This window comes from Equus caballus, chromosome 19 (assembly GCF_041296265.1).
Source record: "Equus caballus isolate H_3958 breed thoroughbred chromosome 19, TB-T2T, whole genome shotgun sequence".
NCBI lineage: Eukaryota > Metazoa > Chordata > Mammalia > Perissodactyla > Equidae > Equus > Equus caballus.
The window spans coordinates 42,366,498-42,510,167 of record NC_091702.1 but is presented as its reverse complement, the minus strand read 5'-3'; the positions used below and the strand labels follow the sequence as shown (position 1 = coordinate 42,510,167).

The 143,670-nt window shown below is 48.2% G+C and overlaps 1 protein-coding gene and 1 long non-coding RNA gene across 2 annotated transcripts; both read right to left on the bottom strand.

Annotated features, from left to right (window-relative positions):
* Positions 1-62,286: 62,286 nt before the first annotated feature.
* Positions 62,287-63,171, bottom strand: LOC138918931 (uncharacterized). The gene is made up of 2 exons (XR_011428697.1): positions 63,032-63,171; positions 62,287-62,654 (listed from the first exon to the last, which is right to left on the bottom strand). It is a non-coding gene; the product is annotated as an uncharacterized lncRNA (long non-coding RNA).
* Positions 63,172-97,322: 34,151 nt separating this feature from the next.
* BDH1 (3-hydroxybutyrate dehydrogenase 1) lies at positions 97,323-137,907 on the bottom strand. Its single transcript, XM_001500860.5, has 7 exons — positions 137,556-137,907; positions 129,706-129,832; positions 121,775-121,847; positions 120,951-121,061; positions 106,007-106,148; positions 99,496-99,648; positions 97,323-98,122 (listed from the first exon to the last, which is right to left on the bottom strand). The coding sequence occupies exons 2-7, from the start codon at positions 129,786-129,788 to the stop codon at positions 97,653-97,655; spliced, it is 1,032 nt and encodes a 343-aa protein (XP_001500910.1). The 5' UTR covers positions 129,789-129,832; positions 137,556-137,907; the 3' UTR covers positions 97,323-97,652.
* Positions 137,908-143,670: the final 5,763 nt, after the last annotated feature.

Here is a 143,670-nt window from a genome sequence, read left to right as displayed (position 1 = left end):
ATATTCCATGTTCATTGTTCTATAAGATCTTCACTGCAGACAGGATACTCTCGTGCCTCAGTGCCTCTATTCTTAGTGAATAGAGCTTTACCTACATTTTTTCTTTTTTTTGGCTGAGGAAGATTAGCCCTGAGCTAACATCTGTGCCAGTCTTCCTCTGTTTTATATGTGGGTTGCTGCCACAACATGGCTGATGAATGGTGTAGCCCTGTGCCTGGGATCCGAACCCAAGGACCCAGACCGCTGAAGCGGAGTACACCAAACTTAACCACTATACCATGGAGCTGGCTCCTTTATCTACTTTCTTATTGCAGCCTAGTCACTGAAGCAGCCAAGAGGCCATTCATTGTCTCTGCCAAAAGCAGACAAAAGCTTTCCCCTCTTCCTACCCTCTTGTGCTCCCCTGATACTTTTCCCTGGATAAAGAGAGATGCACTCATTAGATTTCGAGACTGACGTGGCCGTGAGGGCCCTCTCTGCATAGCACAGCCAGCCATTTTTTCTTACAGTTTCTATTTTTCTCCAATCTTTTTCTTCTTGATCACAATGTACCTGGAAGAATTCTGACTTGCTTTAAATGCTTTTTCTCCAGTTGGCTGAAGCTTCTATGACTCCACTCCTGTTTGACTTGCTTGGTTCTCCAGGCAGTTTCAAGGCGAGGAATTGTTTTGACACCAGACTCTGATCATCGTCACCCTATAAGCTGTTTCAGAGCTGTTCAGAGTGTCTTGTTCCGGGAACTCCAGGTCAAGCAGGACTCTCGCAGTCTTCTTCTAAAGGAGATCTGCTTCTTGCTAGAACTTTCTAGCTCTTAACCCTTTCAAGAAACATTGAACTATTATTGTCTGATGATGAAGGCCCAAATCATGCAGTGTTTTTTTCTTCTAATCCCTGAGGAGCCCTTGTACCTGCAGTAAGAGGGATCTGGTCATGGTGCCACTTGGCCTTCAGGGTTTTAGGTAGCTGCCTTTGCATGGCCGAGCTGATTCTCAGCCTCAAAGTGAGGAGAATTCCATCTCAGGGCTCTTTCCCTAGTCCTGGGTCAATAAATATGAAGCCACGGAAATGTCAGAACTTCAAGAACTTTAGAAATCTCCTGGTCCAACATTGCCCTTTTACACATGAGAAAACTGAGGCTCAGATGTGCCCAAGTCTGGAAATGACTTGCCCAAGGCTACCCAGCAAGATGGTGGCAAAGCCAGGGCTAGAACCATGGTCCTCTGACTCCTAGTTTGGTGCCATCTCAACTGTCCATCGTTGGTGACAAACATTCTCCAGGTGCTTTCCAAAAGGCTATTGGCTTTGGTTGATTTTTGAAAAATAAGTTAGGAGAAGTGAAAGGAAGCCAAGGATTTTCTGCAGACCAAATTGTTGGGTGGCAGAAGCAGAGGGTAGAGGGCAGTGCTGCCGAGGTGTGAGACCTCTCCTTGAGCTGAGAACATCCACAGGACAGAGAGAAAACTTAAAGAAGGAGCCAAGCCCCTTACCCAAGCCAGCATAGGAACACCCACCAGAAGGAGAACACCTTGTCCTCCCACCTGTCTATTTTATTTAGGAAACACTTTTCTTATGAAATTACACAATTTTTCCAGAGGAAAACCCATTGCATATGAGATGTTTGTGTTTCTGTTAATTCGCTTCTGGTGCTTGTCAAGTTTTCATGTTGTGTAATCTGTGTGGGCACTCCCTTCTCAGTGTGTTTTTTCTCTAATGCTATTTCATATTCAGATTTTTTGTGTCAACAGAGTCCTCATCAGTTTTAATTGTAATACTGTGTCCATTATGTGGGTGCATTATAATAATTTGCTTTCCAATTTGCCTCAGGTTGAATATTTGCATAATTTCTAGTTCATTTGTATTAATAACATCAATATGGTTATTTTTGTACCAGTAGTTTTTTTTTTATCCCTTCGGGCTTATTTGTCCAGGATGTGCTTCCCCAGATGGAGTGAATGGATCATGCTAGGACTCAGCTCTTGCTATTGCTAGATTACGCTCCAGAAAGAAGCACCCAATTTGTAGGGCCTCCAACTCCATTTAAATGTGCTGTTCCCCTCGGCACAGAACTGTACTATCATTGAGTTTTGTCATTCATATTCATTTTTGTTACGTCAAATTGTGGAAGCTGAAACAGTCAGGAATAGAGGGTATAAATCAAGGGAGAGGATCTGTGAGATGAAGCCAAGAAGCAGAATCGGGCGGAAGCTGAGAAAAAGGCTCCAAATAGGACAAAGTGAATGAGGTTCATTTTTTACAGCCATGGGTATGTGGTGGGCTGGCCTGGATTGAAAATTCAGAGTCAAGGTGGACACCAGTTTAACAAATGGGTAGTGGGGCCTGAGACCTGTTCCTGGCTTTGCATTTCTTTCTTTTGTAGTCTGGTTATGCATCTGTTTGTGGGTATTTATTATCTGCAATCCTTCTGTGCATTATCTTTGATTCCTTATTCTGAGGTCTCTTCTTCCTGCTTTCGTAAGCAAGAGTCAGAGCCCGTGAATCATAAAGGAGCATAAGTACCTTTCCTCATTAGCTTCTCCTTGCCCACGGGCCGCCATGGCTCACAAGAAGGTATAGCGGAGCGACTCCCAAGTATCATTCCTGGAAAAAAACCTCTTCCTGGCTGTGTTTGTTCCGGCCACATTGACTTAGCTGAACTGAGCTCCCCGGAAGCTCCAGGGAGAAAGTGGTGGCTCAGGGAGCAGTAAGAGTGGATCAGAGAGAGAACCCTGATATTCAGCTACTTGGACCCAGCTCTGCCCTTGCCCATCTTTTCTCACCCCCATGCAAGTTTTTTCAGAGTGGTTTGGAACAGCCTAACTTTCAGAGGGCCCCTCGGGGACTGATAGGCCAAGTTTAGAGCCCACACAGAGAAATCTGTTGGCCACATGGTCTACTCTGAAGCCTGCAACACATGAAAAGTTATATTTAATATTCTTGGGAGAAGCCAAATGTGGGAAAGTCATTTTGTGGGATGCAATTGCTCTTTTTGTGAGAAGCATCTCTGCCTAAGTGTTTGGTGAACTCTCACTCCTCTAGAGTTGGACTGTGAATTCTCTAGTCCTAGTTAGGTATGTGGCCAAGCAGAGGCTTTAAGAGGTAGAGGAACATTCCAGCAACCTTGACAGCCCTAAACGAGGTCAGTGTCATCCTGCTAGATTTGGTCAGCACCTGACTGGCACCAGAGAATACTGTGTGAGCAGCTCTCTTAGTCGGCTCAGCATCGTGTCTAGTGTCCTGACCAATGGCTGGACTGTCATCCTCCTTTTCTCCCGAAAGCTTGGATTGATAGGGGAAAGAAGGTAGAGACGGAGAATGGATGATCTGATTTTCCACAGGGTTAGTCGACAACTTGACCCCCACCGCTGAGATATTTCCTTTTGTAGATATTTTACCTACCTATACGACGGGTCTCAAGGCTTCTGAATGGACTCCTCCTAAATAGCCACACTGAGAATCTTAAAACACAGCACAGCCTGCTTCCTTTCCTCACCAATTCTGAAAAAAGAAGCCATCTCCTATCTCCTACCACGGCAGGCAGGCCAACATTGGATAAAGCCTTCCATATCCCTCAGAGTAAGGACCCCAAAAGTCCACCAGAAGGCCTTCTGCCAAGTTGTCTTTGTTCCAGACACAGTGGCCGGTCTCTGAAGCAGCCTGTGGAGGCTCTGATTACCGGCCCCTACATTTAAAGAAGATCTAAAAGAAACAGAGGAACAATTAGTGGACTTCCTTGAGCTCCCAACATATACTCAGAGCAAAAGAAAGAGGAGAGGGGCCGGCCCGGTGGCGCAGTGGTTAAGTCTACATGTTCTGCTTCTCGGCAGCCCGGAGTTTGCTGGTTCAGATCCCAAGTGCGGACATGGCACCGCTTGGCAAAAGCCATGCTATGGTAGGCGTCCCATGTATAGAGTAGAGGAAGATGGGGATGGATCTTAGCTTAGGGCCAGTCTTCCTCAGCAAAAAGAGGAGGGTTGGCAGTAGTTAGGGCTAATCTTCCTCAAAAAAAAAAAAAAATTGGAGAAAATGAAGAGTAGAGATTAAGACCTTCTTCCCTGGAGTGCTCTATGTGGCCCTGCCTCCCAGGTGCAGAGAGGCAAAACAATAAAGCCATTGAACTCCGGCCTTCAGAGTTTCAGCAGAGCTACAAATGAGGGCACTGCTCAGGCAGTCTTGGGCCCCAATAAAGGTACTGCCCTCTGTAAGGGAGCAGATGATATAGGCCTCCTCCACCACAGTGTGGGAGCCAGCGTGGGTGCAGGATAGGGACACACACTCAGGTTAGGCAGAGAAGGTCACAAGGTCAAGCAATCAGACTGGTTGACCACCCTTGAGGCAAGCACGTGAAGCCAACAGAGCATTTTGTGGAGTCACTTGTGGGAAGAAACTCTATCCATGCAAATCAGTTGAAAATCTCTGTTCTCAAAGTCTATGAACCTAGGAGGAAGAGCTCTGAGAGCAAGAAGGGACATGAGCATCATACAGCAGCCGAGAACGAGAAGAGCATGAGGGAGACAGGTGAGACACAAACACCCAGAAGAGGTTTAGCAGACCTGGTCAACACCAGGACAGCCGTTCAGACTGAACCAAACTGTTGATTCTCTTGGCCTTGCAGTCCTTGGTGAGGAGAAAACAGAAGCTAACAGCATAGCCTGCGCCCAGCTGGAGGCTCAGCGCCATCAAAGAGCAGAGTCCACGTTCAGAAAGCCTTGGCCCTCTCCTTGAACTCAGTTTTCAAGGTTTCGGCGATGAGTCACCTAATTCTCCCTCATCAGCTCCTGTCTTTAACCATAGCCTTGACGTGCCTGACCTGTAAACACCTCCACAGCTGGAGTACCTGTCGTCTTCACACCATGCATGACTAACCATGGCCTCCTCACAGTCTCCTAATTATCACTAATCCAAAATGCTACCTGCCTTAAAGCTGAGGTTTTGGGAACAGCAAGTTTGAAGAGTGGCAGAAGCAGCAGAGAGACAAGATGGCAATGAGCTTTTGACAGGCCCTTGTAGTCCTCAGGAGCCCAGGCCAAGCAACCAAGGATCCAGGCAGGGGTTTCTCCTCGACAGGCCTGTCTTGCTAATGGCATTCATTACTGTCTCTGATGAGGTTCCCGGGCTCATTAAGATCTGTGCGCCTTTGACTGTTTCTCTTGGATCAGATTGGATTCTGCATTGCAGAGAACTGTCAGGGCTTTCTAGTGTCCAATGCAGGCCAGATATCATCTCTTGGCTTGACTTCTTCCTCAAGTTTCTCCCCTGTGCTTCTGTGTGCTCACGGCTGATGACTCAAGTCATCATTCAGGCATGCTGGCTGGCAGATCCAGTGCTGCCAGCTGAACCAAAGCCTTTCGACTCAAGGCAAACATATAAAGTCCAAAACACGAACTGAACTTACGCTAAAAACTAGGGGGGTACAGGACAGGGAAAGACACTCAGATTAGACACAGGGAGGCACAGCTAAGCCATCTTTCAAAAAGGAGAGAGAAAAGGGGCTCTTACCCTCTCTGATATCAAGACATATTATAAAGCTGTGGTGATAAAAACAGTAATTAAAAAAAAAGATACAAATAGACCAACAGAACAGAACAGAACAGAAAGCTAAGACACAGACTCATGTATATGTCAGATCTTAATATAGGAGAGAGGTGGTACCACAAACTGGTCGGGGGAGGATAGATTGTTTAGTAAATGGCATTTGAGAAATTGGTTTACTACATGGAGAAAAATAAAATGGATCCCTATTTAATACCATATACAAAAGAGGGCTAGGCGTGGTTTAAAGATCTAACTGTAAACGGTTAAAGAAAAGTGGTAGAAATAAAATGAAATTAGTTGAATTAAGTACAGGAAAATATCTTTACGATTCAGAGTTCTTTTAAAACAAAACTTCAAACTTTTGTGATTTTGGTTACATCAAAATTAAGGATTTCTAATCAACAAAACGCCACGGACAAAGTTAATAGACTGATGATAAAATAAGAGACGGTAATTGTAACATCTAAAAGCAACAAGGGATTGATGCGATGAATATGCAAGGATCTTGAACATTTATAACTGCAATAGAAAAAAATGGGGAAAGGATATAAATGGACACTATCAAGAAGATAAAACTCCACAAAGCTAACAAGTTGGTTTAGGTCGGTTTTCCTGGGAAGTAGATTCTGAGATGGGGAGTTGTGAGCAGATTTATTTGGGAGTGGTCTTGGCAACAACACTGTGAGGGAGTGAGGGAAGCAGGACTGAGTAGAGCAAAAATGTGAACTGTGATGCAGTTACAACACAGGCTCATCCCACAGGGCAATGTGGAAGCTGGGGCGTCTCTTCTGAGATGTCCTGAATTTAGTCCCCTGCGTTGACTAGTCATTGGATGGATGCCACACCCAAGGAGTGTTCATAACCTTGAGGGAAGCGGCTTCCTTGGCTGAAGGCAATTGCTGGAGAGGATCTCACCTGTGAGCCATGAGCAGCCAGCACTCATGACAGCTCAGATAATGGGGCCTCAGTCTTAGAACAGGGATCTGAGCCATATACCATGCCTCCACCACGGCAGATACAAAGGGAGACTCAAAAGCATTGAGTAATGAAAAACACAAATTAAAACAAAGAGTTATCACTGCGTGCCTTTTATATTAGCAAAATATAGAAAGAAGAGTAATGCCAAGCATTGGCAGGGAGGTGGCACATGACCACTTTTCCACACTGCCGGTGAGAAGACGGACATCAGAGAAGTGCATCAGCAAACATTCTGGGGAGCATTCTGGCATTCTGAGTCAAACTCACTGTAGCATACTAGCAATTCCTCTACTAGGTGTACATCTGAAGATGTCCTTACATGACTCCATAAGCATACATGCATGCAAATGTTTCCTGCACAGTTATTTGTGGTAGGAGTTGGGGGGCTAACTGAGTTTCCATCACTGAGATTGAGGACTAAAATATAGCAAATGCACACCAGGGAGTACTACGCAGCAGGATTAAAGCAAATGAGCAGATACACACACATAGCTATATGGATGGATCTTAAGGAACAGTGAAAACAACAAGGGGAAAAAACAGTGAAAAAAGGTAAGAAACATAATGAGATAGAACAGTTACATAAATTAAAAATACTGCAAACAAATACAGCTTGTATAAAAACATGCAAACAAAAGGATACACAGAAAACACATAAAAATCATTGTGAGTGAGAGAGAGGAATGGAATTGCAGGATGGGGAGTAAAAGGAATAAGGAAGTAAATAAATCCAAGAGCATGGTCTCACAGGGACCAATGATGCTAATATCCACGAACCAAGGAGTTGGATTAACTCATCTCCCTACAGCTGACTTCTAAAATAAGCAGCAGTGACAACGACCACTTGAGCCCTGGGAAAGCAAGCCCATCTTCTCTACCTTCGCTTTCTCTGAGATCTCTCCTAAAAGGTCACAGGCTGAGTCACCGGAAAATGGCAGGGCCCTACTACACCCCCTCCCTGCTCTTACCTGTGAATGAAGTGACATCCACCTCCGATCTTCAGTGGGATGAAAAGGTTGGCACCAGGATAAAGGTTTGTGCCTCTCTCAGGCACAATGACTTTGCTCACAGGATGCCTTTTCATTTCCTATCCCACGAACTTTCCCACCTTTGATTCCAATCAAAGTCATCACCTAAACTGAAAAGCAGTAAGCATAACCACCAATGCCCCTCTTTGATCAGGACTGGCATGAGAGATAGAGGAAACAACCAAATCCAAGCCATGTCTTAGATCTTGCCCACCTCGGGGAGGGCCCAGAACGGTAGGGTGACACCTGCTGGGAACTGGGCTCCCTTTGGCCCACTGTCCTGGAAAGCCTTGTCTGCTAATGGGGAGTGGGTGAGGTGTGAGCTCCTCTTGTGAAATCCATCCTGCATGACCCATCAGTCCCAGAAAAACTGGAGGTCCTGAGAGCGCACGAGGAAGAATGAGGCTTATCAGTTGGTCTTGGGTCCCATTCCCCATGGTGGCTATTCCAAACCTTGACTGCTGTCTGTAAAGTCCCTAAGTCTATACCACAAGCAAATGAGAAGGAAGGTCAGGTTACCAGTCCCAAGTGAGGAACACAGAGATTAAGATGCAGGGGTGCAGAGGAGGGCTGAGCCCTGCCTCTCAGGCTCATAGGGTGGAACCAGCATGATAGGGTGGCCACAAATACTGTGCTGAACCTCCTGGCTGGCTCCAGGCCCTGACACCAAGGTTAACCCTTCCTTGCCCAGACCACACCTTCCTCAGTTTTCACTATATAAAAGGTCTTTTCTAGACACCAGCATTGTGTCCCACAAACCAGTCTCTGAAAGAAATAGGATCCCTAGGAAAAATGAGAATCCCAGGATACATGGTAAGGGAGTTCATGTGTGTACCATTTTTATCACGTTTCCTTCTGGGTCCAGGAAGTAAACTTCTGTGCCTGCTTTAAGACTTTTAATTCTGGAAAGCTCAGGGTAACATGGATCTTGCTGTTTAAAGGCTTTCTAAGGACAGAAGTTGGCTGGTGAGTGTATAAAATGCCTGTGCACAGTAGGCTTTCTGCAAGTGTTAACTCGCTTCCCCACCACCCTTTTCCTTCTCCCTTATTGGTATAGTTGAGGAGTCACACTTCACCCCAGGAGACCCTGGCCTCTGTCCTTGGCTCAGACATCTTTTTACATGGTTGTCTCAAGCAAGAGGCTTTCCCTGATGCTCATTTCTTGTGTTTAGAATTGGAGCTAGCAAAATGTGTCTCAGTGGTGGCCAGGTTGGTCCCTGCTTCCTTTTCTGTAGCCTTAAGGGAATGAAACATATTATTAGATTTTAATTTCTTAAGTAAAAAACTATAAAGAAGAAGTAAAAAATTAGCCTAATCCTATGATCCAGGTAAAATCTGTTGGCATTAGAGATGGAGGGTTAAAAATAGAAGCAATACGGAAACACACAAGATGAAAATTGAGTCACCTTTTCTCCTTCTCAATATCCACCCTAGCTAACTACACCCCCAAAGTAAATAATGACTATTAACGGTTTCGTATGAGGCCAAACAGAAAAATTATGCATATATACTTACATGTATTCTTTCTAAAAAATATGTGGAAGTGATTATAACATATGTAGAATTGCCTGATTTGCTCTCTTTTAACTTAACATATCTTTAACTTAACATAATTTACTTTATTCTTTATAACAGCTAAACGCATTTCATCAAATGAACTTATAAGTCAGTCCAGGAGGATTGTGAATTTCTCTCCTTTTGTGAACACCAGCTCAGCCTCTTGCTCCTTATTTCCTCCCGAGGGTCAGAGTTGGCCAGGAGCTATGATTCAGGTGCCAAGCGAGACAGAGAAGTGCCATATACCCAAGCGTTCAGGGCAAAGTTGCTGGGAAACTGTCATGGGTGACAGTGTTTGCCTGTTTCCTTTTCTGGAGAAAATAGCCACAAATCAAGGGCCAATTTGCCAGGTATGTTGACGGCTGAACATTTTGGACAAATTTCAGTGTTTTCAAATGATGAAATTCCAGATTTGGAAAGGACCTGAAGGTCATCAGGTTTAACCTCCTTGAACTCACTATAGTAATCCCTTCTACAAGCTTCTGGGTTATCAGTTATTTACTATAACTATATCATATCATGCAACAGCTTTTACCAACAGAAGATTCTTCCTAATTTTCCCAAACCAGCTCCCACGCAATGTACCCACATTGGTCCTAGCCCTGTCCTTTGAAATATCCTTGAACAAGTGTGTTTCTCTTCCCACGGTTGCCCTCCAGAAGTCTGACGACAATTCTCACATCCCACAGTCTACCCTCCATTCATTTAACAAATGTTCTTCCAGAGACTACTAGGTACCTACCAGGCGCTATGTTAAGCACATTGTAAACTCCATGAGGGCAGAGAGTTTAGTCCGTGTTATTACGTGTTGTCTCCACAGCACCAAAAAGGGCCTTGCATACTGTAGGCACTTAATAAATATTTGCTGAAGGAAAGAATACAAAAATGAATAACAGTCTCTGCCCTCAAGGAAGTCTGAGTCCAGTGGGAGAGGGGAGCAGAACTACACAATTATAACCCAGGAGCAGGGAGGGAATGTGGGCAGGAGAACCTCACAGGAGCGGACCCTAACCAGGAGTCATTGCTCCTACTTCTGTTACCCACTGTAACGCCGATCACGTCATTTTGTCATGATATGTCTGCGGGTCTGTCTTCCCCACTGGACTGTTGGCTCTTTCAGGAGAGACACTGTGTCTCGCTTAGCTGCATATCCCTAATGCTTAGCACAGGGGCTGGCATAGTGAGGTAGTTCATAGATGCTAAATGAAGTGATTGATTAAGGGATGGCTAAGTGAATTAATATATTAATATTCCCAGAGAAAAAAATAAGAGAACTGCTTTCATTGGCCTAAGCTAGTGTTGCCTCAGTTTTACCAATACAAAAAACTGGCAAAGTAGAAGTAACAGAAATCTTGGGAGAAAGTGACCGGGTCATCCTAGGGTTCCCCATAGCCTCACCCTTGCAACAAACATTCAATGGCACCCTCTCTGTGTTAGATACCCTGCCAGACTCTAGGACAAGGCAAACAAGACACAGTTCCTGCCTTCAGAGAACTCCCATGTAGCTGGTGATGAGTACTGTGACAGTGTGCAGAGGCTGCTATGAGGGGCTAGGGGGCAGGAAGTCCTCCTGAAAGACGAGACGCCTGAACTGAGTCCTGAGGAAACTTTCCCAGTAGGGAGATGGAGGAAGGCCATTTCAGGCAGAGACACATGAGCAGAAGCCCAGAGGTGTGAGAACACAGCAGTTTGGGAGTAAAGTGTCTGGGGAGTGGGAGGGAGAGACAGAGATGCAGGCAGGACCAGACCAAGAAGGGACTCTTCTGGCCCTGCTAGGAATTTGCATTTTTGCCTTGAGGGCATGAGGGAGCCATGGAAAGAATTCTACAGTCCCAGGATGAGCAGCTTTGCATTGCAGCAGATTACTCTCAGAGCTGTGTAGAAATGGACTGGAGGAACAAGAAGGCTGTGAGAGAGATCAGCTGGGAGACTATTTGGAACCTACTTGGAAAGTGGATGGAGAGAAGAACGGACATGAACGACATTGAAGGGGAGCTTTAATGAACTCGGTGACCAGATGACCACACCGACTCTCAGGCTTCAGACCTGTGTGACTGGCTGGGTGGAGGCAGCATCATCTAAGGGACAGAACGGGATGAGGAGCAGGCTTGGAGAGGAAGATCATGAGTTCCATCGGGGGCACAGGGAGTTTGAGGCTCGACATCCAGGCCGATCCATGAGGAACACGGACACGTGGGTTAGGAGCTCAAGGAAGGGAACTGGCCCCGATACAGACCCAGGAGCCTCCAGGGCACAGAGGCAGAGGCTGACACTGTGGGAGTGTGCCAATCCCCCAGGGACAGGGTGTGGAATGGGAGGAGGAAAGGGCCATCTTAGAGTCTCAGTAGTCTTTTGTGAAGATTTCCGAAACATTTTAAAGAATCCTTTGGGTGTTGCAGAGTTATTATCAATTAAGAGCAGCCTCCTGTCCCAAAGCAAATATGGCAATTCATGAGAAAGCAATTAGAGAAAAACAGCAGAACTGAGAGAGGAACCTGATTTTCAGGAGTCCTTTTGTGGGTAGCCACAAAGGGACACGAGGGAGCTTCATGAAAGGAAAGAGGAAGCCATCCAGATGAGGCCTCCTTGAGCCATATGGTTTTTGCTTATTTGAGACAAGGCCTGGGGCATGACCTGTATGCCCACCCTACCCCCAGGTCCAATATTAAGCTGTAGGCTTCCCAGGGGTGTCCCCTCCAGCCTGCATCCTTGTCTCCCTGGCTGCTTCAGTCTTTGCAGACTGAAGGCCCCATTAAATCATTGCAAGCGACAGGCATCTGAGGCACGCGGTGGCCCGATCAAGCCAAATGCGTGTCTCCTGGCTGTGAGGACTACAGATCAATATTTTAAAATCTGAATTATTCAGATGCTGTGCCCCAGAGGTGATGCATAACCTGAGGAGTGCCTCAGCAGGAGAACATCGGCTGAGGATTTGTGTGAACACGGCTTAGCTCACCGTTTCCCATGCAATCAGTCAGAGGGCTGACAAAAGATAAAATAACAAAATCATTCTTACACAGTGTCCTGAGGAAAGCCCGGGGGAGCTGGGCTGCTCCTGCTAAGATGTCTAGACTGCCATGATAAGGAGAGAAGCAGCTTGCCCTAACAAAGGAGCAGAGGGCCCCTTGGGCTAACCGAGTGCTGGTGTCTTCAAGAACTCCTGGGTTCTTTGTACAAGGGAAGGCAGGTTGAGCTGCAGAGGGGGAATTATTCCAAATACTCCCTCTTAGAATAAAATGTAAGGGCTTCCCTGAGAAAAGTGACAATAGTTTTGTGTCCCTGACCTGAAATCACCACATCATGCAGGCACTTAAAACTACTGCTGGGGCTGGTCACCGCGTGTGCTATCAAGACCATGAGTCAATGGCTGGACGAGCATAGGGGAGGGGGATGAAGATGGAGTGTGGATAGCTTAGTGAAAACTCATGTCATGAATGGAGGAAGCACCAAAACCCATTTTAGAGGGAGGGGGGCAGCCTGGCATGGCGCACGGTTCCTGGACTTGGAAGGATGAAGATCTGAGTTTTGAATCCCTGGCTCCACCACTGTGTGACCTCAGACCAGACAATTATCTCTCAGTCTCAGTTTCTGTAACACCAAGATGCTGATAACAATCCCCTACTTATCCGGTTCTTGGGAAGAGCAGATGAAGTTAAGATACGTAGGAGCTCCTTGCTGTTCCCTCAGACTGTGTGTTAGGATATTGCTTTGGTTGCTGTGAAAGAGACCAAAACAACAATGCCTTAAACAAGGTAGACATTTATTTCTCTCTCATACAAAACTCCAAGCTGGTATGGCATCTCTGGTCTGAGAAGTCATCAGAGGCCCAGGAACCTTCTGTCTTACTGCCGAGAGTGTTACCTTCCTTTGCATGCTCCAAGAAGGCTCACCGCTTCTGCCACATTGCAGCTAGCAGAAAGGGCAAAGGGACAAAGGGAGGGCAAGCCCCTTCCCCATAATCCAGAAGTTTATACACCACTTGCTCTCATTTCCCGTTGGCCAGAATGTGATCAGATAGCCCCCTCCGGCCATAAGAGAGCTAGGAGACGTAGTTGTTTCCTGGGAAGCCATGTACTCAACTGAACACTCTGTGATTATGGAAGAAGGGGAGCTAGATGTTGAGGGACAGTGGCAGTTTCTGACACCACCCCCCACTTTGTTTAACTCCCTTTCGTCCCCAGATCTCAGATTTATGCCGCTCCCTTGGGGAGGCCTTCCCTGGCCCTCCAGCCTATATTGGGCGCTCCCTCACATCTCCTCTGCCACACTCATTTCTCCTGTAGTTTTGGCTTGCTGTCTGTTTTCCAGACTAGAATGTAAATTCCATGAGTGGGGGGCCGTGTCTGTCTTCCTGCCCGTGGTCTCCCTGTGCTAGCCCAGAGCTTGGCTCAGAGTGGATGTGCAACACATCCGTGCTAACTAACGAGGTGCTGTCACCAAAGGGCCCTGGGAGTTCCTTAGGGTGGAAATTTATAGCTCTGAGGCTGCCAGCAAGTGCTTTCCAACCCAGGATTTGTTTGGAAAGACCTGGTGCCTCCTGCTGCATCCCAGGCAATGTGGGGTGGTGGTTGCGCTGAGGACAGGCAGAACTTTCCTTTCACTCCTTAGTGGCCTCTTTGTGGAGGCCTAGAAATGTGCCCGTCCTTCGCCAGAGTCCTTGGGTGGGTAACTGCGCCCTTTCCTAATAAACACCTGCTCTGCAGCTCTGTCCTTCAGGATCTGGGAATGAACAGAGGTGGGGGGAGAGCTTCCGCAGCACAGCAGCCAAAACTGAGGACACAAGTAGAGACTGGGTTTTCCATTCTCAGCCTCTGGAATGCAACCCCCTGGCTGAGGCCTGCCCTGGGAGGAGGAGGAAAGGAACTTCAGTGGAGGAAGTCCCCAGACAGTTGACCCACACCCCCTGTGGGGGCAAATGTCTGCCCAGAGTGTGGGCCTGCGTGAACTCGCTGTTTGGTCCCTGAGCAGCTCCTTGCGGCTCCACTTTAGTGACCTCAGCCTACTCTTGATTTGACATAAACCTCACCATTTTCTTAGAACTCTCTTTCTTCTTAGCTCCTTTTCTTTGTTACCAAGATGCCTTTCGGGAATCCCATCGAACATGACTGTCTCCCGTGTGCAGCAGGGGGCCTAGGATTGACCTCCAGCCCAAGAGACTCATTCCAGTCACCCTCCATTTTTTTCCTTTGATTGGAACCAGAGGATAACCAGGCTTGGGTTCTAAGTGACCAGCCCTTTTTGGCAGTCTCCAGAGCCACTGAAGGGGCAAGTCACCAGACACCAAGCCCTGGGGGTTGCTGGGTGCTCCGGTTACGCTGATACACAAAATGAGCTTATTCGAGAGCCAAGTTCAAATTTCCTGACTTGTATTTTTCCAGAGTTGGCGGGGGGGGGGGGGAGATTATTTCCTGCCAGCAGCCCCTGGGAACTCTGCACCCCATGCCTGGCATCAAGGGAATCTTTTCTCTCCCAACTGTGGCACTGGACTGACCTGGGACCAAACACAATTGCAGCTTCATTCCAGCAGCCAGGGTTTTTCCCCTACAAAATGGCAGTGTCCCTTTAAGTCCCTGCAGGTCTCCTTTCTTGGACTGACTGTTGGTTAAATGAATCAACTGACCAGACTTTTCTCACTGGGGGTTCTGGGCTGGAAATTCCTCCTACTTGCTTCAGCTTCTGTCCAAGAACAAAGAGCAGTTAAGAAGGGATCAACTTTCTCTCGCTTGGCTTCTTTCTTCTTTCTCAGAATAATTCCACTTCGAACTCAGGGGTTTAGGTTCCTTTTGGAGACTGGCTTCTTTCCTGGTTCTTTATTGACTGTCCATAAAGCTACAGAAAGTTTCCCAGCTCCTTTGGTCTGCACCCAACGTGGGGAGCGAGTGTCTCTCTGGGTGGCTTTCTCAGCTTGGCTTCTTGCACCCCTGACTCAGCGTCATCGGTTTCTTTCCAGCACACCCTAGCCTAGCCCTCCATGCGTTCCAAATAACATTCTACTGACAATGTTATTTCCCCAAGTAGCCTTCTCTTCTGCAAAAGGAATGTGTTGATCAACTTACAGACGTATTCTGGTTCTCATTAAAATTTGACAGCAAAGGGTGGTACAGAGAGCACTGATTTGGGAGTTAGGATTTCTGAGGTAGGTTCTCATCCTACTTCTCACATTAACTAGCGTGTGACCTTGAGAAAGTCACTTCCCTTGGCCGACCCTTACAGTCCTCTCTGTAATGTAGAATGTTAGTGCTAACATTCGAGTGTCTGTATTAAACAGTCTTGCAATCCCTGTGACACTTGATCAACATGCATATGTACAGATGAAGACTTGACCTGCGGACCAAGGTGATCGCAATAACCAGCGGGATCCCAGAGCGCCTCAGCAGCCAGTTACCCCAGACTAGATCTTGCTCTGTGCCCCTTTATAGAAGAGGATCCAACAGATTAATGGGAGCCCACTGGTAACTGGGACAAGACCCAGAATGGACAGAGAATCAGACCAGAGCCCTGATATCCCAGAATCTACGCTGTTCCATTTTTATTCCCAAAGGAGCACAAAATGTCTCTGCAGCCCCACGCTGGTTAGTGGTCTGAACCAGAATCAGCCAGCGCCTAGGGCAGGGTCGGGTCGGGTAGAGGCAGGGCTCAAGACAGACCACCATAGGCCTTGTTCAATTCTGCTCTTTGAAGTCTCTACAGACAGAAAAGTGCCGGTCCCAGCAGCCCCCAGAACTGTTCCTCATCAGGCTCGCCCCTCCCTTCCCCCAGCCCGGCCTGAAAGGCACGTTTGGCTGTGTTAGGAACAAGTGATGTTTGCACTCAGCAGCAGTATCACCCAGCAGCCATGTGTCAGTGACTTCAGCTTTCCAAAAACCTGGAAAGAAATCTGCTCTCCAAACAAATGTGAAATATTTGCAAGTTTTCAAAAAGGAGCTGGGTCTGTTTTCTGTGGGAGAGAAAAAGGAGCTGTAAATGTGGTAATTAGAAGCAGACATTTCTTCCGTTCTTTTAAAGCAAAGAAGAAGACGTTGTAAGGCTTGTAGATCAGGCCTCTCTGTGAGAAGGACCATTTGGGGACACATGAATTTGGCAAACAAATTCAGGAAAGCAGGCTCTGCCTCAGCAGGGAAGCTGCAGACCTGCAGCAGCCAGCATGTCTTTTCTGGAATGTGGTCGTGCCCAGTAAACAGAGTCGCCTTCAGGATTGGCCCAGGGTGTATGTTTGCTGGGGGATGCGGTGGGATAGGAAAACGCCCATGACGTGGATGCTTCAGGTCGTCACGGAATTCTCAAGAAGAAAATGCCACAGTCTTCTGTGGTCCCAATGCCCGTGGGGGGAGGTTGTGTCCTGGGTCTAATCTCAGTTATCCTCCCCACTCAGTACTGCAGTTAGACCACTGGCTTTCATCCAGGCCCCGTCAATGGAGAGATGAAGAGTGAATCACGACTCCTCCCACATTCACGCAGCCCTGGTTCTACTAGAAACATGCCAAACAGGAAACCAGTTGCTAAGCTTATTTGGCCAAATTTGTTTGTCTAAGTTATCGTTTTACGACCTCCAAAGATCTGGCTAACTGAGGTTGCATTGGAACGAGCATCTCTACTTTTCACTCTATAGATATAGCTTCCTGTTGGCTTTATTTAATTTAAAGTGTGACTACGTTAAGTTTTATACAAATATTAAATTAACTGTTGTTATGCCTCAAAATCTGTAATCATTAATTTTGATTGTGTTTAAAACAGTGATTTGCATCCATGGCTGCACATTGGGATAACAGGGAAGCTTTAGAAAAATTCCCATGCCTGAGGCCCACCCCCAGAAAATCTATTTTAATTGATTTGGAGCAGGGCCTGGGCATTGATTTTTTTTAAAGCTCCCCAGATGATTCTAATTGCAGCCAGGATTGAGAACCATTGTTCTGAATGATGCCTGAGAAACGTGCTAATTTAGTGGAGGGAAAACAGTCAAATGAGATTTTAGTTTGAATTGGCTGGCTTGTTTTGTCAGTGTTCAGCCCTGTGTCTGGATAGGAGCAAAGCCAAGATTACAGCGCAATTATGTAAGGTTTGGAGCTTAAGGCGCTTCTCCTAAAACTGACTCTCACCGTATGTGTATGTCATCTAGAGCAATAACTTGGAAATATTGGGCTGGAACCTCATGTTTTATGAATATAGTTAAAGTCTATTCATATTCAATACTAATCTCTCTATGATCTGAATGGAGAGGAGACAATAAAAAAGAACTCCCGCATTTCAAATAATCTGCACTGGAAATGTTTCTGGTAATACCAGCTCATAATAAGCCAAATGGCAAATTTATATTGCCTTGAATTTCAAGACATCACTCTAGTGATTTGTGATGACTACAAGCTCAAATCACTATCTCTTGCCCCTGAGATGAACTTCTGCTTCAGTGTGTCTGAAAGCGGAATGGGGAAGACAATTCAGGTAGCAGAGAAGAATGGAACAAAGGACCACCACTGAATAGGAAACTTTGAGCTCGTTAGGGGGCTGGGACGGATCACCTCTCAGTGGGAATTTTAGGAGCTGCAAATGGTTAGAACCTTTGTTTGCCCTTCCCTGGGAAAGACAGATCCACTAGTAGTCCAGATGCCTTAGAACTTAATTTGGTTTTCTTCCCCCCAACACTATGGAGGGGACTGTACATTCCCAAAGTTAGAGGACAGCTAAGGGAGATTCATCCTCTTTACAGGACATCATTAAACATGTGGTGCCTCAGGGGGGTGGGGAAGCCCATTAACAGATGAGAGCCGAGAGAGAGGCAGAGAGAGATTAGCTCATAGAAGAGAAGGCAGTTGAGAGCAGTTTTGCTAGATTCGGGAACTGCCAGGTAGAGACCCAAGCTTGGGAATTAAAGCTCAGGTATAATGTGTTTTTAAAGAGTTATCATTTTTTAAATGCATAAGGGTAAAGAGTTGGAGGTGCCCTCAGGAAGGAGATGTACTAAACTTACAGGGGACCGAACCCCAAAAACCTTCAGTATCTAGGGCCATTTCCCTGGGACTGAGTCCAGGCCAGGATGTCTGGCTGCCCCAATAATGTCGGGGTGCCCAGGCCTCGGTGTAAGAGTACAGGCTGAAATACTCAAGGGGTTACCTGATCCCACATTTGCAGAGGCAAGGAGCTGACATTTAAGGCTCGAATAGTGCTCCTTTCACAAGTAAATAACAACCTGGAGAAAGGACTAACTAAGGCCGTGCTTGACATTTTCAAATTGACTTTCTATTCAAAGAGACCCAGAAGATTAGCTTTCACTCCCATCAAGCTCTCACCCAGCCTCTTGGTGGAAAGGGAATCCCCAGACCCATTGTGGGTGCTGAATGCCGCTCCGTCCTGCCTATGGCTCAGCCTGCTCTCCTTTCCCAGGGTCTACATCTTCGGTGGGATGAGAAAGACCTTGGCGGAGGCTTTCGGACTTGCGAACAAGCCAAGTACCTCTAATTGGTGGTGTAAACTGAGCACCAAAAAGATAAGATGGAGAAAGGGGCTGCATTATTGCGGACCCAGGCAGAACTTTATGAGACTGACTCCGGGGGAGGTCCTGTTTCTCATGGTCCTTGTCTGATGGTCATGGATTAAACACAAACACCTACCCACACTGGAGGCAGAATTCAACTCCTTTACCAAATAAGCAAAATCTCAGTATCTATTATATACAGCTGGATCTCTATTGGCCAGTCTATCTCCTTCTGCAACCCCTGACCTGCTCCAGACAGGACAAGCCAGCTCTCCTCTGTGCTCCCTAAGCAGGGCCTTCTGTGGGTGTTACTGAGCTTGTTGCCTTGGACTGTGGTTGGGAAGGAAAGCAAATCTCGAGGCTGCAATGGACCAGTGTCTAACTTATCCTGCATCCACAGCAGTGGAAGGCTCTCGGCCAATGTCTGTTGAATGAAACCATGTGACCATGCATTCTATCTATCTACCACAACTTTTTAATTTAATTTAATTTTTTTAACCTTTTGACTCCAAGGTATTGGAGAAAAAGCAGTACCCGAGGTTTGAGGGCCAGAAGACACAACCCAGAATGCACTGGGCCTGCATTTACTCACCAGCCCTCAGCCCTGGAGGACCTAAGAGATGTTCAGCTTAAAAACACTGTCTCAAATGCCAGACCACAGCTGCACCAAAATAGGAAAAATCTTGTTAGGAAATGACCACAGCCCCCCTGGAGCTGTGGAAAACATTGCCTCAGACAAAAAAGGACTTTTCCAGTGGAAAAAAAAATCAGCAGTATTGTGTTTGCTAATACTGTCTGCCCAGGCTGCTGCTCAGGTCCTTGGCCCTGGGGCAGTTCTTTTCCACTCCATGTTGGTCCTGATGATCAATGCAGGCTCTCTCCTCTTATGGTCCCAGCTATCCTAGGAACCAGACTTGGAAGTTATTTTCAAATTCTTCTTTGGGCTGCCTGACTTTTAAATACTTCCTCAAGAGGCAAAATCACAAAATACTCTCACTAGAATAGGTTTGAGAGATTATTTTGTGATCCTAATTTAATCCCCTCTCTGTGGAGAAACACAGCATCCCAGGCGGGGAAGTGCCTTGCTCCAGGTCACACAGAGAGGTCCGGGGAAAGGAGTCCTGAGGCCCACTTCAGGGTTCTTTCCATTTCCACACTCCCTCCAGCTACAAGGTAAATTTTCTGCTCCCTTCTCATGGGAGCTGTTTCCAAACCAACCAACCAGCTAACTAACCTGGAAGTGCTTTCCTCCAGCCTAGGACTGTGCACTCGGCTGCAAATAATTTGGGTTTTTTTACTATCCCAAAGTGCAACAGCAAGCGCTCACTCACCTGTTGACTCAGAGCAGAACTGGCCTTGGAAAATCACTTCCACGTCTGGTTCCTGGGATAGCTGGGACCAGAAGAGGAGAGAGCCTGCATTGATCATTAGGACCTTCCATCTCTGGAACTGAAACTTAGTGTTCCACCTATTCCTTGAGAAACATCTAGAGTTGGTTAGAAAGAGTTGCAGGTTTTCGAGTGGGTTGGATCCCAGTTCTGGGCAGCGTGATGCTCAGAACAGGCAGAGGGAAGAGAGCAGCAGGCTCTCAGCCAACTCAGGGCCCACCCGGGGCCGCCCCGTTCATCTACCGCAGCTGCGCCTCCTCTTCCTGAGGTTCAAGCCTGGACCACGCGCAGCCCCTGGCCGGTCGACTCAAGATAGATGTAGCCCCTTTCCTTCTTTGGCCACCATAGACAAGCCTAGAATTTTTAAAAGACGTATGCTTTACTAAAATAAAATAGAAAATAAACAAAACCTAGATACAATCATGTTTATAGACCATAGACATAAAATAAAATTTAAAACACACGCTTGTGGCAGAAAACTTGAAAAATGCTTCTTAGGAATCCACGGTCCCGTTGCCCAGCGCTGTGCGGGCTGATACGGAAGCACCTGCCACAGGTTTCTATTGAGCACTTGAAATGCAAAAATCTGAATTGAGATGTGCGGTAGGTGTAAAACACACACTGGATTTTGAAGATTTTGTGCAAAAAAAAAGTGTCTAAAATATAGCATTAATAACTTAAAAAATACTTATATGCTTAAAATTATATTTTGGATATATTGGATTAACTAAAATTTATTATTAAAATGAATTTCAGGGGCCGGCTCTGTGGCCAAGTGGTTAAGTTTGCGCACTCCGCTGCGGCGGCCCAGGGTTCGGATCCTGGGCGCGGACATGACACCGCTCGTCAGGCCTCGTTGAGGCGGCGTCCCACATCCCACAACTAGAAGGACATGCAACTAAGATATACAACTGTGTACGGGGGGGTTTGGGGAGATAAAGCAGAAAAAAAAAAAAGAAGATTGGCAACAGTTGTTAGCCCAGGTGCCAATCTTTAAAAAAAAAAAATGAATTTCACCTGTTTCTTTCTTAATGCAGCTACTAAAAACCTTAAACGTATGTACATGACTCACATTCCGTTTCTCTTGGACAGCCCTGATCTAGAGAAAGCACTGTAAACATTTTGGTGTACTTCCCTGTTTTCTGTGTGTTTGTATTTGAGGAGCCCGGCTCCCGGTTAAGAACCTATGAGTGATTTCTCAGGCCTGACCCTAGGCAATGAGAAAGGCTTTACCCGGCAGGCCTCCCCCGGAAAGCTGCCGTCTCCACATCAGACTCAGCACCCAGCCCGCGCATCGCAGTCTCTGGAGGGAGTGGCAGTCTGGGTCTCTGGCCCCCTGGCTGGTCGTGCTCTTTGCACGTTTATACTCCCAGTCTCTTTACCTGAGGCCTTGGGCAGAGCTCTCCTCCAGGCACCTCTACTGAGACCTCCTCATGGAGGCAGGAGGGAGAACCTCAAAGACACTTCTCCTCACTGTGACTCTGTAGCTGGCACTTTTCCACACCCAGCTCTCCCTTCTGCTTCCCCCGACTCCAGGGCCCATAAAGCTGCTGGAGCCTCTTGTTCAGGGCTCCCTCAACAGTGAGAAAACCCCTCATTAGCCCTGATCCACCAGACCCTCCACCCGTGTGCCGTTTCACAGGGAAAATGAAACGGGGACCCCACGTCTCCTCCGGGTTTAGCCTCTTGCTTACACCCACCGCAGCAAGATGAAAGGCTTCACCATTACCTTCATTTTGGCTCATTGTTGCTTTAATCAGCTATTCCAACGCCTGACAGCTCAACGCTCTCTGCCAGCTCAGCTGAGCTCCCGACCATGTTCTTTAAAACAACATGGGAATCCTAATGAAATACATTTTTCTATCTGTATCAGTCAGGGTCCCAGTAGAAGACAAACAGCACTGTCAAATTAGGATAATTCAAGGGGGTTTTGTTTATAAAGACGTTAACTAACAACAAAGCTAAGGTTGGAGTGTGGGAGAACAGCAAAGGATAGTTCAGAAACCCAGGGCTAGTGGCAGCAGAGCTGTCGCTATCCCCCAGTCTGACGGAACCAGGGGAGGAACAGGTTCCCAGAACCAGGAAAGAGAGAGCTGTGCAGAGCTGGGATGCACCATAAGGAAGGAAACAGTCGGACCGAGGCCATGTCACGAGGATGGAGCTAGGGGAATAAAACCTGACATCCCTCTCCCCTTCCCTCTAATGCTGAGGCTCTTCATTGGCTGAAACCAATCAGAGGCCAGAGGACGGGGAGCCCCTGAGGCCATCAACCTCCCTCTCTAGCAAGCAGAGCGGAGAAGGCGGAGAGTGCATCTAGAGAGGCAAAGAGCTCTCTGGCACTTTCTCATGTAACGTCGCTCTAAGTCGTAGCCTCATAACCCGATTTCCTTCCTAACGTAACCAGTGTTTACTCCAAGCCTCTACAGTGACTGAGTGGGCACAGTTTACAGAACACCCAGTCCCATTACTTCAATCCTGTCTGGGTTTCCAGCCTGGAGTAGATTCAGAGGGTATTGTTTGATGCTGTTTGTCTGTGTGCGTGCACACGTTTGTGCACAAACGTGCATGTGTTATAATCTCAGTCCCTCCCAGAACACGCTTCCTTCAATATTAGCCCTGGGAAGGACCACCCCCCCAGTGCCTCTTGCCTCTGGCCTTGCAGAGGTGATCCACAGTATGGCTGGTGGCCTGGGTCCTTTGAATCCTGCCCTGGTTCCCACCCACCTCACCCCACTCTAGGACTGTTTCTCCTTGCTGGCCAACCACAAGTGACAGGTGCCCTCCTAGATACGAGTGGTCCCCTAAGAGGGGTTCTGGGAAGGTGGTAGGGGGCGGTCTTCCTAGGCTAAGATGTACAGAACTGAGTGAATCCCCCGGGACAGCATGCAGAACTCCCCACTCTCTAATTGAATCTTCAATTGTCTAGTCCAAGTTTGCTGGGAAATTAGATGAAGAACCTATCCAGGCTAAACAATCCCAGAGCTCAAGGCCTGGGAAGGTGGCAGGGAGAGGATTGCCCATGAGAAGACAGGCTTGACCTTACTCTGTTATCTTCTGTCTGCAAAGCCCAGGGATGCTAAGTTGAGGCTGAGACCTATCAGTTGCCAGCAATGGGTTCCACGGTCAGCTGGGGGAGCCGTGCTCAGGCTCAAGCACAAGGAAGCTTATTTGAAAAGGAAGAAGGAGAGGCCAGCCCGGTGGTGCAGCGGTTAAGTTCACATGTTCCATTTCCTCGGCCCGGGGTTCACTGGTGCGGACATGGCACAGCTTGGGAAGCCATGCTGTGGCAGGCGTCCCACATATAAAGTAGAGGAAGATGGGCATGGATGTTAGCTCAGGGCCAGTCTTCCTCAGCAAAAAGAGGAGGATTGGCAGCAGATGTTAGCTCAGGGCTAATCTTCTTTAAAAAAAGATAAATAAATAAATAAATAAATTTTAAAAAAAGAAAGGAAGAAGGAGCCTAAGAGAGGACTGTAGAAAACATTGAGAGAAGGTAACGCCATGGTGGGGATGCGGCAAGCAGAAGGGAGTCGTTTTATAGAACAGGAAACAATCTGTCGCAGGGATTATTATACCTCCAGAGGAAGAAAAGAATTTAATTTTTGGGAGAAAAGGCAATCTGAATGTAAATGAATGAGGATGCCATGTTAAGGAGCATTCATTCTGTGCTTGTCAAGGCCCTGAAAATGCAGGAGGACCCATGCCCTACCAGAGGCAAGCACAAGGGCAAAAAGGCCTTTCTGGCTGGGAGGAAGGTGAGCAAGCAGCAGTGATGGCCTTCCAGCAAAGTGGGCGCCTGGCACATGTAAGCCAAACTGGTTGTCTGCCCAGCGTCTGCCCGGTCACCTGACGTCCATAGCAGATGCATCTTTATACTCCTTCATTCATCTCCTCATTCATCCGCTTGTCCAACAAACGTTTAACAGAGCCCCTTGCTCTGTGCTGAGTATAGAGCTAGGCACCGAGAGAGATGAAAGAAAAACAAGTCAGGGTTTTCACCACCACAGTGCTAATACTGTAGTGGAGGAGAAAAGCAATGAACACATTTCCAGGTTTCCAATGCAACAAGGGGGTGACAGCGAAGAGATAAGTTTGATGGCGTAAGGATTAGAGAGGAGTCAGGGAAGATCTCACTTAGAAGTGGAGGGCGAGGAAAAGGGGCAGGGACTGAAAGAAGGAGGAGGAGAATGAGAGAGAATTTATTAGGCAGGTGCTCAGCAAGTATTTCTTGACCCCTTCTCGATAAAAAGGGAATGCATACATTCCAGGGTTTACTAATCCGTCTTGTGAATGCTGTCGCAGAGTTTTTCTGTGGATTTACCCAGTAAGGTGGAATTCACACACTAGGTTTTCCATGGATGAGGATGGCGACCCCAGGATCCCTTTGTCTTCCCAGCTCCTCCAGGGGCTGGTCCTTAGACACCCGCTGAAGAGGTGTCCACCTGCTGAGGAATCACTAACAGTGGGAGGCTGAGAAGATCCTTGCATGAGGATTCCAAGTTCCCAGGCCAGGGTAACTAAGCAATTGCCAACAGCATCTCAGGGCCTTTAACTGTTCCTGGGGGAGAACCTGAGAAGCTGATCCTATTGAGCCACTGGGCTTGAGGGACCTCTTGGGTGGGAGGCCTTTGCTTCTGTCTCCCTCTGGTTTACACTCAGCTTAGCCTCCTGCACTTGGAAGTCTCTTCCCCCTGGAATGGGGTTCAGTGTATCTGCCATTCCCAACCCCAACCTGTCATGATCCACTTCCCAGACTTTTGGCAAAATACCTTTTCCTATAGCAAACCTAGCAAGGCTCTGGGTTCCACTTCTGTTAAGCCCAGGGGAGTCTGGACACAATAGAAATAATAGTCTCTAAAAAGAACTCACTGGGGCTGGCCCGCTGGCATAGTGGTTAGGTCGCACACTCTGCTTAGGCAGCCTGAGGTTAGCAGATTTGCATCCCAGGTGTGGACCTACACACCACCCATCAAGCCATGCTGTGGTGGTGTCCCACATACAAAATAGATGAAGATTGGCACAGATGTTAGCTCAGGGCCAATCTTCCTCATCAAAAAAACCCCTCACTTTTCCTAGATTACCGCATTGTTCCCTTCCCCACAGACTGGACTCTCTGGCCTTCCCACCGTCAATCACTACCAGCACTTTGAGAGCTTGCCATTCTGGAACCTGCTCTCCCAACCACAGGCTTAAGACAATCAGTAATCTCCAGCAGAAAGAATGTAAAATTACAATGTGCACATAGATCCTGTCACGGTGAGAGGGAGCGGAAATGATGCCCCATTCCCAGGCAGCCCAAACTGCATGCATACCAGACGTGAGCTGACGGCAGGACGACAGAACCCACAGAACTGAGGACACCAAAGGAGGCTCTTTAAAGAACCAAAGCAACAGCAAGAATGTGAGAAGGCTAATTGACCCACCAAAGGCTTAGCTACGTATCACCAAGCAATTATCTCTGCCTGGGCTCCTCTGTTTTCCTGGATAGTTCCTGGCACAGGCAAGACACTCAGTATTTATCTGTCGGATGAACAAATGAATACATGATTACTTAGACTGATTTGTCTCAAACTGCCTGAGGTTTTAACTACTCTGACTAGATATTTTGGGGTCATAAAGACGCAGGCATTGAATATTTAAATATATATATGTAAGCATCTGGAGTTCAGAAATTTCCTTATTATTTGCATCCCAGGAAACTACGCACTGCTGGGCAGAGGCAGAGAAACAATCTCTGGTGCTTGTTGGTAATCACAAGGGAAAGAAGAAATTGTGTGTGTGTGTATGTGTGTGTCTATCTGAGGACAGGGAAGAAGAGAAAATTATTCAAAAATGGAAAGTCTCAAATTTTAAATACTTTTCTTTATGAGGACTCCCCTGGTCAGCTCCCTTGAAGAGGGCCCCATCCCCTGCTGTTCACATTTCCCATCAGTCTTTAGGAGTCTGCTCTGAGTTGTAGTTGGTGTCCAACTACAAGAGGTTGGTATCCACCTTCCCAGCTCCGGTGCCCTCCCATGTAGACATCAGGGCCCTGTGCAGGAATGGCGACAGCATTGAATTCCATGCCTCCCTCACTGCAAGGAAGAAAGTCCTAACTGTCCACCAGATGCTTGCTGTCCCCTCTCAGGGATGATGATGCTTTGGGTCATTCTATAATTATGGCTAGGCCCACTACAGAAAAGGTGAGAGCCCTGTCTGGGCCCCACGGCTCAGTATTGGCCAATGGAGGAGTCGACTCCACTTCCATCTTAGTGGGGGACCAAAGGTGCTGGAGGAGGAGGTAGGTACCTAGAACCGTATAAAGTATGCTTATTTAGAGGGGGAAGAGATTGTTCCAGTGGGTTCAGAAGGGGTCTGGGTAGCAGCTAGGTGTGGTGAATTCCAAGCAAACCTGCAAGCTTCAGAGGGATGCAAGCTTCAGAGGGATGCAAGCTTCACAGGGATGCAAACTTCACAGGCAGGACTTTTGCCTCCCCGCTGATGCACAGGCAGGGGAAGCCAGGGCTGCCACAGGAAATGGGACGTTCCTGGGGTGCGACTGCCCGTGTGGTCATGGGGGCTCACAGTCATGCTTCCTGGGAGAGGAGGGCTCAGTGAGCCAGAGGAGGGCCATGGCTAATGGGCTTAGAACTGGCCGCATTTGAAAAGTCTCTTCCTTCCCCCAAATCGCAAACTTTCCCTAAACACTGACATGAAGCTGTTTATATTTCCTAGCAAAAGATGAAATCTTTCGCTGACCAGATTTGAAGACAAACAGATTGTAAACTTTCTTTCTCTTCAAGTGATGTTGGAGTGGGAGGGGATAGAGACACTCATAGAAACATGCACAGACACACACCGCCATGCTGAATCACTCTTTCTAGGAAGTATTTGACTACATACATTAAATTAACGGGGACTCAGTGGTCAGCCCTAATATCTGTTTATACCCAAGCGAAAAAAGGCAGACTGTTAAGTTTCTGTTTTTCTGACATTTTAATAGCATGAAATAAAAATCCAACAACAAGAGGCAGCAAATGCTTTGTTTCTTTTGTCTGAGGGGTGGGGGACTGGCGAATAAAAATACGTCTCCTGCCCTTGTCAGTTAATAGATTTTAGTGCAATTGCCACGTCAGAGAGCGTCCTGTTACATGGAAAGAAACAGACTGGTTTCCAGTTTATTACTAACTCAGAGATCAGCTTCATGGTTTGGGCTGATGTTTTCTATTCCTTTTTCTCTCTTTTTTTTCTTCTTTCTCCTTTAACGAAAATGAAAGTCCTTTGTGCACAGTCTCTAAACTTTGAGAACAATCTAATTGTTCCTAAGTCACATGGTTCCTGTGGGGACACACGAAGGGCACTTCTAAACCCATAATCCTAGGCTATAAAAAGGATCTAGGGCGACTGATCAAAGTGAACTGCCTGTTTACAAGCCCTTTTTCAAGGCCCCTTCCCATCTCCCTGACAGGTTTATAGAAGCCTTTCTCATTTGCTTCAACCCAGATCAAAGATCCGGAGGCAAGGGGTCTCCCCAGCCCCCACCGGGCACGGAAGGAAGGGATTACCCCAGGAATTAAAAACCTCAGTGAAGTGGGCTCACCCGCCTCCCTGGGGGTGAGAGCGAGGGCCTGGAGCCTTTTCTTGACCAAGATAGGAGCAGAGCCATACAAAGGCAGGATAAACTCAGGGTGCCCTCTCTCAGTTCTGACAGTAGAGGATAAACTTTCTCTGTCTTTCAGCCTTAAAACAAACTCTCTGATCTTTTGTGCACCGTTTTAGGTAATACATACAAGTTGCTAGAATCATGTTTATTTATTGGTCAATGACCATCCTTTCCCTCCCGCCCATGAGAAAGCTAAGCAACAGTCCCCACCAGGGTTCTGGAAGCTCCCCCTAAACCCTGAGTCTGGGGCATCAGTGAGCAGAGAGAGAAGTGAGAAGAAGCTGCAGCGTGCATTGCATCAATTCAGGCCACAGCCTCATCCATTTGGTAATTTATCTTCAGGACCACCCTCCACCCTTCCCTGGGCATACCTGGATCTGCTTTAGACCTCAGCAGTCAAGGTTAATTTCCCTGGAATGCTTCTTTGAGGGTTAGAACTGCCTCAGTCCGTGGGCACTCAGCACCTAATCCTGTAAACAGACACCAAGGGTAGCAACAGGAGCGCCATGAAGCTCCTCTTTCTCTGGGAACCACTGGGCCCACTTTCCTTGCCCACATTCAGCCCTGACCCAACACACCTGGGTTTGGTTAGTGCAGACCCTCATGGCAGGGGTGTTGACAGGGATGGAACACACGTTTTTCCCAAAACTGTGAATTCTTTTGGTTTGAAGGGACTCGAGAGATGATCTAAGACCCCCTGTGGTATAGAGGAGTCCTACAGAGAGGTATGACAAGCCTGGTTCACCCAGAGTCACTCACCCAAGCCGGATCCTGAAGCCAGATCTCCTGACTCAGCAGGCCTTTGCTGCCCCACTCTGCTGCCCTAGAACTCGACATAGGATGCCCCCCAAGGAAACCAAGCTCCTGGAGTATTTGGTCCCTCGGGGACTGCTAGTTTGACTGATGATCAGGGTTTAATGACAATGGGTATGGAGAATTGCTTTGGGGGATCTGCAATCCAGGAATACTCTCCCAAACTGACACTTCAAGGGAGACATTCAACCCGCCTGAGGGCCCTCTGCATTCTGGCCCCACCAGCGTCTCCACCCTCAACTCTCTATTCCCTAATAAGAGCCTGTGCCCCAGCCAGATCCATCCACTCACTGTTCCCGCTGCTTCCTCTCTGCGCATTCCCCTTTGCCCTGCCTGGAATGCATTCTGCCCATGCCTGCACTTAAGCAATTCCTACCACGCTTTAAAGCCCATTTCAAGTCCTACCCCCACTCCCTCCCATATTACTCATTATCTCCTCCAGACCCTTGCTACTCAAAGTGTGGCCACAGACCAGCTGTATCATCCCCCACTCTAGAACTACTTAATCAGATTCTGCATTTTAGCAAGACACCCTGGTGATTTGTATGGACGATCGAGTGAGACGCACTGCTCTTAAGCAGTGGTGCCCAAAGTGTGGTCCTAGGACCAGAAGCATCAGCATCACCTGGGAATTTGTTGTAAATACAAATTCTTTTTTTTTTTTTTGAGGAAGATTAGCTCTGAGCTAACTACTGCCAATCCTCCTCTTTTTTCTGAGGAAGGCTGGCCCTGAGCTAACGTCCATGCCCATCTTCCACTAATTCATATGTGGGACGCCTCCCACAGCATGGCGTGCCATGTGGTGCCATGTCCGCCCCCAGGAGCCAAACCGGCTAACCCCGGGCCACCGAGAAGCGGAACGTGCGAACTTAACCGCTGCGACACCGGGCCAGCCTGGAAACACAAATTCTCGAGCTCCACCCCGGGCCTACTCAATCAGAAACTCTGAGAGTTTCTGATACCCAACAATCTGTGCTTTCACAAGCCCTCCACATGATCCTGATCGTGCTCAAGTTCAAGAAACCATACATAATCCTTATCTTACCCAGGGGCTTCCTGGGCGCATGCCCACGGTTTAATGCTCCTTATCATTGTCTCAAAATTCTTGATTTTATCTTTGAACTTGTGTTTTGCAAGTGAACTGGTGAGACATTGGAGCAAGCGTATGAACAGAGGAGATATACACAACATGTGTGTTCACTGCCATGCCTTGCCCGTCTATTTGCATACAGCATTCACGAATTCCAGTGGGCCCATAATGCACGGAGTTCAGCCAGACTCAAAGTGAGTACAAGGTAGGTGTGTTACGTCTACGACTGAGTGAGTAGGGTGATGAGAGATCTAAGAAACCACATTCTGCCTTAGAACCAGAACTTGGTTTGTACACAGAAGGCGGCAATAGTACTTTAAGAAACACGAATGACCAAGGCACTCTGTCACCTCCTTTGTTGCTCATGTTACCTCCCTGTGTTAGCTAATCGCTTATGCTGACTATTATGACACAGAAGGAAAGGGAAAGATAGGATAACCCAGTTCCCTTTTTCTGTCGGTCTTTTTTCAATAAGGCAAAGGTAAAAAGTGTTGGTAGAATGTGCATGTGTGAAAAGGTTAAATAAAAACATTCAAGTCAATTTTGTGCATCATTTCCATTGTTCTGATAAGAATAAAATACATATACATGTATGAACTACAAAATATGAATTGTGTAATTTTGGTGATTCCACATACAAGTTAAATGCTCTTATGTTGCATTTAAAACTGGCGTTACACAATATAAATATGAAAGGTACAATTGGTGTTAATAATTAAATTTTTTTCTTTACCTAAAACGTCATAGAATAGCAAATAAAAACCACCATGACAAGTCAGGAGAAACTGCAGAAGAAAGGAAAAGTGTTATATTTTAGTGCTTTTAACAGCACTTTTTTCCTGCTTTTTGACCCAGGGCCTGCATTTTAATTTTGCACTGGGTCCAGTAAATTCTGCAGCCGTCTCTGTCCTATCTCGTACAGCATTCAAACTGGGACACTTCTGAGAAGGACATGGAGCACTATTAATAATTACACTCGGGCCACAGGTATAAACCCTATCCTAAGCAACCTAGGACACATGGTCCTCCTAAATTTGAAAGTCCATATGGCAAAGAAGAAAGCAAAATAGGAGTAAAGACATTCTGCTTTCTTTCTGTCAATTGTAGGAAATCTTACCAAGTTGTATTTGCTACCAAGGTTTTCTTTTTTAAAGTGTGCATTGTGTTAACTCGTAGGCTAACTCTAGATGTTTTAACAGACTGTAAGATGGTCTTGGAAATAGAAGGTACCTGTTCTTTTCCTGTTCTTCTGCACAGAGTCAGAAGGATCTTCTCGATTATTTATCTATAGCATCCCCCAACCCTTGAAACCTCAACTTTGTATGAAATTTTGTTTTCCTCTGACATTCTTAAAAGCTGTGACATTCTTCCGTATACATCCTTGATTTTGTGTTCCTCCTTCCATCTTTGTGTGTGTCCTCTTGAAAGCAGAGTTCCTTAGCAGAAATGCTGTTTTCCTTAGAGATCTCCTCTTTTCCTTCCTCATCAGGATCATTCACAATCTTAGGTTCTGAGTTTTATTTTTAGAGCCATTCTTTTTTTAGCCATACTCCCTTTCAGACGTTCTCACCATGAGATCATCTATCTTGAACTTGTTGAAGTCTGCTTTCCTCAAGTCTATGAGTCTGAAGATGCACATCTGACTTATCCTGCTTCAATGGGATGGACACTTTCTCCCGAGCTCTCGTGACTTTCACATCACTAACCGTTCTTTGCTGAGAGAATCAAGTCTGGAGTATCATCAATTCCCCTTGCTGTAACTTGTTTCTTTCAAGTAATGAAATTTTCAATCAGGCCACTTAAGAATTTACTAAATGTTCTGCTTTTTGAAAAAGTGGAGACTTACAGACTTCCACAAAACGTCTATTTGTCATTGTCTCTGTGCTAGTTTTCCAAAACTGTCTGCAACATCCCCCATCAAATTTAATCTTCTTACTATGTGACTTTAACATTTTTCCCCTCAATAGGTGGGCTCTGAGTAGGCTTGTGATGGTGGCAGAAGGGATGCTATGCAACTTTGGAGGCTAGATCATAAAATGTGATACAGCTTCTAGCTGGTTCTCTCTGGGGATGCTTATTCTTGGGACCCAGCAGCCATGCCGTGAGGAAGACCAAACCAGGTCATTTGGAGAAACCACATGGAGAAGTCACATGCTGGAGTTCTGAATGACAGCCTTGGCAAAGTCCTAGCTAATAACCAGCAACAATAGCCAGACATATGAATGAAGATACTTCCCAAATCAGATGATTAGATTCCCAAGTCACACCCAGACATCATGGTCCCAACTGAGGTCTCAGACATTATGGAGCAAAGATAAGCCATGTCTGCTTTGTCCCGTCTGAATTCCTTACACACAGAAACCATGAGAGAATACAATGATGGTTTTTAGGCCACTGAGTTTTGGGGGATGGTTTGTAATGTAACAATGGAGAACTCATGCAATAACTAAAAACACCCTAACAAAGAAACAAAAAGCAAGAGTAATTAAGAATGTATCATCTATACCCTTCTTCTGACTGATCAGTCCTTGGTTTGCTGCCATTCTAAAAAGCTATCCCTGTAATTTAGGTCCACTTGCCCAGGTGCAAGTGAAGCCATGATTGCATAGGCCCCAGTCATCAGGCAGAGACCTCACTCCCTTTTCTAAACCACACTTTTGTATGACATTTAATCTTGGTTATTAAAGCAATTAGATCATCCCTCCTTAGTATACTGTGTGAATTTAAGAAAAAGCAAAATTAAAACATCTCTCACATACTTCTCTAGCTGCTTAACATAACACAGTTCTAGCTAATTTCAGATCCCCTGCTGGAAAACGTTCCCTCCTATTCCAATTTATTGAGTCAGAGATCATTTGGTTGCATTGAACAGAACCCATTCAAGCTAGCTTAAGCAAAAAAGAAAATTGGCTCGAAATAGAGGGATCTGGTAGACCCCAAAGGCAGGAAGTGAGGCCAGGCTTCACAGCAACTGATGCCAGAAACTGCAGAACTGACGAGAGACAGGCTGGCTTCTCTCTCCAAATCTCTTTCTCTCTAGAGCTATATTGTCTCTTATTTCTGACTCTTTAGGGCACATGCCTCATTTCTCTCTCTCTCTCTCTTTCTTCTCTCTCTTTCTCCCTCCCTCCCTCCAGAGAGCAGTTTAACGTATGGTTAAAGGCCGTCTCTGGAGTCAAAACGGCTAGATTCAAAGCTAGCTCCACCACTTACTCACGACGTTGAGCAAGTTCCTTGAGCTTCTGTTCTTCAGTCTCCTCATTTATAAAGTGGGAATGAAGGCAATAATGGTATCTACCTATAGGATTTCTGTAGGAGTAAGTGAATCAATAGATATAAAGTTCTTTGAACAATGCCTGGCACTTTGCAAGTGTTTGCTTTCATTATTATCTTTCTCTGCTCACCTAACCATGTCCAAACATGGGTGCCTCAATCCTAGCTTCATATCCAACTCATAGTGCAAGTTCCTAGCAGAAACCTAAGTTTCTGAGACCTAATTCCACCTTCCCAGGAGAACACATCTGATTGGTCCATTTGGGGTCACATGTCAACTCATGGTCAAATCAGCTGTGGCAGAAGGTAAGGGAGGGATTATGAGAGGTCTTAGCAGGGACAGGGGAAGTCGATTCTCTGGACAAGGATGTAAGTTGGTTCTCAGAAGAGGGCTTGCATTCCAGTACTCCCATATATGTAACCACCTACATTTCCAATATGGCAGCTCTGGCACTTTGCACCTCCATTCTTGCTCCCTGCTCAGCAGGGGTGTTCATATTTGACTGACCCAAATGGCATGAAGAAGAGGGCTTCCTTCAGCCAAGAGGCACTCACCTCTTGCCCACATGACTAGGTCTCCTCCTTCTGCTTGGCACTGAGGGCTCTAGTCTTCTGAGTTGCCGAAATACAACTATCTCTTCATATTAGAAGATGGCTTTTACAAATCTTCACCTCACCTAGATGTCCCCCTCCAAAATCATAGTGAATTTTCCCCCCACAAAGGACAAAATGGAAGAATCACTTTAGATCCCTCCCATTTAGTATTGTTTAAGCTATTAAGCACACGGTGGCTATTTGCTTGTTGAGGTTCTCACTGGTAATGGAAACTTTGAGAAACAATACTTAAAATCATTGAGTTGGGCTGGCGTGATGGTGTAGTGGTTAAGTTCACATGCTCCCCTTTGGCGGCCCGGGGTTTGCAGGTTTGGATCCCAGGCATGGACCTATGCACTGCTCATCGAGCCATGCTGTTTGTAGTGTCCCACGTACAGAATAGAGGAAGATTGGCACAGATGTTAGCTCAGGGCCAATCTTCCACACCAAAAAAATAAATAAGTGAAATAAATGTAAAAAAATTAAATCATTGAGCTCACCACAGAGAAAAAGAAAACTAAACAGAATGTTGAACATAAAACTAATTGGTTTATCTAAAGGATAATGAGGCTTAAGGAAATACTCCTCTAATCTCCTTTCATTTCTATATATCATCCTGATCTCCCTTAGATTTGGTCATTTGGGGTAAAATGCTCTGAAACTGCATATTTCAAACCCTGATCTTCAGAAATACTTGAATGGCACAGACAAATCAATAGCGTTTTAAATCATGGAGCAGAGCTCATTAGCGGTCCTCCCTAGGGGAGGAGACGGCTGCGTCTGCCCGCTCAGTGCCAGACCAGCCTCTAGACTGACAAGAGCTGACCTTTTCCTGGGCTCACGTGTTCTTCTCTGGGTGATTCTTTCTGTAAAGTCCCAGAAACCTTAGGTTGCAGTGACTGATATTCTTACTGTTTTAGGGTGTTACCATAGACTTTCTTTCTTAGTGTCTGAGCATTGTGCATTCTTAAGAGGATCCTTTCAGAGAAAACAAGAGGTTATTTTAGGTGGAAATGACCCATGGCTGAGTATTAGCTCTCTTAAGTGACCGACTTGAAAGGAGTTAATGTTCCCATCAACTATAAATGGGAAGATTGCTCACAACTTATGGTTCATATTCCCATATCCAATGACCCCATTTCCTCTTCTCTGATTCATCCTTTAATGAATTGATTGCTTCCCCTATTTTTTTCTTCATAGAAATTGCTCTCAATGCAAGGTTATCAGCCTTCTTTGCAGTCTGAGCCAAAGAAGCAACCTCTTTCACTCCATCCACTTCAACTAGAAGTACATGGGACTATCTTAATCCAATCTAAAGGAAGCTTAGAGAAAAAACAAGGTAAGCGTGGCCTGTTATTAAATTATTGCTAAATACTTAATAAACTGTAGATGTCAGAAATAATACATATAAATGCTCCAGAGCATGTGGAGACCATCAACACAATTTACTCCAATAATAATTAGAGGGCACTGCTCCATTCAGAAGCCCACAAGAAGGACTATAATTTTTGCTGATCTTCCCTGATCAGCTCCTCCAAAGAAGCCGCGCCATCCTTCCTTTTAGCCCATCACTCTATTTTAATTTTTTGCATAGCACTTACCCCTCTGCTATTTTTATAGTTCTTGTTTATAGTTTGTTTTTTTACTTATTTATTGTTCACATTCTCTACTAGAATGTAGGGAGAGTGGAGCCCTTTTCTGTCTCTCACCACTGTATTCTCAATGCCTAGAACAAAACCTAGTATACAGTAGGCACTCAATAAATATTTGTTGCATTAATGCTCCGCCTAGTGCCTGGGCCTCCCATCCTCACCATCAGCTCCTTAAGTGTGTATCACTTACCTTCCTGGATCTTCCTTGGCCTGGAACCCTGTTGGCTCTCTGAAATCCACATCTCAGCTGCTATAGCTATAGCTGTAGCTGTAGCTGGTCCTGCTGTTGGCAATGATGAGGGTGGCTAGTGATCAGTTTGCTAGGGAGAAGGGGAGGCGACCTCTGGAGATGTTCCATAGGCTCCCTCCTTTTTCGAAAGCCATTTTTTCCCTTTGGGCAAACCCTGAAAGAGTCAAGTTTTGCTATAGACTGAGTTTCTCATTAGAAACCAGTCAGGCATATAGAGTGCAAATTCATGCGGCAGCCCAGGGGGCACAGTGAATTCCAGGCAGCACCCAGAAGCCAGGGCCAGCGTGTGGTGAACAATTAGAAGTGCAATTCTAGGGGCATACAGGGCAAAATAGAACCAGATCCTCCTCAAAAACCTCATATTTCTGAATCCAATCTTGAAATCTTAGTCCTCTGCGACTTCAACTCCCTCTCTGCTTGCATTGTGTCCAAAGCACCCCAAGTTCTCTGCAAACCCTCTTGCTTTAGCCATCGCACCACATCTCTTAAGTACTTCAACTTCCTGTTGCAGATTGGTTACCTATTGACATTTGTCACCATTCCTTGGGGTCGGAGACCACGTCTGGTCATTTGTCTCCCCTCCCCCATCATGGTGACTTTCAAGCCGTAGGAATTATCTGCCTAACCGTTAATGTCTTCCTGAGCAACAGTGCTCATCTAGAGAAAGCCCGGGGATCATACATAAATATAAAATCTAATGGAGAATTTATGATAAAAACTCTGAAGAAAATGGGCATAGAAGGAAACTACCTCAACATAATAAAGGTCATATATGACAAGCCCACAGCCAACATCATACTCAATGGGCAAAAACTGAACTCCATCCCCCTGAAAACAGGAACGAGACAAGGATGCCCTCTATCACCACTCTTATTTAACATAGTACTGGAGGTCCTGGCCAGAGCAATCAGGCAAGAAAAAGGAATAAAAGGAATCCAAATAGGGAGGGAAGAAGTGAAACTCTCGCTGTTTACAGACGACATGATCTTATATATAGACACCCCCAAAGAATCCATTGGAAAACTGTTAGAAGTAATCAACAACTACAGCAAAGTTGCAGGGTACAAAATCAATTTGCATAAATCAGTAGCATTTCTATACTCCAATGATGAACTAACAGAAAAAGAACTCAAGAACACAATACCATTCACAATGGCAACAAAAAGAATAAAATACCTTGGGGTAAATTTAACTAAGGACGTGAAGGACCTATATAATGAAAATTACAAGGCCTTTCTGAGAGAATTGGATGACGACATAAGGAGATGGAAAGACATTCCATGTACATGGATTGGAAGAATAAACATAGTTAAAATGTCCGTTCTACCTAAAGCAATCTACAGATTCAATGCCATCCCAATCAGAATCCCAATGACATTCTTTACAGAATTAGAACAAAGAATCCTAAAATTCATATGGGGCAACAAAAGACCCCGAATTTCTAAAGCAATCCTGAGAAAAAAGAACAAAACGGGAGGCATCACAATCCCTGACTACAAAACATACTACAAATCTACAGTAATCAAAACAGCATGGTACTGGTACAAAAACAGGTGCACAGATCAATGGAACAGAATTGAAAGCCCAGAAATAAAACCACACATCTATGGACAGCTTATCTTTGACAAAGGAGCTGAGGGCATACAATGGAGAAAAGAAAGTCTTTTCAACAAATGGTGCTGGGAAAACTGGAAAGCCACATGTAAAAGAATGAAAATTGACCATTCTTTTTCACCATTCACCAAAATAAACTCAAAATGGATTAAAGACCTAAAGCTGAGACCTGAAACCATAAGGCTTCTGGAAGAAAACGTAGGCAGTACACTCTTTGACATCAGTATTAAAAGGATCTTTTCGGACACCATGCCTTCTCAGAGAAGGGAAACAATAGAAAGAATAAACAAATGGGACTTCATCAGACTAAAGAGCTTCTTCAAGGCAATGAAAACAGGATTGAAACAAAAAAACAACCCACTAACTGGGAAAAAATATTTGCAAGTCATATATCTGACAAAGGCTTAATATCCATAATATATAAAGAACTCTCGCAACTCAAAAACAAAAAATCAAACAACCCAATCAAAAAATGGGCTGGAGACATGAACAGACATTTCTCCAAAGAAGACATATGGATGGCCAATAGGCACATGAAAAGATGCCCATCATCGCTGATCATCAGGGAAATGCAAATCAAAACTACACTGAGATATCACCTTACACCCATTAGAATGACAAAAATATCTAAAACTAATAGTAACAAATGTTGGAGAGGTTGTGGAGAAAAAGGAACCCTCATACACTGCTGGTGGGAATGCACACTGGTGCAGCCACTATGGAAAACAGTATGGAGATTCCTCAAAAAATTAAAAATAGAGCTACCATACGATCCAGCCATCCCACTACTGGGTATTTATCCAAAGAGCTTGAAGTCAGCAATCCCAAAAGTCCTATGCACCCCAATGTTCCTTGCAGCATTATTTACAATAGCCAAGACATGGAAGCAACCTAAGTGCCCATCAACAGGCGAATGGATAAAGAGGATGTGGTACATATATACAATGGAATACTACTCAGCTGCAAAACAGAACAAAATCATTCCATTTGCAATAACATGGATGGACCTTGAGGGAATTATGTTAAGTGAAATAAGCCAGCTAGAGAAGGATAATCTGTGTATGACTCCACTCATATGAGGAATTTAAAATTATGGACTAAGAACAGTTTAGTGGATACCAGGGAAAGGTGGGGTGGGGGGTGGGCACAAAGGGTGAAGTGGTGCACCTACAACACGAATGACAAACATTAATGTACAACTGAAATTTCACAAGATTGTAGCCTATCATTAACTCAATAAAAAAATAAAATAAAATAAAATATACTAACAGAAAAAAATGCAGAACAACAACAACAAAAAATCTAACGGAGATATGTGGGCCATAGTAAAGCAGTGTGTTTTTGTCCTTAATTCCTGGTTGTCTGGCAGCTCCCATATAGAAGGCCAAGCCTGGTGGCCTCAACTCATAATTCCTTCCAGAGTGTAGAGAAGAACCCTATGTTCTCCCTGATGGCCAGGCTCTGAGGGCCGCTGTCTTACGGAAGATGGAGGAGATAGAACAAGCTGAAGAGGTGGGGAGCCTGCCTCTCCTGCTCCATTGGGTGCAGGAAGAGAGATAAAAATAGGGGAAGGAAATAATCAGGTCAGAAGTTTATAGTTTACCCCACTCCCCGAGTTTGAAATCCAGGCGTGTGGGGATGTGAGATGTCTTTCAGGGAAAGCCAAAAGCAAGGGTTTCTTATAAGCCTTCTGTTCCATGGCGGCACTCTGTGAGGAAATCAGCTAGCAAGCAGCACCCCATTACTAACAGGAGGTGGCTACACCAAAAGCTGAAAACGGCCATATGAGGTGGTGAGGTAGGAGAGGCCTGCTTCGGTGCTCCCAGGCCTCCCTCAAGGCTCCCATTCTGTGGAAGGGCCCGTAAGTTTCCATATGCCCCTTGGGAAATGGAGATGGTAGCTGAGGTCCAAGCTGGTGGGCATGACAGGGGGCTCTGTGGTGAGGAGCAGAGCGAGCTGGCATTAGAGGCCGTAGGATGGAGTGGGGAAGTGGCTGAGACTCAGAAGTATGAGCCAGCAAGGCGGTACCCCAGGCGCTGACTGAGTCACAAGGTCCTTGTGGAAACCAGAAACTGGTCAGACACCCGGCCTGCAATAGGAGCCCACAAGGGCTCAGAGGCCAGCACATGACAAGCAAGAGCTCCAGGGCCACTCCCCTATACTCTGCCACCATCTTGGGATTGGGCAAGGGGAGGGAAATAAGTCAGAATGTCTAGGCATTTACCCCAAGGTGACTCTAAACACCAGAATAGACAGAGCTACTGTTGATTGGCGAGTTACCACCATCTTTACTCCCATTACACAACAGGGACAGGACTCATGCGAAATCTGATGAGTAATCTAATGAGAGATCAGTCATAGAAAAACCCCCACATTTTCCCCTCACCTCTGAGTAGTTGTGTTTAGATTTGCAATTGTATTACACTTACTTACCAATTATTTGATCTCTGTTTATCTAAAGCTTCATTAAAAATATGGCTACTACCATATTTTTATGTAGTCCATGTAGCTCCATTTTTATGGTAGTCCATATGGACTACCAGTGAACAAAAAAATTCCAGTGTCTTTGGGACTCTTTTAAGAATTGACATCCAGCAAGTGGATGTGATTCCAAGATAACACCAAGTTTGAGAGAGCACTTCCGTCTGTATCATTATATTAAGAACGCCGGACGTCTCCCCACTTGGCTTGCACACAGCCACAGTAGGGTCCCCTTGTGTACTAAAATAAATCCTCTCAGAACTGTCTTCTGGCTCCTAACCACCCCTGTGAATTACAGCGAGATGGATTCTTGAGAGAAAAGGAAAGCAAGGTGACGTGGAAAGGGAGAAAGCTCCGACAGAACGGCAAGTTGATAAACGTGCCTATTTATCGCTGCACAATGCTCCGCCATTTTCATCCTATCGATTTTCGTGCTCTGCTGTGTGTGCTGCTCTCTAGGGGAATGAGTGTGCTTGTGAGCAACCTTGCAACCCAGCGATGATAGCTTAGGTGAGGGGCTCACTCAAACCCTCCCCAAATCCCAACCTGTCCCCTGGTTCTCAGTCTTCAGGAGAAAGCACTGTCTGTGGTGGAAGGGATGGGACCTGCCTGCAGGGCTCCATCCATTACTATCTGTGTGTCCCGCTGTGAGCTCTGGAAGGCCAGGTCTCTGCAGAGTATCCATCTGGGCATCCTTGAGCTATTTTTCCCTATGATTGAGGAATGACTGATGCATGAAAGAATGCAAGAATGAGGCTGAGGCAGAGTGGTAGCCCAAAGCTCTTAGAAGACAGTAAATCCCTGTGGGCTTGATTTGACTGGGGAAAGGTCAAGAAGCATTATCAGTCTGTCATAGAGGAGATTTGTTGGTCCCTGTCTTCTCTGCCTAAGAAACAAGTCTGGGGCAGCCAAAGAGGAGTCTGGGGTAGCCTGAGATCCTGACACAACAGTGAGAGCTTCAGGGCAGCCCAGATTACTCCTGATTAAGAGGAGCCTCAAGAATCTGGGGCAATTCTAGAGCAAAGTAAATGCCTTCAAAGCCCACTCGACTTCCACTTACCTGACAAGAACCCCTGGGAGGATTGTGAGACTGAGAGAAGGGTTGGGAAAAGAGGACAAGACCCCACACGCCTAGAACAGTCATTTCAATGAGGGAGACTAGAGGTAGATGGAAATTCCTTATGGAAAGGTATCTGAGAATGAGCAGGAGGAAAGAGGTGAGAAATGAAGAGGGTCCTCAGAAAGGGCCAGGGGCTAGAGAGGCAGGAGGGAACGATGGAGAGTTGGGACCACAGGGCTGTGGTCATAGGTGTTTGAGCATTGGGCGTCAGAGCTGACGTGGGGAGGGAGAAGGCAGAGGGTGCTACAAAGGAATACTGAACGTCTGTAAAATCATAGACATCAAGAGCCAGAAGGCTGTAACTCTCCAACATTCCACTTTTTTTAACAAAAAACTGAGGCCTTGAGAAGTCAAGCCAGGAGATCAGAGTGACAAGCCAATAGTCCAGGGATATGGAGGCAGGGCTGGGGTCGAGGCCACTGGCTCCCTGTGCTTGGCTTCTTGAGTCCTGTGCAGCACCTCTGGACCCCCAAGAAGAAACAGTTTGACTGAGGAAGTAGCCAGAGTAAAGAAGAAGGATGGAAAAAAAGTCATGAAATTCATGAAACTTTGCCCAACAATAATAGATACCATTCAGTGAACAGTATTTAATCTGTTAAAGCTTTGGGAGGAAATGGCAAACCACTGAGTCCTTCCAGACTAGAAGGGAATTACTGATGAAAGAATTTAATTGAGGCCAATGCCCTTCTCCATAAGAGCCCAGAGCAGCCGTGAGAAGCAAGTGCAGCCTTCTGAGATGCCAGCAAGACTCCCTGCACCTCCCCAGACCCCTGCTCTCCCCAAAAAGAAACCAAAGTCTCCTCAACGTGACCCCAAGGGCAGGGTAAATGTGCCGCTAATGAAGGATATATTCACTGTGGGTTTAGACTACACTTTCTGAGGGGTAAAAAATTGTCCGCTTTTGGGAGATGTGCTTTCTTTAATCAGTCAACCGAAGGAAGAAAGCACTAGGCCTGATGTGAAAACTCACATAAGAGACTCCTCTTGTCTAGGACCACAGATCTAGAGCCCCTGTCCCAGGGGCCATGAGACAGGGTGGCACAAACATCAACGCTCATTTTTCTGCAGCCTGGGTGTTACTGGAGTCTTCACGACTCAGGAAGGACCCAGGGAGAAGAGCTCTTTATGAGTGTTTGAACTCGGAGATTATGCTGACAAATCTGAGGGCAGGTGAGTCAGGTTAGGAGAGGGAGGAAGTGCTGTCAGAGGAAAGTCACTGCAGCATTGCTACCTGTGGCAGGGAAGTTGAAGGTCACCCGGGTTCATTGGAGGGAGATGGAGGGGACGGCAGACTGGAAGCGCATGCACGGATGGATCTTACAGCCACAGCAATGGGGGGAAAAGAGAAACAGAATGTGCTATAGGACACAACACAATTTATGTAAAATAAAAACACACCACATGAAATATGCAAAAAGATACACATTAAGTCCATGATTGCCTATAGGGGAAGGAGAATGGGAGGGGTGCATGGAAGATAAAGGGAATGCATAACTAACACAACAGCAGAGCCTTGCACAGCCCAAAGAGGAGAGTGTGCTTCTGCACTTAGGGTCCAAAAACATAAGAACGAGGGTGGCATCCAAGTGGGCCTTCCTCAGGAAGACTAAGTGTTTTCTTGTGAGAGTCAAGACAAAGTCTAAATAAACTAGTGCTCTAGGTTCTGGTCCTACTCTCTGAAGTCACCCTAATCTGTCAGAAGAGAAATCTGCATGAGTCTGGTGTGTGATCTTATGGCAGCTGAAGGGCCAGTGAGTCAGGAGAAAAGGGGCCTCTTCCACTCAGTGGCCTCTAGGATGCCCTGGCCTATCTGGGGGACTTTGGCTCAGAATTCCAGGTGTCTTTGAGGCCACAGGAGGACGGCCCACAATGAGATAGCAGCACTAGAAAGAAGTCCTATGATCCACAAGAGAGGATGCGTGCCCAAGACACTGATGGAAGCTTCTGATTATTTCTGAAACATTTTCTGTTCTGAGAAGGGAGGAAGTGGACCCCAGCAAACTCGGGGGGGTGCATATTATTACCAATTTGTAGATAAGTAAAATGAGGCTTAGAAAGGGTAGGCAGCTTGCTCAAGGTTGCACAACTAATAAGTGCCAGAGGCAGGATTTGAATCTATGTGTGTGCGACTCCAAAACCTGAGCTCTTAACCACCATGCTATAATGCTCCCAGCAGTCTTTGTGCCACGTACATGCACACATACACACATACACACGCTTACACAGGCCCATTACCTAAGTTACATGTCATGAAATAAATTCATGCTCTGGGAGCTTCATCCCTCTTGACTCTGGAGGCACTGTGAAGAGGTGTTTCTCAGGGGCAGACAAGGGCAGTCGGGATGGTCACAGAGTTCCTTGTGTAAAACCAACAAGAATGACAAGGGGGAGACGGGAAAGGGGCAGAAGGGGGAAAATGGGGAGAGTTTCCCAGTGTGTAATGTGGCTTCGGAAATAGCCATAGAAGACAGATCGGAGAAATGCTTTGCAGCAGACATGTCCCTGTGTGCAGTTCCATCTGAGGCCAAGAGAAGAGACGAAAAGAAATGAAGGTCATGCGAGCAGCTCTAATGCACTGACTCTCACCTGACACACCTCTCATGGCAGATGGCAATGGTAGGAGCGGTGGTAGAATTCCAGGATCTGAAGGGATATTTAGAGGTCAACTCAGCCAACTCCTCGGTGGATGGTGGAGAGGACAGTGACCTGCATAAGGTCACACAAGATCAAGAACCTAGGCCCCTGGCTCCCAGGCCTCTCTCACCTACCTGTGCCGCATTGTTGTCCTCCTTAAGTCAGCTTGGAGGGACAACTCCCTCTGGCCCACCCAGCAGACCCTGCTCCTTCCTCCCTGCTCCTTCTCCCACTAGCATTTTCATTCTTTCCAGGAGGCAACTGCTTCTCAGAGGGACAAGAGGCAGGGAGGCCAAGGGAGGCCCCTGGGGATTACAGGGCCACTGCTCAGGGGTGAAATTCTGGGCAGAGGAGCAGTTTGGCCATGGCTGACCTCCTTCCACTCACCTTCTTTTCTGGCCTCTTCCTTTCACATCCCTTCCCAACCCTTCTAAGTCTGCCCATTCTTTCTTTTTGAACCTGGGGTGGAGGGCCATGGCCTTAATTTTTTAAATTCTGGTCAGTTTATTTTTCAGAAAAAAAAAAATCCAGTCCCTGATGCAATCACAGTGGGGCCTCCCTCAGCTGAAACGAGCCTGTCACAACAGATTTTCTTTTTTTCCACCAAAGCAAGAGACACTCCTGGAACACAAAAGACGCTAAGAATCCTGTCTCCTTGGGGGTTTAATTATCGCCATCAGTTGCTCTCCTCTTCAGTAGTGGCATCTTCGCCTCACTGCCTCTGGAGAAGAGGGATGTAGAATTCCAATTCTTGTCCAGGCTGGCTGGGAGACATTTCCCCACGGGCACGTAGCAGGAGGTAAGATAAGTGGCCATATACACGGTTTCAGAGACTCTGAGCCCCCAGACACAACCACCACTTACTAGCTGATCCCTCAAATCTACCATCTGTTTTATTTCTTTAGCTTTGGCGTTTACTGGACAGTTAAAATTCAAATACTCCTGAAAGGGATAATAGCTATGACCAGCCATTTGTAACTTAGTATAATTTTTTTCAGATCACACTCCAAAAGCATTTTTTTTTAGAGCGAGAAAAAAACCCAGATGTCCAAGAAAGGGACGAAAGTGGAGGGAGAGATGGATCCATGAATTAGAGGGCAGGGAAGGGCCCAAGAGGAGGCTGGGGCCCAGAAGGCAGACTCAGCCTGCTCACCAGCTGGCCTAGAGCAGTGGATCTCAGTGTGGGGCCAACATGAGCAGCACCAGTGTCACCTGGATCATGCTAGACACGCAGATTCTCGGGGCCCACCCCAGACCTACTGAATCAGAAACTCTGGGGGTGGGGCCCAGAGATCTCTGTTCTCACAAGCCTGCAGGTGACCCTGATGCGTGCTCGAGTTTGAGAACCACTGGCTTGCGGTCTCTTTCCTCTGTGTCAGGACCATCCCCCATCCCACTGCTCATCAGGCTCCCTTCTCTGATTTGCCTTCTCCTCCTCTGCCCTTCAAGAGTGAGGCATGAGTAAACACTACCAAGTGTGGTGAGGGGAGTGTCTGGCACACTGTAAAGTTCTGTAGCCATAGGAAGTAGGATGGCGACAGACAGCGGGGCTGCCTTTGGCCAGAAGGGCAAAGGGCTTGGGATGGAGCCTGGGGAACTGGTGACGAAACTGGCGAGAGAAAGTGATGATCAGCTGGAGGAAGCTCCCCAGGGCAGCCATCTGGGCATCTGAGAAACTCAAGCAGCGATTGTGTTGAGTGAGGAAGTAGAAATATAGAGACAGAAGCCTGCTGAAGAGGGCTCAAACCCTGACTGGGGCCCCATAGGATGTGGGTTCTGGGCCATGAGGCACCACTGGGTAGGCAAGCTTACCTCCTCCCTTCCCTCAGCATCAACTCTCTTTGGGTCAATATGCTCAAGATGCATCACTTAGGCCAGTTCATCTCCTGGTCACCTCCCGTCAGTCCCAACTCCCAACCCCCATCCCCTACCCAGGCAACCCATGTGGCAAAGGCAAGGAGAGGGAGACCCAAGGAATCAGATGGTGAAGGCTGAAGCAATTCTCTGTAAGCTGGACATTTCTTTAAGTCCCTTCCCTGCTCTATTTTTCTCTGTAGCGTGTGTCAGCATCTGAAATACTATGTTTTTTGCTCTGCTTCCTTCCACTAGAATGTGAGCTCCATGAAGGCAGGGATTTATGTGTTTGTTTGTTTGTTTATTGGTGAGGAAGACTGGCCCTGAGCTAACATCAGTGCCTATCTTCTTCTATTTTGTATATGGAATGCCACCACAGCATGGCTTGATGAGCAGTGTGTAGGTCCTTGCTCAGGATCCGAACCTGCAAACCCCAGGCCACCGAAGCTGAGTGTGTGAACTTAACCATTACGCCACCAGGCTGGCCTCAAGGCAGGGATTTTTTTTTACTGCATTATTTGGTGCTCAATCCTCAGGGCCTAGGACAATGCCTGGCACACAGTAATCATTCAATAAATATTTGTTGGAACAAATGAACAAATCTTAAACTTGCTCAAATCTTAAAATGTACTCCATGATCTATGAATATTTTTAATATAAACGTGATTTCCCCTCAGATGCTTGAGCAAACATTGACGCCTAAGGCTAACCCTGATGGCCTAGTGGTTAAAGTTGGGTGCGCTTTGGTTCCGCAGCCCGAGTTCAGTTCCCAGATGCAGAGCGGTGCCACTTGCCTGTCAGTAGCCATGGGGCTCACATAGAAGAACTACAAGGACCTACGACTAGAATATACAACTATGTACTGGGGCTTTGGGGAGGAAAAAATTAATAAAAAAAGAGAGGAAGACGGGCAACAGATGCTAGCTCTGGGAGAATCTTTCCCAGCAAAACAAAACAAAAGAAAAAAACATGGATGCCTCAAGTCTTCCACAAAGGTGGGGCTTCAGATATCCGCGCACGCCTGAGCTTCAGGCTCCACCACAGAGCGAAGCTTCAGTTTGCGATCCCACAGCACGGATGAGAGAGCACGAGGTGCGAGCGTCAGAGCCTGTTTGTGAAGGGAGAATCAGTTTACAATGGCTCATGTCTCCGCGCCTCAGCCAGATCGGTGTCTCTGGGAGGTGCAAGTACGGGAAAGTTATAACCAAGTGACGAGACAATGCACACAAACTTGTCTACCTGGTGCCTGGCTCTCAGCGGGCAGCCAGTAAGGTTAGTAAAATCTCTATTTGCATCTAAGCTCCGGGGAAATTTTGATGAGCAAGACATTCAGCGAACAGTCCTTGCACGATTCCTTGACTTCAGGAACAGAGTCTTAGACTTTGTTTCCCTGATACTTGGTACAGTATGTGCCTAGAAGGCCTAAATGAATGCTTGATGATTGAAAAATAAAGTATTGTTTCCATTGATTTTTCTGGATCTTACATTATGTTTTAGGCCTTGTGGCTGAAAAGTCATTCTACGACGTATTCAGCAGCATTTCCACATTAGCAAGTGAAGAGTACTGAACTTCCTTGCATCTTCCTGTGCGAATACAGAGTGTTGCAAATGGTCATCAGCAAGTATCCCGAATGCCCCTGACCATGTGTCATTATGGGAGGCTGTGGGAGGGATGCAAAAGGGGTATGAGATTAAATTTTTTTAACCCCAAGAAATCATAGGCGTTGAAAGAATTCCCCGATGTGTTTTTCTGTGAATCTCAGGGTTAGAGCTTACAAGGGACTAAGATCATCCAGCCCAACAGCCTAATCAGAAAAATGGAGAAACCAAGGCCCAGAGAGGCGAAGGGGCTTCCTGAGAGCACTCAGCATCTGAAGAGCATCATCAGAACTGGAACCTTGGTCTCTTGAGCTCCAGTTCAACACTCTTTTCATTTTATAGATTTGTCTCTATCTCCTAAGAATAGAAAACAGAGAAAAATTCTGACTAATTCATGTTTAAATTCTATATTAAGGCAAAGATATCGACTTGTCTATAAGGATGTGTTTATTGGAATCTCTCTTTATGCTTAGTACTGTCTTAGCCACTGGAGGGTACAAAGCGAACACAAAATTGCCCCTATCTATTTCATGATGATGATGATGACAGTAAGTTTCAATGTTTGAGTTCCTGTTATGGACAAGCATTGGGTGCTTTGCATGTATTACTACAAAGAATTCTCATAACATCCTTATAAAATAGATTTCTATGTTAGGCCTCTTTGGGTTGGTCATGACAGAAACCCAATGCAAACAAGCTTAAGAAAAAAGAGAATTATTTACACACGTAAATTAAAATCCCAGGAGTTGTCTAGCTCTGGCTAGACTGGATCCATATGCTTAAACAATGTTGTCAAAATCTCTCTCTCCTTCTATCTCCTCTTTGTTAGCTTTACTCTTTAGTATGTCCTTTCCATGTGATGAAAAAGATGACCCCCAGTTGTCGTAGCTCCCATGAGCCTCAGAGCTTACAATTCCAGAAGGAAGGAGCCCTATTCTGACTCAACATCCTCATCAACCCTCCTCAAGACCTTGACTGAGCCTCTTTGGGTCATGTGAGCACATCTGCACCAATCATTATGTCCAGGAAAACAGGTTACTTCGGCCACTCCATAGCTCCCGAGTGTGGGGGAGGAGAGTCTCCCTTATCAGTGGACTGAAGGAGGGGCAATTCATAATTCCATTTTACACAGGATGAAAACTGAGACTCAGGGAAAGCAAGTAATTGCCCAAGGCCACAGGGCCTGGTAGAGGCAGGGCTGGGACATAAACTCAAAATACTTGCTCCCAAAGCTTGTGTTTTTTATTTTTCCTGGGCTTTTATGGGATTTGGGGGGGGGGGGGAGGTGGCAGAGAATAATTCACATACCTTAAAATTTACCATTTCGAAAATATACAATTTAGTGCAAAGCCTGTTTTAATCATCAGGCTGGGTTTTCTCAACTTTGGTGCAATCAGTGCTCAGTTGTGAAGTAAGTGGTAAGCAATTTGTTGCTATTAATGGTTGAATTACCAATGCTATTGAATGATTTGCTTTTAAAAATAGGAATCAGAATTAATTGAAGATTACCCTCTAATCAAGTCACTCTCATTTTCTTGTACTCTGACGTGCTCTTTCAGGTGTAGCCAGCAAAACTCCTGCTTAACAGGATGTAGTCACCCATTCTGAGTGTTTCCAGGGGAAAATGCTACAGCTTGGATTAGTGCTGCAGCTTGCCATAAATAAAGCTTTCCCCGTTGTACGACAGAATCGGTAAACACTCCAAAAATGAAACAGAGTATTCTAGGAATATTAGTAGAAATGACAAATCTGTTCGGCAACGTTGCAGATTATAAAATTAAAATTAAATCAATACCATTTCTAGATTCCAGTGATGAAGACTAAAAAGAAATATAATGAAAACAAAGGATAACTCATTCCCTGAAGAATCCTAAACATGAAGTATTTTGGAATTAACCTAAAAGGACATGCAAAATCTATCCAAAGAAAATTACAAGCCTCTAATAGGAAAAAAAAAAAAGTGACTTGAATAAATGGAGCTTCTGGATGGGAAGATCCTACAGGGTAAATGGTAAAGTTGGCCTGAGGTACAAAAGGTCACGCAATCTTGGGCCACATTAACACTCTGCTTTAGAAGGAGAGAGGTGACAATCCTGTTCTCCCCTGAGCTGCTCAGACCACGCTCTAAGGGAAACCCAAACAAACTAGACCATATCAGAGAGGAGTTGTATATGGCCAGTCTGGTGACAGGTCTGGAAACCACGTCATACAAGGAACTGAATAGGTTTAATCTGGGTCTTAGAGAACTGGGGGCATTTCTCCTGGGTAAGAGAAGATTCAGGGGTGGAGTTGAAAGGCTGTAGTGTAGAAATACTAGACTTGCTCTGTGGGCAATAGTGAATAAAAATTATAGGAAGAGAGATGTTGGCTCAAACAAGGTAGCAGCTTTCTGAAAGTCGGAACCATCATTGATCTAAATTAAACAACCCTATGAGGCAGGCAGAGTCGATGATATTATCATCCGTAACAAAGAGAGGAGAAAAAAGTCCAGCAAGCAAAAACGACTTGTCTGTGATCACCCAGGAGGGGCGCAGGAGAATGTGGACTCCCCAGGGCTGTGCCCACTGCCCCCGGGGCTGCTTCTGGACCCAGCATTGAGCTTAAAGAGATGCAGCAAAACAGGTGTGAACAGCCAGGAGCAAGGAAGTCACAGGAAAGCTACCAATGTCAAAGCCTGACAAACAACTCTGAATAGCCTGTGGAGAGAAAGATCAGGCAAGGAGCAGCGATTTCCTATGGGTAAGTAATGACTTCTGACAAGAAACAGGGATCCCTATCAGGACGGCAGGAATTTCTGACAGGAGACCAGGGATTTTTGACAGAAGAGCAACCATTTATGACAGGAAAACAGGCATTTCTGACAGAAAATGTTGACTTCTGACAGGATATTAGTGGGTTTCTGACAAGAGAACAAGGATTTCTGAAGAGAGCGGTGATTTTTCTCAGGGCAGTGATTTTTAGAAGAAGAGTCGTGATTTCTGACACAACAGTGATTTCTGACAGGAAAACAGTGATTGCTGGTAGGAAAGCATGAATTTCTGACAGAACATTACGTGCCCATTACATAGGAGAGTAGTGATATCTGACAGGAGGCCTTTGACAGGAATGAGGGTGTTGGTCAGGAAGGACAAAAAGCAGCAGCAAAGAACAAACTGGAAAACAATAGGGAGGATCTGAACTCCGTTGGGAAAAATCTGTTGGTCTTCGGTGTGGAGGGAGGTTCATCAGTAACAAACAACCAGCTGGATGAAGGGAGGCTCAAACTGGGCAAGATCTCGGATCTAGTCTCTCATGTGGCAGAGGGGCGTTAAGTGGTTGGAGGGAGAGTATCTAGGAGATTTACATCATAGATGTGAGCCGAAATAACTAGGAAATGCATTGCCATCAAGAGACGTGGAGATGGGCCAGCTGGGTAGCATAGTGGTTAAGTTAGCACCCCCGCTTCAGCAGCCGGGGTTCATAGGTTCAGATCCTGGGCGGAGACCTACACACCGCTCATCAGGCCATGCTGAGGCAGCGTCCCACGTAGAACTAGTAGGACCTACAACTAGGATATACAACTATGTACTGGGGCTCGGGGCAGGGGGGCAGACAGAGAGAGACTTGGAGGAAGCAGAAGAGAGGGAAATCTGGTCCTTCTTCAATCCCCCAAACCCAGAAATAACAAAGCCTTGATTTTGATTCAGGAAATTCTAATGCAAGCTTTTGCCCTCTTAATTAATTACATATTTTTGGCAAGTGGGGCAGGATAGAAGAAAAGAGAAAGATTTCTCTAAAGCTGTAGTCCCAAAGTTATCCAGCAACTAGATCCTAGCCTGCTGGAGAGAAGTCGGCATTGCGGTAGTGAGGAAAACCAAAGAAAGGAGGAGGAGGTATCGATAAAGAGCCTCTGATAGAAATGGTAGGCTGGCCAAACCCTCATCAGAAGGGGAAGTGATTCCCTTTGTTCCAGAAACCCGGCCTGGGTCATCCGCAGGATCCTGCTCCTGCAGGTGGTTGGGTTTACTGTGAGCAAGAGCCCAGCAGGGTGCAACTGAAGCAGGACGCCGTCTCAGAGGGAAGGAACGCTTTTCGCTCAGACTGAGCTCTCATTGACCCCGGCTCCAGGCACCGCGGCCCACGTGACTGGATTCCTGTGGGCACCGAGCGCTAGCAGAATTCTAATTGTGCAGATCCCCAGAACAGCTGCAGCATCCCACGCCAGGAGCTCCAGACGTGTACTTCCGACCGGATGCTGGCTCAGCACAGCCCTTCACGCTCAGCCCCCCAGGCAGCCAGCGGCAGAAATGAACACACAAGGCCTCCCACAGAGAACTGGCCCCCCACCCGACCTTTTGCTCTCTCTGGGGGTCTCCACCACTTTCTTCCTACAGACCCAGGGAGCACGGTCTTTTCTTTCCAGCTGCCACCCCCTCTCCTCCCCCTTGGGGTTCCTTTCAACCCCACACTGGATTCACAGGAGGGCACAGAATTTCCCAGCTTTTCCTCCCTGTCCTGATGCCCCTGACCGACCCTCAAGCCATTTCATTGCTGCGAATGCCAACTGAGATAGAGAAGCTCCTAATCAAATTACAGATGAGAAGCAGATTTGAAATTTTTTTAATCTCAAAATATTTGCATTTCTGAAAAGAGCAGTGATTTTTCTCAGAAGATGCTCGGCGCCTGGGCCCGTCTCACTTTGAGATCTGCTGTCACAGAGATTCCCAGGCAAAGCCCTGGCCTGCGTCCCGCCAGAGGGGGCCGTGAAGGCTCTCCCGGCCTCAGCAGTGCTCCTAACTTTCCAGGGCCAGTCCCGGCTCGCCCGCCGTGTCCCCCGAGGGAGAGCAGCTGCCCAATCAGGAGGCGGCAGAGCCTCCAGGTCAGTCCCTTTCTGGGAAGACTCACGGTCTTCCAAGTTGTGTGACTTTGGGCAAGTCGCTTGACCTCGCTAAGCCTCTCGTCTTACCTCGTCTATAAAAAGGGGATAAAAATATCTACTCTGCACGATTGTTGAGTTGATTGAGATTATATACATAAAGTATCTGGCACCCAGTAGGCTTAATAAACTTGGTCCCCTTCTCCCTGGGGAACAGCAGCACCCGGAGAGCAAGGCCGCGGCAGGACAGGCCTGTCCCAAGGCCCAGGCAATGGGCCCGCGCTCACTGCGGCAGGTGCCCCGGCTGGGCCTTTCTGCCAGAGGCCGCAGCTCTCCTGCTCCAGCACCGGAGGGGCGGCCAGCAGCCATGGGGGTCTGCCCAGCACCCAGCCCACCCTGCTGGGGGAAGAAAGAACGGCATTTCTAACGCGAGCATTTAGCTTACCTCTTTCCTCACAGTCAGGCCAGGTTCGCCTCCTCTCCTGCCTGTCATGGGGACCGTGGTGAGGTGGAGAGCACTGCCACCGTGAGGGTTCCCCTTTGCCCATCAGAGGGGCCTCCTTGACAGGGGGCTGGCCTGCCTACAGCTGGGCTCGGGCCACTGTTCCTCCTCCAGCAGGCCGCCCACTGGGGTGACTTCAAGGTCTCAAACCCAGAACCTCTCCTTCATATCCCAGCACCCCCAGGGAGGCTCTCTTTAATACTGTGGCTAAACAGCCAGCACGTTTGTTTCCTTTTCCGCAGCAGGAAAAGACTAAGCAATGAGCTCAAGGCCCAGCCACCCCGAGACGCCCCGTGCCTCTGCAGGAGCTCCCCATGCAGGCCTGCCGAGATTGTTACCCCTTTCTGCCTTGATTTCTGTCTCACATCGTTGGTAAGGCACACGCAGGGTGACATCTCCAAGAGTTAGTCTGTGTGTTTCCCTCAGTCTGCCCTCTCACTGGTACCCAGGACACCCTGATCCACACTGACCAGAAACACACACAGAAACCACAGAGCTAGAGCGAGGGGAAGGCTCAGAGTGTGCTCGAGGAGCAGATTTTCTTCTCCCGGAGACTAGACACAACCGGGCTCGAGGAAGCAGGAGGCGGCCACTGGACCCAGACAGGAGGAGTGGAGATGCCTGAGTTCTTGAAGTCGGGGAGAGGCAGGGAAGAAGGGAGCAGATGGAAGGGCACTCAGCGCGGGGCTCGGCGTGGACTCCCCCCCACCACCAGCGCTGGGCACTTGTAAAGCCTGGAACAGCAAATGGTGGCCTCCGGGGCCAGGAGTAGGGATGAGGCCAAAATGGAAAACCTCACTCCTGAACAGAACCAGGTGGAAATTTCTCTGTAAGTAAGAGCACAGATGGATTCTGCACTGCTGAGGGGTTTGACTGTGGTGGGCATGCTCTCCTCAAAGGAAGGAATTTCCAATGGGAGAATCCTTTAGAAAAAGCTGGAACCGTTTTAGCAAAAATCCTCAATTTATCAGCACAAAACTAATTGAATTTCTGGTAACTGGGATATCTTTTTTGTACTGTTTTTAGGAGAAAGAAGTAAATTATAAAGACTCAAAAACAAATCAAGGATTTATTTTTTAAAACAACAAGATATCAGCAGCTTCCAAAGACTCCCCTGGCCAGTGCAAGCCATCCCCACCATACTTTTACAATAGGAACAATCGACGCTCGGAAGGACGACCCTTGAATCACTAGGTTATCAAAGGAAAGTTTCAGTCCGCTCAGCTGCCAGAATCTCTATTTCCTTTGCATTATAGTGAAGTGGAGCTTGACCGTATTTCTAAATTAACTGCAAGCCCTTTGAAATTGATTTTTCAAGAATTCTAGCATCCTTTGGATAAAGGCGACACTGTACATAAATTGAATGTATTGCACATTCAGGAATGAGTTACTCTTTTTTCGAAGAACCTCATGTCGTCGCATCCTGTAGACATTTGACTGGAATGGTTCGTGCCAGTGGTTCTCAACTGGGGGGTGGGGACATTTTTCTCCCCAGGGAATATCTGGCGTTGTCTGCAGACATTTTTGGTTGTCACAACTAGGGGGTGGGGGCAGGAGCGAGAAGCTACTGGCATCATGCTGCTCAACAAGCTACAATGCACAAACTAGCCCCACATCAAAGGAGTATTGGACCCAAAATGGCAATAGTGCTGGGATTAAGAAATCATGGCTCACAGTGATGCAAAAAGAACATATACTCCTAGTGAGGACCAGTAGAGTAGCTGTCCCAAGGCTACTCACAGCCCTGAGGGACGGGCTCAGAGGCCTGCCCCGTCGGCCACTGCTTGGGGCTACTCTCTCCTTACCCAAGCTCTTAGCGTGGTTATATGATCTAAATCCAGGACATTCATGTGCAATGAAACACAACAATCAGGATGTCTAGCTGCTCTCTGCTGGCAACAAGGACACTCAGTTGAGCCCAGAGTGGAACATATGGAATTGTTCCACCAGGACCTGAGACTGAGTCCTGACATTCGCGCACGTCTTCCTTGGGCAGGACTGGGAAGGTGCGGCCAGGGTTCACCTGGATGGAGCCGCCTCTTCTGGCTTCCGCTGGCAGCCAAGTCTTCTAGTGACCAACATCTTGTTTCTTTGGTTTCTGTTAACGCCATCAGTGAAGCCTGACTTCAACCTGGGGCCAGAGTCCACTTAAGATGATTGCATTACTTGGCTCTGATTCATGCATTATGTTTAATGAGCGGATTAATTTTAACGCAGGATTTTCCTGATCTGAGAGCAGAGGGAATTATTTTGAGAAGCCACCTAATCTATGAGGGCCTGGAGGTTGAATAACTAACATGGTTTACTCTAATCTAGTACCAGTATTTGTGAAAAGTGTTAATATGATGCAGTAATTAATAAAATATAGGCAATTTAAAGAGTGGTCATAATTCACAATAGCTTTTTGTCAGTATGTATTTTCTCAATCAGCAGATACTAAAAGTATAAATATTATCGTGTGGGAGTAGGTCTGGGGAATATTTTGATGATAAAAATGAGGACTTATACTGGAAAAAGTTGGGAACCACTGGTTTGACCCTCAGAAAGTTAATTTCCCTTGTTTCGTAGTTCTTGGGCAGGGAGGCACGCACCCCTGGGTTGCCCTCCACCCCTCACCACCGTGCACTCTGCCTGCTTACTCTGTCTCCAGGGACACATTGTGGGGAACAGGCTTAACCCCTTGCATGCTTTACAATTTCTAAAACATTTTCACATGCGTATCTCATGGGCTCTTCTAACTGCCGGTGAGGATGGCGGAACAGGGGTGGCGACTTCTGCTTGAGGATGAGGGCAGGGCTCACAGACCTCATTCCCCGCAGGATCTACAGCTGGCAGAGCTGGGACCTGGGCCCATCCTCTGACTCAGGAACCAGAGCTCTTTCCACTCCCTTCGCATCAGTAATGAACCCTCTGGAGGGTTCTGCTCCACCGAACTCCATACTCCACTCCATAGTAACTAGTGGATGAAGAGAGCCAAGAAGTATTTAAGAGCTTTGATGAACTAGTTGTTTCACATACTTCTGAATCTCAGTTAATTTATGAGAATCGCACAAAGGTAAAAAACAAAAAACAAAAAACAGAAAGTGATGAAAAAGTCCACGTTCAGTGCCATGGAAACCTAAGCTTTCCTTAGGGTTCATATTTGGTACAATTTCCTGAAATTTCCCTTGAGGGTTCCAGGTGATCTTGGGGTACTCTGAACCTCACATGCTAAATCTGAAAAGTAAAAAATGCTGAACTAGATTAGATATTTCTGGGTTATTTTGTCTCCAACATTCTACTAGTCTAAATCTGAGTTCTATCAACAACGTCAAAGGAAGAACTCTCTAGGATAAATGAATGTTTCGTTACCTTTGTTCTTGAGACATCCATCATTCATTCACTCATTTAGTCGTTCAACAAACATTGCTCAAGTGTTAGGTTCTGTACAGAGTGCAGACTTGAAAAGAGAAAAAGTCCATTGAACACAAACCCATGCAGCTAGCCTCTGTAAGGAAATCAAGAACAACTATAGGAAAGTCATTATAATTGGCTTACAAGTGATGCTTAAACCACTTTTGACCAAAAGTTAAGGGCTCTTCTATTGGAATGTAAAGTATGCAGACGAAGACATTTTCCTGCGAGTGACTCAGAAATTCTCTGAATTGTAAACAGGCTCTCAAATGACTATAGTGTTTAGAGAAAACTAGTCACGGACTCTTTACCTTCAGTTCTTTGTGACGAGAATCTACAATCTCATAAAAACTTCAAAACAGGTTCCAGTGCAACTATCTCAAGGACAAGAAAAGAAAATTTGCTAGATTTAATCTAGAGTCTGGGACAGAGGGCTGTCCACGAAGGGACATTCTTCCTGTCTTAAAAAAAAATTGTACACTACAATTCCATTATTCATACAATATCTTTTCATTTGATCAAAAAGTAACCACGTTTTATTTGTAAGGGGGTGATGGGATTGATTTGGCAAATGGAAACCAAAGAGAGATTTCTAGATGGATATTTTCACTTTCACTGTGACATGGAAGATGAGAAAATTAGGCAGGAAATTACAAAAGCCTGTGACACAAAGGAGGAAATTACTTGCGTGGTACCTGTGTGGAGAGGGTGCTCTGAGGAGGTGCTCCAGGCAGATAAGTGAATTCTGTTTCATTTCTGAGCATCACTGCCCATGCCAACATGAGGTGCCATGCCCCGAGCAGGGCCACTAAGGGGGGTAAGATTCCGTCCCTGCTTTCGAGATGCTTGTGGTCCAGTTGGGGGGAGACTCAGCCAAATAACTGGATGGCTCCACCTCAGTGCGATCAGAACCTAATGGGGCCAGTACTCGGACTGTGGGAGCACGTAGGAGGCCCCCACACCCAAGCTGGGGGTCTGTGCATGCTGCCTGGACAGGGGTTTCTCTAAAGTGCTTTCCACTACTGATATTTTATATGTGGCTCTGAAGAGAAGAATAAGCAGAGAATCTCAAGATGTGATAAGAAATCCTTCAGGGGAAAAGCCAGGACATGGCCATTCTGTCAAATCCTCTAATACCTTTATTCAGTTACCCTTGGAAAGAAGAGTCAGGCAGACACGGAAGCTCTGCGGTCGGCAACACCTTGCTCCCAGGTTTGCGCAGGGGCTCAGGGAAACCCCAGGGATGTCCGCTGTTCCCATCAGCAGTGCACTGGGCCAGAGGGTGTACCACGGCGGCACGAATGTTTGCTATATTGGATTACAAAGCCGAGTAATTGCCATTTAAGGTTCAAGTAATGGTGAGGGCATTCGTCTGTGCTTTCGTTCATTTGTACAGCAATTAATTTGTACCTAAATTAACAATAAAAATGGTTACGTGATCCAATAATGTAAAAATCATAGCAGGGAAAAAATAACCTCGTCTGTCTTACCCTCCTAGCAAGGCCAAACCCCTTGTTTCCCCGCCCGCTGTTGTTTGCCTCTCAGGAGAAGGTCACTTTCAGGCAGGCAGAGTGGGAACCGGGTGTGCATGCTGGCCCCTGTCAGGGGTCCAGCCTCCAAGGCCATGGACAGGAAAATGGGGTTTGTGTGATGCAAAGTATTGTTGACTTGAAACAGTACAGGCGGGTCACTGCTGCAGCCTGCTCCCGGGGAGGCCAGGAAACAGGCCCTCTGGAACTGTTTAAGGCAGAGATAGACACAAACGAACCCAGAAGATGTTAGCACAGAATTAGCAAACTGGGGTTCTTGGGCAGCATATGGCTAGCAGACACATTTTGTTTGGCATGAAAGGGTTTTTAAGTTTTTGGATTTGTTTCCAATGTTTAAAAATTAGGATATTTCATATGAATATTCAGATCTCCAATTCTCTTGAAAAGCTGGAATATTGTTTGCACTACATTACATGCCTCCCTGGCAACACTCGCCTGGAGCAGAGTGGTCACTGTTCCCTTTAGTCAGGCAGTGCTTGCCAATTTACTGTAGTCCCCACCACTCCCTAGTGTCCCTATTGCCCACATCTTTCGTTATTAACTTGCATGACTTGCGTGATTTGAGTGTGACTCCTGTTTTAGCATTTGCCTAGTCACTTACAGAAGTAACCCACTTTGGTCGCTCTTTATATAAGCTTCACTTTTTAACTTCCTGGAGCATTTTATTTTACCAGTTTGAATGTCTTGGCCATAGAGGCTGCTCTCTGACCAAAAGTCTTACACTTGCTGCTGTGTTCTTTGGTGTTGGCATTGAACCTGTTGCCACAGAACTATAAACCTATCCAAAGGAAAGTTACACTGGAGAGCAGCTTATCCACCTGCCTCATTTAGGAACTGAGGCTCAGAAAGGCCAAGTGACTTCTTCGAGGTCACACAGCAACTTGAGACAGAGCCCAGATTAGAACTAGCTCTAGCGATTTTCCTACTACATTTCAGCCCCTACTGGGGTGCTCAGTTGTGATACTGTGTGTCCCAAGGCAAGAATATGATGTCCCACGTCATTGTGCAATCTTCCCACCTTGGATAAGTTTGAACAGCGTAGGCCTGTTGGGCAAGGCTATTTGCTCTCTATGATGGCCCCTGATGAAGGGCTGCCGTGTTCAAACTTGGTTTCTGAGCCAGTCTGTTGACTTCTGAGAGCCTTGAACCAGGAGTGAGGCCAACTAGGTTCGAGTCCCAGCTCTCTCTCTGAGCAGCTGTGCGATCTTGGGTGAGTTTCCTTGCCTCTCTGAGTCAGAATTTCCCAAGTATGAGACAGGAATGCCTGCCTCACAGGATGTTGTGATGATCACAGGACAAGACAAACATGAAAATTCTCAGAAAAATGGAAAAAGTTAGATAAATGCAAGTTACTACGACAGGCTAGTGGGCTTAGCTACAGAGAGTGTCCGAATTCCCTTGTTTTGCAGGTGAGGCAGCAGAGGCCAGCCAGCTATGGGCAGAGTTCAGATTAGCAATGGGGTCTTGTGTGGTCCCTGTCACTGCCCCAGTTGGACTCACAGATCCCAGGTAAGCCATGTGGGCCCAAGCACATGGGCAGCAGAGGACGTACCTGGAGGTTAGGAAACCCTGACTTCCCCTCACTTGGGTTTGTGTGACCAGAGTCCCAGCCTCAGACCCAGAATCATGACCCGGCTCTCATCCTAAGGGCAGAGCCCCCCCACACTTGCTGGCGGCTGATTCCTAGGCTATGAACATGGACTCGGGAGACATTATCCTGTGCAAATGAACACTGCTTTTGCAAATTTGTGGAACCTGCCAGCTCTCTCAGTTTAACTAGATCTCTGCAGTGACATCCAGACATGTTCTGCATTAAATTAGAGCTGGTAATTTCAGAGGGAAACAGCTCTGAAATGGCACGAAAGACAAAAATCTGTTCCTTGAAAAATGACACCATATGTGCCTGCATCGCTGCAGTCAGGGTAAAAGCTTCTCCTCTCTTTGCTACTCATCAAGCCGCCAATGTTAATGTCAGATTTGCAACAGCACCGTATACTAATGGAACCCAAATGAGCTCTAAAATTAGCTTTTAACAAGAAACTGGAGGCTAGCTCAAGGCAAGCACATTCCTCTGACTGTGAGAGACGGAAAGTGTTTTAGCAAAGCAGTCACATATTGATGTTCTCGAGCCTCAGAAAAGATCACTCTTTGCTCTGAGTGAAATGCCCAGGAAGAATTGTGCGCAGCCTGCTGTCTGCCTTTGCATCAGGAACTAGCAGCTTAACCTGCAGTTTTACGAAAACCTTACCCCAGACAAAGAAGCTATTGGGAGGCTGAAGTGTGGGTGAGGAGCAAGAGGGATTTGAGGGGTCAGACCTGAGTTGGGGACCGGGTCCTAGGAATGGCAGTGTTCTACATTTTAGAGTACGTTCCATTATCACTGTTTATCTAACACATTTAGAGAACTCAGAGACTACAGAAAAGCAGTGATGGGAAATATTTATATGGATATGGAATATTTAACAGCTGAAACTGATCATTGTGAATTATCTTCCACCATCCTGAAAAATTAAGGACTGAAAAATTTTCTAAAGAACATTCCACCAATAGTACGATTTCTGAGAGTATTACTAGAGAGGTAAATTCCATTCACAGGCCTCAGTCCAGCCGAGTTTTTGCTGCCTCTGGCTCCACGAGGGCCTCAGGTTGAAATCTGAAGGTCAGTGGGTCTGCGTTGTAGAGGCTGCTGTGTTTTTGGAGTTCCCTGCAGGGTTTGTGGATGAGAGCTGGTAGGAGAAGGAGAGTGGTGGAGGTAGGAGGAGTGGTTAGAAGCACTCAAACCTACCCAAGGGAAAAACAGAAGAACTAGGAAACCGAGTAAAGATGCAGCTGGGGAGCAGCAGGAAGACGGCATTAGTGTAGGTGCAAGGAGGTTTGAATCAGGCACTCTCCCATCAGAAAAATCCATCCAGTTTTTGCAGATGAAGTGTCCGCATTCCCATCTACTCCAGGAAGCAGTGAACTCCCCTTTAGCCAAGGAGCACCCCTGCACCTGACATTCGGGGCACGTGAACTCAATTCAGCTTCACGTCCTGAACATGAGTTGAACACTGGTGGTTGAGCGTGGGAGTGGTTGGGCTAAGTCCTCCTCTCAGCCTAACAGAGCTTTGTCTATTGGGGTGATAAGATGGGTACAGAGATAACCAAAATACAAGCAAGAGGGGCTGAGAGTTCTGAGGAAGGGCCTGAGAAAGTGCTTTGGGGGTCACAGATGAAGGAGTGATTCATTCTGCATTGTATCTGGCAAGTCTGCACAGAAGAGGTGGCCTCTGAACTGGGCCTGGAAGGATGGGTAAAAATAAGTTACAGGACTTTTTAGACCATCAGAGGCCAAAATTCTAAGCCTGTTTGTGAAGAAAAAGGATGATATCATGGAAAAAGTTCTGGCTTGGGTTCTAATCCAAGCTCAGCATTAAAAATCGCTATGTATTTTCGACCAATTCATTTAATTTCTCTGGCAGTTAAACAAGACAGTGGATGTGAAGGCAATTTGTAAAAGATAAGATGGTACACAAATCCTAGTTCTTAGTAATGATGCGTGTGCAGCCTCACAGGGTTGTTATGAGACTTCTTTCAAAGTGCTATTCAAAAGAGAGTTATTATTATAAAAAATTCTAGAATCTTCTGGCCCCAGAAAGAACTGAAGAGGTAATAAAGGTTGATCGAATTATCAACAACTGAAGGAAAAACTGAAGCCCAGAGCACGTTGTATTAGGTTAACTAGAATTATAACTGACAGAAACATATTTCTTATCAAATAAAAAAGAGCCTTTTAAGTGAGACAAATATCTAGTTCTCTAATGATGTTATAAATCAATTCTTAAGATGAAGAACTTGCTGTCATAATTGCTCATTTTTCTTGGTCCTGCTTGGCGGGACAAATCTCACAAACTCACAACATTTTGTGTCAGTACAGACAGATGCATCTTCCCCGATTCTCTCTCCAGTCCAGGATCTGTAGCGCAAATGCACCAACACTGGCGAGCATGGGTTTGCATTTTGTCTCTTGTCTAAATCTGCCAAGAGCGTCATGAGGTGATTTCTTTCTTTCTTTCTTTCTTTCTTTCTTTCTTTCTTTCTTTCTTTCTTTCTTTCTTCCTCCCTTCCTTCCTTCCTTCTTTCCTTCCTTCCTTCTTTCCTTCCTTCCTTCCTTCCTTCCTTTCTTTTTTTTTTGGAGGAAGATTAGCCCTGAGCTAACATCTGCTGCCAATCCTCCTCTTTTTGCTGAGGAAGACTGGCCCTGAGCTAACATCCATGCCCATCTCCCTCTACTTTCTATGTGGGACGCCTACCACAGCATGGCTTGCCAAGCAGTGCCAGGATCTGAATGGGGGAACCCCAGGCCAGCGAAGTGGAACATGCACACTTAACTGCTGCACCACCGGGCCAGCCCCAAGTGATTTCTAATAAACCTTACTCATCAAAAAAACAAGCTCCCTTTGAATATATCCTTCAAACTCAAGAGGGACTCCCCATTAAAAACAATGACCACCAACACAACTCAACAACAAAAAATTAAACAACCTGATCAAAAATGGGCAGGAGACATGAACAGACATTTCTCCAAAGAAGCTACACAGATGGCCAATAGACACATGAAAAGATGTTCATCATCACTGATCATCAGGCAAATGCAAATCAAAACTACACTAAGAAATCACCTTATACCCTTAGAATGGCAAAAATAACCAAAACAAAAAGTAACAAATGTTGGAGAGGTTGTGGAGTGGAGAAAAAGGATTCCTCATACACTGCTGGTGGGAATGCAAACTGGTGCAGCCACTATGGAAAACAGTATGGAGATTTCTCAAAAAATTAAAAATAGAAATACCATATGATCCAGCCATCCCACTATTGGGTATCTATCCAAAGAGCTTGAAGACAGCAATTCCAAAAGTCCCATGCACCCCTATGTTCACTGCAGCATTATTTACAATAGGCAAGACGTGGAAGCAACCTAAGTGCCCATCAACTGATGTGGATAAGGAAGATATGGTATATATATACAATGGAATACTACTCAGCCATAAAAAAGAATAAAATCGTCCCATTCACAACAACATGGATGGACCTTGAGGGAATTATGCTAAGTGAAATAAGCCAGATAGAGAAGGACAATCTCTGTATGACTCCACTCATATGAGGAATTTAAACATGCAGACAAAGAGAACAGATTAGTGGCTACCAGGGGAAAGGGGAGGGTGAGGGGTGGGCACAAAGGGTGAAGGGGTGCACCTACAACACGACTGACAGACAATAATATACAACTGAAATTTCACAAGATTGTAAACTATCATAAACTAAATAAAAATTAACTTAAAAAAAAAACAATGACCACCACCACAAAACTTGATGGCATGTAATTGGGAAGTGTACTGGTTCACTCAGGAAGCCATAACCAAGTGCAACAGACTGGGATGCTTAAACAACAGAAGTTTATTTTCCCACAGTTCTGGAGGCTGGAAGTCCGAGAGCAAGGTGTCAGCAGAGTTGGCTCCGTCTGAGGCCTCTCTCCTTGACTTGTAGATGGCCGTCTTCTCCCTGTGTCTTCTCATGGCCTTTCCGCTGTACTTGTCTGCGTCCTAATCTCCCCTTCTTATAAGGACACCAGCCATACTGGATTACAGCCCGCCCATAGGACCTCATTTTACCCTAAACGCCTCTTCAAAGGTCCCATCTCCAAATACAGTCACGTTCTGAGGTACTAGGCGTTAGGACTTCAACATACGAATTTGGGGGGCTTGATTCAGCCTAGAAGAGGAAGGCCTCAGGATCTCACATAACCTCTGAAAACATAAAAAGCCCATAGATAACATCTACTACGCCCGTGGAAGACAAAGACACTCCCACCTTCTCCTGCCCAGATTGCACGCACCTGTAATATGTGTTTTGCCCCTGTCCCCAGGAGGCTGTGTGTGGCCCATGCAAAGGCACAAATGGCACAAAGCAGCACCTCCCAGTTAAAGCAGGCCTGTGGGAATGGGTTGGGGGTGGGGGGGCTTGTCTGTCAATGTTAAGGTCAGCTGTGCTGGCGTCTGAACAGCCGCTGCTGGAGCAGTGGGAAGGAAGGGGAGAAGGAGGGAGGGGAGCCATGCAGCGTTTCCCGGAACCATGCTGGTTCTCCACCCCCTGACAATTTTCTTCCTAAAGCAATTCCTCCTACCTGGTAGGAAATCAGGGAGCAGATCCGGAGTCTCTGGAGATCTTATCCCCTCCCCTCCCAAGCCTCGTAGACAGATGATATCTGATCGGGAAGACAGAGATGGAAAACACTGTTTCATCAGCAGTAGGCTATGCCCTTTCAGATTGCCAAAGAAACCTGCAAAGAAAAACAAGCGTGTTCAATCAAACACCGCTCCACCCCAGCCCCCCTGCAGTTGGGGGGCCCTGGAGTCTGGAAGCTTCCCGATTTTCCTGTGGGAACAGTGGGTGTGCTTTGAGGCACGCTCCAAACTGCCTGTAATTTTCCACCTGTGGACCTCCCTGACAGATACAAGCCCAAACAGGAGTGACAAAGGGAGCCAAGGGAAGTGCAGCTTCCAGTCATGAAATAGGGTCACCCGGAGGCACCAGGAACGAAACCAGTCCTAACGAGGAGCAGAATTACAGAGTGCCTCCCGCATGCCAGGCACTGACACATACCATACGATTTAATCCCCCCATTCTGAGGGGGAGACGAGGAGGCCCAAGTCCAGCAAGCTTAAACAGTGTACTTCCCCAAGACCGACAACGCTAAGGGACAGAGCTGGGGTTCGAACTGAAGCTGGGACAGCTGTTCATAGTACTGAGCTGCCTTCTCGTGCCCAGGCTGCTGGTAACAGAATGCCACAGGCCCTGTGGCTTCCCATGAGGGCCTACCATACCTGAGGGGCCACTGTCACTGGAGTCGGCACCAAAGAGTCCTCTCTTCTGCCTCTGCCAAGTGCAGCCTCCCATGGCCACTCAGTGCCCTGCTCACAAGGACACACAGAAGGCCCTTAACAAAGGGGAACTGAACTCAAGTATCCTTAGGTCATGACATAAGCCACACCAGGTCACTGGGACGGATGCCAGCACCCTGGTTCTGAACAAAGTCACTGGGGGACCAGGAGAGCCCTCACTGGATGGCTGGAGTGCTGGTCTGTCTGCCACAGACGAGTGGTCAGCTTTCATCCTGCAGGGTGAGGAACAAAGGAAGTGAACACAAGCAAATTTCCAGACCCAGGGAAGGAGTGGCCCTCTGTGATCTACAATGCTTCTCTTTTCCCCTTTTCCAATGATGGTGCTTCATCCGGGCTCTCTACCATGATTTCTAGTCTGAAACAGCAACTTAATCAAAAAGACAGACAGTGGAGGACAGTCATGCCCCACACTGTCGCTGTGTTCTTTTAGAGATCATTCCCCGGTCACACACTTGGCCTCTCTAGCTGCCAAACTGGGCAAATAATGCTGACCACCTCTTTCCCTTAGGGGAAAGAAGAAAGTGTTTACATCCAGCAGAGCTTGGAACTCCTGGAGAAAAGTATTAGATAAACACGGTACCCGTCAAATAGAATCTGGGCTTGTTTTCACTTTCACTGTCAAACTGAAATACACAGCGTTTCAAATGTGTCCCCCAGAGCTTTAAAAGCCTTTTTCATTTCCTGAGCGCTTTGGGAAAGAAGGTACTAATGTGTTTTAGAAAACTGTATTTTCTGTTTTGGAATTTGGAATCTCTGGATAGGTAAGGGAAAATCAGACTAAGAAATCAATCTAGTCAATTTCTGCTCACACGCGCACAGACCCTCCTTCTTGGCAGGTGTCGATCAAAGTTTATAGAAACACTGCCAGTCTGGGGGAAATCCTGCTTCATCCTTTCATCCTCATAGAGAGCAAACATTTTTTGCTTTTCTTAACCGAAACTAGTTTCTTCCCCAAAGCCCTTTCTAAACAGCTATTGATTTTCCCCAGCTTGAATAGGCCATTAATAATGCTGGGTCCTCAGGAGTCCCTTTAATGCTTTATCTTTTTTCAGGGTTATATTTGCTTGGGGAGGCCCTCTGGGGTCTGCCTCCTAGTCGCAGGTGAGCAGTCCAAAATGGGCTTTCAAGGTGATTCAAATCACAGCCACATCCCAACCTGGGTCAGGGGGTGGTGGGTAAGCTTGCCTGATGCCCACCATGCTCCCAGCACCTTCACCCACAGGCAGGTCCAATCTGAGTCTGGCTCCTGCTCTCAGTGGTTTGCCAGCATGAAGGCACCTGCTGAAGAGCTAGCTGGAAACTAAGGCGAGATCTGCTAATAATAAGAGGAAGGACTGTCCCTCAACCAGATACCTCGTAGGCATCTCCAGAAACTCTTTGGCCTCTCCAAAGGCTGTTTGTTTCAGCCCCGGTCTTCACTGCAGTCACCAAATCTGTGTGGGCCAGCAACCTTCACCTGGACGTGACCCCACAGTGCCTCACCTCAAGGCCATTCATTCACCATCAGTCCTGGGGCTTCCTTGTTGACCCTGACACATAAAATACCTCGGGACCTGCCTGGTGTTCGTGCCTGTGCCACGTGGAGGAGTGGAGGAATTCATGCCCCATGGGCCAAATGTCTCCAATAGGAGATGGGAGCCAGCAGATACGTTCTCCTCTCTTCCTCCTCCGGACTGAGATGGAATGGTGTATATGGTTGTTGCATGGCTCTCAGAAGAGGGTCTCGGCAAATGAGCAGCTGTAGTTTATACCAAGTTGTGGCCAGCTTGAAAACATGCCCTTCTATTGGCTCTCTCTCAGCCTCACTCCTCTCTTCTCTTCTGCTCCTTGGGATTGCACCCCATAATAAAGCACGTTTACTTCCTTGGCTTGCTGAGGAACCCAGGTGACAGTCCTTTATGAGGATGTGAGCATTTTAAAAGGGGCATCTTGAAGGAGGAGCTGTGGAGACTCAAAGAAAGGCAATCTAATGATGGAGTCACAGACAGTGGGGTTGAGGGACGGTAATGTCAATCCAGATTTTGACAGAGAGAGAGAGAGGTGGGGGTGGGAAGGGAATGACGCTCTCTTTCGCTGCCTTGTCACCTTGTGCCAGCTAGCCTCCTCTTCCTTCTGCCCTTGCCTCAACCCAAGCTTCTCTCTGCCTGGCTGTGCTGTGACATGCTTTTCTTTCCAGTTGTACTTGCTGCTTCCCAAGGTGTTTCATCCCAGAGAAACACCTGCTCCCTTTGAAGGAGGTTGCCTGAATTATAAATAAGCCTCCAACAGAGAAAGATGTGCTCAAGAGAGGGGAAAGAGAAAAACAGGTAAACAAGTGGGTCAGAACGTTTCTCTGAGCATCCCAGGACGAGGCAAACTTCGCTTTCCCTTGGGCTCATGGTTCGAACCCTGAAACCAACCCCAGGATGACCTGCAATCATCCAGACCACCACTTTCTTCCTGTGCTCCCAGCTTCTCCACCTCTCTTCCTTGCCTCACCCTCTCTCCTTTGCTCGTGAGAGCCCTTTCTCTACCCATCCAAATCCTATGTGTTCTTCAGGACTCAGAACACAACGCTAGCTCCTCCAGGAAGCCTTCTCGGATTCCCCAGTTGGGCATGATCTCACAGTCCTCAATCCTTTTCCCTTCTTAACTTTCTTACCTCCGATTGTAAGCATCCTAATTGCGAGTCTCTGGCTGATTCTCTTCCATGACTTAGATAAGGGCCCTGCGCGTAGTAGTTGGTCAGAAAATAATGAGGAAAGGCAGGAAGGGAGGGAAGGAAGGAGACTCTATGGCCCCAGGCCAGAGTCTCCTGAGTCTGGGATACGGCAGGGTCAGTGGCCAATTTTCTTTGCTTTCTCCTTTGTTTGCACTTCTGTTGTTAATGACAAATTGCAGCAGAAAATCTCAAATTTGCTGCTCCCAGGTGAGGCATTGCCTGCGGTCATTCTCTCTCGCTGCTTCCCTGCACCTCGCTGTAAAGCCCTTTATGGACTCCAGTGTGTGGACTTCTCAGGAAGAGTTACATAAGGACATGACAGATGTGGGTCCCAAGTGCCCAGTCAGAGAGGAGAGAGGCTGTGCTGGGGGATGGGAAGGCCCAAACCTTGCTTTCTCCTTGGTCCTCCTCCCCAGCTAACACCTTCTAACATTTTACCTTGTTGTATCCTTTGAGTGTGGTCTCCTCTCCTTCCTTTAACACTCTCTGAGGTTCAAGTCCATGGTGACTGGCTGTATCGTCTTGCACATGTGGACAATGCCCTTCTGCACATGGGGAGCCCTCAAACATATGCATGGAGTGAGTAAAGACAGACTGTTTCCTTAATCCAAATTGCTTGAAGAGTAAGGAGAGCCTACCCTGAAGGCAGGGCTTTCTCCTGGAGACATGGGCAAGGCATATCAGGCATCCAAGTGGCTTTCTAGACCTCCCCAACCCTCTGCTTGATGTGAGCCAGGCATCCTGTTGAGTTGCTGGGTAAAATATAAGATGCCCAGTTAAGTTTGAATTTCAGATAAACGATGAATAATTTTTAGTATGAGTATATCCCATGCAATATTTGGAACATACTTACACTATAAATTATTTGTTGTTTATCTGAAATTCAGATTTAACTGGGTGTTCTGTATTTTTATTTGTTCAACCTGACAACCCTCCCTTAGAGGCTCCTGGAACCCCTATTACAGTCAATCTCTGGCACCCAGCTACAGCTCCCCCTCTGGGCCCCTGGGGCAGGAAGAGGTAGTGTCAACTTCGAGAAACTTCAGGAGTTTGGGGATTGTTGATTTCTTCCCCCCTAAACTGTTTTGCAACTAGAAAAGAAGAATTTTTTTTTTTTTTTCTGCTAGGATTACTTTTAAGATGGGTTAAAAATATATGCTTTGTCATATTGTCTATGCTATACGTCATAGAAACTGTTAAATTAGAAACTGTTAAACTTGGAGAGGAGCTTATAGTTTACAGAGCGTGGCCATATGCAATCTCTCTTCACTGGCAAGACACCCTGGAAGCACAGGATGGGAAGGTGGACCACCGCTGTGTTTCACAGTTCGGGGACCAGAGGCCCCGAGAGTTCAAAGACTTGCTGACAGTCCCGGGAACAGTGCTGGGGGAGCCAAAAGAAGCCCCAGGTCTTGGGCTCCTGGTGCAATGCTCCTCCCTCCTGTACAGCCTGCCTCCTTCTCAGGCCACTGGGCTCCAAGTTAATTAGGCAGCAAGGAAGTCTTTGGAGGAAGCTGAAAGTGAGAGGAAGTGCCCTGGAGGGACCAGTGTGGGGAGAGCAAACCAGAATGGCATGTTTTAATTGATCTTTGATTGTGCCAACAACTGCCAGCTCCCAGGGCAGGCAGCTGCCATTTCTGAGTCAGCACCCCACGGTGGGGCTCGGCCCGCCCAGAGTGCAAGCATTTCTGGCTCTTTCTCCCCTGAGCTCTTTGTGCAGGAAGTGGGTCTGTGCAAAGCAAAAGATTTCTTTTGCTTTCTTAATTAGCCAAGCAGCCTGGAGCCTGGAGTCCTGGGAATACTGTCCAGGGTCATTTGCAGCTTCCCCCAACCCTCCCACCTAGTTTATCCTGGAAGCCCCAGGAGACCTGACTCTGCTGATGAAGCTAGACACAGCTCTGAGGACGCTGCGGGAAGCTTTTGAAGCACAAAATACTTTCTGAAGGAGTCTGAAAACTTCCGTGCGACTTAGCAAGTTTCTTAGCGTTAGCAGTTATTCAGGGCCACCCAGGGAGCGTGTGCCCAGCCGTAATCCTGGAGAAAGAGAAGTCTTCCAATGGGAAGACAGAAACTCTCTCCAGTCCTGCTGGAGGCCTTGGGATTTGGATATATCTCTTGTCCCCAAACAGGGAGCAGGACCCTGGACTTGGCGGCCCTCTTGCCACTGAACTCACATAGCCAATGGCTTGCTTGCATCTCCATAAAGATGTTTCACAGGCACCTCAAACCTAATAGAACTCCTGATTCCGTCCCTCTCACTCCTAACACGTACCTCCCCTAATCTTCCCCATTTCAGTAAATCACCTCACCATCTACCCAAAAATAAATGGTTTTGGCTTAAACCAAAAATCTAGATTCATCCTCAATTCCTCTCTCTTTTTTTCTCCCCAAAGCCCCAATTGTATACCTAGTTGTGGGTCATTCTAGTTCTATGTGAGATGCTGCCACAGCATGGCTTGATGAGTAGTGTGTAGGTCCATGCCCAGGATCCAAAGTGGTGAACCCCGAGCCGCCAAAGCAAAGCACGCTAACTTAACCACTCAGCCACGGGATCTTTTGGTTCTACCATCATGAGTTATCTTGAATCTGTCCTTTTCTCCATTGCCACCATTCTCTTCCAAGCCACCATCATCCATTCGAATAACCCAGTGAGTTCTGTCCACAGCCACCCTGGCTCCATGACAATCTCTTTTCCCAAGATCATCTCAAGGCCCTATATGAGCCGGTTCCTGCCTACTTCCCCCACACCGGGCTTCTCTTCTTCAAGTAAGAACTAAAACATCTCCCGACCCTGTTCAATCCCTTCAGTACCCGAATCTGCCATTTTCATATTTATTCATCACTGTGTGTTGTCATGCCTCCTTCATCAAGATGTGAGTTCTATGAGGGAAGACTGCTTGTCTTGTTCCCTGCTAGACCCCAGTATGCCAATGTATTAGTCTCCTACGGCTGCCATAACAAAGAACCACAAAGTAAGTGGCCTAAAACAACAGAAATTTATTCTCTCACAGTGCTAGAGGCTGGACAGCCAAAATCAAGGCCTTGGTAGGGCCATGCTCCCTCCCAAGCCTGTGGGGGAGAATCCTTCCTTGTCTCTTCTAGCTTCTGGTAGCCCCAGGACTTCCTTGGCTATGGCAGCATAACTCCAGTCTCTGCCCGCATTTTCACATGGCAGTCTTCCCTCTGTGTCTGTGTCTCTTCTTTCCTCATATGGACATCTGTCATATCGGAGTAAGGTGAGCCCTACTCCAGTATCACCTTATCTTAACTTGATTATATTTGCAAAGATCTTGTTTCCAAATAAGGCCACATTCACAGAAACCAGGGGTTAGGATTCAGCATATCTTTGGCTGGGGGTGGGGGAGGAGGTGGGTACCAGGGGTGGGGAGGCACAATTCAACTCATAACAGCCTGGCATAGTAGATGCTCAAAAAATATTTTGGGAATGAATAATTATTTTCAACTGGAGTCAGTAGACTACAGTGAGCAGATTTCCAGAGCAGCAAATACGAGCCTTGGGGCTGAACCTGCCGGCAGAAGGAAGCCTGTGACTATATAATGTCAAAGCAACTCAGGAGAAGGAGAACATTCAGATCAACCACTTATTTGGTACTACACAATTTTTTAAAGTCTTAGAAACCAAATTTAAATTTTTCCCCCTGATGTCAGTAAACTGGCCGACAAGGCAGCCTGCAGTTTACAAAGGCCTCTAGGTATATCCAGTCTTTGGCACTTCACAGAGGTGTGGGCATGGTAATGGCTAAAGGGGCAGAAGCTCCGAGGGAGGATGTGGCTTCCCCAGGAAATGGCAGGGCCAGGATGGGGGCCCAGTCCCGGTGGACTCCTTCACCAGTGTCCCTAAAGGCAGCAACTGTGTCGTTTCACAGGCCCTGGGCAAGGTCCAGCAGACACAGTGTTTGTGTGAGGCTACGTGAGAAATGCTCGAGAATAAGGATGAAGACAAGATAAGAGGAACTTTGTTTAGCTTTAAAAGAATCTAACTAGCCAGGCCTGTGGTGTTCAGAGATGAGACTGTTTCTGTACATTGATTCCATAAAAAAAAAAAAAAAGGAAAGGACTAGAGTAACATCTTTTGAGATCATAGCTTCACGGTATTTTAGAGCTGGAAGACGCTGAGTTAGGTTCAGGAAGAGTCCTTGTGCTCAAGAAGGATGAAATCTCAGGAGTCGGATTAAGCCCCAAATGGCTCTAAGACAAAGCAGAATGCCTGGAGAGTGTCACCAAAGGTTCCAGAGGGACCCAGAAGTAAGACTGTGAGTCTCTCTTGCGATGACCCTTAAGGAAACTTCACAGGGGAGGGGACATCCCTTTGACCTAGATCTGGAGGAGAAAAATGCGAGTTTCACAGGCAGAAATGCATTCTGAGAAGAGGGACTAGCATGAGCAAAGGAGACTAGGAAGGACAGGGTGTGTTAGCAGCAAGGGCAACAGTGGGGGACATGACCGAAAAGTGAGTTGGGACAATCAGCTCATTCTTCATGGGGACCCTTCAATGGGAACACCATTGGTTTGGGGTTCCAGCCCCTGCTCAGGCACCAATTCCCGAGCCACCTCTTCCTGGGCCTCTGGGCCTGTTTCCTCATTATGAATAAGAGGGTTTTCCAAGGATGTTAAGTGAGGCCTCAAGTTCTGCAAAGATGCTGCTTTGATAGGCTTTCACGTTGAGCTGCCTGGTAAGACTTTATTTTAAGAATGGTTTTTATGCCTTAAAAATGTTTAAAAGCCACTCATTCTCTCCAACGGTGTAATTCTATTTCTTTCTGCTGCAGGCTTGAGAGTTCCTCTGGTTTGTTATTCAAATGAAGCATGACTCATTTAGGATTTGCCAGGTCCCTCCGAACTACCTATGGCCGCATGAAGTCATTTGACCTATTTCCAGTGGAAAATCCATTTTTATTTACATCCTTAGGAGAAAGAGCCGGGTGCAGCTGACAGAGTCTTGGGAAGCAAGTCAGGAGACCCAGCTCCCTGCTGTAATAACAAATATCATTCACAAATAAATGTGAATAAAACCATGACTATTTGTTGAATAAATGCTAACTAGCAACACCATCTTGAGCAAGACGTTGCATCTGTGACTCTTGCTTTGCCCATCTCTAAAATCGAGACAACGCCTGCCCGGCCTGCCTCACGCCACTTTAGTGAGTGAAGATGGAATGAGAGAATGAGCTTAAAAGCTCTTTACAAACTGTAAAGTGCTCCAGACGTATAATGTACCAGGAGGTGCCGGGGGGAGTCAGAGCTTGGGCGAGCAGTTGTAGGTGACTGCGGAGGGGTACTTTGACTCAAAGACCTCAGGAAGCGACTGATCTCTGACAAGGATTTCTCAGCCTGGCTGTGTAAAATAACAAGCAAGAAAAAAAGAAAAAAAAACCCAATAAATGCATGTGCCACCCACTCTAGATATTTCACCTCACTCCAAGTCCCAGCTAGCCTTCTCAGCCCCAAGGTAACTGACACTAAGACTTGTCACGAAAACTGGTAAGGCCTAGTGGAAGGAGCCTTGCCAAGACAAACCCTGAGGAACACAGAAGCAGAAGGTCTTGTCTGGCTTCCAAAGATACTTATCAGTTCTTTGCACTATTTGTAAGCTCAAGATGGAGCACTTTTATTTCGTTGTTTTTGAGTTTCTAATTAAAGCCACATCATTAGGCCAATGAACGGGTGCAATTTCTGCTGCTGTTTAAGAACGCACTGATTCTTCCGTTGAACTTATTCACGGACAATTCATCCATTTACCAAAACTCAACCAATGGCATCTGTCCCTGTTCAGCCCAAACCACCATCCCCACAAACTTCCTTGACCCTGCACTGCTGGAGATGTTTCTCAGATGATTCAAATATGTTAGTCTTCTCAATCAAGGGATTGAAATAGCAAGAGATTGCCGTCCTAGCTGGGCTGTCAAAATGGAATGACGGAAAGAATGCCTTTGTCCAAACACACTCCATGGCTCCCCATCTCGTGGAACCCACATTCCTTAGCCTGGCTGAAGTTGTCGCCAGTCCAGCCCTGTCCTGGAGGCAGTAAGATCTACCGGCAAAATTCCCGAGCTGAGGACAGGAGACAGACCTGCCTTCTTGTCTGCCTCTGCTCTTGAGAGCAAATGAGCATGTCTCTTCTGCTCTCTGTGCCTCAGTGTCCCTGCTGGTCTGACGAGGAGGTTGACCTGGTCCAGCTGTAAAGTTCCGCTCACTTTCTGGGGGCTCACACTGGGGTAGGAGGAAAGCTGAGAGGACAGAGCAGTTCTGCTCTTAGCAGGTTGATCCATTCTGAGTTAGGCTTCCTTTGGTGAAGGATTTTGCTGCTAAAAAAATGCTTGAAAAACACCGGCTTTCACTCCCTGACTCTGAGGCCACCTCAATAGCTCTCCTTCCCTCAAGCCTGCAAGAAGCCCTATGTATTCTTGCTGCAGGGACTTCACTCAAAACCCCATCCCAATGTGGAGCACCCCAACATGGGGTGCTTGGGCTCCAATTCCAGCCTCACCTCCCCACAAGAAACCAACTCATTGCAAGGCTTCTACTTCTTCTGAACAACCCACTGGGTGTACCCGGAGCCATGCCTGCCTTGGAGAGCCCCATGCTAGGCATCTCAACTGTGCCCCACTCTCCCAACAAGATCTTAAGACCCTGGGGGCAGGGACCAAGCTCTGGGTCCAGCACCAATCCCGGGACACAAGGGACACGCAGTCAGTGTCTGTGGATGTTGCAGACGGTGACATCACTGACAAGGCCCTGAGGTTAGTGGTTGCTTAGAAGAAGGTCTCTCCCAACTCTGGGCCCCTCCCCACCCTGAAAGTGAGGACAGGGCAAAGAACAGAGACAAGGTAGATTCCCAGGGCTGTCAGAAAGTGCAGCAAGTCCGAGACAACACAGAATGATCCAGACCAGCTTAGCTCTCTTAAGAGCGCCCACTCCCACCCCACTCCCAACATGCCTTGGGCGAGGCTGCTGCCGCCCTATAAACAGCATCTGCAGCTGCACTGCATTTCCTCAGGGACTCGCTCTGGCTCCCTCTCCTCCTCTCCTTTCTGAGCTACCTCTCCCTCCCATGAAAAGATGGACCCTGCCTCTAATCTGCCTCTGCCCCTGACGGCGGGTGAGCTTGAGTAGGTCCATTCTGTGCTCTGGACCTCAGCTTCCTAGGCCCTGCCTCATTGACTTTTCTAGAATTCTGCCACTCCTTTGCATGAGAACCTTGCTATGCTCCATCCTACCTGCGCTCTGGAGGCATCACTCTTGGCTCTCGTTCTGCTGCACCCTTGGGTCCTGCCTGGCCACAGGCCCCAGCCTAAGTTGATAGCTCAGACCTCGCCCCTCCAGCAGGAAAGTTGAGACAAAAGCAGTCTTGATTCCTCTGATGCTGTTCACAGCATAGACCAGGGGAGTTCCTGCGGGCCTTGCTGTGGAACAGCAGATGCCTTGGGGTCTGATGGTATCAGTGACACTTTCCTGGCAATAGCAATAGCCAGCCTGACCTGCTAAGAGCATTCGCTAGAGCTGGCAATGCTGCGAAGGAGATGAGGGGCTCCCCCAGTGGCCAGTATCCCTCCAGAGAGGTCTGTCGGGGAGGTCCAGCATTTGCTGCTGCTACCTGTGTGACCTTGGGCAAGTCCTCTCTCCCTCCCTCCTTCCCTTTCACAAGCATTTATTGAGCATCTTCTATGGGCCAAGCCCTGTGCTAGGCTTTGAGGCTTCAAAAACATAGTCCTGACCCTAGAAAACCTTGTAATCTAATTGTAGAAGCAGAAATGTGAATGAATAATTATAATATTTTCTCCCCTAAGCCTCAGATTCCTTACCTGTAAAATGAAGGCACTCCAGCCCTGACACTCTCTGACTCTCTCAGTTCCAATGCTACTCTGTGATACTCTCATCACATTAGACCATCTGTTCCCACCAGTTTGGTGAGGTGGTAGGTCGCAGTCAGCAGGTAATCCACAGGGAAGCCTTGGTAATAAATGATGACTTGAATTGCATTGAGGGCAGTCTGCAGCGTGGCTTGTTGTGGCCAACAGATTACTGTGGACTGGCTCTTGCTCTCCAAATTTCCATTTCCTCAGCGACTTCAGCCAGCAAACCATCCTATAACTGTCAAAGATTATTTCCAGTATGTCTAGGGGATTCAAGAGGGATCAGACACAAGACAGATTATACTGTTGGGATCTGAGTGAGCGCCAAACTCAAGCTCCTTCTCATTGTTGGTCCAGGCTACTTGCAGCCCCACCAGGTTCCCATCCTTCTCTTTCCCTAGGAATTGAAGAATATGAAACACATGACTGGGTGAGTAAGAGGCTGTCAGGTTGAAACTATTTCACAGGACTTCTGAGGACCCTGCATCAGGTAGCCTGGGCTAGTGCTTTACTAATGTTTCCTGGCTGGTGGCAAATCTCAGATGTTAGTTGAAGAGTTTCTTTCTTTCACAGCTACACCTTTCTCTCTCTCACAGACCTCCCACACACCCACCATCCTCCCTCTTTTCTGTTTCTCAAGTTGAAACCCAGTGAAGGGCAAAGAGGATGCCCAGATTATTGGACACACCCAAGGCGCCTTCACAATCCAACACAGAACCTCCCGCCCTTCTTGAGCACCAGTGGAATAAGGATCACCTCTTGGGAACCAGTGTCATTCTACCAATTCTGTGTTTATGCATCAGTCTTGGTCACTTGTCTTTTCTTTTTTCTTTTTTTCCCCTCCATTTCTTTCTTCTTGATATCTTCTAGAATTTTGTCTTCAAGGATTTGCCTTACATTTAGAATTTGCCTTACATTTGCAATATTTACGGAGAAAGTGCCAGCTCCCAGGAGCTCGTAGTTCTAGTTCCCTGGCCATGGAAGGCACACCTTTCAGGTCCACAGAGATGCAGAGATTGCCAGAGCACTTCATCATTGTGCTGTTCAGCTGGAGTATCTCAGGACAGAGATAGAGACATGCGCTACCAAAGTCTGGTGATGAAAAATGGGTCTAGAGGCTTCCATCACTAACTGTGCAGTGTGGCTGTGGCCCATTCTGTCCAAGAGGGAGCCATACTAGTTTCTTCCCTGGGCGTTTCCAGAGAAGAGAGGGCCCACGGTAGCTGGTGGAACAGAGTTGTCTTTACTCTGTACACCAGCTGAGTATCACCTCTGGTCACAAGGAGTCAAGGAAGCCTCCACAAGAGACTTTTGGGGTGTCACTGCTGCATGTAACAGGCTGATATCGAAGCACCCAGCTTGACCAATGGAATATCTTAGGGTTGTATTTGTTTGGCTTTACTTTTTGCTTTGGAAGCAATTTTGCAAGACAGCTTTTGATTAGGCATAGAACGATATCTTGCAGCTTCCTTCTGAAATTGCTGGATGGACACTGAGACGAATAATGAAGTATCTCACTGAGGCGCTCTGATGCTGCACAGGTCACCGCGGCTGTGAGATGACTCACAGAGGAAGCCCAGGCCTGTCTGGGACTGATTTAGGACCTGATGGGCCCTGGGCCACGACAGACAGAAGCAGATGGAATGAGGTCCACAGGGATGCTGTGTGATTCTGGGAGTGACCCGGCCAGCGCCAAAGGCAGACAAAACTGCCAGGAGGAGCTCTGTTCTCTCATCTGGCGGGTTTGCAAATCCTTTTCTTTTGCCATTTCCCTGAAAGAACCCTCTTCTGAATTCTGTCTGCGGTTTTAGTTAGGCTCTAGCCAAGCTTTCTTTTAAAAACAGGGCACATGACATAGTTATTCAATTTTCAAGCTTTTGTCAACATCAACATCATCATTTTCCAAATACGGTCCAGGTGTTCGGCTGAGCAGACCCTTGCACAAAGCAGTTTAAATGAATAAACACACTTCCTTCTCCTCTTTGGGAATTTAATGGAGAAGCAGAAAAGAAGTCTGGCGTGATGAAAATATAAAAGGACGTGCAGACTGCACCATGTGCACCAAATCTGCATGCACACATCATAAAGGAATGAAAGGTGGTGGAGCACAGTCCTCAGTCCTACCTGTCCCCATCTGATGGCATGCGGACGGCTCGGTTTGGGCTGGTGAGAGAGAAGAGCAGATTTGAAGGGTCATTTCAAACTCTTTTGAGTCGCTGGGAGCCCTTGAGGACAGAGACCACATCTAGTTGAAGTTTGAGTCCTCACGGTCCAGCGCAGGCCCCAGCACGTAGGTTGTAGTTTGATGATAAGAACTATTATTTCATTGTTATTATAATCTCTGCTGTAAATGTCCCTGTATCACCTACTAACCACCCCACCAGATGAGGCTCTTAGAATGAGGGTTGATGCTCACAAACGCCTTCAACTTGCTTCATTTTGTGGGAAGTACACCATATCACTGTTCTGGAAGCTCTTTTCCCTAGAATTCCATGAGCTGGAACAGCTATTTATGAACCTCATTTAGTAAGAGATAACAATTGCCAGTACAATGAAATAGATGCCATAGAAAAACAAAATTTTGGGCCTGCCCAATGGTGCAACGGTTAAGTTTGCACATTCTGCTTCAGCAGCCCAGGGTTCGCTGGTTCAGATCCTGGGTGTGGACCTATGTGCCGTTTGTCAAGCCATGCTGGGGCAGGCCTCCCACACAAAATAGAGGAAGATGGGCATGGATGTTAGCTCAGGGCCAGTCTTCCTCAGCAAAAAAAAAGAGGAGGATTGGTGGCAGATGTTAGCTCAGGGCTAATCTTCCTCAAAAAAAAAAAAAAAGAAAAAAGGGGCCAGACTGGTGGCACAGCGGTTAAGTTCACACATTCTGCTTTGTGGCTCGGGGTTTATTGGTTCAAATCCTGGGTGTGGACCTACACAACGCTTGTCAAGCCATGCTGTGGCAGGCATCCCACATATAAAGTAGAGGAAGATAGGCACGGATGTTAGCTCAGGGCCAGTCTTCCTCAGCAAAAAGAGGAGGATTGGCTGCAGATGTTAGCTCAGGGCCAATCTTCCTCAAAAAAAAGAAGAAAAGAAAAAAATTAAATTTAGTGTTCTGATGAAATAATTAAATATATGTACAGGGCAGAATGGGTCTTTATATTCCTCAAACCCTTAGTCTATTGGGCTGCTATAACAAAATACCATAGGCTGAGTGGTTATAAACAGCAGAAATTTATTGCTCACTGTTCTGGAGGCTAGAAGTCCAAGATCAGGGTACCAGCATGGCCTGGGGATCTACACATGGTGGAAGGGGCTGGGAAGCTCTGTGAGATTTCTCTTATTAGAGCATTAATCCCATTCAGGAGGGCTCCACACTCACGATCTAATCACTCCTAAAGGCCCCACCTACTAAGACATAACCTTTGGGGGTTAGGATTTCGACATATGAATGTGTCAGGGACATAAACAATCAGACCATAACAAACCTCCATCCATCTCCCCCGCCTTTTCCTGGGCCCCGAGAAACCAAAGCTAGGCCAACTCGAGGTGGAGGGAGCACAGAGATTCTGTAAGCACATCAGTAGACAGGAGATAGACCAAGGAGGACAGCTTGGCCAAGAGCAAGCTCAGCTCACCTTACAGAACCCGAAGGAAAACCTGTTTCTTCCACCCGCCCCTGCCCCCGTCCCCACCTAGGCAGAGCAGAACCCAAGGTGGCCGAATGCCTGCCCTGTCTTGGAGGCTGAGGATGGGAGACAGGACCCGGGAGTGGGAGCAGCGGGGTAGGAAAGTCTGAATGGGCAGGATTTGGGGTGGGGGTGCTGAAAGAAGAGAGGGCCAAATGGGAGAGGCCCTCAGGCCTAGATCAAGGGACCTAGGGCTGAGGCAGGCCCAGGGATCCCCAACTGGAGAAAAGACACTTGCATCCGACCCCCAACCTCACAGGCTCTGACTGATTTGGAAGATACGACCCACACTTGAAGGGCTGTTTGCACCTTCTTCCAGACTCCACAGGACGTGATAGGCTGAGTAAAATTTATCAGAAACTGAAAACTGCTCTTCCCTTCCACTCTTCGGGGAGCAGCTCTGGATTTGTTTCTAGGCATTTTTTCCTTTTTCCCCTAAAATAAAAAGAATCTTATTGTCATCAGTTTTCTAAAGCTGGTGCCCAGCTCCCTCTGCTCTTCCTGTGTCTGATGGGGGGGCCAGTCAGCCACAGGGACCTCACCATGTAAACAGGGTCGAGCTTTCTAAATGGACATTTGTGAAGCCCTGGGCGCTGGCTGGGCAGGGTGGAGTCAGAGAAATGCAAAGCATCCCAGGCATCAGCCTGGAATCTACTCCCGTCCTCTCCTCTGCCCACAGCACAGCCCCGCCAGGCTGCAGCCTTCTCCACTTGGAGCTGCAGTTACCCCAGGACCTCCCGGGGAGATTTTCCCTGTTGGCCTGTGTGGACAGAGAGGAAGAAGCTCCGGTCAGAGGGAATGCCAAATGAGTCATCGGGCAGAAGGAAAAAGCGGGGCTTGAGCAGCGGCCTGTGCTGGTCAGGCAGAGAAAGATGTTTCTGGACCTGTGAGTTAGGTGGACAGGCGAGCAAGAGCAGAGCCCACGGCAGTGGAGATGAAACTCCAGGAAATTCTGCTTTCTGAAGCCTGAGGCGGGCTCCAGGCTAGCTGGAGGGGCCTGGGCGGGGGCTCTGTCCCTTGAGTATAGCAACCCAGCCTGACACCCTCGGGAGAGTTAAGATAAGAAGGAGGATTGCTGAGCGGGGATGTAGGATTAAAATAGGCTTTGGGGGCCGTTGTAGCCTGAGAAGAGGAAACACATGAGAAAAAAAATAGGAGCAATAGCCCAATAACTTCCAAAAAGAGGTGGGATGGGGCGGCGGAAGCTTGTGATAAGCAGTTCCTTTTGCAAACCTGGAATGGGAGGGGATGGGGGAGCTACATGATATCAGCTTGGCTAGTGAATTGCAAAGCACGGTCACAGCCAAATGCTGCAGAAGAGAGCCACTGGCCTGGGAGGCAGGGTCATCATCACGTTGCATCTATTTTACAGACAAGAAAACTGAGCTATGTGCCAGCACTCGCCTACACTGGTGTTCCTCAAAGCAAGGGCAGAGGACCCCTGGTCATGCACAAGACAATTTAGCCCTGCAGGGTGAAGGTATTTATTTCAATAGGCATGCATTTGTCGTAAGGAGCCTTTAAAAATATAACTGAAACCATCAAACCTGTGATTTCAAAGATGCTGGAGCTTAGGAGGAGGCTATGTTTCAAAAGTGGGTTTATTCAAAGTGTGTTTAAAGTATTAAATAAATAATATTACCTATGGTACTTAGTTTTGATTTAAAAAAAGAATGAAGGTGGGAAACTAAGCCCTGATGGTGATGGTGATGATGACAGGAACCTGTTTTATAGCACTTAGTATGCGCCAAAAGCCTTTCCATATATTAAGTCATATATTCCCCAGACAGCTCCCTGGGGTTGGTACAGTTATTACCCTCATTTGACACAGAGGCCCGGGGGAGCCCCTGAAGGACGCAGGGTGGAGGACTGTGCCCAGATGCTCAGATCACAGAGCATGCTCGGCACGCAGCTGTGACAGCGCCTGGCCCGGGCCCAGGTACAGGGGGTTTGAGACAGCCTGCTGGGGGGAGGGGGTTGGTGTGCCCTCCTGCGATGACGCAGAACTAAAAGAGACCAAATTTCACAGCAGCATTACTTCCTGATGCAAATGAGGACAAGCCAGTGGCAACAAATGGCAGCAAGGTGACTTCATGACCAGCTCCAGAGCAGCCTGCTTTCTGCATCGGGCGCTGGTTACATCGCACAGTCGATGTGAGGAACCTCAGGCAGAATCCCGGCTAACTCAATTTCAGGCTGGCCTCCCTGCCTGCCTGCTAAACTCTTCCAGATGATTCTGGCTGAATTTGCGAGGCTTTACCAGACAGGCTGTCCCTGCATTAGAAGGGGGAGGGATGTCTGGAAAATGCCTGAAGAGAGGAAAGGAGAGCAGCTCTGAGTTCAAAGGCTCGCAGGACCAGCCTGGAGGGGAGAGGAAAGCAGAGACTAATAGATCGTAGGAATCTCTCCGCTGAGAGCATGAGAAAGAGTTGTGTCTCTTACTTTTCACACAGTGCTTAAAATTCTTCCAGCACATCCTCCCCTTCAGCACAGTGTTTAAGAGCACGAGCTTTGGAATCTCAGATTCACTTCCCATTAGCCAGGTGGCCTTGCCTCTGGCCATTTAACCTTTAGGTATAGGCCATGTGTTAAGTGCTCAATCATGGTATTTGTTACTGTTATTAGTATTATCCCCTAGGATGGGGTGCAAGTTCCCCACCTCTCTGAGGAGACCTGGCTCAGATTTTAAGTCCAGGCTGATCCGCCAAAGCAAAGTAAAATTTTAGAAATTCTTATTTTGATGTAGTTAATGCCCCCAAGATATTTTTAAAAAGAGGCATGTGGGCAAGTGTGCTGATGTAGTGGGACATTTTTAGCCAAAGTTTAGAAATCAAAGTGGCCAGGAAAGGGACCTAAAGTTGAGTTTATGATCTCTCGCTCAAAACCTACTCTTCAGTGTTCCCTATCTCAGTAAATATACCTTCAGCTGTTGGGGCTTTGGAGGGGGGTCAAGAAAACGACAGCCCTCTTCCATTTCCAGGTCAGAACCAAGGTTTGGGGCTGGCTGAACTGGTTACACCACCCTGAACTGAACGTGCCTCCCACACCGCAGGGTTCTGCCATGGGAGGCAGAGCCAGCCCCACTAAGCTCACTGTATGGCTCAGAGAACAAAGTAGATCACCACCGGTCTGTGGCAGGGAGAGATGACTAGAAAACCCAGAAGGCTCTGAGCCACATTAGCCCAGTTCCTCCTCCCTAACACACTAATCATATGGGAGACAGAACTGAGGAGTGTCACTCTAATAGGAGTCCCTCCACCTGGCAACACGAGGAGTGGAGAATGAGCATTCCCCTAACACCATCCACCCGGTTGCACAATTCACAAACCTGAGTCATGTTAGACAGGTGGTCGCCCTCATCCCCTGCCCCCATCCCCTCCCCTGCTCATCACCAAGTCCTGTCAATTTCGCTTCCTAAACATGTCTTGAATCTGTCCTCGTCATTCCATTCTACGGCCACTACTCAGTAGCCCAAGACACTTCTATCTCTCACCTGGACCCTCACAGACCCCCTCATCCACTTTGGCTGTCTCCAATCTGTTCTCCACACTGCAGGCCCCAACTTCTCCTCTAAATTTTTTCTAATGTTTCCTTGTTGCCCTTTGGTAAAAACTAAAATCCATAATGTGGGCCATGCCTGCCACCCCAGCCTCGGGTGGCATGACTCTTCCTCTCACAGGAGGAGCTCCAGTCGCCCTGCTTTCATTGACTTCTGGGAGGAGACTAGCTCCATTCTGCCTCAGAATCCTTGCCCACGCTGTTCCTTCTACCTAGAATGGTCTTCTTTCCTTCCTTCTTCTTCCCTTTATCCTTCCCTCCTTCCTTCCTTTCTCTTCTTCTGTAACTCTTGCTCATCCTTCACAACTTAACTCAAATGTCCCTTTTCCAGGGAAGCATCCAAGACCAAATTAGGTCTCCCTACGAAAGTGTTCAAGGTTTTGGTGAGCTTTTCCTTCATGGTATTTCTTGCGGTTGGTAATAAGATATTGTATGGTTCTTTACTCAATGCCTGTGCCCCACCCTATACTCCAAGCTCCATGAAGAAGGGGTTATCCTATTTCTCAGCACCCAGCACAGTTACTGGCATGTAGCAGATGCCCAGTAAATATTTACTGATTGGCGGGAGGAGGGAGAAAAACGATTGGGGAAGAAGGTGCGGTCCTAGTAGATGGTTTTGGAGATCAAATGCCCTCCTTCCAGGAAAGTGGGGCAGACTGGGGAGACATGGGATGGGGCGTTTGTGTATGAGTGGGGGCAGGGTGCAAGGGCTGGTCTGGAATCAGAGGCCAGAAGCTATCAGCTCCACTAGCTGTATGTGGAAAACATGATTCTAGCATCATGAGGGATAAGCAGGGTAAGGCATAGGAGATGACTCCTGGTAGGACCCTTCTCAGATGGGGTGCACATGGGATTTGAAACCTGGCTAGAAGAACAGGAAATGTGATCATTGGCACCAGCCACGGCAAAAATCACCAACAACATTTCTCTGGGTGGAGAGTCTCAGGTGCTGCATCCACAAGTGAGAGAGAATTCGTCATTTTGTGGGACGCACAGCATCTAAATCCCCCCTTTTGTTTTGGGGAACCCCCATGGTGTGAGTCTTTCTGGGAGGCAGCCAGCTTTGTTTCTACCTGTTTTCCAAGCCTGGTTCTCTAGCCTTCCAATATCCTTGAATAAATTCCTTTTCTGCTTAAGTCATCCAGAATTAGCTTCTGTTATTTTCAGCCAAGAACCATAACTGGTATAGTCTGGGGCCAGCAGGAAAGTGACATCTGGCTTCTCTGTGTAGCCAAGCATGTGGGTGCCAAGCATGCAGACACCCCAGGAGCATGGAGAATGCTTTGGCAGCCTGGAAGTTAGGGGCTCCTCAGGAACAGTGAGGGAAGGTGGCCATTTTGAGCCAGACAGAGTCTTTGGATGGAGTCAGAATTCCCACAAATCTGTGAGGAGAGGCCATATTGGAGAAATCATCCTACTGTTGAGATACGCCCATGGGGTGTGTCACCTAATACATCCCAGACCTGTGGCCTGGGAAACACCTTGGTAGGTGGAGACCCAGAGAACCCACGGTTGGCCCCGTGGCCTCGTGGGGAGGCAAACCCTGTGCCTTCTCGGACTTGTTGGGCTTTTCCTGAAGAGACTGTGCTCTAATCATCTGTTCAAATATTTTCCACTTCTAGGACCCCAAGTCTGCTATAAAGAATAAAACATGGGAGGAAATAAGCAGAAGTCAGAGTGCACTTATCACACTTCCTGACACCTCAAATAATAGGCTGTCAGAGCAGGAAAGGCCTGGGGACCATCTAGTCTTGTGGTCTCAGATGACAGTGGGCCTCAGAATCGCCCAGGGAACTAGTTAACAATGTGGGTTCCCATGGATTTCTCCAACCCCACAGCCTATCCACTAGGCCTGGGGTGAAACCCCAAGATCTGGATTTTGTATAAACTTTCCTGGGAGATCCTAACACGAGTTGATCAAGAATAGTGACTCTAGTCCCTCATCCCATCTTACAGAGGAAGAAACGGAGACTCAAAAGGCAGTGTCCTCCTGACCAAGGCCCCCAGAGAATCAGTTGTTGAGCCAGATGCCAAGCCCAGGCCTCCTGACTCCCACTCCCCTGGGCTGGCCGGCACCAGGACTGGGCGTGAAAAGTGCTTCCTTCCCAAGTCAGTTGCATGATTTTGTCCACTAACAGGGCCTTCGCTTTTCTGATTGCAAGAGGGGCCTCTTGTCATGGGGAAATGCCGAAAGTAAAGATGGATACCCTTTGCCAGAGAGGTTGCTGTCACCTTAGCTGAGTAGGAACCCCTGCAGGCAAAGCCAGGAATTGAAACAGCAAGGCCCTCAGCCTGGCTCAGTAGCAGGCCCGGGTTCCAGTCCTGGATCCAGTGCCATGGGTGACCTTAGACAAGTCACTCCCCTCCCTGAGTCTTCATTTTGCCCAGTTTACAATGCAGGGATAAATCTGCTGTCTATGCTGCCTACCTCCCAGGCCTCTGGGGTGAATGTGCCCTGTGAACTCCCAAGTGCCGCTAAGCAGGAGGGATTACAGCCGCTGGAGATGCAACTAGAATGCTGATTTCCACTCAGGGTCCCTTGAGGACGTGCTGGGCCCGTCTTGGAAACAGCAGAGGAAGCTCAGAAGCTGCCAGCGATGCTTGGGGGAGATTCTCAGAGCCTTCTGGGCTGGCTGGCAGGGAGAGCCCTTCTGCTCACACAGGGCTCCCGTGTCAGGGAAGCTGCCGTGGACGAGGGCTCCTCTCATTCATTGCCAGGTGCGTGTGTGTTGGGGGTTGGCGAGTGTCACTGGGTCAGGGCCTTCCAGCTTCTTGCCTGGGACTGCCAGGACCCTCTGCCCATCTCTTACAGTGTCCTGGCTCAGGAGCCCTAGGAAGTGTTCAGAGGACCCCAGGGGACCAAGAGTAGTCACATCCCACCCTTTCATGCCATGGCCTGTTTTGGCTGTTGGAGCAGGTTCAAGAGGGAGGATTAGCTCAGTAGGAGTGTATATTTCCTTCCCGCCACTTCTCTCCTCTCAGAACCATTTCCCCAGCCGGCAGGAATCCCGGTTCACCTTAAGTTATCAGGATGCCAGGATTCTTCCACCATTCTGCCAAAAACTTGCTTTGTCATCTTGCTCAATCCTTTCATCCCTTTGAGCCTGTTTCCTCATCTGTAAAATGGGGGAAATAATTCCTGTCCCTCCCTCCACTATATGTTTGCTGTGTCGAACGAGAGCTTGTGGGGAAGGGCTGTGTTGTTATTATCTTGTCGGAGAAGAAGACAGAGGAGGCCCGGATTGGGAGAGAGAGGGTGGGCATAGCACTGCCCACCTCCCTCTTTCAACTCCAGGAGGCAGGAAAGCCCTGCAGAACGGTTTGATTCCTGTCCCTGCCTGGGGCTGTCCCAGGGCAGCAGGTCCTTTGCTTTATGGCACCCCCATTTCCTGGTGCGAGGCTCAGCCTGGCCACTCTGAGAGGAGAAGACATGTCACACTCAGAGATCTCGTGGTGATTAAGCCTAAAGAAAAGTTTTCAGTCAGAGATGTAAGCAGACAATTCCTTGACCCAGGTGTGAGGTCACCTAGGCCAGTGGTTTTCGAACTTTTTTTTTTTTTTTTTTAGCAGAACCTTTTCCTCACAAGATCTTAAAGCAAACCCCTTATCAGCTACTTTTGAAGAACCACTGGGACTCTAGGAAGCACCACTGATTATTGTGCAGATGGGGAAAATGAAACCCAAAGCGGGGATGGAATGTGACCAAAGCCACACAATAAACCAGCGGTTAAAACAGACAAATTTTTCAAAACCACCTTCAGTGCAGGGTTCTAACCCTCAGCACAGGTGTCTCCAGCTCAGGGAGTCATCAAAGACAAACAGAAGGTTTCCCGCATTTCCAGGCCATTCACACATCCTGAGGAGGGAAGCTCATACGGGAGTACGGGGTAGGAAACGGAGCAAGGTATTGACAAGAGCTGTAATAAACAAATTCTACCAGGCAGCAGGGGACTCACCTCTCCTTTGAAAGCAACAATATTGGTTGGGCTGGATGTTTCTGAGGCCCTGAGCCCCTGGCGGAAATAAAGCAGAAGCAGGCCTGGCAAAACCCGACAAATGGAAATATCTTCCAGCTGCCTTGGCTTTGCCTTCCCCACTGCTCCCAGAGCCCTGGCAGCCAGCAGCCAACATGAGGCAGACCCACCGCCAGAAGGGCCCCAGGTGTCTCCCACCCGTGGCCACAGGCACTTGCATGAGTTATGAGCCAGAGAGTGACTTTTCGGTGGTCCTTTTGGGTTGGCTTCCCGCCCCTGGGAGCTGACAGCTGGCGGCGGGGGGCGGGCAGAGTCAGACACGCAAATCACCGCTGTTAATAGGGGACTGGTGCCCGAATGGAGGTACAGTCCACACAGGGGAGGAGAGGACCGACAGGGACTGAAGGCCAGGCACGCGGCTCTGTTGCTAAGTGGTTTACGAGACTTGACCAAGGTCCCCCCCTCCCCCCCGTCACTCTACAGATCTGGGGCAGGAGGTCACCCTCAGAGCTGACTCCCCTGACTCCCAGCAGCCCAGGGAGGAGGGCGGAGGCGCTCCAGCTGCTCAGCCTGGAGGCAGGGAGGAGCCTCGCGGAGCTGGCAGGCCGGGCTCCCCGGGCCAACGCGGTGGGGCCACTGGGTCGCCCCGCCTCCTGTGCCCGCCCTGGGGCCTCGGAGGGACAGACAGACAGACGAGGGGCTGCTGTGTCTGCCCAAAGACGTCGCTGCCCCCTTTCCTCTGATCTAGGGAGTAGGTGTTGCCGCTAGTGTAAAGCAGAGTTGCTTTCTGAAAGGAGCGGAAGGCCGCTCGGCCCCAGCTCTCCTGGGGGGCGATTTTGCTCATCTAGAAAATAGGCCATTTTGGGGAGTTAATCATCGTGCCGGGAACTCACAGACAGGTTCCCATCAAGCCCTTAATCCCAGTCTCAGCTGGTAGATGGCAGAGCACCATGTCCTCTCTGTTCAGGGCCTTACAAACCCCGGGGACTCCTGGCATGAGAGATTCTCACAATGTTCCAGCTGGAGGGGCCCTTAGAGACTGGAGAGTTTGGTGGCTTTCACACTGTTCTAGAGCAAAGGAGAGGCCTCCAGGGTGGTGCAGGGGAGGCTGAGGGGTGAGAGCTTAGACCTTCACCCCTATTCCACCCTGAACCCCCACTTCCATCTTTACTGCATTGATACTGCTGGAGAAGTCACTTAAACAGGAGACTGTGTTCCTAAACACAAGTTTGGGGTCCTCTTTCAAGTCTGTTGCTCTCATTTTCACTTTATTTTGCATAACCTTGGACAATCTGAAAACCTCTGGTCTCAGGTTCTTCATTTATAAAACGAGAGTAGTATAGTACCTCCTTCACGGGGTGGTTGTAAGGATTAAGTGACCTAATGCGTGCAGTGCGCTTAGAACATGTTGTTTCTGGGTCACAGTAACAATTGTGTGTTAGGGGTTGTTGTTGTTATTATTACTGTTATTTTAAGATGAGGAGAATGAGACCCAGAGAGGAAAAGGGACTTGCCCAGGTAACGAGGGAACTTGGTGGCAGAGCAGAGTAGCTCCGAGGCTTCCTGACTGTCTAGATGGCGTCCTGTATGTCTTAGACATTTTGAAGTTGATGCTCCTTGGAAATCCTTGAAGATGAACAGAAGCCTATTTGGGGGTGGCCGCCCTGCATAGGGGACTTCTGGCACAACCTCCATGGTCCTCAAGAAGTAGAGGAGGAAGAAGAGAGGAGGAGAAAAGAGAAAGAAGGCAGCGAGAGGAGGAGGTGGTGGGAGAAGAGCCCTAAGCCCTCTTAGCGCAGCCACTGAACAGGAGGTGGTCTCTTAGCTCAGGCTGCTGTAACAAGGCATCACAGACCCGGTGGCTTATAAACAGCAGAAATTTACTCCTCACGTTCTGGAGGCTGGAAGTCCAAGATCAGGGTGCCAGCATGGCTCACTGAGGGCCCTCTTCCTGGTTCACAGCTGGAGCCTCTCACTGTGTCCTCGCATGGTGGGAGGGGCGTGGGAGCTCTCTGGAGCCTCTTTTATAAGGCACTAATCCCATTCCTGAGGACTCCACCCTCATGACCTAGGCATATCCCAAAGGCCCCACCTCCCAATACCGTCATCTTTAGGGGTTAGGCTTTCAACATATGAATTTTGGGGGGACACAGATATTCAGACCGTAACAGACGATCGCATTGGGGATGCTCTCGAGAAGATACCTTCATTAGGTAGAGGAACTAGACCTCAAAAATATTTCAAGTCTCAGAATTTTGTTTGGGGAATAAAGACTACAGTTTGGGTTCCCCACGGTCTCAGCCTGATTTGTGGTCAAATTCAGGGCAGTCACGGCCTCAGGAGCCTCTCCTCTCAATCTAAGCTGAGCCATAGCCCCTGGTGGCCCAGGTGAGGTCAGGGAGGCTGCGGCCAGCCAGCTTGGCAGGAACCCACCTCATTGCCTGAGAAATAGTCAGTGCTTGCACCCAGCAGTTAAAGAGAGTCTGGTTCTGAATCCTGTCACTTTCTGGCTGACTGGGCAAGATAATTTAAACCTAAGCCTCAGTTTAATCATCTATAAAATTGGGATTATAAGTCTTGCCTCATAGTATCACTGGGAGGATCAAATGGGATAATGCATATAAAGTGCTTAACCCAGGGCCTGGACTAGGAAGTGCTCCATAAATGCTCATGACTATTATTATCAAATGTGGCTCCTGCCCCCATGTGTGTGCAATGGCTGCCACATCTTCTGTACAGCTGGGGCCTTTATTTGTTAGGATTTGGTTTGCCTGCAAAGAAATAATCTCAAAATAGTGCTAAAGCAAAAAAGTCAAGTTTATTTCTTCTCACATAAAATCTGGATGGGCGGCTAAGGGTGGAAAGTAGCTCCCCAGTGTCTGGGATCCAGACATTATCTTATAGTGCCATACATGGCCTTGACCTCATGGTCCAAAGATGGCAGCATCCAAGTCTCAGGCAGCAGAATAAGGGGATGAAAGACGCAAAGGGTGTTTATAAGCTATCTCTTAAGGAAGTTTCCTGAAAGCTGTTGAACTACCATGTCTGCTTATATGCCATTGGCCGAACATAGTCATGTGACCACCTCTAGCTGCAAGGGAAGCTGGGAAATGTAGTCTTTATTATGGGCAGCCTTGTGCTCAGGTAAACATTGGTTGATATATTGCTATAGAAGGGGAGAATGGATATCAGAGACTTGTAGCAGTCTTTGCCCCAAGCCTCTGGCTTGTCCAGGCCAGCTTGGCAGCTGGGAGCCAGGTACCTGAGCACTAAAAAACAGGAATGGGAGCATGCTGCTGCTCCTCAGCCACCCTCAGTGGCTTAGTCTGCAACTGAGAATGTGGAAGTGGGACTCAAGCGTCCTGCCATGGGTCAGAGAAAGTCCTCTCCTGTTTAACCACTTTTTGGATGCTCCCCAGCCTCAACTCTAAAGGCAGGAAGGATACTGGAGAGGCAGCTCACTGCCCCCTCCTGGCAAGGAGAGGACACTGAGCAAAGCAGAGGTTCCCAGGGCAGAGTGGCACAGCAAGCAGGTGGGCCTGGCACAGCTTGGGGGTGTCACCCACAGCAGGATGCACACCTGAAAATTGTGGGGAGGTCAGGCCGCCAGCCAGTGCCACAACCCAGATGCCAAACTGGAGGGACAAATTCGCACTGGAGGCTTCCACCCTTCTTTTCCTGATAATGGGAACTCTCCAGCAGGCCACCCGGCCTCTACCGGGGCTCAGGGTACACCTGTCTCCCCTCCCTCCAAGCCTTTCTTTCACCCACAAAGGTCTTTAAAATGGGAAGGAAAGCTCACCAGTGTCTCCCTGCCATGGTGCTTCTGAAATGAGCCCCCAGGCCCTTTCTGCTTCAGGAGTTTCCCTGTCAGTAGCTACAAAGGGCCAGGCAAACCCACGGTCACAGATGCTTCGGCTGTGACCTCGTGTGTGCACTGGAGGAGCACAGACCAGGGCGGGGACACTCAGCTTCTAGCCCCAGGTCTGTCACTAACTCAGGATGTGGCATCCCCTCTTCTTTCACTGTCCCTTTCCAGGCTGTGCCTTGGAGTCACCCCTTAGAAAAAAGTTCCTGGGCTCCACTCCAGACTCACTGGTTCTGTTTTTTAACCAGTTTTCCAGGAAATTTATGTGCAGTTGGTTCAGGAACCAGGGAGCTGGATGGCTTTTGAGGTCAACTTGGAGTGGTCTGCTTCTGATGGTTCTGAGGGTCAGGTCTGGCAGAAGAGTTCCCTCTGAGATCTCACACACTCTCCTTCCACCATCCTTTAATTCCCAGGGGCCGGAGGTCATCAAGCGTCAAGTGCCTTATTGCACTTTCCCTTCAGGAATTCTGTCCTTCCCAGCTGCTGTTCCTGTTCGGTGTGAATGCCCTGCCAAGTGCCCTGCCTCCTGCTTCTACCAGTCAAGGTCCTCTTCACTTGTCAAGGCTCCACTGGAACATGACCTCTTTCAGGAAGCTTCTGTAATGTACCCACTCAGAATTCTCCTGTCCCTTCCCTGGGCCCCACAGAGGCTGCACATCCCCTGTTGCACAGGCTGTCCCCTGCTCCACACGACTGGGAGCCCCTTGAGGCTGAGAATCAAGTCTTACTACAGATCCCCTGGAGCCTGATTATAGACAGCACTTAAGCCAGGCAGAAGGGGGCACCAGAAGGAGGGGATTGCCTCCTCTGCCCAGGCCCCTGGAAGGAGCAGGGAGAGCAGAAATGTGGGCTCTGGCTGCTGTGGTGCAACCTGAAGTGTTTCTCAGTTTCTGTCTCTGCAACACCCTTAGACTAAGGCTTATGCATGTCTCAGAAAGGTTGGGGTGGGGCGGGGGTGGGAAAGGGTTATTTAAGCCCTGGCTATGCTGGCCTGGCCCGTCCCTCCCCCTGTGCCAGGCACTGTACTGGGGAGCTTACTCACTCACTAATCTACATAACAACGCTGCAAGGTCCCCATTGTTATCCCCATTGTAGACATAATGAGGCTGGGAGAGACTGGATTACTTGACAGCATTATGCAATCTGAAAGTTGTAGAACGGGATTCAAAGGCAGGTCTATCTGGCTCCAAAACTTGTGTTCTTTCTACCCATCCTCAGTCGGAATGAAATTTCCAGCAAGGCCTGTTTCTTTCCCATCCTTCTGGCTGCAAGGTCTCTGAGGTCCTTCCATCTCTAACGGCATCACCAGTGGGCTCCCTCCCCCAGGAGCTGCCCACTCGGGACCCCCAGGTTTGCCCCTTCTTTCTCTGCTGCAGGAAAACAAGGGCTTCCCCAAGAGCATCTTTTTAGTGTTCCATTGTATTCTTTTGTTGTACCCTTAATCTCACAGAAAATAAACTCCCAAAGCTGAAAATGCTAATTTGTCACATTCCTCCAGGCGGTGTCCACTCTTCTATGTTCTGTGTTCAGCCTGAGCACCTGGTCTGGTTCTACCTTCAGCCCCAGACCCCGTGCCCAGCTCCCTGTGTCCCAGAGCCCCCTCCCTGGTCATTCTTCAAGTGGTCCCAGAACCATTCGCTTGGCCACTTCATGTTGTTGGCATCTGGGCAAGGCCCAGCAGTGCTTTTCCAGGGAAACTCACTTTTTATTTTTCCTTCGAGAAAGTCGGGGGACTCCCCAAGTAGGGAAAGACCCTGCGCATTCATGCCCCCTTACATCTGCCGTCGACCTCGGGCTCTGGGGCTGTGCAGGGAAGAAGACAAATTAGGTTGTGCGCAGATGGAAAATAGTAGAATAAAGCATTTTACTTCCTTCCCCAAATCACTTGTCACCCTGGGTTCAATTTTCCAGCTTCTTGGGTAAGACGGTGAGCCCTGGCAGGGCAGTGTCACTGGATGACACTGTCACTGGATGCCCCATGCCCAGGACAGGGCCTGACACAGGGAAGAGACTAGGTAATCAAGGGAGGAGAGGGAGCAGGTGCTGCACCTGCTCGGAGCTGCACGTCTGAATACGGGAGCACTAATGGCACTTGGATTAGCACCAGCAGTTGCTCCTCCATTTGCAGCAAAACCCCCTGAAATCTTATCATGCCTTCTGCTGGTTTCTCCCACTGGAACAGGTCCATGCATCCTGCCAGCCTGCAGGGGGTTTGCAATGCCCTTCATGATGTCATAGAATGTTCACAGTCCCTAGTGGCCTCCGCCCTGTTCCCTGTTCCCTTCATGGTACCCGGAGTCTCCATAAAGCATGTGATTTCTCATCCAGCACCACGCTCTTTCTTCGCTTCTCATGGCAGGTCCCACACGACTTTGTACATCTTTGTCAGATATTATGAGCCCAGACCTTGAGCCAGAACACAACAGAAGTAGGAGAGAGAGAGGCCCAAGTAGAGTAAATGACCCAGTAACAGAATACTCAGCCGGATGGCCCAGCAGACCACTCGCTGGATGAGCGGTCCCAGCCAGGCAGTGGCCAGTACCGGAAAGCGCCCATTGAGGCCACCCAGCCCGCTCGCGTGGTCCGAGAGCAGTGTTCAGCAGCACTGAGACCCAGAACAATAGGCGGTTCCTCCTGAAACCGGGGTGGCGACAGCTGAAGCTGAGAAGAGCAGTCAGCCCGCTGCTATTTCTGAAGGAGCCCAGTGTGGTTACTCATGAGCTGTAATTAAGCTCATCTAGAATTTGATAAGTGGGAGCAGCCTCACATTTTATAGAGTAATTAAGTCTCACTGAGAGAGCAGCACAAGGTGTTTCTGGAGCCCAGCATCTGCTGAAGTTGGTCTCCATTCATGCTCTCTCCTCTAACACATGTTGCTCGATGCTGAGGCCAGGATAGTCCTCAGCCACGGCCCTGCTCTCTCCACTTCGGGCCCTCCATCGCTGCCCAGGCCACTGGCAGATCTCACAGACTCAACGGACACACCTGCAGCAAGACACAAAAAGGCTCAGCCTCCCTTTCTCCGCAGCTCTCTACGGTGGGCTCCAGAGAAGATCCAGGCTTAATGCTCCCTCTGCGTCACTCCTTCCCAGGCTACGTGGCCAGCCTTAGACTGAGCAGAGACCAGCCCAGCCTTAGGGCCCTGACTGGGAGACTGAGGCAGCCTGGGGATAAAGGAAGGGGCCCACTGGAGGGAAGCCAGAAGGCCTGGGTTTCTGTCTTGGCACTCCCACTTTCTGGCTCTGTAATCTCAGGCAAACCGCTTCCCCTCCCTGAGGCTGTTTTCTTATCTGTGCAGTGGGAATAATATTCCTAACTCATAAACTGCTTGTGAGGATCAGATGAGAGAGAAGTTGTGCGCACACTCGGTTAGTTGTGAAGGGACATGCGCATGTGAGTTGTTGTAAGGATCTCACCAAATGTATTAAAACCCATCTCAAAGTTCCTGGCTGCTTGAGGGGACTCAGGTGGCCATTCAGCCTGATGTGTGTCTTCAAGAACGAGGGATGGCATGACCACAGCTGAAACCCTCTGTTGCGTGAGGAGTATGGAAACCTTGTCGAACGAGGGACCTGGACTCTTGAACCTGACTTGGCCATTTCCAAATATCCAGTGGGTCAAATGAGAAGATTTAAATTGTTCTGTGTGGTTCTGAGCCATAGGCAAGTGCCAGAGGAGTTGAATTCGAGGTGGCAGATTTTAGGTCAGTCTTTGAATAAATTTTCCCTAACCAAGGAAATGCCCTATTAGGAAGCAATGAGTTCCCTGTCACTGGAGGGCTTCAAGGCCAGCTCCCAGGAGGCTGGAAATCAGGCTTGGTGACGGCTGAGTCCCCTTTCCCTCTCTGAGGTTCTGGGGGTCCTGGCAGCCTCTCTCAGCCCCAGTCCCTGGGCCTGGTCCCTGACCCAAGCAAGTGCTCACCCTATATCTCTGAAGCCGCCACTCACCACCACCCTCCTTAGTGCGTACACCCACCCCGAGGGCCTTAGGATGCTCTGGGTTTACTTGTTTCTTTAGTCTCCACCAGAGCTCTGGACCCCTCCAAGTTCCATGTTCCGTCTGAGGTCCTGAAGCCCCATGCTCATATAACCCTCTGGCCTTTTTGCAGGCAGCTCCAAGGTGTGGGTTTTGGTATTCCCAGAGCATGCCCCCAGAAATGCCCCTGAAGGGGGCAGTGTTAGCCCAGTCAAGGCAGATTTCCTGCTAGAGGGACACTGATGGGCTCCTCCAGCACGTTCTCTCCTGGAAGCGGCACCCAGAGCCCAGAGGGAAGGGAAGGAGGAGCGGCTCATGTGGCAGTACTTTGTGGTGGTTACTGTGCATACGCTTACAGCTTTTCCTCACTGTGACATAATCGAGGTATTTTTTTCCCTCCTTATTTTAGATCCTGGAGCCATCTGCCCTGCTTTTTATGCATCGCTAGCTCCGGGCTGGAGGTTAGATCCGGCTTGGCCACCCAGTTCTATCCCTCACTTGGCGAGAGACTTGGGGTACTGTTTCCTTGTGTGTAAAATGAGATAAGAACCCCACCCTGCCCACCTCCCAGGGCTACTGTAAGAATCGGGGGAGAGGAGGAGGTGAACTGGCTGCCAAACGTGCCCAGCACTGCACAGATGTGCCTGGTTGTCATCTGCCAGCCTGAGCCGAGTGCCACCCAAGCTGAGGGAGCCTCTGCCTGCTCATGTCTGCACCTGCACGTGCACCAGAAGAGTTTCGCACAGCTTTGCAGAACCAGGCCCCGTTTGAAACACAGGAAGTACACAGGCCTCACAAGTGGGGAGTCTGGCAGACCCCCTGCCATGGGCGGCAGAGGCACAGCAGAGCAGTTTGTGGCAGGCAGGGCCAGGTCGGCCCGTCACCCCCTCACACGGGCCTCTTGGCCCCAGGTGGAAAGTTAAGCACAGCATGTGCTCTGAAAAAAGGCACTGTCAGGAGCATCTTGCAGAAAGCCCACACCCAGCCTCCAGCCATCAAGGGCAGCTTAGTGCTGGCTGAAGGCACTGGACCTTGGGCCCCCACAGACAGAAGTACTGCTGGGCGAAGTTCCGGGTGTAAGCTGAGGCCAGCCTGAACTCCCCTCCCACAGGTCCAGGCTTTGTCTCCACGGTTCCCTTCTCTGTCTGAGGCACCAACTGAGGCCCTGGAAGGAGAGCCACTTGCTCAAGGTCACACTGCAGGGGTGACAGAGTGGGACTGGCAGGGGCTGCTGGACTCTCTCCCCACCTCACAGGCCCTAGGGAGGATCAAATGAGATCACTAATGCTTGGTGCCTGGCCCAAGGCCTGGTATGGGTGCCTGCTAACTCCCCATACCCTGCACCGCACAGCTCTGGACCCTGCTGACCCGTACCTGCCGCTTAGGAGATGGGAATATACCTCAAGGGGCCCAGGCCAGAGCTGCATGTCCGAGGAGACAATGAGAAAAGTGTCTTCAGGCCTCACTGAGTGAATCTTTCCAAGGGGACAATACTGGAGACAATGCTCCTACCTACGGTGGCACCTCTGGACACCATTTGTTCCCAGCAGGACGAGACAGTGAGAACTGGGGGGCAGCCTCGGGAAGGCCTTCTCCCTCCCCTCCCCCCACAAGAAGGGGCTGCTCTCTGCTCACAGATAAGCAGTGAGGGTCCAGGTACCTGGTGACCAAGACTGGCCGAGTTCCCAGGGCTGTGGGGGCCACAGGGCAAGGGGATGGTGGTGTTACAGCACCACTCAGGAGACTTCTGTGCTGGCCCTGAGTCTGCCCGGATCCCTGTGATTCTAGGTGAGTCACTTCCCCTCTTTGGCTCTCAGTTATGTCATCTCTAAAATGGGACGGCCACCTCTATCCTGCCCACCTCAGCCTTCTCTGTATCACAACTACACCTGCGCCTGCGCAGGCTCTGTGCTGCCCCAGGTGAATGGTAACATGAGGTGCACTGAGCTTATCCTGAGGGGAGGCGCTCAGGGCTTTTCATTCACAGGGATCAAAATGAAAACTCAGGGCAGCCTAGCAGTCCCGTCTTCCTCCCGGAGACCCCAGCGGATGTGGATGCAGCTTCTCCCGTGGTCACTTTACTGCTGATCCGGCCCAGAGCACTTGACCATCTCCCCTTCCATCCATTTTCCTCTAATAAAATTAAGCAGGGGAACAAAATCTCCCGAGACGTAAAAGCAATTCTGAAAGGCAAGCTCTGCAATTCAAAAAGATCTTGTATGTTATGTAAACACGAGGGTCATCCAATGTCCCCCTCTGGGCCCTGCCGGCCCACCCCGGGGCCAACTCCGTTTCACCTGCAGAAGGGAGCTCGGACAGGGCACCCCAGACTGAAGGCAGAGGGGAGAAAGGCCCAAGAGGCAGGCGGAATTCGCTCGTTAGGACCCCCTTTTCCTTGGCACTCTTGAGCCCGGTGGTCAGTTCTAGCTGCCCAGGTTCTGCCTTCTCCTGGCGCCAGGCTCCTCGTGTAAGCCAGTCAGCTACTAGAAGAGCAGGAGTGCTGATTCTAAAGGGGCCTTGTTCTTTGTACCCGGACTGTTTCCGAGGTGGGGATCGCGAATCCTTTGAGACACCGCAGGTTGGGGTGGAAGCTCCCGGATCGGAGCAGAGGCCGCTCCGGCTGCAGAGGAGGCAGGGCGCCCTCTAGTGGCAGGCCTGGCCCTTCCAGGGAGGGGCGGAAGTGCCAGCGTGATTTGCGGGGCCGGCACAAGGGAGCTGGTCCTAGGCCTGCAGCCCCCGGAGAAGGGTAGTACCTGGATTTGGTCCACACATCTAGGCCCTGGGCAATTGTAGGGATGGAAGCGTTCAAACCCAAACCCAAATCCAAGAAGTGATAACACAGACTCTGCCTATCAGTGACTTGGCTTCTTAATTAAAAATAAGGCCACAGTAGGAAGGAAGGTGAGTCATCAGTGAAGCCCAACCTGGGCCCTACAGAACGGGAGTGTGTGTGTGTGTGTGTGTATCTGTCTGTGTGTGTGAGCACCACCCGAGACAGGAAGAGAATCCAGACGCACCCCTGGGGGAGAAGGTGCCACAGTGCCTGGCCTTTGGGCCACAGTGCCCGCCAAGGATGCCCCATTAACATGGGTCCCACTCCAGGCAAAACCAAGCAGACCCAAACCAGAAACAAACCACCCTCTCAGCCAAAGAGCACCTCCACACAAGTTTATCCTAAGTCTTAAGAGAGGTTGGAGGGGCCGGCCGGGTGGCGCAGTGGTTAAGTGTGCATGTTCTGCTTCAAGCAGCCCAAGGTTCGCCGGTTGGAATCCTGGGTGTGGACATGGCACTGCTTGGCAAGCCATGCTGTGGGAGGCATCCCACATATAAAGTAGAGGAAGATGAGCACGGATGTTAGCTCAGGGCCAGTCTTCCTCAGCAAAAAAAGAGGAGGATTGGCAGCAGATGTTAGCTTAGGGCTAATCTTCCTCAAAAAAAAAAAAAGAGAGAGAGAGGTTGGAGATATCTCAAATGGAAATCTCCAGAATGGCCTCACCCCCTCCACATAGCTCTGAATCGCTGGCTGGGGGCCACACACACCAGTACTGTGGACACGGAGAGAGGTGCGCAGTGGGCACAGGGTATGCATGGCTCAGGTGGGGATTCAGAGCTCAGCAGAGGATTCCTAGACAACTGGATCCAGAACAGCCCTCGGACACAAAACCTGAAGCGTTTCTATGGCAGTGGCAGGAATACACTACTTGTACCATTTATAAGCAATAAAAGGGTTATTCATATATCCCCTTTGGGCTGCAAATTCTTCATGTACAAAAGAAAAAATATCTGTCCTTTTACTCATGAGGCTGGCTTAGGAATCAAATGAGATACATTTTTTTCCAACTGATGTTTTGGCTTAAAAATGTAAAGGATTCGGATTCTATTTTATAATAAATCTGTTTTTAATATAAGGATGTTTGCCCAAAATCTTCATGTGAAATCAACTCCAGAAAGACGGAGGCACCAGGTTTGCCCTGAGCTTTAGGGGCCCTGCTTGCCCCTCCGCACCCTGATTGAGAAGGCCCAGCTACTCGCTGTGCACACAAGTTGGTCTGGGCTACCCCCTCTGGTTAACGCTAAAACTGGTAGTGGGTCCTCCTGGGGCTGTGGATAATCCACAAGTGAGTAATCAAGAGGTGACCACACAAGCTCCTCCCTCCCTTCCTCTTGTCTCACCAGGCTCCCCAACAGCCACAGGCCACTGCAGAACTCTTCAGTGTATGTAGATCTTGTCAGAGATTGCTCCAGGAAAGTGGGTCATGATCTGCATCCGCAGCCACCAGTAGTAGTCCATGGGGTGGTAGCGGGTGTAGGGGGTGGCGGCGGTCAGGGCATGGGTGACAGCGTTGATGACTGGGGACGTGTCTGTGGAGCCGCTGCTGCAGTAAGTCTCCATCTTGGCGATCTTCTCATCAAAGTACTTCCTGCCGTAGTCCTTGCGCACCACCTCAGGCAGGTCGTCCCACATCTTATTGGCGATGGCCTGGATGCGCTCAGGACTGTAGAGGCTGGTGGCAACGATGAAGTTGCCAGGTTCCACCACACTGACCTTCACGCCCAGTGAGTGCATCTCATAGCGCAGGCAGTCGGAGAAGGCCTCCACCCCGAACTTGCTGATGCAGTATGGGGAGCGGGCCGGGTTGGCCATGCGGCCCAGCATGCTGCTGATGTTGATGACGCGGCCTACAGAGGAAGAGAGCAAACACGGCTCAGAGGCACTGTCTGGTGGCACAGAGGGCCTGGGGCCTGGCAGGCCCTTGGAGGCCTGGCTGGAACCTGGCCCCCTGGCCTCTCACACCTATTCTGCTGCCTGCCAGGCTGGGGCCTGGCCTTCTGAACCATCCAGGGTCAGGGAGCCTTCTCATTTGAAGTCAAGGCTAGCTCAGGCCCACACATCAGCATCTGCATCCCTGATACTTCCTGGGGAGCCCACTGTGCAGGGCAGGACAGGGGAGGGGAAATGATAGGGAAGCAGGCCTGCATGCCAGGAGGGCACAGTATAATGGACAACACACAACTGTGTCTCCCCTCGAACATTCTCCCATTGCATTTTCACCCCAAATTGTGTTCACCTGGTAGGGCAAGTAAGCAGGGCAGGGGCAGGGTCTGAACCTGACTTCAGGCTAGGACATGTGGGCAGAGTCTCGGGCATGGGGAGAGAGTGGTGACCTGGAAAGGCTCTCCCACAGGCCAAGCCTAGGGCTGCTGGGAGCTGACCACAGCTTCTCCCAGCCCTGGGGGCAGCGGGATGGAGGTGGAGCTCACCCAGCCCAGCCGAGGAAGCCCAGGCAGACCGGGGACCCGCTCGCCCTGGGTGTGCCCCTGGAAGTAAACGGGCAGCCCCATCCTGGGCACTGTGGGGAAGCACCTTTCAGAAACCTCTAAGTTAGAAGTCACTGAAGGGTTGGGGTTTTCCTCTAAAATCCTACAGCTGCTCTCTGGGTTCATCCTGTACTTCTGGGACTGTGGGATAGATCATATGGATCTTCCCCTTTTTGCCAGAATTGCTTGCTGTTCTAGGGTGAAAATCTGAGTCAGTGGCTTCTTAGGTGGTTTGCTTGCATTTGGCTACCTCACACGGTTTGGGTATTTTGTGTTTTCCGAATTTCTATTCTTGGTTATTATCATTATTATTTTCACTTAGAGCACAATTGTCTCACGTTTTAACTATGGCATAGTAACCCACAGAATGGATATACCAAAATTTACACCCCTATTGATGCCTGAGGTGTCCACACAGCTCTGTGCACAGGGTGGTTATTTCTCCAGATTAGGTTCCCAGTGTGGGATTGCTGCTGTAAGCTTTTAGCCTTTGGGGCAGAGACTGTGGCCCTTACCTGCTCTACTATCTGAAAGCCACATGTCCGTTTCCACCCACCTGGCCACGGCATCTCTACTCGCCACCATCCATGGGCCCCACGTGGCCCCTGGGAGCCATGTGCTCAGCCTCACTGGGCTGCGGATGCTGGATCTGCTGAGACCTCTTTCCATTCTGAGCAAAGATGAAAAGGTGGGGCAGGTGCGGGGGGCTGGAGGGAGGTCTCTTTCCGACTCACCTTTGGCCCTTCGGATGAGGGGGAGGAAGGACTTCGTCATCCGCACCGTGCCCCAGAGGTTCACCTCCGCCACCTCCTTGTAGGTCTCCATGCTGGTGAACTCCACCTCCCCGAACGTTGAGATGCCCGCGTTGTTAACCAGGCCCCACATGCCTGATAGCAGGACAGAAGCACAGTCACCATGTGGGCCCCACCTCAGCCAGCACCCATCAGCCTGCAGCCCCTTCCCCTCCCCGCTCTCATGCCTTGTTCCCAGGACTTGCCGGCATCTTGCCCAAGGCTCTTGGGACACTTTCTAGAGTCACCAAGAACAACAGGAGACAGAGAGGCCTCAAGTGCTGGCTGTGAGCCTCCCTTAAGTCTAGAAAGTCCAATCCTTATCTTCTGCTTTAATCGATTCTCTGGGCCCATCACCACCCAGCCCTGCCAGGTGCCCCCTCACTCACTTCCACTCTATTCCATCCAGTCGCATCCCAGCACTCAGCACCCGGGCACCTCTTATTGCATCCCCGCCTCTGAGCCTTTGCCTGCATTCTCTCTCTTGCTGGAAGCCAGGCCAAGCCCTGCCTGGAGGACCGGAGAGCGGACCCAGCATCCAAGTTAGGGGCTCAGCCAAGCCTTGATCTCAGGTCACACCCTCATCCCACTCCACCCTGAGACCCACCTAACAATTACTCCGTCCTCTAACCTCCCTGTCTGGACCACGCACTGTTTGCTGGTTATCCTATGGTAAGCCCCCAGACCCAGTAACCTGTGCGTCAATATCCCACATGTATAAACCCGGTCTTTGCAGGTAGAGAACATCCCTCAGCCTTGCGTGGGCCTATGGGGCGGGGTACAGGGTCAGAGCAAATGTCCACTCCTCAAGTATCCTTGGGTTGACCGTTTCCTGCAAGACCAGCTAAGGGACACTGCCTTCTGTAGACACAGAACATTGGCACTGGAAGGCTGCTTGGAGTTCACTTGGTCTGAGAGCTAATCTTACAGCTGGGGAAAGGGAGGCCATGAGCGGCCAGGACTGGCTGCAGTGCGCCCAGTAAGTCAAAGGCTGAGCCAAGCCGGGGGAAGCGGCAAGGAGGAATGTTGCAAGGACTGGATGGGCTCGAGCGTCAGGACAGAGCCCGCCCTGCCTCTTTGTTGCGGAAACCCTCAGGGAAGCAGCTCCTCCTTCCCAAGGCGCAGCCTCAGGGCAGAGCGGCCCTCCTGGGCGCCCCGCCTGCGCCTGCGCAGCTCAGGCCCCGCTTTGCTTCCAAGTTAATCATGGAAACGAGTTTGTGTAAATGACACAGTAATTGGTCTCTAGCTGCTTTCCTTCCGTGTTACCCAAATTAAAGCTTCGTCAACTGACCTCTGGTGCCGTCTCCTTCAATTACAGAGAATTAAGGCCATTTATTAGGGAAAGGAAATTGCTGGTTAACAAAGTGCTCCTGAACTTCTCACTCCCGCTCCCCCAGGCAGCGCAGCGGCTGAGGCTGGGCCAGCCCTCCGCCCTCACTGACCTCCTGACGCAGCCGCTCCACCCCCACAGCTGCGCCTGCCCCTCTCCCTGCAGACATCCCCCCTCCCCTCTTCCCAGAGCACAGGAGGCCTCTCACCACTTGCCGAGGCTCACACCTCACCCTCCACCTTCCAAACCACCATAGGCCCTCAATCCTCTCTTTCATGAAACCTCAACTCTTCCCTTGCCTCCCACTCCTTCCCTTCAATGTTGTACATTTTAGGTGCTTAATAAATGTTTGTCAGGTGAATACAAACACCATGTCTCCATGTCCTGAAGAAACTTCTCTTAACCCTGCGGGGTACCCCAGCATGTCGTCATGCCACTGTCTGCTCTCCTTCCTCGTTGGCCAGGCTCCTGAGAACAGAAGTCACGCCCTCCAGTTTCCCATTTCCCTGCTATTCTGGGTCCCAACCCTGTTCCAGGGTGTCCAGGTGCCACATGCTAAGGACACTACCCTGTCTTCCCTCTCCTCAACCTCTCCACGGTGTGAGCACTACTCTTGGTTCTTTGCCACTGACTCCTCCCTGGCCATTAATAATACCCAGGCATCTCCTCCATCCTCCCTGGCACCTTTCTTCCACCTGCTGCCCTAGATGCAGGGGTCCCCCCATGTCCTGTGCTAGGCCACCTTCCCTCAAATTACACTCCGTGCTTGGGCAGCTTGGTCTTCTTTAAGTTCTTGGAATTTTGCAGCCACTTTGTGTTTGATTCATACAGGGCAGTATCACATGACCCAAAATACACAGTCTTTTTTCCATCTAAAAATTAATTACATCTGACACAGATATCCAAAAAGCTTTCATTGAACTTGACCCATGAAAGCACACTGCTCCCGGATCAGAGCACGGCTGACTTGATACGCAGTAATGCTCTGTGGACGCAGGAGCTCTCTGGAGTCCTCGGCCAACACTGAAAACACTCACTACTTTCCCACTGGCCTGGACCACAGCTGTCTGTAACGGCCCAGCATCACCTCCGCGTCCACGGCTCCCAGGGGTCCCTCGGGAGTCGGCATTCTCTCCTAACCCTAGTCTCCTCCTCCTGATGGTCACTGTCACCTGAATGTCCCACAGGTCCCCAACCCACCCTGCCCACACCAATACATCAAGTTCCCAGCTACCCCAGCCAGCTCCTCCTTTTTGTTAGTAGTTTCACTTTCACCTTTGACTCCTCCAGCTCCTTCACTTCTCCCCAAATAATGAGTCACCGAGTACTGTTAATCTCACTGAGAAGGGTCAGAGGACAGCTGCCAGGCCCTGAACTCAGCACTTTGCATCCATTAACTCACCTCATCCTCACAGCCAACCTACACAGCAGACACAGAACTGTCCCATATCTGGATGAGGCAACTGAGGCTCAGAGAGGCTAAGCACCTTGCTCAATGTCACCCAGCTAACAGGCGGACAGGACAGAATTAGGACTCAGGCTGTATGAGGGGATATGTTTAACCCTGTCCTGCCGTTGGCTTTCTCTGCTGGGTCACTAGGATCGCTGTCTTCTTTCCTGTTTCCACAGCATTAGTTTGGGTCCTTGTTACCACCTCCCTGTATTAGAAGCCTCTCTGGGTCTCCCTGTCTCTGTTTCTCTCCCCCACCTCCATCCTCACGAAGCTCCTCAGCCACGCTCTCCTCCCCTGTCTGTCTCTTCCTGGTGTGATGGCTCCCTTTCCTAGTGGGGATGTGAGGCTTCCTTTTCCACGCTTCTCACCCACTCCCCCTCATGTGTTCGGTCCTCCTAAGGCCTGAACAGCCTGCTACCCCTCTGACAGTGGCCCTCCTGCCTCTGCTCAGCTCCCTCGCCCCTCAGCGTGAGAGCAGCTTTCTGTTGAAATTCCACGCACTCCTGCAGCGGGTGGACCTAGGTGTGAGCACAGGAGGGCTCTCTGAGCACTTCTCCCACTTCACAGTTGGGCAAGGCGAGGCCCACACAGGTGAAGGCACAAGCCTAAGGTCACCCTTCCAGTAAGAGGTGAAGCTCAGAGTAAATCCCGTCTTCTCACTCCCAGACTGAGGGCATCCCAGATAATAGGGCCTCCCTGTCCGTGCATAACATCCCCAGTGCTGTGACCGTTGCTCACAGGTCCTGCCGTGAAGCCACTGACTTCCCCCTGGTGTCCGACCGCAAACTCCTCCTGCCAGGTCAGACCTGTCTGATGCTCAGCACACTACCAGTCAAACAACAGGTACTCAATAAATGCTTACTGCCTGCGAGGTTAAGTGGCTTCCAGATCAGACCACGCTCACAGCCTGCCGGTTGGCCCTCTCACTTGACCTTTCCTGGGGTGGAAGAGGTGAGTGCTGTTTACAGGCTCCAGATGTCCAGTCCCTCACAGTCGTGTTGGGGAGCAGAGAGCTGGTGGCAGATGGCTCACCTGCTCTAATCAGACAGTCCCTTCATCTCACCCCCATGGCTGGCTCCCCTGTTGGCAGCAACTGTTCCACAGAGCCAGGGTGAAGGGCACCAAACGAGCCATCAAAACGTGCCCTCCACTTGTCTCCTCGAAAGTTCCTGCCTGAGTGGAGTGTGAGTCAGAAGCAGCCGCCTGCTTAGGGACAGCAAGCTGGTCTGAAAGCTCTGGGAGGGCGCCACCTGGAGTTCAAAAACAGCATTGCCAGAGAAGGGAAAAATCCAGCGGCTTTACTGGGAAAAAGACACCGTCTGGGGGGCCCCCCCGGGTGAGGTGGGGGTGGAGGGAGGGCAGGAGGAGAGGGGGAGAGAGAGAGACCTGCACAACCACATATCTGACGGATTTATTTTCTTTTTCAGACCTAAAAATTTTCAAATCTTTTTCCCCAAAATGCAATATTAGTAAGTAAGATCGTGGTGAGCGGTTTATGAGCCCCCGTTGGAATGCGTCCCGCGGAGAAGGGCGGCAGGGAAGGGTTTACGCATCAGGGCTGGTGCAGGAGCTGGCACCTGGTCCAGGGGCGGGGGGCTGAGTGCCTCCCCCGTGGGCTCCCTTGCCTATTAGGCTAACTGGCCAGACCAGTACGGGAACGGAGGTGGTTCTGCCCCGGTGGCAGGGGACAAGAACCAGGGCCTGAGCAGCCCTCAGCCCTGGTGCAGCCCCACTCTGTGCTCAGGTCTACGTGATGAGTCCTTCCCACGGGCATGCTAATCAGCACCGCCCCCCCCCTCCCCCCCCCACAGGCAGGAATGAAGTGGCTTTGTGGCGCTGACTGCAGCTGTTTTCCTGCCTAGTAGTTTATGAAGATGACACCCCGGCCACCAGGGAAGGCGAGCAGAGGAGGATTTACCACCAGGAAGGGGGTGATGCAGGCTGTACCTTCCGAGCTGGTGGCCATCCCAGTGGGACCCAGCCTGCCTTCTCCTAATGGGACAGGAGCCCTGGCTCTGCCTGTTAATTCGTAGGCAGATATTCAGTGAGCTTGGGAACTCACAGGCCTCTCCTCAGAGAGCAGAGGGCCTGGGAATGGCCTGCTGTGGGGTGGGGAGGGGAGCAGCACTGGGCTGACAAGGTGACGATCAGTGACAGGCTGGTAGTCCAAGCAACGGCTTCTCTGACAGCCACACAGCACAAGAGCTTCTGAGGCATCTCCACCTGACTGATAATGCTCAGCAGGGTGCCCAGCACAGGCCCTGGTCACCCCACCCCTTCTCTGCTCCCTACCAGCCACTGAAGTCACCACTCAGGAGAACTGCCCCCACCCTGTGCTGTGGGAAAGCAGAGAGCTGAAGGAGGCATGCCCTTTCTGCCTGGGCTGTCAGGAAGCTCACAGGTACATGTCAGAGATGAAGCGAGTAGACCAGACTGGCTTCCCCAGGCAGCACCACCACGCTGGCATCCCCTCCCCTCTGCTCTAGAACAGAGCCCCCCCACCGAGATCCTCCATGCGCTGAACCAGGAGAACGCTTGAGTCTTTATGTTATGGGAACTTTCTGCAGAATGTGACCCTGTTGGCTACTGTCCCCCAAATTGTCTGTTCCTTTAGCTCTGGGGTGCTGGACCCAACCTCTCTCACAGCTGTCTCTTCCCCTTCTCCGGGCCCTAATTGCTCATGTTCCCCAGGAGTGCCCTCCTTGCATCTCATCCACTCCTAGTCTCACCTCCAACCCTGGACACCCCATCTCCAGCCCGGACACTCCCCCAGGGCATCCCATGGGCACTTCAGCGTCTTCTGGTCCCTCAACCTGCTCCTCTAGCAAGGGGCGCCAGGTGTCCAGGAGACAGACCCCCTGCCTCTCCCACAACCCCACGTGCATCAGTCAGCACGTCCAGCCAGCTTTGTCTTCTCAGTACTCCCCAAGTCTGATCCCCGCTCTCTCCCAGCATCCTCTGCCCTTGTTCAGGCCTCTCCCACTCATGCTCCCCCTTTAAATCCACCCTTCACACTTTCGGCACAGTCCCCAGAGTGAGCTTTCCCAGGTCTGACCAGGTCATTCCCCTCTTCACTGGCTCCCACTGCTCTCAAGAGAGCAGCCACGCTCCCTCACCCAGCACCCCAGGCCCCAGACGACCTCCCTCCCAACCTCATTTGCTGCTACCTCCTCCGCTAGACTTGACCCCTGACTCGTTGTCTCTGCCACAATCTGCCATAACTGACCTGTTCCCCATCCCACCCCAAGGCATCCCTCTGGCCTGTGCTGCTCCCTGAGAGGGGATGTGGAAATCACCTGGGTCAGCCCCCCAAAGAACTGTGAGGTCCTTGGGGACAGGGTCTGTGTCTTGGCCATCTTTGCGTCTCCAACAATCGGCCCAGTACCTGGCCGAGAATGGGCATTCAGTGAGCATTGGCCAAGGTGACCTGCACCAGTGCACATCCATTCATGGTTCCTGTAGCTTCTGAAATCACGTCTGGCTTTATTTCATATTGCCTTATTGCACGGGTGTGTTTAATTTAACCCGCTTCCTCCTACTGGGCAGGAGGAAGAGCTTGAACAATAAGGAAAGCGGTCTCTGGCAGGATACCAGCAAATGGAGGGGGGTGGTTTAGGAAGGGCATCCTCAGAGTGGCCTGTGCACTGCCCTGCTGCCCCAGGTGCCCCTACCTTTCTCAGGGTCCCCCAGGCTGGAGCGGACGGTCTCCACTGCTGCCTCCACCTCCTGGCTCTTGCAGACATTGAGTTGGATGGTTCTCAGTCGATCACTCTTCAGGCTGTCCAGTTCCTTGACCCCAACATCCCCTTTGTCCTGGGGAGGAGAGAAGAGCTGCTTCACCCCGCTCCTTCCCACCCTGCCTCCAGGATGAAGACCGTGACCAATGCGGGGAGCTGGCCCCTAGTCCCTGCCAAAGGCTGGGGCTCACTCACAGCCGCAGGGGGTGGTCTCGGGAGGCCCACCTGGGCTGCTCCACCTGCAGGTGGTTCTACCCAACCCTGAAGCACTGATGACAAATCAAGCACCAGAAGAAGTGCCATAGACACAACCAGGAGCCCCCAGACCCCCCTGGCAGCACTCTTTCTCTAAGCAGAGGTTGCAAACTCAACACATACCAGGGCCAGGCGTGTGGGTATCAGACGATGAGAAGGGTAGGGACTTGGCAGGGGAGCAAACGCCTCGCCTCTCAACCCCTGCTGGCTGTTGTCCTCATGTGTATGTAAGCCCAGGGTTGCCAGATGCTTATATTTTTAAGCTTGTAATTGGGAATTTTCTGCGTGAAATCTCCTAATTTTTTTAAGTGTTGGCAACTTATTCACATTTTAAAAAAACACTGTGTGAACCAAAGCACATCCACAGGCCACATGTGACCAGCAGGCTGCCAGTTTGCCACCTCTGGCCCAAGCCAAGGGCCCATCCCCCCCAAGTTGGTAAGAGGCCAGGGCCAAGCTCTATGTCCTGCTGAGTCCCTGACCAGGCTCTGGGCACGTAGGTGCACCCCTAACGAGTGCCCAGTTTTTCCAGCTCCAGGTGGAAACAAGGACATCACCCCCTATCCTGACCTGCTCAGGTTAATGAGGAAACCTTTATTTAAAAAGCTGTTAAACCATAACGTGCTATGCAAATTCAAGTATTATTAACCATAACAAAGTGTCACTCACTCAGCAAACATTTCTCGGGCCTCTATCATGTTCGGGCACTGTGCTGAGAACTGGAGACAAAAAAATAACAACTCAGGCCCTGTTCTCGAACAGTCACATTTTAGGGGAGCAGACAGATGAGTCAGCAAACAACACGGGGAGTATTTGCAGCATGGAAGCTTGTGGGAGGTGGGAGGCTGCACCGAAGGCGAGGCAGGCAGGGAAGGCCTTCCGAAGTTGGTGACTGCTGAGGGCATTAACCAGAGGGGGCCCTGGGGACAGGGCACTTCAGGAAGAGGGAAGAGGGTGCTGCCATTGCAGGCAGAGCAGAGGCATAAGGAAGTGGTGGGACCCGAGGCTGGAGTGGGCAGGAAGCTGCTCGGGGCAGTGGTGAGCTGGCGGAGAATGTGAATAAAAGTAGCTGTCATTTATGCAGTGTTTACTGTGCTTCACACTGTGCTGAGCACTTGACATGAGTTATCTCATTAGTCCTCTCGTCATGAGGCAGGTTGTATTACCATATTTCGTCAATTCTATGACACGTATTTTTTTCCACCATACGGATGACCTACAATCGATGTGAAAAGTAAACACTGTCAGTCATAATTTAATTGGCAGTGTCTTTTCTTAGTGGTGCATGCAACAGTGGTGTATCTTACAAGAGGACAGGAGCAGCTGCCAGAGGATGAAGTGAGGGAGAAATGCCCACTCTCAGTCAAGGGCTTGCTCAGGGCACATACGACTGGTACTAAAGCAAACATGCCCGACAAGGGCCAGAGTAGGAAGCATAGGATAGTCAGCATATGTTAGCAGTGGAAAGTTCTCCATGGGTTGGGCTGAGCCTCATAAGTGGTTTGAACCAGGAGGACCCTAACCCCATGACTGGAGGACCTGCATCATACAACCACAGAGGGACATAGGAAAGAATGGTGAAGTGACCACGTGAAATAGGGCCAAAGGTGCTGGAGATACAGGCGTACCTTGGAGATGTGGGTTTGGTTCCAGACCACAGCAATAAAGTGAGTCACACAAATTTTTTGGTTTCCCAGTGCGTATAAAAGTTATGCTTACACTATACTGTAGTCTATTAAGTGTGCAATAGCATCATGTCTAAAAAACAATGCATATGCCTTAGTTAAAAAGTCATTGCTAAAAATTGCTAACCATCCTTTGAGCCTTCAGCGATTCATAATCTATTTGCTGGTGGAGGGTCTTGCCTTGATGTTGACGGCTGCTGACTGATCAGGGTGGTGGTTGTGAAGCTTGGGGTGGCTGTAGCAATTTCTTGAAATAAGACAACAGTGAAGTCCCTCGCATCAATTGACTTTTCCTTTCACGATTGGTTTCTCTGCAGCATGCGATGCTGTCTGATGGCGTCTTACCCACAGTAGAACTTCTTTCAAAATTGGAGTCAGTCCTCTCAATCCCTGAAGCTGCTTCATCAGCTAGGTTTATGTCATATCCCAAGTCCTTTGTTGTCATTGCCACAATCTTCACAGCATCTTCACCTGGAGTAGATTCCATCTCAAGAAAACACTTTCTTTCTTCCTCCATAAGAATCAACTCCTCCTCTGTTAAAGTCTTATCAAGAGATTGCAGCAATTCACTCACATCTTCAGGCTCCACTTTTAATTCTCATCCTCTTGCTGTTTCCACCACATCTGCAGTTACTTCCTCCACTGAAGTTTTGGACCCCTCAAAGTCATCCGTGAGGGTTGGAATCAACTTCTTCCAGATTCCTATTAATACTGATATTTTGATCTCTTCCCATGAATCACGAACGTTCTTAATGGAATCTAGAATGGTGAATTCTCTCCAGAGAATTTTCAATTTACTTTGCCCAGATCCACCAGAGGGATCAGTACTTATGGCAGCTATAGCCTTATTAAATGTTTTTCTTAAATAATAAGACTTGAAAGTTGAAATTACTCCTTGATCCATGGGTTGCAGAATGGGTGTTGTGTTAGCAAGCATGAAAACAATATTAATCTCGTTGCACACCTCCATCAGAGCTCTTATGTGACCAAGGCGCATTGTCAATGCCCAGTAATACTTTGAAAGGAATCTTTTTTTCTGAGCAGAAGGTCTCAATAGTGGGCTTAATATATTCAGTAAGCCATGCAGTAAACAGATGTGCTATCATCCAGCCTTTGTTGTTCCATTTATAGAGCACAGGCAGAGTAGATTTCACATAATTCTTAAGGGCCCTAGGATTTTCAGAATGAAAAAGGAGCATTGGCTTCAACTTAAAGTCACGAGCTGCACTAGCCCCTAACAACAGTCAGGCCTGTCCTCTGAAGCTTTGAAACCAGGCATTGACTTCTCCACTCTAGCTATGAAAGTCCTAGATGGCATCTCCTTCCGATATAAGGCTGTTTCATCTACATTGAAAATCCGTTGTTGAGTGTAGCCCCTTCACTAGTTATCTTGGTTAGATCTTCTGGACAACTTGCTGCAGCTCCTACATCAGCACCTGCTGCTTCCCCTTGCACTTTTTGGTTGTGGAGACGGCTTCTTTCTGTACGCCTCATGAACCAACTTCTGGCTTCAGACTTTTCTTCTGCAGGTTCCTCACCTCTCTCAGCTTTCATAGAATTGAAGAGAGCTAGGGCCTTGCTCTGGGTCAGGCTTTGGCTTAAGGGAATGTTGTGGCTGGTTTGATCTTCAATCCACACCACTAAAACTTTCTCCACATCAGCAATAAGGCTGCTTCGCTTTCTTATAGTATGTTCACTGGAGGATCACTTTTACTTTCCTTCAAGAACTTTTCCCTTGCCTTCACAACTTGGCCAACTGTTTGGCACAAGAGGCCTAGCTTTTGGCCTGTCTTGGCTTTTGACATGCCTTCCTCACTAAGCTTAGTCACTTCCAGCTTTTGATTTAAAATGAGAGATGTGCAGCTCTTCTTTTCGCTTGAACACTTAGAGGCCATTGTAGGGTTATTAATTGGCCTAATTTCAATATTGTTGTGTCTCAGGGAATAAGGGAGCCCAAGGAGAGGAAGAGAGACGGGGAATAGCTGTCAGTGGGGCAGTCAGCACACACGCAACATTTACCGACTAAGTTCACCATCTTATGTGGGCGCAATTTGTGGCACCCCCTCAAAAAATTACACTAGTAATCAAAGATCACTTATCACAGACCACCATGACAAATTTCATTATAATAATAACAATAATAATGTTTGAAACATCGTGACAATTACCAAAATGTGACACAGAGACACAAAGTGAGCAAATGCTGTTGGAAAAATGGCACCGATAGACTGGTTCAGTGCAGGGTTGCCACAAACCTTCAACTTGTAAAAAATACAGTATCGGTGAAGTGCAATAAAATGAAGTATGCCTATAATCACTCTGGAGGTGAGACTCAGGGAGAACACGATGGTGAGGGAGCCAACTTATTGTGTGCAGCCCAGAAAACAGAACCAGGGCCAAGAAGTTAAACTCAGCTCACAATGAAGAGTGACTTTCCCAGGCAGAAGATGGCACGGACTGCTGGGAGGTGTTGCAACAATGAGGGTGGAGGTGGGGGTTGGGGCAGGGTGGGGAACGTGGTGCAGAGACAACCTAGCATCAGACAGGAGGTCAGGCTGATCCCCCTCTCAGATCTCTTCCACCTCTGAACTGTCATTGTCTCCAGGGAGCCTCCCCGGTGGCCCTGGCAGAAGCAAAATGGCATGGCCCCCCAGGCTCTGCCCAGCCTGGCACTGGGGGTGGCAGCCACACCCAGAGTCACCTTTGCACAGAGCAGCCAGCTGTGAGGCTTGGTTAGGCCAAGGCTCGGCTCTGAAAACCCCTCGGTATGCCAACCTCCCCAAACGACAGGGCAGGTGTTCCATCTACAGGGGAGCAGACAGGCCTGGGGCTTCTGCCGCCGTTCCCACAGAGGGCCCACCAGAAAGGAACTCCCTGTGATCCCATCTCCAGTCCAGAGGGGCTGGTGCCCACAGACACGTCTCCTTTCCAGACAGCACACAGGCACCAGGAAAACACGTATCTTGTTTTAACGCAGTCTTCGCATTCTGGCTCCTCAAACGCCCCTGGGAGCAGAGCCCAAGTGGGCTGGGTTGCCAAAGGGGTGCTGATGTCTCCTTCCAACAGAACACATTCCAGCTGAGATGCATGAGAGGGACCTGAGCGTCCTCCCCTCTTTCTGGACTTTGTTAACCCTGCTGCTATCTCTCAGCAACTCTCAGACGCCCACACCAGACCTCTCCTTGTGCCTCTAGGCAGCATTGAGCCCCTGCCGCTGGGGTCCCCAGAGGAAGCCCCTCATTCCAGGTCAGGGTACCTACATGAACTTTGTTTGGCAGCTTGGCAGCCAAGAGTGTTCTCTCCGAGGAAACTGGGAGTTGGTCTTACTGCCCACAGCTCCAGGCTCAGCACTCAGGCCCCCAGGAGACAAACCCCATCCGCCTACCTTCGCCGGACAGACCTCCCCACGAGTCCTCATCCGCAGGGACAGAGACGGCCAGTTTGCCTCCAGCTTTTCAAAGGAAACCTTTCCCAACCGCCCTCAGCCCGTAGGCTACAGACTATGGCAGCCTGTCCCCTTCAGATCCACCTGTCCTTAGGCCAACGCCACACTGCCCTCCTGGCTCCAGGGTTTCTGTCTTTGTCCAGGTCTATCTTGCTGCTCAGGGACAAGCTTTTGATCCTCCTGTGCTGGTGCCTGTGTAACTGGTTTATTGATAAACCCACTTCTTTCACTATCCCTTTAACTTCCTCTCTAAGCTATTTTTTCCACCCCTGGATGAAATTTCCGGCAAAACCTTGTAGCTTTCCCACTTATTCTCAGATAATAGAGAACCTCTTTGTTTGGTATAAAGAGTCCAGTTCAGACTACTAATCAAGTAACTCCCGCCCAGCCTGCTTTCAATACCCAAACTCTCAAACTTGTATCCACTTCAGAGCCTGCCCTGACCCAGGCCTGACGGAGTGCGGGAAGCAGGCTGGGACGCCAGCAGGGGTGGAGGCTGTCTGTCTCATTATTCTCTAGCTCCTCCTCCTCTCCTGCTCCTTAACCTCTGACCCTTTCAGGGCTGGATCCAGGGACTGGCAAACAAGACTGTAGTCTTCTGAGGGTGGTGCCATCAGTGTCTGCAGTTGGTGCCCTGGGACGGCAGATGCATAAGAGCTGGCCCTCCCTTCTTGGGATGCTGTTGTGGGTTCCCTCCACTGAAGACCTCCCGTGCCATTCCCTCTTCCAGCCATTCCCTCCTCCAGCTGGGCATCTTCTTCCTCAGTCTGGACTTCAGTGAGGCACCCCTCTGGCTGGGGACACACGGACCCTCCTAGGAGTCTCACTGGACAGGTGCCCTTAAGATGACTCCAGTCAACTCTCCCCATTGCCCCCATGGGGTCCAGGCAACAGTGTCCTGTCTGGGTGAAAGACAGCCTTTCTCTATGCAGCTCTCTCAGCTCTGCTTCCAGACAAGCCACTTCTGGCCTCATTTGGGGTCTTTAGATTTCCTTGGGTAAACATTAACACTCCATTCTGTGGCCTCAGACTCCAGGATACAAAAGGTAAGCTCTCCAACTAGTTGTCTTGAAGCCCAGTTCATTTCACTTGAGACGAGAAGGAAAATAGTACAGCATACCAACAACTCTGTCCAACCGCTCACCCCCTTCCACCCCAACTTATTACAGTACTGAGGCAGGCGATGGGCGAAGCCTGCCAGCGAGATCTGACAGTCTCTCGGCATTTATTGTTAGGTGTCTAGCACCTCAAGGCAGGATGTGAGGACACTCGGTACATGTTACATGTGAGCATCTATCACACACAGTAGAAACACTGGGCATGTAACAGCTCTAGGATGAGCCAAAGGAGGAGCTAACAAGGGAGATGGAGAAAAACCAGAAGAACAGGGCTCCATGAAGTCAAGAAATAAAGTGGTACAAGCAAGTGATTTGTCTGGTCAGGTCTGCAGGTTGAGTGTGATATGGTCTGAGAAGTGGCCAATGGGTCTGGCAAAATGGGGGCTGTTGGCGTCCGTGTCAGAGGCTCTTGGGGCCCCTCCTGGTCCAGTCCTGCCTTCCTTTCCCAGCTCATCTCTCCCTCCACAAGGGCACTGGGCTTCAGCTACCTCAAGCTACCGGCAATGCCTGGATATGCCACCTCCCCCCATCCCAGGGAACTCCTGTTCGTCCTTCCAGATGGCGATGAGATGCCACCTTGGCCCATCAAGCCCTCCCTGTGCTCCCGGAGAGAGGCAGTCTGTTCCTTCCCTGATACAGGATCTCAGCCCCCCATTCTCACCTCACACGACTCCCCTCCCTCTCTCTCTCTCTCTCTCTCTCTCTTGCTCTCGCTCTCGCTCTCTCTCTCTCGGCTACAGCCACAGAAGCCTCCCGCTCTTTCTCCAGCCCACACCCTCCTCAGGGCTTTGGCTGGGCTGTCCCCATTTCCCTCTCATATCTACAAGACTTTCTCCCTCTCCTCCCCTCAATGTCACCTCCTCAGCGAGGTCGTTCTTCCCTCTTTAAAACTGAACACCCCTCTACCACTTTCACCCTCCATCTTTTCCTGTTTCATTTTTCTCCATTGCTTTTATCATCCCACAGAGAAGCAATTTACTTATTTACCTTGCTCCTTGTCTATTTCTCCCCCTCAGTGTAAGCTCCACAAGGGCGAGAACTTTTCACTGAATGGTATATCCTGTGTCTCCAGCAGAGAACACTGCCGGCTCAGAGGAGGTGCTCAATGAATGTTTGCTGGATGAACGAACAAATAAACAGAGTGATGGTGCGAAAGTTCCACCTGGGCGGGTTGGACAAAAAATGGGAAGCAAATAAATGAATGTATCTAGTACAAACAACCCTTTGGGGTGCTTTTCTACAAAGGGAAGCAGAGAAACGGGGTAGTAGTGCACACGGGATGTGGGATTGTGTCAGGTGTGTGTGTATATCTGTGTGCATGTGCACATGTGCCAAAATGACCCTGTAGAGAGAGAGAGGTTAATGACGTAGGACAGTGGAGACATCTGCTGGAGCCACGTCCTTGACTTGGCCCGAGGCACTGAGATCTGAAGCACAGGAGGAGAGTGAGTCGAGATAAGAGCAGGCAGAGTGTGTGGGTGCAGAGGCAGCTGGAATCCATCACGCGGCTTAACGTCTCAGAATCGGCTGGAAGAATTTCCTGTTTCCAGCTCCTATGGCACTTTGTCCTTAGTCTCTGGTGGCTCTGACCTTTTGGATTTGCATAACTAATATGAGTAGAAACACATTCTTCAGAGCCCTAGTGACTTCTGCCCCCTCTAGCTTTTGACCAGAAAAGACAGACCATGACACCAAAATAGTTAAGAGGTAGACACTAACCTACACAACCTGGCAGTGATCTTGTCTGGTATTTTCTTTGAAATTCCAGTCATTGAATCATGGAATTACCAGGAGTGGAAGGACCTACGATCGCCCAGTCCAACCCTCTTATTATAAAGAGCAGACTGGGGCTCAGGGAGGGGAAGTATTTGCCCAGTCCCTGGGTTAATGGCTGATCTGGGACTAGAACCCAAGGTCCCTACACCCTCTTGAAGGCTCCTCTGCAGCACGGAGCAGCCTCTGCACTGCGCTCTGGAATCAGGGTGCGGCCTCTGTGTCACCGGACAAGCGAGCACAATGGCACAGGTGCTAAACTTATGGACAAGGAACTTTAAAGGCTCAAAGCGCTGTGTGGCATTGTAGCTCCTGCCAGGACCTGCTGAGGCAGGTCCGCTTTATGCAGAAAACCCAGCTCCAAGCAGGCCACACCCATCGCCTCCAAATCCCTCCTGAAACAGGTTCTCTCATACCCTGTCAGAGGGAGCAGACACTGTTACAGCTTTTTAGGGGAGCAGTTTGGCAGATTTGAATAAAATCTAAAATCTGCACACTTTTCCACCTAGTACTTTCACATCTAGAAATTTTTGCTAAGAATTACTAGTGAAAGGATGCAAAGATATGTGCAAGATTACAAATGTGGCTTTGTTTATAATAGCAAAAGTCACAAGCAATGTGCACACATGCATTTTAGTTACTTTGGGGCAAAAGACTGAAGTACAAAGACTTCACTTTTTTATATCATCCACTTCCGTACTGTTTGAATCTACTATGAATATGTATTACTTCCATAATTTAAAAGAAACAAAAATTAAAAGGACAAATAAACTCTTCTCTGATCTGGAAATATGTTCAGACTGTGGCAAAGCAAATTACTATTTGTGTGTGTTTATATTATTGAAATTTTTACATTGAGCAGATATTGCTTTTACAGATATTAAACCCAGCATGAAAAAAAATTCCTTCCCTTGGCTCCTACTGCCTTCAAAATAAAGAAAAATATCTCATCCACTAAGCAGAGACAACAAATTGTCCCAAATGCCCATTCTTCCCTTGTTCTACAGCAGCAGAACCCCTGACCTTCAGCAGGGTACCTATTGTCTCAGAGTACTGACTACATTTCCCAGCCTCCACAGTGGCCAGGGAAGGCCATGTGACTAAGTTCTGGCCAATAGCGTGAGAGTACAGGGGCTCTGTGAACAACTTTTGGGTCTTGCTTGAAGCACACTCTGTTGGTGAAATTGTGTGGAAACAGGTACTGTCATACATTGCTGGTGGGAATGTAAAATACACAATCCTTATGGTGGCAAATTTGAGAATATCTTTAAAAATGACAACATATTTTATAGACCCTTTGACACAAGAGTAATCTCAATCCTAGGAATTTACCCTAAAGATAAACCCCCAATAATACAAAAAGACATATGCACAAGGTTATTCATTGTGGCATTACTTGTAATTGCAAAATATTGAAAAACAACCTAACTGCTCACATATAGGGGACTGGAGGAGTAAACTATGGTCCCCCGCACAACGGAGTATTATGACGCTGTTAAAAAAAAGTGAGGAAGATCTCTGTGAACTCATAGGGTGCGATTTCCATGAAACATTGTCAATTTTTTTTTTTTAAAGTGCAAAAGGGCACACATAGTATGCAAACATTTGTGTAAGAAGGGAGAAAGGAGAGAATGGAGTGGAAAAGATAGGTGGTGGGAGAGTAACACTGTTTTGAGTACACCTTTTTATACAATTTTGACTTTACAGCCTTGTTAATGTTTTACATATTCCAAACAAATTAAATCAACAGGAACGAGGGGGAACAAAATACAAACAAATACATGAATCAAACTGTATTTCAAATAAATAGTATAATGATAAATAAAAAGAGAATTAATCCAAGTAACTTTTAAACATAGTACTTGGTATATGTTCAGTCAATAGATAAAAAATACTTTAAAAAAGTCTTAAGCTCAACAGTGGTGGCCACAGTAGAACTCCGGTCAGGACAACTTGCTGTGGGAGCAGTTGACAGATGGTCTCTGGCTGCTGCACCGTCAGATCCACTGCGGCCTGAATGCCATGACCACAGCCACGGGCACGCTAGCCTGGGCTGCTGTCAGATGATGGCTGAGCACGGCAGGCATGCTGGGCCATTCCTGCCTGAGGCAGGTCTCCTCCAGCAGGAGCCCTTCGCTTGGGGTTCCCCATCATTCTAAACGGGATGCCCTGCCTGGACTGCAGTCAGAAGCTCTGCCCACCTCATCCCCTTCCTTCCAATGCCTTTTCACTGACCTGCATCGCAGTCTGCGTTCCCTGCCGTTTCCTGTCTCATTCCCCGTTAGCCATTACGGGCATTTCCCAGATCAATCTCTTGCACATCTAATCCTATTTTGGCATCTGCTTCTTGGAAGATCTGAGCTGACACAAAAACTTAGATTTGCTGTTTGTAATGGTATGAACGTAGCAATTCTGAAGCGATTGTGTGTGTATTATAGGATTAGCCAAATGAGAGTAAATACATTGACGTAGTTGCGAATCAAGGTCCTAATTGCAGGAGAAGGAAGAAACGAAATGGAGTGAGAGAAGCAAGGAAGAATGCTGTCATGTTGAATTGGAATAGGAGGTCAGTATAACCTTATGAATGTGTGATATTTATAAGAATGTAGATAGGGGATATATAGACATAAATAAATATAGTGTGTGCATATATATATGTCTGTCTGATTATTTATACATCTTTTAGCTCTCTCCACTGAGAGAGACAAGGAGCAGCAATGCCCTATTAGCAATGAGCATACCTAATGCCCAGTGTTGGTTTCTAGATTCCATTAAAAGTAACCAGGTACAAACACATGTCTACAGAGATATGTATGTGAATGTTGATAGCAGCATTATTCATAATGGCCAAAAATCCAAACATTTTTATCCAAATATCCATCAACTAGTGAATTAATTTCTTTTTCTTTTTTTTTTTTTTGAGGAAGATTAGCCCTGAGCTAACATCTGCTGCCAATCCTCCTCTTTTTGCTGAGGAAGACTGGCCCTGAGCTAACATCTGTGCCCATCTTCCTCTACTTTATACGTGCGATGCCTATCACAGCATGGCCTGCCAAGTGGTGCCATGTCCGCACCCAGGATCCGAACAGGCGAACCCTGGGCCGCCGAAGCAGAAGGTGAGCACTACTTAACCGCTGTGCCACCAGGGCGGCCCTGTGAATGAATTTTTTTAATGTAGGATATATCCATACAATAGAATACTATCCAGCAGTAAAAAGGAACGAACTACCGATACATTCTACAACATAGATGAATCTCAAAAACATTCTGCTAAGTGAAAGAAGCCTGGTACACAAGCCTATGCGTTATATGACTCCATTTATATGAATAGTCCAGAAAAGGCAAATCGAAAGAAATAGAAATCAGTGGCTACTTAGGACTAGAGGTAGGTGTGGGTAGGTGTGCAAATGGTCAAGAGGGAAATGTTTGAGTGATGCGAATGTTCTAAAGGTGAATTGTGGTGATGGTTGCACAACTCTCTAAATTGAGGGAACTGTCTCCTAATTACTTTTGCAGGCTCATGTCCTAATTACTTTTACAGTGCTTCCCTTCATGCACCCTAAATTCCACTGGATGAGTCCCAAAGGAGCCTCATGCTTCCAAGCATTCGCTCAGGTCATTCCTCTCTGTCTCCACCTACGACAGTATTGTTCACTCCCCACGGCCCAGAACAAATGTTACCTCCTCTGTCCTGCCGGAATCAATCCCTTTCTTCTATGTAGTCTCATTAAAAATTCTTTGCACAACCCTGAGAACCCTCTTCACTCTAATTCCTCCAGCTGTGTCTGTGTATGGTTGTCCCCTCACCACTGGACAGTGAGCTCCATGGGGGCAAGGACCAGGTCTTAGTCGTCTACAGCACCTAGTAAAGTGTCAGACACATCATTAGCATTTAGCAAACGATGAATGAATGAATGAATGAATGAATGGACAAAGCTATGAAGAACAAGTGAGACTGAAGCAAATGGAAAAGGTGTGGGCTGTTTTAAGTAACAGATGAGCCAGTTGTTAGGAAAGCAATTAAAAAACAACAACAGAACTTTGCCCAGGTCCTGGGCAGTACAGGTGTTAAATATTCAACTTGAAGTAGGATTCTGGGAAGATGATGGAGTAGGAAGCGCTAGAAATCTGTCTCCCCACCTAGACCACAATGGCACTGGCAGAATCTGCCTATTGTAACTATTTTGGAGTCTGTCGAAGGTTTGCAATTTCCAGCGGAAGATTTGGATGGTAAATTGTGGCTAATTTTGGCCACTTCTCTTCAACATAATATCGGAAGTTGTAACCAGAGCAATAAGGCAAGAAACAGAAATGAAAGGCACCCAAATTGGAAAGGAAAAAGTAAAATTATCTGTTTGGAGATGATATGATCTTATATGTAGAAAACCCTTAAGATTCCACACACACACACACACACACACACAAACTGTTAGAACTAATAAATGAATTCGGCAAAGTAGCAGGACACAAAGTCAACTCACAAAAATCAGTTGTATTTCTATACATGAACCACGAACAATCTGAAAAGGAAATTTTAAAAACAATTCCATTTACAATGGCATCAAAAGAATAAAATACTTAGGAATTAACCTAACCGAGGGGGCGAAAGACTTGTACGATGGAAACTACAAAACACTTCTCAAAGAAATTAAAGAAGACGTAAATAATGGAAACAAATTCCAAGGACACGGATTAGAGAACTTAATGTTGTTAACATGTGAATATTACCCAAAGTAATCTAGAGATTTAATCCAATATCTATAAAAATCTCAATAACATTTTTTGAAGAAAGAGAAAAACCTATCCTAAAATTCATATGGAATCTCAAGGGACCCCAAATTGCCAAAACAATCTTGAAAAAGAACAAAACCGGAGGACTCACACTTACAGATTTCAAAACTTACTTCAAAGCTACAGTAATCAAAATGATGCGGTACTGGCATAAAGACAGACAAATGGACCAATGGAACAGAATAGAGAGCCCAGAAATAAACCCTCACATATATGGTCAATTGATTTTTGACAAGGATGCAAGACCATTCAATGGGGAAAGGACAGTCTTTTCAACAAATGGTGCTGGGAAAACTGGGTATCCAGGTGCAAAGAATGAAGCCAGACCCTTACCTAACACCATATACAAAAATTAACTCAAAATGGATCACGGACCTAAATGTAAGACCCAAACAATAAAACTCGTAGAAGAAAACATAGGACAAAACTTCATGACATTAGATTTGGCCATAGTTTCTTGGATACGACACCAAAGGCATAGATAATAAAAGAAAAATAGGTAAATTTGACTTTATAAAAATTTTAAAATTTTGTACATCAAAAGATACTATCCACAGAGTAAAAGGCTAACCCACAGAATGAGAGAAAATATTTGCAAATCATATATCTGGTAAGAGATTTATATCCAGAAGATAGAGCAAACTCCTAAAACTCAACAACAAAAAACAACAGCCCAATTCAAAAATGGCAAAGGACTTAAATAGACATTTCTCCAAAGAAGATACACAAATGGCCAACGAGCACACGAAAAATGCTCAACATCACTAATCATTAGGGAAATGCAAATCACAACCACAATGAGATACCACCTCAAACCCATTAGGATGGCTACTATCAAAAACCAGAAAACAGGGGCCGGCCCCGTGGCCGAGTGGTTAAGTTCGTGCACTCCGCTGTGGTGGCCCAGGGTTTTGCCGGTTTGGATCCTGGGCGTGGACATGGCACTGCTCATCAAGCCATGCTGAGGCAGCATCCCACATGACACAACTAGAAGGACCCACAACTAAGAATACACAACTATGTACTGGGGGACTTTGGAAAGGAAAAAAATAAAATCTTAAAAAAAACAAACCAGAAAACAAGTATTGGCAAGGCTATGGAGAAAAACTGGAACTCTTGTGCACTGTCGTTGGGAGGTAAAATGGTACAGCCGCTGTGGAAAACAGTATGGCAGTTCCTCAGAAAATTAAAAATAGAATTACCGTATGATCCAGCAATTCTACTTCTGGGTATATACCCAAAAGAATTGAAGGCAGAGTCTCAAAGAAATATTTGTATACCTATGTTCAAAGCAGCATTATTCACAATAGCTAAAACATGGAAGCAACACAAGTCCCCATCAACAGATAATGGATAAGCAAAACATAATATATCCACACAGTGGAATATTATTCAGCCTTAAAAAGGAAGGACATTCTGACATAGACTATAGCATGGATGAACATTAAGGACATGATGCTAAGTAAAATAAGCCACTCACAAAAACACTGTGTGATTCCACTCACATGAGGTACTTAGAGTAGTCAGATTCATAAAGACACAAATTGTAATGGTAGTTGCCAGGGTCTGGGGTAGACGAGAATGGGGAGTTATTGTCTACTGGGTATAGTTTCTGTTAGATAAAATGAAAAATGTTATGGAGATGGATGGGGGTGATGGTTGCCCAGTGATGTGAATATATTTAATACCACTGAACTGTACACTTAAAAATGGTAAATTTTACGTGAATTTCACCACAATTTTTTTAAAAACCCTCCAAAACAATGACAATGTGTGAAGGACAACAGTGACAAAGATGACCCATCTCTTACCTTCATCAAGCAGCCAGCAAACACAAGGAAGCCTTTTGAATGCAGATGTTTGGCCAAGGAGAACCCAAATCCAGAGTCACAGCCTGTGACCAGGACAGCTTTGCTGCCAGCCTGTTTCAGAAGGTTAGACTCACATTAGGAACCCAGGATCCCGAGTCACAGTGACCAGGCATCCTCTGGGCAGCAACAATTCGTGCTTCCTGCGTGGGACAGGCCTGGCCCTCCCCGCCTGGCTCTTTCTATCTGGAGAAGCACCGCGGTATAGTGGAAAACACTTGGACTCAGATTCAGGAGACCAGGTTCTAACCCAGACTCTGCCACCAACTAATAATGTTGTTGAGGGAAGTTACTCTCTTTTCTGGACCTCAGTTTCCTCATCTACAGTCACCACCGTTATCACCACCACCATCACCACCATCATCACTGTCATCTCCATCATCAAAGGTAGCATTTATTGAGCACTTACTATGTGCAAAGCGCTGTGCCTACATTATTCTTATTTAATTCTCACAATAACTTCATATAGTAAGTATGGTTATTACACCATGTTGCAAGTGAGGAAACAGACATTTTTTAAATGCCCAACGTAGTTAGGAATAGAGGTGGAATTGAAACCAGGGCTGAGAGATTCCAGAGTCTAAACTCTTAACCCCTAAACTTCATTTAATGGGGAGGCGGGGGCAGTGGTTAAGTGAGTGAGGAGGTGACTCCAAGGATCCTGGAAGCACTAAAACCCTGATCTGAGGGTGGCTCAGGGCCTGGGGGCCCAGAGGGAAGGGCTGTGACCACCTGGCTGGTTCCCAGGTAGCTGGGCTGCCACTCACCGGGTTCACCACATCAGCATACGTGCGCTGGCCCGCAGAGTCAAAGGAGGTAGGGGAACACAGCAGGGGGCGTCTGCAAGAGAAAAGGAAACCCTGAGCAGAGGGTGTGGTCACACCCAGACCTTGTTCCTGGGGCAGAGGCAACTCAGAGGCCCCTCAGCCAGCAGCAGCAGCACTGACTGTCTCCCCACCCCAAGCCACTGAGGACAACCTGCTGGTCCCACTGAGGGAGAGGGGCTCTTTCCTCCAGGCTTGCTAGGCTGGGAGGAAGCAGGCCAGCAATTGCAGGGGCCATTTCTGCCACTGTGTGGGAACAGCCGTCCAGTGACATAGCTCTGTTCGCGAAGCTTTCTGCAAATTCACCGTCTTAACCCTTAGGTTTCATGCTGCTTCCTGACATTTTTTTTAATTAAAGTTTTTATTTTGAAATAATTGTAGATTCACATGCGTTTAAACAATACAGAAAGCTGTCCTGTAACCTTTTACCCAATTCCCCCCAATGGTAACATCTTGCAAAACTACAGTACAGTATCATAACCAGGATATTGACATTGATGCAGTGAAAATACAGAATATTTCCATCACCCCAGGGATCTCTCATGTTACCCTTTTATAGGCACACCCGCTTCCCTCCCACCCCACATCCTCTTTAACCACGAATCGGTTCTCCATCTCTATAATTTTGTCATTTCAAGAATGTTACATAAATGGAATCACACAGTATGTGACCTTTTGGGACTGCTTTTTTTCACTCAACATAATGCTCTGGAGATTTATCCAGATTGTTGCGTATATCACTAATTTGTTCATTTTTTTTTGCTAAATCCATATTCCATGGCATGGGTGAACCACAGATTAACTGTTTATCTCTCAAAGGACATCTGGGTTGTTTCCAGTTTAGGGCTATTACAAAGAAAGTTGCTATGGACATTCCTGTACAGGTTTTGGTGCCAACCTAAGTTTTCATTTCTCTTGGGGAAATACCCAGGAGAGCAACTGCTGGGTCACACGGTAGATGCATGTTTTTTTTAAGAAACTGCCAAACTGTTTTCCAGAGCGGCTGTAGCTTTCTACATTCCCAGCAGCAATGTATGAGCGAGCTAGTTTCCCCACATTCTCACCAGCATTGGATGGGGTCACTATTTTTTAGTTTATCCAGGCTGATAACTGTGGAATGATATCCCATTGTGGTCTTAATTTGCATTTCTCTAATGGCTAATGACGTTGAGCGGCTTTTCATGTGTTCATTTGCCATCTGCATATCCTCTCTGGTACAACATCTCTTCATGTCTTTTGTCCATTAGAAATGTCTTCATATTCTAATTGGATTATTTATTCTTTTACTATTCAGTTTTGAGAGTCCTTTATAAGTTCCAGATGCTAGTCCTTTGTTGCATATGTGGCATGCAAATATTTTCTCCTAGTCTGTAACTTGTCTTTTCATCCTCTTAACAGGGTCTTTCACAGAGGAAAATTGTTTCATTTTGATGAAGTCTGGTTTATCAATTTTTCCTTTTATGGATCATTTTTTTAAGGATGCTGCACACAGTTTACTGTATAGTAAAAACCTATGCTCACAATTTTTCAAAATATTAATTTTTAAAATAATAACCCTAGACACTGGAATCATACTTTTGGTGTCAAGTTTCAGGACTCTTTGCCTATCCCAAAACCTAGGTTTTTTTCTAAAAGTTTTATAGTTTTACGTTTTGCATTTTAAGTCCGTGATGCATTTTGAGTTAACTTTCACATAAGATATGAGACTTCAGTCAAAGTTTGGTTTTTTTGCCTATGAATGTCCAATAGCTCCAGCACCATTTTTTGAAAATGCTATCTTTCCTCCATTGAATTGCTCTTGCACCTTCGTCAAATACCAGCTGGGCACATTCATGGGGGTCTCTTTCTGCGTTCTCTATTCTGTTTCATTGAGCTATGTGCTCCCATCTTAATATCTTAATTTTCCTTTTCAAAATTGTTTTAGCTATTCTATTTCCTTTGCTTTTCCATATATACTTTAGAATAATCTTGTCTTTATAAAAATCTGACTTGGATTTTGATAGAAATTGTGATAAACCTGTATATCAATTTGAATAAAACTGACATCTTTAATATTTTTGAGTCTTTCAATCCCTAAATATGGTATGGGGTCTTCATTTATTTAGATCTTTGATCTCTTTCATCAGCATTATATAGTTTTCAGCATACAAATTCTGTACATGTTTTGTTATATTTATATCTAAGTATCTCATTTTTTGTGCAATTGTAAACAGTATTATATATAATTTTGATAACCACAGGTTCATTACTAGGACATAAAAATACATTGATTTTTGTGGGTTATCTTTTATTCTGTGGCCTTGCTGGACTCACTTATTAGTACTGGGAGTTTTTTGCAAATTCCTTGGAATTTTCTATAGAGACAATCATGTAATCTGCCAATACGGACAGTTTTATATCTTCTTTTCCAATCAGTATGACTTTTATTTCCTTTTCTTGCCTTATTGCACTTGCTTATTGCTCTACATTTAATCAGTAGTGAGAGCAGACATTCTTGACTTGTTCTCCATCTTAAGGGAAGGCATTCGGTCTTTCACCAGTAAGCACGTTAGCTGTAGGTTTTCTGTAGATGCTCTTTATGAAGTTTAGGAAGTTCCCCTCTATGCCTATTTCTCTGAGAGTTTTTATCATTAACAGCTGTTAAATTTTGCTTTTTCTGCACTGATAGATAGGGTCATGTGATTTTTCTTCTTTGGCCTGTTAATTTGGTGGATTATAATGACTGATTTTCAAATACTGAACCATCTTTGTATCCCTGGAACAAATCCACTTCTTCATGGTTTATAATTCTTTTTATATATTGCTGACTGCTACTTGCTAATATTTTAAGGATTTTTGCATCTATATTCATGAGGGACATTGGTCTGTAGTTCTCTTTTTTTGTACTGTCTTTGTCTGGTTTGGGCATCAGGGTAATAGTAGCTTCGTTAAATAAATTGGGAAGTGTTACTGCCGGGTGGCGACAGGTTCCAGCTCCTCAGTAGGTCTCCCCGGCTGGGAGGGGTTGGAGTGCCTCATTACTGCTCCCCATATGTGTGGCAGTGTGTGGTCTCATTACTGCTGGGAGGTAGAGAAAGTACACTCTGACAGTCCCCCACCCCCACCCCAAGCAGGCACGGAGCCTTATTATTGCTGGGGGAGAATGAAAGTCCCAGTCGGAGGACTGGGGTCCCTCACTACAGCCTGGTGAAGGCGGGAGTCTAGGCTCAGCATTGCCCTCGCTGGTGTCGGCAGGGGTAAGGCTACAGCTTTTTCTGTGGTGTTCGGCTGGAGTAGAGTGGTTATTGTCCAAAGTTTTCCATCTTGCTAGGCTGGTTCTTTGGCCAGAGAGAGCAAACTGCTGCTGGGGCTTTTTGTGCCTGAGCTTTCTGGCCTTTCTGGGTTGCCTCCTTCCTGAGCTCCAAATCTGGGATATATGAAACGAAAAGAAAACGTAGAAACTCATACTGTGTTGTTTCTGGGGTCCTGAGGTCCCTAATGATCTGCCTTCTTCTCTCCATCTTTTACAGTCTTTTTACGCTTGTTGTATATAATATCCAGGGGTTTTAGTTGCATTTAGAGGAAGGAATAGAGGTCCCTGGGGTGGGCAATAGGAATTTCTTCCCCACTGTGCTCTAGGTGATTCTAATCTGCAAGCAGTGTTCATAACTGCTGCCTTAAAAAATTAAAAAAGGACTTTTCCCTGCTGGGGCTTCCTTTTTGAGCCTCTTCACTGCCAAGGCCCTAACGTCTCTGGGGTCCAAATCAGCTCTAGGCCACAGCCCAGCTCGGCTCTTCACTCGCAAATACCCATTCTTCTCATGCGCCTCGCTAACAAAATTTTGTCTGCGGGTAGCAATGTGCCCAACTATTTCCAGACTCTTTCCAGGCACTTCTTTCCACCTACCCGGTGATAGTGTGCCCCACCTCTGGTCAATAGGTGCGAGCATCAGTCTGCAGTGACTGCTGGGAGAGGTATGCTCGTTGCGGGCAGGAGCAGCTCCTCCCTTCCTCCACGTTACTTTGCCTGGACTGAAGTGGAGGTGGAGGGGCATCTTGACTCTCTAAGGTGAGAGCCGCCTCAGGATGACGGAGCAGAAAGAAACAAGGAGCCTGGGGTCTCAGAAGCCACACCAGCCTTCTGGGGGTCTTTGCTCCTATTAGTGTGATGCAGCCCTGATACACTGGCTTCTCGGGGCTAAAAGTGTCCCTGAGAGGGTTAAGCCTAAATCCCATAATACAAAATAGTGTGCATTTCCCTGGAGGGTCCCCTCTGCCCAGGAGGATCTTGCCGTGGCAGCAAGCTGCTGGTCAATCAACCAAACCACTTACTCCAACCTCTAGGCCAGTCTCACAGGTGGTGCAGTGAAACTCAGGATGGTCAGTAAACTCTCTGAGGGTGGAGTCCCAAAGCGACGGCTGCCAGATTCAGAGGACGAGAGCTTGCTGATTTCCATCCTAACCCAGAAGGGCAATCAGAGAGGCGGACAGGTGATGTCTGGCACTTCCCCAAGGGCCTGTGGAGGAACCTGCTTGTCCCCAGAGCCCTGGCATCCAGGAACTTGCCAGGCCACATCTGAGACGCCACCACACATTGGCCAAGGCATTAATTCTGGCTGCTTTTCCATCTTACTGGTCTGAAGCTCTATCGTTTTTGTTTCTCCCATCATGAATCGGCAACAATAACCAGTAACCCAGCTTTCTGCTGAGAGGTGTCATGAGTCAATTTGACATGCCTAATCTAACAAGATGGGGTTAAGGAGGGACAAACGTCAGTGACACAAGCACAGCTTGGGAGAAATACGGCCTCACTCAGCAGCATCGTGAAAAATATTTAGTCTGGCGGACCATGAATCACAATTGATGTGGCTGCCAAAAGAAGCTGTGTGAGCGCAGACTGGACAGGGATAAGGGAGGCCAGAGCCCTTCTCCACTCTGCCCAGGTCAGCTGCCCTGGAGGATTAGGTGTCATACCTGGCCATGCAGAGCTGAGCACTGGGGCTGAGCCAGCTGATTTGTGTAACCAAGATCCAGGAAGCAGTATCCTGGGTAGGGAATGCATTGGTAAGTCACCTGCCCCAGGGGGTGCCAGAGCCTTCTGGCAAAGCTGGAGATCAAAAACCTGAAAGAGCCAGTGAACCCAGCAGCTGTCAGGTGTCAGGGTGGGGGCTGTATCCAGGCACTCCTGGAGAAGTTTTCATCTGGACAGATGCTGTGTACTGGGTGACTGCTGCTCTGAGGCTCGTACACCTGGGGGGTGTTCTGTTCAGGGCACCACATCTCAAGAAGGAGCACAGGCCAAATGGACATCATCGAGGTGGGAGACCTGGATGCTGAGTGGGGAAACCAAGGGAGATCAGCAATGAAAAAACATGCAAATGAAATAAGAGAAGTGGGCGGTGGGGGAGACTGGGGTGGCATGGTGTCTCTGGGGATTAGAGAGTAACTTGTTCAGTGTGAATACAGAGGGCAGACCCAGGAACAAAGGGGTGGCATTTACAGGAGAAAAGATTTCTGCTCAATATGACAAAAGACTTTACAATAGCAGTCTCCAAAGACAGGAGGCCTGATGTGAGAGGTACTGACTGCCCCATGGCTGTGATGTCACTTGTTAAGGATGCTATCAGAGGATCTACCTACAGGTGAGGACAGGAGTATGAGGCCCTTTCCAACTGAGATTCAAGCAAAATGATCAGGCTTAAGTTTTTTCCCATCCAAAGACCTGCTGTTTGCTCAGGCATGGGGATCAGCCACCAGTCCATCCTCCTCATACGCCTGGGTCTCTCTTCCTGACCTCTGCTCACACCTTTGCCCTGAGGACAGCTCACGAACTCCGACAAAGCTCTGCCCTTGACCACCCTGCCCCATCTCCCTCAGCCTAACCAGGTTATATCTACAATCCTTCCAGAAGATTCAGAATCTCCCTTTGACAGCCTTTCCTTCTCCGCAAATGAGCCTGAAGCTTGACTAATGCCTCACATCCCTTTAATTTGAGGATTAAAACCTTTGCAAAAGTATTTTTAACTTCCTTTGGAATTCTTTTTTTTTTTTTTTTTTTTGCTGGGAAAGATTTGCCCTGAGCTAACATCTGTTGCCAATCTTGCTTTTTTTTTTCTCCCCAAAGCCCCAGTACATAGCTGTATATTCTAGTATTCTAGTTGTAAGTCCTTCCAGTTCTTCTAGGTGAGCTGCTGCCACAGCATGGCTACTGACAGACGAGTGATGTGGTTCCGTGCCCGGGAACTAAATCAGGCCACTGAAGCAGTGCATGCTGAACTTTAACCACTAGGCCATCAGGGCTGGCTCCCTTTGGGATTATTTTATTGTCTATAAAAAATAATCTCCAGAAATCCCTAAAAGCCACTTTTGAGACACATTTTGCCATTTCTGTGAATCACTCGCTGAAAAAAAATTGCAGTAAATCTTCCAAAATCCCTTCAACAGAGCCACGCTCCATTCCCTCTTCCATGGGATGTCACCTTTGCGAGAGGGACCATTTTAACTCCTTCTTCTATGGTGTCCTCTGGTACGTGAGGCCATCTCCAACCAAGCATCTGTATCCCGTGGAAATGCTTTTAAGCAAATGCTGCTAAAAGCCTAAATGCATGTTCTTCCAAACATATTTATTGGCATAGAAAAGATGCATCAATTTTCTAGCTGCTGGGACTTTGAATTTAACTGGACACTCAGCTTCATTCCCCGCAAATATAAAAGAAATAAAATGGTATTTCTTATTTTTTCCCTGCTGTGGCTGCAAAAGAAGAAAATGAAGGAGCTGAGCACAGTGAATCCCCTGCAAAAGGCTCAGAAGCTCTTGAAGAAGAAGAGCTGAGGGGCTGGCCCCATGGCTGAGGTTAAGTTCGCTGCTCTGCTTCAGCAGCCCGGGGTTCGTTGGTTCAAATCCCAGGCGCGGACATGGGACTGCTCATCAAGCCACGCTGAGGCGGCGTCCCACATGCCACAACTAGAAGGACCCACAACTAAAAACATACACAACTATGTACCCGGGGGGCTTTGGGGAGAAAAAGGAAAAAAATAAAATCTTAAAAAAAAAAAAAGCGCTGCTTGTTTAATTTGTCCTTAGCACTTTCTCGAAACCACACAAACAGTTCAGTGAAGTCTCAGGACACTTTAGTTAGCCGGTTTCATGTGTAAGGTTTAAAAAGAGCAGTTACCCAGGAGATCAAAGTAATAAGATGTGTCACCATCCTGTGCCTCCTGATGCCATGCACAGAGAAGGGCACCACCTCACTTGGCTGGGATTCTTCCAAACATGCCTACCTGAATCTAAACACGAGGAACGTCATACAAACCCAAACTGAGAGACACGCTTCCAGAGTGCCAAGGTCGTGCACCACAAAGACTGAGGAACTACCCACAAGGACTGAGAAAGAGACCAAGGAGACCTAACTAAGTGCGCTGTGGGGCCCTGATTTGTTTCCTGGACCAGAAGAAGGTCCATTCGTGGGCCATTTGGTGAAATCTGAATCAGGTCTGTCAATTAGTTAACAGTATTATATCAGCGGTAATTTTCTGGTTTCGTTGATTGCACTCTGGTTTTGTAAGATGTGAACATTTGGAGAAGTTAGGTGAAGGGGAAACAGGAACCCTTTGTACTATTTTTGCAACTTTTGTATAAGAGTAGAGTTATTTCAAAATAAAAAGTTAAAAAAAAATAAAGCAGGAATGAAAGATCTTCTTGCGTGCCCTGTGTGCCTGGGAAGGTCTCTGTCTTCTGAGCACGCCGTTGAATTTCCTTTGCTGGTAGATGGTGGGTATTGGGAGACATCTTTGAGAGGCAGCCCTTCTGACCATCTGCATCGTCGTGTGTGAAGAGCTGAGCTTCGCCTAGAAAGTGTGATCCTCAAGGGCACCCCCATCCTTTCATTTCTTACCTCGTTCCATTCTCTCTTTCATAGAAATTCAGGGTTCTCCCGGGGAGCTGTGACAGGGGTCTGGAGAGGCGGGCGGTCAGCATCGTGGCCACAAGAGGTAGGATGGTCGGCCTCCTCCTAGCAGGTTCTGAAACACAGAATGTACCCTCAGCCCGGCCCTGTTGCCTTCAAGGAGTTAGGCAGGAGTGGCTCTGTCTGTTTGACCCAGGTCTGGTCACGGTACCAGGCAGGGCCCTCCTGCACCTCCCTCTCAAGCCACAGCCTCATGTGATGGAAAGAGTCAGGAGGCCGGGACATCTATTAATCTGGGTTCTGGTTCTGGCTGTACCACCAACTCATTGGGCAACCCTGGACAAGTCATCACCCAATTATTTGTAACATGAGGCGGTTGGACCAGCCCAGTGATCCTAAAACCAGGTTCTGCAGCAAACACTGGGGGACTCAGGGACCTAACTCTGACTGTGTGGGTCTCATTCTCTCGTCTGTGTCCCCCACATCCAGTAAAAATCCCTCAATTTGCCCACATGCCTCTGCAGGCAGCTTTTCTAGCCCCATGTCATGTGCCATTTGACTCAGCTCCCCACCCCTCTCCCCAACCCCACCAAACAGAGGGTCTGGCTCTGAGGCTGAATCATCAGCAACTCATTGCAGCACGGAGACTGGAGCCATATGATGAGACACGCTTTAATCTACCTAAATTAAAACACACACACACGGTCTCCCCCACCACCCCCATTTGAGGTTAAATCAACCTTATTGCAACAAAGCCATGTATCACTTGGTGTAAACTTAAGGTTACCCAGCACCATGACTAGTTGTGCGTTACTAACTGTTGATCAGCGTGTGCATCACTTGTCCTCCTGTTCTGGTGAAATCTGTTCTGGTGATGCCTCCTGGCCTGAGTTAAGGCAGGGGAGGCTGGGAGGGAGTTGAGCTACACAACCACGGCTGGGGGAGCTGTTGCTCTTTTGCTGGTGAATGCTCCAGGCCTATCCTTTGCACACAGGTCTGTGGTTTGTTAGACTGTTCTTATCAGTAACAGGTCCTGCCTGGGAGGCAGCTCCACCCCTGCCCATTTGCTCCCCTCCAAACCTAACTGATAACCAGCCAGGGCCAATAGGTGTGTAATTAGCCCATTTACTAGCAACCCCTGCAGCATTAGCTGCAGGAGGCAGGTGGAAGCGTTTACTCTGTTTAATCCTCAGGAAAGGTAAACAAATAGGGATCTCTGGGTTTGTCTGATCTTTCCTGGACCAGCTCACCACACTCCTTCTCAGCCATGCAGCCAGAAGGATCTTTATAACACCAGGCAGTTTACGTGACTCCCTGATACCTCCTTCCCAGACCTGGTGGTGTGGCCTCTGCCTCCCTTTCCAACCTTGTCTGGTACCACCCTCCCCTGTGCTCCCTGCGCTGACTTTCTAGAAGTTTCTGAAAACCAACTCTTCCCTGCCTCAGGTCCCCTAGCCTTGCTCTTCCCTCACTCCATGTGGATCCTCCGACTTCAGAGACACTGTCCCCAATCCTCCATGCAACACACAGAGGTTGCTCTCTACACGATCACTCTTCAATCCAAAATGATCTTGTTTCTTTCCTTTATCTTCCCTTCTAGATCATAAGCTCAGTGAGGCCAGGGGCCTTGTCCATCTTGCTCACCGTGGAATACCCCGTGTCTAGAAGAATCATGACACAAGGAGGCACTCAGTGAGTCTCTGCCGAGTGGGGATGAGCTGTGTGCTTCCCCTCCCCACCCCCCACAGAGCACTCTGGAGCACTTAGCCTCCTAAAGGTGGAAAGTCAGCCTGTGGCCAAAACAGAAGTTTCCATGGCAAGCCCCTGGCCAGCAACAGCAAAATGGAGCCCAGACGGACCCTTTAGGGAAGGCACAGGCCCATGTTGGGCTCAGATTCCTTGCCCGGGTGCCCCCTCCCCACCCAAGTACTGACCAGCTGGCTGAGCACACCCATCTCCACCCTCTCCCGCCACGACTGAAGTCAGAGATCACCAGCACTGGGTGGTTTCAAGTCCAATTGTCTGTAAGCAAATCCCTTTCCATCCCTCTGCCCAATGCCTGGGGCAGCGAATGCTTCCATACCATCTCCAAATAGGGGCCTGCTTTCAATTTTGTTTTCCTCGGAGTCAGCAATACCTAAAGTGCTGAAGGCAAAATAGCCTGAAATGCAGGAAAACTCAGTCCCTTGAATAATGCACTATTCACCGCGTAGTCTCACACAGGGAATGGTAGAAATTTAGATTTCTTCCTCTTCCTCTTTTTTAAGTTTCTGAAACAGGCTGTGGATTTTCACTCCAAACACAATGCCACAGGCAGTGGGATTCCCACGCACTCCTCGGGGTTGTTTCCCATCTTAAGGCCTCGTGCCGGGCTTTAGTCTCCGTAAATATTAAGTTCTCCCCTTGAAAAACCACTCCCTGGCCTTCTGGTTTGGAAACAGAAATGGTTGTGGGAAGTGGGTGCTGCGAGGAGGAAGGCAGAGCACCTGTGGGCGGGATAGTCTCCTTAGCCTTGAAACTCCATGAGCGGCCCCAGGGTGACCTGGCACAGGGCACTTGACTCCCAGTGACCAAATTTATAAGATACGGTCACAAAATCAAGATGCTCACATATCAATCTGTAATCTGGGAGAAACTGTTGTAACACTGGGAACACTTGGGTCTGTTCTCAGGGGCCCTTCCTTTCCGTTGTCAATGCATAACCGATGCATAACCTGTGGAAGGCACCCCCGCATCAGAAAAATGGTGTGTGCATCCTTGTCCTGACGCTGGGCTCCCTTGTTGCATTCTGACAGGACTATCCTGCAGAGGACACAGCTGGTCGCATTCCTGTGGGTCAGGGGCAAGGTCTCGCGTGCAGGAGGCAGGCATTCCCAGTACTGACATCCTCGGAAGAGGCAGGGGGTCAGCAGGAAACAGGAACTCAGGAGGAGGCCTTAGGCAGGAAAGAGAACTCAGGTGTTCTGGGTTGGGCCTTGGCACCACCGAGTGGGAAAGGAGGGCCCTGTCCCACTGAGGCGGGCAAGCTGGGTTCAGGCAGGGAACACCCCATGCAGGGACCCCACGCTGAGGAGCTTAAGACCAGTGAGCTACGTGAGAATCCCAGGTCTGACAACTGGCAGCCTGCCTCCGACATGTTGCACTTGGCTGCTTTGTTTGGCAAAGCCTAGTGTTAGAAAAGGTAATGTGACTAGGCAGCTGAGTTACGCTTTAACTCAACTCAGTACAAACAATATGCACTTACTATCTTACGCCTACCCAGACCTTTGTTAGCTGCCTGGACACCATGGGCATTTGGGTTTGAGATCCCTCACCAGAGAGATGTATGTTCTCCTTTGGCTATTTCCCTTCTGATCATTTAGCACAGTCTTGCCTATAAGCTCCAGCCCAGCTCAGCTACACATGCTAACTGCACGGTAAATGGGGGCTTCCTTGAGGCCGTGCAAAAGGGAAACCTGACAAGTTGTAAAGCCCTCATTCAAAAAAGATGCCTATTATTCCTTCGAAAGAGAACTATTCTGAGCACTACAGAGGAGCAGCAAATGACACAGTAGATGATGTTCTTATCACCATTTTATCATAAATGCAGAGGTGACTCTCATATAGCTGTGGTTAACAGAGACCTTCAAGAAAAGCCAAAGCCTTAACCAAGTGCAGAGAAGGTAAACCTAACATGACACTTTGATTAGTCTGAGAGACACTCTCATCACCAGATCACACTTAGGTCGTGGCCAGTTCTCCCCAGACAACCTATCACAGACATTCTCTGCAGTGGTCACCTTGTGGGTGTCTGCCTGCTCAGCTGATCCCTGTCCTCTCAGACCTGCCTCTTGCCCTTAGGATTTGGCCTCTGCAGCTGTAGTTGGTCATGAGACCTCCCCTCGGGCCATGGAGGACTGGGTCAGGGAGAAACACCGACCCAGGAGGGACCTGTCATTCTGTGCCCTGACACTGAAAGAATGCAAATCAGCCTCTGTGGGGTGAGGTCACATCATCCGGCTGCTGGAGGCGGGACAGCTACGCTCGCTACAGTGAGTCTGCAGCCAGAGAGAGATGGAGAAAGCCAGTCTGCAGAGAGAAGGCACATATGCAGAAAGAAGCAGAGATGGAGGTGGAGAGAGAGAGAGAAGCAACAGAGCCTTGTGAGCTTTCCTTGGGGCAGCTCTACTTTTGAGGGCCAGCCACCCTCTGGTCCTCCAGCTCTGTCAGGCAGGCTATGGCTTTATTCTCCATGTCGATTAAGCAAGCTTGAAGTTTGTGTTGCTTGCAGCCAAAACAATATTTACTAAAACATACTGAGAGCAGGTTCTTTCTGCAGATCATTATTACTAGTTCTTACTGTTGCCTCATCATTTTGAGAATGATGCCTTGTAGATCTTGCAATGCCCACAGGAACATGTGCCTCCCCCGCTCCACTTCTCATCTGTCCTCCAAGAGAAAGTGGTGCCAGAGCTGTCAAAGTTGCCATCATTACAACTGCCAGCTGAAGCAGCCCTTCCAGCCCCAGGAGAACAGGGCCTGACTACCAAATTCAATCAGACCACTAAATGACGCAGTCTCAGGGCTCCGTTCCTGGTCTCTTCTTGCCACCATGGTGAGCTCTCATAGCTTTAAATATGATTTACATGCTGCCAACTCCCAGATGTTTATCTCCAACCAGCCTTACGTATCCAACTGCCTAGTCACCATCTCCACTCGAATGTCTAATAGGTAGCTCAAATTTAACCTGTCCAAAATGCAGCCTGTGCTATGGCCCTGAATACCTACTCCTCTCAGTCTTCCTCACTCTTGACTCCTCTCTTTCTTGCATACTCCACAGCCAAGCTGTCAGCAAATCCTGACTCCACCTTCACAACATATCTAGGATCCTCTGCTACCATCTTTGTCTAAGCCTCTATCACTTCTGGCCTGGATTATTGCAACAGCCCCGCAACAGGGCTCCCTGCCCACTCCTTCCCCAGTCCCCCTTTGCACGCTGCTCAACACCGCCTGCATAAGCCTGAGAAGCAGAAATCAGATCACGTCACTCCTGTACCAAACTCTTTTTCAGAGTAAAAGCCAAACTGTGTACAGATTGCTTACACGGCCCTCCATGATCTGGGTCCCCGTGACCTCCCTGACCTCATGCCCCCTTGTTCACTGCACCTTGGCCATAATGGCCTTCTTGCTGTCCTTCGAGTGACAGGCAACCTCTTGCTTCAGGGCCTCTGCCTTACTTTTCCCTCTTTCTGGAATGTTCTTCCCCTCACTCTCCACAGGGCTCATTCTCTCACTTCAGCCTTTTCCTCATATGTTTACTCAGTAAGACACTCCCTGACCACCCCCGCAACCTGACCCGGACCCTGACATTTTCTACCCCTCCTCCCTGCTTCCGTTTTTTTTTTTCTCCTTGGCAACTTACAAAATTATAACATTATACACATTATACATAATGTAATTATTTAACTTATTTGTTGTCTTTCAGCCCCATTAGAATGTGAACTCTGAGAGCAGAGGGTTTTGTCTATTTTGTTCATTATTGTATCACCAACACCTAACAGTAGCCTGCACACAGGAGGCACATAATATGTGAATGAATTAACAGAGTTTCCAGTAACTCTCACTGGGTTAAGAATAGACTAAGGATGGACAAGGGTAGAAGCAGAGAGAGCATTTAAAAGCTATGGCAATAATCCAAGGACACAATGTACAGTCATGCAGGCTGTGCACTGCACAACTCCAGTGAAATGTGACAAGGTGCTCCCTGGAGATATACAAAAGGGCAGCCAGCCCTGGTGGAAACCGTGGAGGTGATTCGAAGTGGTCAGAATCTAGCTATGTTTTGAAGGTAAAGCCCTGTTCCATTTACTGACAGATTAAATTAGGATGTGAAAAAAAGAATCAAAGATATTCCCAAGACTTTTGGCGCAGATGTAGAAAATGACATTAGCACAAGCGACAGATTCAGGAGCCATTCTATTCCTAAGCCCCTACCACATTTCAAATCAGAGTATACAGGCTGGGCATCCTGGTCCTCACCTGGCCGCTCCAAACCCTATCTCCAACTACACATTTCTCATCTACTCGTCAGACCATTTGCTACGCCATCCCACAACAAGCCCTGTACTTTCCAGTTTCCGTGCCTTGCTCATCCTATACCAAATCTGACTTCTTTATCTGACCAAGTCCCAACTGATTCAAATACCTCCTCAGAGATGCCTGTCCTGATCCTCTAAATAAAAATCAATCTCTTGCCTACATTCACATTTCACACCTTCCTACTGCGCCTCTGTCATAGCACTCCCGGAGGCAGGGTAGGATTAGAGGTATTTATGTTTATAACCATTCACAGCCCCCATCTAACAGTCATTCCCCTCGGACGGTGAGCGCCCCATAGATGGATCCCGTGGCGAGTCATTGAATTCCGGCTCCTCCAAAATATCTACTCTGATGGCTGACAGGAAGCAGATGCTCTATAAATGTGTATTGAGAGAATATGAAAGCTACACAAATTTCAAAGATCAGCTTCCTCGCCCGCCAGAAGTATATGCCCTGTGCACAGCCCGGCTCCACCGCTCTGGTAGAAAGTAGGACATTTGCTGCCTCGTAAAGGATCTGGGCAGCACGAAGCCTGCGGGCGGCCCTCCATAATGAAATCTGTGCCTCCGCAACCCCACGCAGGGTTAGACAGTGACTCTGCAGCAGCTGACTATGGGCATACTTTGGATGACTGGATGGAAAAAGCGGCGGAGAATTCAACGTCGGGCGCAGCGCCAAACCCGCCCGGAGCAGGGCGCAGCCGGCAGGCGGCCGCGCTCACTGTCCCAGGCACTAACCCGCGCACCGGCCGAGCGCGGAACGCCCGAGACGCGCAGGCGCCGCGTGGTTCCCGCCTGTCGGGAGGCAGGGAGCGGAGGGGCTCGGCCCGAGCCGCGCTCCCATTGGCTGAGGCGGCACCGCCCAGACAAAGCCCTCCAGTCCTCTAGCCGGCGCCCGCCGTAGCTCCGGCTCTGCCTGACCCGGGCCCACCGGCACCCCAGCATCCCCAACCTGCCCCCGGGGCGCCTCCACCTTGTTCGGTCCTCCTCCTCCCCCGGTCCTGCGGCCTGCCTGGTACTCCAGCAACCGCCCGCTCAGTTCGTGCTCAAGGCAGCCGAACCGGCGGCCTGACCGCCGCCCAGCCTCCAGCAGGAGGGCAGGGAGCCTTCCCCGAGTCCTAGAGGACGCAGCCTCGTGGAGGATGCGGGAGCAGGAGGAGGGATGCGGGTCAGAAAGACGGAAATGCGGTGGAGAAGGCAGCAGTGCCCGGAGCCCGGGGCTGGAAGGCAGGACTCCTGGCTTTGGTCCTGGCTCAGCCTCGGACTACGATGTGACTGACCTTGGGCGGGTTCCTTCCCTTCTTGGACCCGGGGTCGCCTTCTGCAAAATGCGGCGGCAGGGAAGGATGAGTACTGAGGGTTTCACCTGGGAGCCTCAGGGCAGCGTGTTCGACCTGGGCCTCTTCCTTCCGAGCACATTGTTCCGAATAATAAATGCCAGGCCGGGCTCCCAGAGCGCGGACAGAAGGCCCGGGAGAGCGGCGGGGAAGGACCACCTGAGGCTAAGACGGGTCTGGGCGGGATCCGTCCATCTTCTTAACCTTATTCCGCCACGGCCGTAGGGCCCAGCCTACAGGACTCAGCGCCCCCTTCCCCAACCGCATCCCTGCACCCGTCTAAGGGGCCACGCAAGGCCAAACCAAACGGAGCAGGGGGCGCCGGCGCATCCCACCCGAGCTGCAGCGATGCGGACCCCTCCTCTTACCCCAAACCAAAAGAACAGGGGACTCCGGCTACGGAGGGCTCAGCTGGTGAACTCACCTTAACTCGGGGCTTCTTAAGTACCCGCGCTCCTGGCTTGGACGACCGAGTGGGGGCGCTGCCGCCGTCTCCTTCTCGAAGCCCCTCTACCAGTTCCCACCGCTGCGGCCTCAGCTGCCGGGATGCGCCCAGACACCTTGGGTGCGCGCGTTAGGGCTGCGCGGGGCGGGGCCGGCGGCGGTCGTCGCGGGGGCGGGGAGTGCTCCCGCCCCTCCTCTTTAGCCCTCGGTTCCCCTAGTCGCTAAGCACCCAAACCCGGCGCTCATCTCCTGCACCCGTATCCCCCTCGTGGAGCCGGCTTCCGAGGCTTCAGCGCGGCGGGTAGGGAGGAGAAGGTGCCGCTCCAGGAAGTGAGGAAAAGCCTGGTGAGGGCGAGGGTCCTTCCAGGTCCTATGCATCTTTGCTATCTTTAGAGCTCATCAGGGTTGGTTGGTTGGTTTTTATATTTGTCTTTCGATCAGTTGAAATGTATTTAAAGATTTTCTCCTAAGGGTCTTTAAAAATAATTTAAGAATAGCACAGCTTCCCAGAGTTTCAACAATAGAACATCAGAGGCCAATCGGCCACAGATCAGGCTGCCCCGCCCCCACACCCACACCCACCCCGCTCCCACCCGGCTAAGTTTCCAGGGCAGGAAACAGGCTGAGGAGAGAGGGGGAACTATCGGAGCAAATTAGCTGCAGAGCTATATTTAGGTCAGATTACCGAGAAGGACTGATTGGAAAAGGACCAGGCAGGCAAAACCCTGAGGGATGTACTGGCTTGTGAAACTTAAAAGAAACCTGGCGTCTCTGGTCCATGAGCTTGAGGGCTGAGGGTCTGTCCTCCTTCTTTATCCCTGGTTCCTGGCACAGAGTCCTGAAGACTGGGAGAATCATGAAGAGACTGTGCACTTGGTTCTGAGTGCCCATTTCACAGACCCTCAAGCCAGAGCACGTGCTTCAGTGCTGTGTTTCAGAATAGTCACTCTGTACATCATGCGAGAGCCATAATAATAGATCACTAATCACCAGGTTACACTTTGAGGTTATGCATTGCTGGAAAAGCAGTTAATTAAAGGAAGAATTAATATTCCCACCTAGGAAAACCATAGATCCTGACTTTGGATGAGAATTAAATGGAAATATAGTTCTGTTTATGGAAGACAGGGAAAGGACGTGTGACCTGAGGTCTTATTAGATTCCTCCTGTGGCTGACCTCTCATCTTCCCAGCCCATCATTTTTGTTTGTTTTGTTTTGTTTTCTGTTCACTTATTTATTTTTACATTCCAGTGGTGAACTGAAAAACATATAACTCTTCTTTGCAATAATATTTTGGTCTTTCTCAACTGACTTAGGTATCCTTTTTCCATGTTCACCAGGGCTGCATTTTTTTTCCTCTACCATTTAAGAATAGCCCCTCCTTGAAGCAATTTCATTTCCACTTTCACAAAGTTGCCCTTTCCCTATTTATAGGATTCCCAAAGCTCAGCTAGCTCATCTTTTTACTCCAGCTTTGCTTTGACAGCCAACTGCAGACAGGTGTGACTCAAGAGCACCTTGCCTCAGCGGCACTTGCTATCTTCCAGCCTCAGGGCTCTGTCACTGCAGCCTGGGACCCCTGCAGGAACCCACTGCCCATTCTGACATGTGCATAAACCTGGAAGTGCAAAGAAACTAACACTTCATGGGACAACCCTTGACCAAGGCAGACAGGAGCTGGTGGGGACATACTCCACTCTTCCATTCTTCAGGTGAGCAGTTCTGGGGCACGTCCTATACAGATCCCAAGATGATAGAGTTCCCGATGCCCATATAGTGCCCAACTCGATCAATTCAATAATGCATCCCGTGATTGCCTTTCTCTTTCCCTCCTTGCCTGTTTGACTCTTCCCAGTCTTCCACTCCTGTTCCTGGTGATTGATTCCCCAAATAAACTACCTGTACACGAATCCTTGCTCAGGCTCTGTTTTAGGGGGGAACCCAGATTAAGCCAATGGTTAATCCGAAAGAGGCATCTCAGCCCACGTTTCAGACCTCATTCTCCCCAGACCTTTCCCAACTCTGTTAATGAGGAATCATTTGTTTGCTTTGAGCTTTTGCTCCTTTTATTTCCCAGTTGGCCTGCCCTCTGGGGCATCGCTAATTAGCTCAGAGGTAGACAGGAAGTGTCAGAAACTCCCAGGAGAAAGGGCCCCTGAAGGGCTGGGATTCAGTGAGAGTCCGACAAAGCCATCGTCAGCCTCGCCTTAAACTTCTCCCCTGCTTCCAAGGTCCCGGCTGCTGACTTTAGAGAAACTCTCAGCTCTGGGGTTGAACATGGAAGCAGAGACAGTGTGGGACCCAGGTCACTCCCAACACAGCGTGTGCCAAGATTCTGTCTCCTTCCTGCCCTCCCCTTACCCCCACCTCCCTGTAAAAGCAGTTCCTCTGCCTGGATACAAGGTTTCGGGCCAGGGTCTTTGGCACCTAGGACATTTCATCTCATTTCAACACCAAGAGGGTGTTGTTGCAAATTACCAAGCTAGGTTTAGGTGGGAAAGAGCCCTTAGTCCCTGCCTTCAAGGAGGGAAATGAGACAGGGACATAAGCTAAATGAATCATAAGTCCGTAAGTCTTCTAAAAGAGGGGCATGTGAGTGTAGTGAGAGTTCTGGCAGTGGGTCAGGATGGGCTTGTAGAAGAGGTCGCATCCTGAAAAACTCTCAGTTGGAAGGAAGTACTCTCCAAAGATCCCCTGCTCAGAGAGCCACAGCGCTTGCTCCTGCCCCTGTATCAGCTCCTAATTGCCTCCGAGCTCACGCTTTTGAATCCCAGCTCAAGCTAAGCATCCCCCCATCTTCCTAGGCCCCAGCCCTCCCCTGCTAGATCGGGCCCTGCCCCCTCTCCAAATGCCCCTGGTCTTCTCTGCCCTCAGTGTTAAGTGTCGAATGCCAGCTGGTGCAGGTTAAATCCTGCCTTTAGAAACTAAAGAAAAAATAAACAAATGGGACTACACCAAAGGAAAAAGCTTCTGCACAGCAAAGGAAACCATCAACAAAATGAAAAAACAACCTAACAGTTGGGAGAGGATATTTGCAAGTCATATATTGGATAAGGGGTTAATATCCAAAATATATAAAGAACTCATACATCTTAACAACAAAAAAACTAACGACCTAATTAAAAAGTGGGCAAAAGATCTGAACAGACATTTCTCCAAAGAAGATATACAGATGGCCAACAGGCACATGAAAAGATGTTCAACATTACTAATAATTAGGGAAATGCAAATCAAAACTACAATAAGATATCACCTCACTCCCATCAGAATGGCTCTAATTAACAAGACAAGAAATAACAAGTGTTGGAGAGGATGTGGATAAAAGGGAACCCTCATACGCTCCTGGTGGGAGTGCAAACTGGTACAGCCACTATGGAAAACAGTATGGAGATTTCTCAAAAAATTAAGACTAGGACTACCATATGATCCAACTATTCCACTGCTGGGTATTTATCCAAAGAACATGAAAACATGAATGTGTAAAGATACATGCACCCCTATGTTCATCGCAGTATTATTCACAATAGCCAAGACTTGGAAGTAGCCTGGGTGCCCATCAAGGGATGAATGGATAAAGAAGAAGTGGTATATATGCATGTGGAATGCTACTCAGCCATTAAAAAAATGAAATCTTGCCATTTGCAACAACATGGATGGACCTTGAGGGTATTATGCTGAGTGAAATAAATCAGAGGGAGAAAGTCAAATACCATATTATCTCACTCATAAATAGAAGATAAAAACAACAAGGACAAATCAACACATAGATACAGAGATTAGATTGGTGGTTACCAGAGGGGAAGGAGGGAGCGAGAGGGCGAACAGGGTCACTGGGCACATATGTATGGTGAAGGATGGAAATTAGTCTTTGGGTGGTGAACATGATGCAATCTAACAGAAATCGAAATATAATGATGTACACCTGAAATTTATATAATGTCATAAACCAATGTTATCTCAATAAAAAAATAAAAAATAAATAAATCCTGCCCTTACCCAGCCACCTCGAAGCCCTCCAGGAGTGCACGTGTGCAGTGCTCTGTGCTGAGTTCTGCTGGGGGATAGAGAATAATAACACCATTTACTCTCCCAAACCCCGTAGGTCTGCTGTTTTGATGCAATTGAATTTCCCTTAAAGAAAAATTTGGGGGGGGGGGGGTGGCTAGAAACCATGCCTTTAATCTGCAGAATTTTAGAAGTATCAAGTCGCTTTTTCTGTAATTGACAGTGAAGGAAAGAAAAAGCCCAGTGTATTATTCTAAAACAAAGCTGTGGTGCTGAGAACCTAGTGTGATGAAAAGAGCCCTCGATCCTGACGTGGCTGTAATACTGAGTTCTGCCCATGAATGAGAACCAGAGGCCCAACTTTTTCCCTGAAGTGAACGAGCAAGTAAAACAAGTGCTTGGATCTTACGGGGGCGGTGGGGGGCGGGGGGGGGGGGGGTGTATTAAGTGCCTTCATCCCCACCTCCTTTCTCTCTCTTGACTCTAACGTATTTAATTAAAATGACTGTTTGTTTAAGCCACAAAGTTTCAGGGGGAGTAGTTCGGAAATTTAAGCAAAGTTCTTTTGACGTGATTGGGATCTTTGAAGAGGGGAAAGTATGGGAGGAGATAAAAAACACCTGTGTCCCCACCACTGCCCATCCACCCCAAGCTAGAGCAACCCATAGAATTCCTTCCTGCCTGCCTTCAGTTTACAACCATCCAGCCCTTCTTATACCCCAGGCCTTGCGATTTTGTTCTTGGAAGGGTGATAACCCAATTCAGGGTCCCTGTTTCCAGTAATACAGCTTAGCAGTTAGCGACTGACCACTGTGTGCCCGACACTATGCCAAGTGCCTTGTGTGCATTATTTCACTTCATCTCTGCAACAATCCTAAAAGTGACCTAAGATTACCCCCATTTGCATGGCCTCAAGAGGTCAAATAATTGCCCACAGCAACACAACTGGGAAGTGGCAGAGACAGATCCCACCCAAGTCAGCCCGTTTCTTTAAGCACGCCACGATTGTCCTAAGTTTCTTGCTTTGAAAAAAAGTATAAATATCCCAGTTTACAAGGCTATTTGGGATATAGAATATTTTATAACCAGTTGGGCGTTGTTTCCATGAGCAATCCAACAGAAGCTGGAATTGCTTTGTTATGTGGAAATTTCTTGGAGCACAACACAGATGCCAAGATCTGATGCCCTCCACTAGGAAAAGTAGGTTCTAATTGATTATAAAAACTTGGCAAGACAAAAATATAAGATAAGATTCTCAACCTTTAAATCTAATTTTCTAAACTTCAAATTCTATTTTTTCAGAGAATATTGAACATGTTGTACTAAACTGTTTTAAAACCCAGGATACAAAACCATATGCTTATTTTGATTAACATCTGTTCAATTTTTTCCCAACGAATGTGTATTATTTATGTTTTCTGCACATTGCTACCAGGGACAGAGCCTACTATTTCAAAAGGGAAATCAAATTGCAAAGCTCTTGCCTCTCTGTTTCGGGTTGCCAACACCCCTTACCAAAGGCCTATTTGCTCCTCCCCAACCCTTCCCCTCACACCAGCTCTTTCCAAGACTTGAAGGTTTTCCTTCTACTGATCGTTCTCATATCCAGCATTCTCTCACCTTAGTTGGTGGCGTAGCAAGGCTCCTTCAGCACTATCAACACGCAGGATCTTCTCCAGGCAGATTACAAGCCAGATACACCTGGAATCCTCTTAATTTTGTTAACAGGGTGTAATAGACACCCCTGGAAACCTCTACTAGGCTTTAAGTATGTTATTTCAATGTTTGCCTTTAGCTGGGAAGGGAAATTCTCACAGTCGTATGACAAGCAAAGCCAACTAATGATAAAATACAGTTTTTGGAGTTCTGGGTCTTTGTGTGTTTGTCATGGAATAGACAAAGTTCAGCTTCATAACTGTTTGTTTTAAGCTTAAAATGTCTGTGAGTTTGGCCCTCTGACAAGCAGAGGGTCGAGGGTAGATGCCTCTGCTTCAGGACACACAAGAAAAAATGATGCCAAAGGGCAGCTCCAGCTGACTCCATCTTGAGCTCTCCCTACCAGGTGTGTGTGGGCATAAGTGAGCAAGGA

Coding starts and splice junctions, on each gene's coding strand:
- BDH1 (XM_001500860.5), bottom strand. CDS start 129,788: ATGCTGACCGCCCGCCTCTCCAGACCCCTGTCACAGCTCCCCGGGAGA. Junction 121,848..129,705: donor GAAAGAGAGAATGGAACGAG/GTAAGAAATGAA, acceptor TTTCTCTTGCAG/ACGCCCCCTGCTGTGTTCCC. Junction 98,123..99,495: donor CCTCATCCGAAGGGCCAAAG/GTGAGTCGGAAA, acceptor CTTCCTCTGTAG/GCCGCGTCATCAACATCAGC.